Source organism: Falco peregrinus, chromosome 6, assembly GCF_023634155.1.
Source record: "Falco peregrinus isolate bFalPer1 chromosome 6, bFalPer1.pri, whole genome shotgun sequence".
NCBI lineage: Eukaryota > Metazoa > Chordata > Aves > Falconiformes > Falconidae > Falco > Falco peregrinus.
Window position 1 is genome coordinate 72,266,988 of NC_073726.1, and position 144,179 is coordinate 72,411,166.

Below are 144,179 nucleotides of genomic sequence, written 5' to 3' on the forward strand. Positions count from 1 at the left end.
TGCACTAAGCATTTTTTGTTACCCTCTCATCTTACTATATCACCGCAGTGCCCATGTAAAACAGATCCCTCAAACACTTGCTTAACTTTAAGCATTTAGACTCATGCTTTAAGTTAAGTGCATGTTTATGTCCCTTGATTACTTGCTCGTTTCTAATGTATCTAATGCAAATTTTAACAGTCCTTGTACAGCTGGTATTTTGCTAGTTATTCTGTAGACAGAATTTGAAGTTTTTTTTTTTTAAATTGGCTAAAATAGAGCACTATTTTAGTGTCAGCAGTTTATCGAATGTACGTTAAGCTCTACTGAGGTTTCAGGGATCAAAAAATCAAGCAAAGACAGAAAGAAGAGAAAAGTGAATCAGCTGGGTTATACTAGTAAATAATTTAGAGTGCTTAAAATAACAATGTTCACACATTTTTAATTTAAAGCCTGCTAAATCCTTTTAAAATTCATTTGTATTTGCAATTACTTAAACTGTGAGCTGTGCACTGGAGGGAGTGAGACTATAGATTTTAAGTACGTAGCTGGAGGTAATATATAAATTCAATTGATCAGTCTGGCAGAGAATTGATGCCACAATTTGTACCCGGTGGCACTTTCTCTTTCTTACCCGACTGGCTTAGAACATTATCAGAAAGTCAATATGATACGCCAATATAGTGATATACTTGCAGTCATAAGTCCCTTGTTTAGATTAAACCCTAGGTGCTCACAATGTGGATTGTAATGGACAGACAGCCTGACTCCATCCCACTATGATCTGTTCTGAAAGCACTCGACTCGACAACTCCAAGGTTTCATATGGTTATCAATGGCCCCAGCAGCCAGCCAAACCAGTAACAGAGGATGTCTGTCTCTGCAAGGCAATGCAGTGGGCAGGGAATAGTGCGTATGCAATGCTCCAGTCTGGCTGCAGTCCCTCTCTATCAGCTGCCTGTCTCTAACTGGCTTTGCACTCATCGTGATCAGGTTTCCTTTATAACTCTTCTTTAGTCTCATGTTTTGTTTCTCTCTCTTCCTTCTAATTTATTAATGATTTCAACTCCTCTGCATTATTCTCTGAAATCCTTCCATTCTATAAAAGGCATCTTTATGAAGCCTGATGGGGAATGACTCCCAGAGTCTGCCTTTTGAGAACGTGCCTTTCTGCATGTATAGTAAATAGAGGCTTGTATTTGTGGCTGCATTGAGAACTGTAGCAGGCCACTAGCTGCTAATTTCATACAAAACACTTATTTGAGTAAAAACCCATTATGTCTGGTGTGACATATAAAACTAGAAGGTCATCCACAAATCTGCCCTGCATATATTTACCTCCAAGGGACTTCAGTTGTGTATAGTATGTACAGTAACATCTGACACATCACCGCACATGTTAATTTTTCCTGCAGCAATGACCCTTACCTCTTCACCTACATAACATGTGATGCTTAGAATCAGAGAAATAGTGAGGAGAGCTGTTGGGTCAACAGTTGTTTAACCCTCTTTGTGATAATGCAGAATTATTCTAGCCAGTACAGCAGAAGTACTTTGTTTTGTGCAGCTTTAAGTGACACAGCTGATGAGCTCTTCCACCACTTTCCCCTCCTGAACTCTAACTAGACTTCATTGTTACGAATTGTTTCCTGGTCCTTGGCCTAAATTCTCCTGTCCTCTGATTTATAGCTGATATATTCCTGATCATTTGCTGTCTCCAAAACAGCTCCCACTTTTAGCTTTCTTTTTGAATTCTTCTCTGTAATCCCTATGTTTTTTATTGTAGAGTATCTTTAGGAATGGACTACTTTTAGAGGCATGGGGCTACTGTTTGTTCCCTTGATGCAGGGATGGTGACAAGGCTAGGAAATTTCTCTCACATTACAATTAATGTATAGGTGTGGAACATTTTATCCACTGTCTCCCCGATGAAAGGGAATTGTGTCTATTTTCTTAGATTAAGAGAGAGAATTCTGAAACTCCACAGTATGTAGTATTATATTGTCTATTTTCACTAATCTGATTCCATGTAAAATCTGGAAAATGAAAGTGTCATGGTTATTTGGTGACCTATTAAAGTCAATTGTAGGCAAGTCCACATGAATAAAGCTCCCCTGCAAACACTCGTACTTGCACTTCTGTTTATGTTCTTAAGTAGTTATGTTATTTTCATGCATAAAGGAAAGCTGACATGTAAATGTCAAAAGGGCAGGGTTTTAGACCACAGCTACAGGGCTAGGCAGTCAAATGTTTGTGGAGCACAGAAGATGCACATAAATTTTCCTGTGCCCTGCATATGTCCATGTCAATGACTTAAGTAGAGTGTGGGACCTCTAACCTTCAGGAACAAGGCAAGCTGTAGTTGTTCTGACGCTGTTTCATACTGATCTATTCAATCATCAGTGACAAAATCCTCTAACTGTAGATTTGATTCTACTCATGACAACAAACCCTTTTTGTTAGACTGAGATCAGGGTAGAATCAGTCTCTTAATCCATTTGGCTTTTCTATTTTTGTACATTGATTGCTTATCAGGAAATAAATAAATCTGAAGGTAAAGGACTTGTGCACATCAGGGCAAAAAGCAATAGCCATTAAGCATGTAACTTACAGTATATGCCCTTTTAGCAATAAGGACACTGCTTGAAATTGTCAGTGTGACAGATTTACTCTTAATAGCTTAAGCAAATTTCACAGTTTACCCAGGTCATTTTGAAGTAAGAAACATTAATGTGTTTGGAATAAAAATTAAAGATTATAAACTTCATGCACATCTGCAGAGAGTAGCCATATGTTTCATGTGTTTACTTAAAATATTAGGAGGTGCTTGTTGGGGTAAAATATGTTTCATCTGTGTGTATAATATAAATAACTTAAAGGCATTTAAATACATTTTGACATTTAAGCATATGTTTAAATCAATGTTAACGTATTGATTCGGTCCTGTTCTACCATGGCACACACAAGATTAGAGAGCGTAGATCTTTCCCTATATAACTGTTTGTAAAATGCACAGTGCTTTATGTAGGCTCTTACTGTATCAGGTTGTGGAGGAATACAAGGAAGAAAGAGGAGAGAAGGAAGAGAAAATAGGATGGAGGTGTGTGTACCTGCACAGTCATCTTCCCTCATGAAACTGGACTGCTCTTGAGTCTGCTGCTTTCATTTCCTCGTGAGATGGGAAGGACATCCACCATTTTGCAACAACGTGCTATTCTTCCAGCAGCAGCAGGCTCATAAGCACGTGTAATTTACCCAGAGCATACCCCTAGATTAAGCACAAGTTTTGCTTTGGACAAGAATTTTTTTTATTTCAAGTGGTTGTTGCAGTGGTCTTGGAGTTTTTCTCTAACTGGTTTGGCTCAAGGTGATTGCTCTTTAAGCAGTATAATAATGTTACGCAGACTTCTTTAGTGAAAATAAGCACCAGTTGTTGCTAAAAGCAGTGTGCCAATAGCTTAGTTTGCTACTGATGTCATCATGGCTGCTACAATAGCAGTGGGACATTTTAGATACAAAGGTGACATAAACACAGCTTTGGGTCTATTCTACTGGATGCTGAGCCTCTGAACCTAATCCTGGAAAATAATTCAGCAAGTGCCTAAACAGAGAGGATGGTTTGCCTACTCATAGATAACTTTTGAGGGATTGCTCAGGCATTTACAGTTAAGCACATACCTAATCGCTCTGCTGGACTGGGCCAGAACACTTAGCATTCTGTAGGATTGAGCCTTGAGTGTCTAATTACCATAAAAAATATACGGTGGGGAATGATTATGCACTGGTAGGGGGGATGGTAGAGTAACCCTAATAAATCTTTTTGATCTTTAATTTCTCTACTAAAGTATAAATCAGCTCTGTATTTTTCTAAAGCCTGGGTTGGTAACAGATATTAATGTAGCTGAGGTTAAAATTAAGATGGTGTGTCTGAATATTATTGGAAAGAATTGACTTTATCCCTGAGGGTGGGGTTTTGTGGGTAGATGAAGACGGTATGTTGAAGCAGCACAGCCTTTAGTGTGAAACATGATGCGTACCACAGCATGCGCTTCCAGTGAAGGGACACCTTCCTCTACCCTCCTTGTAAATCTATCCAAGAGAGTATGTTGAGGAAAACTAGAAGATACTTTTCGTGTGGAGGGGAATGAGTCTGAATGTTTACGTGCTAAAATACGGACTGACATTACTCTGGTTGCTCATCTCAACTTTATTATTAATAGTTCTTGATGGCTGTAGATCCAGAATTCCAGTTAGCACGAATCTGTCTAGCACTGTACTTACGTGGGTTAGACTTAAGAAATTAATGTAGGTGACCTTAATTCTCTCTTAACATTTTTGTGCGTATGGGAATTTATTTATACAGAAATATATTTATATGCACACGTACTCACAGACATACAAGTGAAATAGAGCAAAGATGCATTAATTTTACATTGATTCAAAATATTTACAGTTTCAGTTAAGATGATCATGCTAAAGTGACAGAAAATAGTAAGTATTAACACTGCAGTGTAAGTAATGACATGTGGTGTAGATCCTCACTGGAAAAAACACAATTGCCTGTGGCATCTACACAGTATTTAAATTGGTAATCTCAAAAGAGAAGATACTTAGATTTTCAAGCTTGTTTTCAGAAACTCTTATCTTAGCTGAGAGTTGTAAGTTTAGGGGGAGCTGATAATTTAGAGTCTGTTCTGTTTTTTCTTCTTGAGGGCTAAGAAACTGGTGTCAGAACTTCTTGGGTAGGAGCAGTTTTCACTATCTTTTTGATATATTACTATTTAACTACAAGGTTGAAATCTCAGAATAATCTCATGCCTGGTAGAGTCTCAAAAGGTGAAGATATATTTCACCTGCAAAGATACATTTTGTCATTATATATTCCTTTCATGGTCTTTGCTTTGCTATTTTTTTTAATTTTTTTATTTGCTTCTAAGTTTTTATATTACATGACTATTAAGCACCTCTTGCTACACACATGAAAGCTGCCCTTCAACAGATAGGTAAGATGATGTGTCAGTAATGCTTATTCTTTGCAAATTTAAAAGAGTGAAAGGAATTTCATGTGCCTTTGAGCCTTCCCTGGTTAAGTTCACATCAAGTTGGTTGCTACTATTCTGTTTGGCCCTTAGAGGAACAATTCAGCACACTGTACAATCAGAGGTTGATGGTCCTCACAGTCTCAAGAAAGGATGAAGAATGATGTCTCTCTCTCCAATCTGAGCACAGGATATGCAGAGAAAATAAATGAGTAAAATAATTGCAAATGTCTGGGAATATGTGAAGATGATTGTTAAATTTTGTATATGTGCATGACATTGTGTGTTTGGGGTTTTTTTGTTTGTTTGTTTTTTTTTTCTTTTACTGTTGGACCCTTCTCTGTTACAGTAGCATCAAGTCCTGAAATGCTTCAGTGCTGAGAGAGCAACTATAAACATCTCACAGCATTGTTGAACAATGTTATTTTGTTCAGAGACCTTTTAATATTTTCCCACTTAAGTAGTTGCTCAGTCAGGGAGTCTTATTGACTATTCACTTGGGTAACAACTGAAAGAGAACTGACTATCCTGTCCTGTGATGTACTGAGAAACTCCTCAAAGGAATTAAGTTGCTTAGGGTAGCTGAGATCACTCTGTGCCACATGGATTCAGTTCTTTAATTGCTGAAGTCACCCACCTAAAGAAGGTAACATATACAGAAGGCAGAGTTAGAGCTGATGGAAAAAAACACCAAGCCTACCATGCTTAGTGTTATTTACAAGCATGTTTGACATTTCTTAGTTTCTTAAATTATATTTAGTGTTAATAAGGATAAAAATCTCAGATATTTTTTTTTCTTTGCTTTAAGGATGCCAGAATAATTATTCAAAGGAACACATCAGGTCAAGTGTTAACAATATGTGCCTTAAAAAAAAAGAAAAAAAAGAGAGAGAGATTGGAGGGGAAAAAAGCACCATACACAACAACCAACCATCTGTTTCAAAAAGCTCTTACAGCAGCATCAGTCTTGGTAGGGATTTAAAAAATACGGTACAATTTCTGTGTTAAGATTTATTATCAGTATTAACAGATTCACCTCAATTAAATGATCCAGAGTAACTTCTGTAAAACATATATTTACAGTGTAATGATCATAGCCAGAAAGTGCAAAATGAACAGATCTCGTATGGCTGGTTTTGTGTGAAAATAATTAAGACAAACAGCAGTTTTCAAAAACAGTATCTTCAAAATGTGATGTAAAATGACTCGATTTCTTTAGTGTAGAGTCTATGAAATATTAAGAGAACTTGGATTTTCCTCCCATTTCTGAATGCCCAAGTAAAATGGGTGTTGGTATAAAATTAAAGGCCAAAACAGGTCAGAACTAATTTTTTGGTTGGAAAAATCCTCAGCAATTCTGTTGTCCATAGCTGGGGTTGTAAGGCTACAGCTAGTTGTTTTACTCAAGCCTTAACTTTTTTGGTGTGTTAACTGTAAGTAAAACAACTAGGCTCTTGGTGGCAAAGAACTTAAATTTCTTGGAGGAACTATAGTATTAGCTCATTGATTCAGGTCTTGAGGAAGAAAGTAAGCTAAGAACATTGCTTTTTCTGGTGACCCTGATGGTGTAAAGATGCTTTTAAGGAGGACGAGGTCAGGGGAAAAAAATAATAGAATACAGACCACTCTAAAGGAAACAATGGGTGAATAAAGTATGTATGACTTATCTTTTCAAAGTATATCCTGTGATAACAGTCATTGCGTTTCCAGTTGCTTCTTAAATATGAATTGGGTAACTATAGAACAAAGTCCTGGGAAACAACACATTAATTCATATAATCGGTGAGCTCCGAGAAGGACCACAGATTAAGAGGCCTGGAGAACATAAATCTGGTGCTGAACCAGCATGATCTGCTGTTACAGCCTATATTATAGAGTATTTCTTGGGCCTCGTACAGCATTTGGCTTGTAGATTTCTGCTGTATGCACTTCTACTAAATAGTCACACCATACCCATCCCTCAGCCTGCGTACTCTCTGGTCCTCTGTGAGGGTCTGTTGAACTCTCTTGTGCATTTAGTGTTCACTGGAGGTTTACGGGACTGGATAGTGATTAGTCCTCCCAGCATGAAGCCCCTCAGTATATTATTACAGCAATGAAAATACCACCACTTGCATAAATGTTTGATCTTAGTCATCATATCTGGTAGGTTTTGGTATGGGTTAATCCCGGAATGAAAATCTACAGATTTGAGAGAAATTCACATCAGCAATTGTATAGGTCATTCAGGTTTATTTGTTGTTAGAAGTATGATTAGGCTTGACTCTCCTTTCTGGATTGATCCTGAAACATGCTGATCTTTTGCTCTTTTAATGGAGCCAGAAAAAATTATCAGTGTGGATCTTTGTGAGAGGTACTGTGTTGCCTCTTTTATTCAGCACAATGCACTGAACATGTATGCAGTTCTCCATATTTAATGGCTCTTTTATCAAACAGAGTTGCTTTAAGCAAAGGAATAAAATGAACTGTGTGCAAGTTGTTTCCTTGGCTTCCAATATCCCCTCTCAATCCAAATATGCTGTTCCCCTATTGCCTGCAAATCAAACTGCATGTATAAAAAGGGAATGAAAAGGTTTATCTGCTTCCATTAGCAAATACTGTATCTAACAGAGATTCATGTAATGAATAAATAAACACATAGGAGGCACACAGATGTTTTGTCTAAGTATTTTTTTTTAATAATTCCTGAAAAACACAGTTGAATCTCCTTGATTGGCACAGGGACTCCAGCAGAGTGAGGAACATGACAATTAAGCAGTCAGTCCAGTGATCAGAGGTGCCATGGAATATCTACGCACCTTTTGTATTGGTAGGCAGCATGTGCCAAATCCACAGCTCATGTAAATTGGCATAAGTTTGTCAAACCCTGATGTTCTGGCCCTTGATTTGGGCATTTGTGTACTGGAAACACTTTAACTTCCTCTGCCAATGTCAAACCTTTGTAAGTAGAAGCAAAGAATAGCAGAAATGAACCAGGATTTGGATGCTAGGTCACTTATGCCTGCTTCAGTGCCTTTGCAGGCACTAAAGTATCTTTCTGGATACTGTCTAAAATCTGGGCATGGGAGGAAGATGATCTAGGTATGATACCTAGCTCTGACATTGACCTTGAAGAAGTAAGTTTATCTGTTGGTAGCAGGTACTACTACATTCCAACCTGTGAAAGTAGAATTATGATATCATAACATTGTGCTGAGGTTGTCCATGTCTATAAAAAAAGGGTCAGTGCCCTGAGACAGAACATGTTAGAGAAACTACGAAGTCTATAATTTTTTATTAGGAATTAGACTCTGTGTTTTATGGCTTTCAGATTCACTTATGTCTGTGGTCATAATCTTTCGTCTGGCTACTGTGACTCCTTTAAGAGGTTAGTTTTTAAGGGTTAATTTTGAGAAGTTGCTGTGAAAATGTGTCCTCAGGGAGGGACTGGCCAATTAGAACTTGGTCTTATGGTACAATATTTGCAAATTCATAACCTTTACTAAGCCTTTAATATGGCTGGAGGAAAAAAATGAGTGTGGTTGGTTCTCAGGGAAGATCCTAAGGTACATAAATATGAACTGAATTTTAAAACATTACTTGAACTTAGGTTCTCAAATCCATATTCAGGCACTTAAGGAAGTGGAAAGGTTTTCAGAAGTGTTAGGAATCGAAATCTGAATTTAGCCTGAGCTGGCGGGTAACTTGCAACTTCTGGAACACAGCTTACTTATCAGGTATCTAAATATGGATTTAAACTATAATTTTCAAGTATTTATCTTGACCTAACTTTTCAGACCATGGAAAATCATTATTTTAAAGACTTACTTTTCCTCCCATTTCTTAATAAGTGTTATTGCAACCAATGCTGTTAAATTCCCAACTACCTAAAGCTGCTATGTCTTAAGGTGCCAATGACTAAGTGGATTTGTCTGGACTACATACCAACTACATCTAAGGGTATTTGCAAAAAAAAAAAGATTTTTTTTTTCTCAGATAACAACTTCCCTTTAATATATGAAGCTGATGCTTTTGGTCCTTAGTACTGGGCAATCAGCATGAGAGAAGGATGCAAAGATGCATCCTAAACCTCACTGATGTTAATGTTAATGGAAAAGAGATGGCTATATCAGTTGCCAACATTTGAAGATGCTGCCTGGAATGATGTGTGACCTCTTGATGTTCTGGGAACATTATATCGTTGGATGGTGTTCTCGTCATGTAGAAATGCATCATCTTCTATGCAGTGCGGCTCTGTGTATGTTAAAGAAAATGTTAAACTACTTTGTGTCTTTATTTTTAATTCTTACTATTTTTTTGTTCCTTTTTAGTTTTCTTGGACTTATCCCATTGCTCTTCTCCCTCTGCCCCAAATGGCAGTGGCTTCTAATTTAAAGCTGACCTTTGCAGGTGTCTGTGGCTTTTAAAAGTGCTTTAGCCTTTGTTGAAGTGGTTTTAACTTTACTTTATATTTTAAAAAAAGATCAGTTGGGAGATTCTAATGCTCCCAATTCAGCTTTTTTACTAACAGTGCAAGTTAAAAGTCAGCATGGCTGAGAATAAGGGATAGAGAGGAAGAACATGAGCAAAGGAAAGTGCATATTGATGTATCAGAAGTTGTGCATAGGAGCCATTATCATGGAGGTTGTCTCATTGTTTCTGTTATGAGTGGAGTTCTCTAGGCAAGGCTTGAATATATTTACAGCTATATCATATCCAAATATCTCTTGAAAATGTTGTAAGAGAGCACTGAGTCCCCGTGACCTGTATTAAATTTAGAAACCCTTCTGTTTTCTGGAATTTTCATCTTCAGCTTTATATTGAAATGGCTATAATTTTTATTGAAAAAAATATTTAGCTATAAAGCTCTCTTGTGCCTCTGATAGTATGTATTGTTCTCTCATCCTTACCAATCAAATCCACAACCAGCCTGTAGATTTTTTTTTTCTTTAATGTAAATCAGTTTGTAAAAGTTGGGAGAGGTACATAGGAGCAGTAGTGGTGAGGAGGAGGAGAGGAGGCTGGGATCTTCTATTGGACTGACAATTTGATTTCTTAGTAAATTAGCACTTTATATAGTTCTTTAAAGCAGGTTTCTTAAATAAGTCTTATTCTGAAAGTTTAGTCTTGTCAAAACCCATGTCTCCCATTCCCTACATGTGTATTTGTTTTGAGTTTTGTTAGGACGTAGATGTGCATCTGGTGGCTTCATACATACAAACTATTTTCTTCAGATAAAAGTCTGCTGAAGGACACAAGACCTGTAAAACCTCATGGGGTCTCATACTGACTTGAATTTTATGACAACACCATGTTGGAATGTTCACAAAGGTTTTAATCCCACTACCTAACATCAAAAGGAGCCTGATTTATAAAACATTGCTTCTATCACTTTTTTCCTAGAATCTTGCTACAGATCTTTTGGAAATGGAGGTAGATATTGTGTGTTGAATTGATTCATAGCAAAAAAAAAAATAAATCCAGCCCTGAAGTGTTAGTCAGTATTGGCTTGAGGGAAGCATCTTGGCAATCGGACAAATTTAATTTTTCAAAAATCAAAAGAGAAAGGTAAAGAACAAAAAAGTACCTATAAAATACATGAAACAGATGAATTTCTGTAGCTGAAACAATAATATATCAACACTGTCAAAAAGTCATAATTGCCTCAGTGCTGTAACATTATTTATTTAATATTGAGAAGCTATTATTGCACTCTAGTTAAAAAAACCCCACACTCTTACCTTAAAAATGCATGAAAATAATATTAAAAATTAACACTAAAACTATACAATGTGGCAGTAGGAGGCTCAGCAAATTGATAATGGAATAAGAAGACTTTCAAACCAGGTCAGAAACTGCTAGATGATATCTTTTTGGTGACATATGAGAAATGAGACATTAAATATGCCTGTTCTCTAGGAAAAAATGAGCCTATTTGTAGAACTTTGACATCAAAAAAAGGCATAAAAAGGCATAAAATGCTGAAGGGTGCCTATGGTACTGAGACCAAGAATGAAGTAAGAGAGCAAGAGTTACAGAGTGAGCTTGTGTTTTTCTTCTGGAAGAAGCATTAACTAAAGTGTGCTGATGAAGCAGCCTATGAGCAGTCATGGCTCAAGTAAATGTGGTATGGATGGAAGTGTATAAATCCAAAACAGGCAACTTTCCACTGTTACTAACTGTTCAGTTAAGTTATGCTTTAACTGTTCACATTCACATTGCAGTAGGGTCTAAACGCAATCGGCAATTTGGCCTCATTGTGCTAGATGCTTTGTAATGTAAAGACCTGTCATAAAATCCATATGTCTGCTTCAGCTCTATATTGAAAGTTTAAATCAAGCTTTGTGTCAGCTTTATCCGTTGGTGAGTTTTCATCTGTGTCATTGTGTCACTGACCACAGTGGAAGTTAGTCAATGGATTGGGTTTCCTTCCACTACAAGGGTTCCAAATGCACTCTACTCAAATAAATGTGCATTTGGCTATTTTCTTCTCCTTTGCTCGAAGTAATACCATCATGAGGAAATGTTAATCGAATATTTTTATTTGCAAGACAGAAATGGTATCTCGCTAGGTCAACCAAAAGAATGATTCTGTCCTGCAAATTAGGACCGTGTTGTTGAGAACCTACAGAAGCAGGGAATTAAAAAGTGAAAATAATTGTTCATAGAAGTGAAGGAATCCTTAATATACATGGCATGTGAAGTTTGCAGAAGAGTTGGAATGAGGCTAATGGAATTTCTGGAAGAACAAGGTACCACTTTCATGATAGAATGATGACAAAGTTGTAGTGACAGTAAGAAAGTAAGACTACTACAAACCTATATGTGATACATCACTTTATTGCACATAAACAATACATTTAACATATAAGCCTTCCTGCTGTTCCTGCACCCACTGATCCATCTTTTATGGTGTACTGTTTTTTTCTTCAGGTAGCTTTTCAAACTAGTGTCCAGGAAATATCTTTAGTCAGTCACACCTTTCAAATCTCCTTGAAGAGCTTTCTTGGCCAGGCACCATCTCTTCTTGAGTACTTAAATTTGCATCTCTTTCATGTTTCTCCTCTGCTCTGGATCTCCCTGGGTTCAGTTTTGAAGGAAGATTTGTGTCCCAGAACTGAGATTTTCCTCTCACTTAATTTTGAACTTACTTTTACATTCCTGGTTTGAGAATTCACATGAAATGATTCTGACGTTTCATAGGACATAAAGATGCTCTAGCACTAATGTGATATCTCATTTTAGAAATATTTAAGTTTGGTTTTGGGGAAATGGTTCTTAATGTCATGAATAAACACAGCAAGGAACAGTATGGTTGTACTGGTACATGCAGAAGTAAAAAGATAACAACCCCTCCACCAAGGTTTTCTGTAAAATATCCTTAGAGACAAAAGAAAATGCAGTAGCAGGGGGAAGAATAAAAAATCTAGCAATTTCTTTTTCTTCCTTTTGTAGGGAGTGCTGCCCTGCCCTTAACACTCTGATCCTGGCTGCTTACAGCTAGAACTATCCACTAGGCTTTCCATTATGAATATGATTTCAGTGGTACACCCAGTTTTGGGGTTGAGGTCTCAAATGCATCTATTTTAGGGGAATTTGTAGAATGGAGTTTTGCTTCAGAATGTCTTTGTTTAAGTACCTTATGGTAGGTATTCTTCTTAAAACATGAATAATTATGGTTCAGAGAAAGTGCATTATTACTTTAAGTTACAACTGTAAGGAAAAATGACAGTGGTGCTTAAATGAAGCTTGACAGTCTGCATAGCAGGCACCAGCCATCTGTGCTATGGCAGCACTGTTTGTATTTTAATGTTTAAACATACAGCAAAGATAATTAAGAATAACTATAATTAAAAATGATTACAACAAATTACTTTTCCCTCAACAGTGATGTGTGCCTCTAACTTGTAAGTTACTTGATGAAGTAACCCTTTGGTAAGGCAGATAGGATAGCTTTGCAATTCTCACCCTGTTTCTGACAGTTCATAGATTTTTCAGGGACTTTTTTTTTTTTTTTCCCCAAATGTTGAAAGCATTTTATGTACTGGGCTTCATACACCTATTTGATGCACAGTAATTATCACTGAAATTTCATCCTTCATATCAGTACCTACAGTCTTTTTATTTTTTTTTTTCTTTTCCCTGAGACAAGATTAAAAGTAGCATATTTCTCAGGATATGGAAACAAAATGACAAGAACACAAACTCACACATTTATTTTCATTTTCAAAGAAAAATATTAATATTTTCTCTTGACAAAAGCAAAACAAAATTTTAAATTGACACCCCCCACCCACCCCCAACTTTTGGGATAAATTAATTCAATTGCTGTTGTAACTTTTTATATCTAAGAATAATAAGCCCATTTGATTTTGCACCTCCTTTTGTATAAAGTTCTAACTCTTCTATCTTACGTTGATTTCCATACAGATTCTGTCCTTTTGATGGGTCTTGGTGTCTGTCCTCATGGACATGAACATTTTTAAAGTGCATGAGATGGATTAAAGAAATTTTTCTCAACTGGTCATGACTAGAATTTTGGTTTCTGAATGCCTCCTTTTGAAGACATAAATGGGCTGAAAAAAGAAAAGTTTCTGCAGCTGGCTAGGGGAAGCCCTTACTACTGCTCTTCAATTCTGCCATGTTCTTAGCAGCAAGGGGAGAACCTGCATGGAGGTTGGATGTGGCCGGACCTTGAGTGCAGGCTCAGAAACTAGAAAGTTCTCTGAATTTCCTGTAGTATAGACATAATTTATACCTTCTGTTATGTTCCACTGTCATCTTTCCTAATCGTTAGCATGTCTTCGTGTTTTGGTCCCAAAGGCTCAATACAAAAAGTGTTAGCAACAGCTTCTGTGAGCCTCAGATGCATTTCTGAATTCAAATAGTTCTGGTTCAGCAGGTTTTGACTTTCTTAGAGAAAAATGAATTGTTGGTTGATTGATTATATATGAACCTATTTGCCTGTCTATCCATCACATATCAGTTTAGATGGAATATTTTTTAGCAATTCATTTAATACTTAAAGTTTTTAGCTGTGCTGCAAATTTGCAAATTTGCCTTAGTGTCACAACTACTATGAGGTGCCTTTCAATAATTTCAGAAAGACTTCAAAGTCATTTGACAGATAAGTAAACAAAGGCACATCATTTGCTTATGCCTACCTAACATTTTTGAGGCAAAATCAGATTGATAGGATATTTTTATTTCCTTAATTCACAGAAGAATAAAATAAAAGAGAAAACTATTGCTCATGTTTTTGTTTATTAAAGACATCTCCACATCATTGGAAGATCTCTTAAGAGAACTACTTGGGACTGCCACCTTCACTTGCTTTCAGAAAATTGGTATTTGCCTGAAGAAGGTCCCCTGTGGAGAGTCAGCGAAGTCATGACAATCACACCAATATGGCTACATGCCCTGCTCACTTTATTAAACAAACAGGTCATATTTATAACTTAAACCAACCACTCACACGACTTTACACACAAGTGATTGGATAAAAGTTTCTGGTCACGCAGGCATCCGTGTCGCTGATTGGTGAGCATGCTGCAGGCGCCTGATCAGAGTGTGCTGATCAGAGTGTGTTGATTTCGCGGTTCCCAGGACTTGCTCTGCACCTGGCTTCTTGTTTGCGCATAGCTTGTTTTCTTTCTCACCCTGCTTGTTCCAAGAACAATTTAAAGTTGCTCTGCAGCTTCATCTAACAGGCCTGGGTTGTCCAACCCAGACAATGGTAACATATGTCCTCGGTCCTTTAAAAATACCTCTACATTTGCCGTTTTGCAGAAACTATCTTTTGAAGGTGGCTTCAGAATTTACCAGTGTTTTACTTGATGTTAGTGATGTAGCCTGGTGAAGAGATTGATAGATGAATGAAAAGAAACATATTTATAAACCAAGACTGCCACAGTGGCATTCCTCTTGCCCTGAAGGTGATGGAGGTGCTGTGCAATCTCAAAGGAAGCAGAACTGTGTAGAACTCCATGGCTTGATCACATGCTGGTCACTTAGATTAACAGAATGAAGAGAATATATAAGCAGGATATGAATAAAACATTGCAATAATGTGAGGAAGAATCCAAATACTTTTCCAAACAAATGTTTTATTTATCACTCTAAGTAGTTTAGTGCTGTTCTGGTATGTAATATTTTATGGGTATTATGTTTTATAAAGTTTGCATTGATAAAATTATCTGTCTCATACAGGAGAACCACATGGTCATCTTGCTTGAGAATATTACTCCATAAGGCTGATTACAGCTATGTTTGACATTATTTTCATATTTAAATAGAGTGGGCCAAACTGAGCCCTGGCACAAATCTGTTTGTGCCAATGGAACTCCACCAGAGGAATGCTTGACCCTATGGGTTAATGTAATGAAAAGATAACAGCATACTGTATGATCACATAAATTAAAGATGGGAAATGCCAATTAGGTCAGCTAGTCCTTACCCAGGGGACCAATTTAGAGTGCTCCCTACACTCTACTCTTGAGTACTTTGCATTGTTTTAAGAAAGTCGTGCAATAAGACTTGTATCTTGAGAGACTGTGTTGTAGTTCATCAGATCTCACTACTAAAAAATGCTTTTTTTTTTTTTTTTTGTTCTCAAGACTTAAGTCTCAATATCCTTGTCATAAGCTTTTTGTTTCACTGTAAGCAATAATATTGTAATTTTTTTCTATTGGCTTTTCACAAGATATGCCACACATGTTTTCAATCAACACTTACCTTGGATTCACTCACAAATAGAACGTAGGTGATTATTGTTATTACCATTATTATATATTATTATCATTATAATTTTTGTTCTTATTATTATTAGAATTAAATTACCTAGGTCAAAAAGGAAGTAATCAACATACAGTTTTATCCTCATAGATGAAAAAGACATTGAAAAAAGATATTATTTCTCGGTTGATGTTGGGGTTTTTTTGAGGAAGATTGGAAATAGAAATACACAAGCAATTAGGTAAGGTTTTACTTTCATCCCGTATAAATCTAAGTAGTACTGAAGATTCCAGGCTTAGATGAGATAAAACCCAATTTCCAGATGTGTCTCCAATGTTGTACGCTTCTGGCTACAAAGCTAACACGGACGTTCAAGCTGTCATCTACAAGAGCGCTGTCAGCCAGTGACTCAGGCAACAAAATTTGGTGCATAAGCAGTGCCATTACAATGACGAATGCTTTCTTACAGTGTGACTGGGTCCTCACACAAATAAGTTTGTCCTGAATTTAACATTTTAGTCAAACAGGACTCTACATGCAGGTCAAGTCATCTCCATTGTCTAAACTGGAAAAGTCTTCTTGCTTTTAATATGAGGCTCTGGCTTTGATCCAGTGTGTGCCAGACAGATTCAGGAGTTGTTTAAAAACTGATTGGCTGAATTGTTTCTGATGATGCCAGTACTTTTTGTCTGAGACAGACTTATAAAATTTGCTTTGGACTACCTGGCTTTTCCCACAACATGCTATGTCACAACAAATAAATTAACTTCGGGGATTTTTTCAGATAATATCAGGTTAAATATTTCAACAGGTAGTACAGTGTTTATTAATGTCAATTACTAATAATTTGGAGGACATTCATACACTCTAAATTTGACAAGTAATTGTCAAATTATTTGTTTTAGATTAGGAGCCTAATTTCACAAAAATCTTCGTACAGGGAATGTAATGTCAAAGACAATTTCAGAAACTACTTTTAAACCAACCTAAGTCTTCTTTTGCTATGACTTGTCCCCAGAGGACTCCTGCTTTTACCAGAAACGTCTTAGGCCCTCTAAGACAGATGTCTGTAGATAGCATAAATAATTTCCTTGTTTACATGCTTTTTTGAAGCGATAGAAGAAGTTGGTGAGTTACATGTATTAAGTTCTTTAATAATAATGATAACAACAGCTGTATCAAAAGTGTCTTAAAAAATATACACATCTATCTGAAAATACAATTGATTGAAAAAACAGGGTCTTCTGTTGAAAAGTGAGGAAAATAAAAGGTAGGTCAAAAACCAGAACAGAACAGTATCTGAAAACAATCCAAGTGAAATCAATTACAGGAACTGGAAGAAATTATAAGCACTGGAATACTAAGGTTAACAATATTTTTTCCCCTCAAGGCCTACAAAACCAGAAATGAAAGCATATCAATATTACTAGTTACGTATTACTTAGAAAGCATGTGGTAAAAGTTTTCCTTGATTCATAAGCTTTTTCTAAAGGACTGTTTATAGCCAAAAGTTCCTCTTGCCTTAGCTACATTGTCGCTAAAAGTAATAGAGCCTTTTTTTTTTTTTTTTTTTTAATTGACAGAGGAGTTACAATTTTAGAACTACTATTAAGATGGCCGTTGAACAAAATAACAGGAAACCAGTCAGTTTATTGTCTGCACAGAGTTTTGCTCAGGTGTGAACATGCCATTACCTACATCTCCCCAGATCCCAGGTCTGGCATCAGGAATGACAACATAACGAGTGGCTGCCACAGCCTTCATGCCACAGCCCCCATAACCCCTCCTGCCCAAGGACTTACCACTGCGGCTCCTTCCTTTCCCAACAGCAGCAGGGAGGAATGGTCGGTGAGACACACAATCTCTTTTTGTAATCAGACAATTCCCTAACAGGTTTTACAGTTGCTTTATAGTCCATTTTTTTGACACCCGAGTGTCACAGAGGATGACGCTCAGCTTGTGATTCTGGCCAAGTTAATTTAATTTACGTAAGACGTATGTGTTGAGAAGAGAAGTGAGAACTCACAGTTTAAAAATGACTAGCATAGCTTCAGACAGAGTGCCAACATACTTAAATTACCTACATTTTAGATCTACGTTCATGAGAGACAGGAGAAAATCAGAGGATGGCACTTCACATGCTACTTCACACATTCTAATAATACACTATAGACTCTTAGATTTACACAAGGCATCTGCTGAGTTTCCATATAAAAAATTAATAAGGCGGCTAAAGTGTAATGAAACAAGGTAAAGAATAGAAATTCTGAAGATAAACATTTTTTGCAGTAGACCTCCTTGAATAACTATGTTGGGTTTTACTCAGGTCAATGGCCATGCCCAGATACACAATTAAAATTATTTTGGGTCAACCTTAAATTAAAAATGCATAATTTTCCTTTAATATTCTGAAAAGCTGAAAAAATTATTTCAGTTCAAATTGAAGGTGTCATTCAGATTGAAACAAAAGGTTTTGTTTAACTTCTTGGCTTTCATTGACTTTTGACAAAACGTAGAAATATTTAAAATACAAAAAGTAAAATTCTAAGAAAACCAATTCTAGCTGAAAATGGGAATGTTTCTTTAATTTACTAGCTATCAGAACAAAACACTTCCAACTTGTTTTTCATATTTATTTGACAAAATTTTGCCTGAAATTGTTACAGTCTTCTTGACTCAAATAAGCAACTTTTGCTTTTTTTTATTTACAAATAACTTTTTCAGCTGTGAAAATTAGAAAGAAAAATGGCCAGTAAAGGTCATGTATTGTATTCAGGCTACTGCCTGAATACAAAATGCATAGATAGCAAGTACAGATATCTATGTATAGGTATTAATTCTGTGATTGCAAGGGCTTGTGAAAGCTTGAAAACAAAAAATATTTTTTTAAAGAAAATCTGCCTAATATGCATGTAAAAAGTAAATTAACACATAGAAGCTTCATTATGATTCATATGGAATTTCACAAAGTAGTCATTAAAAAAAATATGGTTACTTCAGGATGCAGGACTTGTTTAAAGTTCAAAAGAATGGTTGTTTTACATCCATGACTTTGTAACATGTCTACACGCTTCACATTCTCTTACAAATTTTTTTAAAATTTTAGTAGTCTTGAAAAATGTTAGAAAGAATTTTCTTGTCTTCAGCCATAAACTATGCTATATGGAATGGTACCAAGTCCTTATAGCTCAACCAATTAGCAATTTTGTGGGGGACCATCGCTAAGGAAGACAAATTTACCAGACAGTTCCTAGTTACTGGATCTACAAAGGCAGTTGATAGATAATTGACTTTGAGCCAAATGTTCACAGAGAGGTACTTTTCTCATGTGCAATTCTCAAAAGTTTATAGTGCTTTTAACATGGGACACTTGAGGAGTTTTTATTGCAGGGAATTCCAAAAGTTGGTAACCCAAGGCTGATTGGTGCTAGACTCCTAGTGTGAAGGAAGCTGATTTCCTGAGCTGTAGAGTTTTCATTCTCATTTTGCCCTATTACTTTTTTTTTTGGCCTTTCTCTGTAAAACCCATTTCTTTGTGTTGGCATACTACAACTTCATGTATGAAATCTAAACGTTTATTTTGCACGTTTTCAGTAGGTTGTTGTAACTTTGTTTGGTCTTACCTTTGTCTTCATTTTTCATCTTTCACTGATGTATGGTGTGCTTTCTTTTTAGCCTATCTCTAATTTTAATAATATGTTAATACGTTTCATATTTCCTTAGGCTCTAACACTGCCGACTGTTGCATAAGAACCTATTACTGCACAAGTGAAAAAAATCTGTAAGCAATTTCAGAGCTGAGGAAAATGTTTTCTTGCTTTTCTTCAATTGCTACAAACCTTGGTTATTGACAAAAACTTCCTTGTATACAAAAGCACAAGGGGGCAGCATTACATTAAAATAAATTGTTGCACTGCGTGGGTGTGTGTGCGTGCGTGTGTGTCTGTGTGTGTGTACTGAAGAATAATCAGCTAGGTAATGCTAAAGTTGCAGAAAAAAATGTTATTTCAGTTTGTTTAGATCGCTGTATTTGTTTACTTGTAGTGATGGCATTGGTAGGTTAGAGGGAAAAAATTCTGAGGGAGTGGAGAGTTTTACTTTCTGTTGCATGACAGACCCTTCATACTTCTTCCTTTCCCTGCTTTTCCCTGCCAATAAGTATGTAATTTTTTTTAAGAACAAGCATAGTTTTTCAGAAGACTTTCTTTCATGACTAGTTGGTGTGAGAAACAACTCATTGCTCCCTCATCAATATAGTACAGTGAACGCATTGTAGAGGATTTCTGCCAAACTTTGAAACTTTCAAAGTTGATCATCAAGGACCCATTATGGAAAAGACCAGCTGAAATGACCTGTTCTTTTGTGGCAACACTTATGTCAATGCAGTGAACAGACAGACAGCTAGCTTAATGCAGAATTCTTAAAAACTCATTTTTTGATGGAAATACTTTGCTGTAGAAACCTGACTTCAAAGAACAGGAACATTTGTAACGACTTTGCAAAAATCTGGTCATGTCCAGAGCGTTCTATATTGTGTTCCTGTCATTTCTTACAAATTGTTATTCTCCCAGTTTTGAGTAATTAAAATCCCCAGTGTCTTTCTATATGGAATTAATCATCTGAGCCACTTTCTAAAACCTGAATTCTGCTACTGTAGATTTGTCGCTTTCAGTTTAAATTGACTGCAAGGTCTGACCTATCTTGGCTGGGTTGGGTCATTTTGATGCTATGCCCAAAGGATGTAATCTATTAGTTTCTTTCCAAGGAGTGTAGTGCCAAGAGTTGCTAACAGAAGGGGCTTTATAATGATTCACAGACTATGAAATATGAAAATGTATTGGTGGTCGTTTGTATATTTCAACTCTATCTAGCTTTAGAAAAGAGCAGTTACACATTAGTGACAAATCTTGATGCCACTTGAAAGAATAGTATCTGTGACTAGGGAAGGGAGTCAGTATTTGGTTGCAAAGGCCTAACTTCAGCCATTATTTTGGTTTCTTCCCTGGGGATGCAAATAATTTGCATGTTATTTGGCATCACCTTCTGGAAGTACTGCAGAGAGTATTGTGTGAATCCACTTGTGTGAATGACTGCTTCTGCCTCTGTTTATATATCCACACTTATTTCTCACAATCTTTCATATAATTTACTTCTGAAAAGAGGAGTTAAAAAGGCTTTCGAGAGCCTGGTTGTTGGGAGGCTGAGACCCCCTCAACAGAGTCAAAAAGGTTGATGGGATTCACTGCTTCCTGGGGCTGTCTCAGAAGAGAATTTAATGCACAGCATAGGTATTTGCACCTGTTTTAACTGATATTTTGCTCAGATGAAAAGTAAAAAAGTGGTCCCTGGCTGTTGGCCAAATAAGTAACCAGTAATGCTATTAATCTTGGACAGTTGTCAGTCCTCCATCTAAGAAATTGACTGCTGCTTCCTTTCTATGTCAGAAAGGCCTGAGCAGTTTATAAAATGTGGACTTTAGGACTGAACTACATAAAATTGAAAGGTTAGTAATAAAATTTTCAAAAAGTGATATTTTTTTTTCTCAGTACACTCAGAACCTAAGATGATGAAAGAGGACCTTGTTTTAAGAAAGAAAATTTATAATAGTAAATAAAAAATATATTTGAGATAATTATAGGATCTTTTGTTGCTGATTTTTTTTTAGTTCTTTCATTAAGTGAAAACTACACATTAGTTTTGAAGTAAAAATGAACAGGTCAGGTCACTCAGTTTGAATTCTGCCCCATGTTTCTATTAAAAGTAATCCAAAGATTAACTTTCAGCTAAGAATTGGGTCTAATACTGTAAAAATGTGTCTTTTCCTTCTGAAAAAATTGCATCTTTGTATTTCACTCTGTCAGCAGCGTTTTGGCCTGTTACTATGTTAAGTTTGGTCTTATTTATATGGAATCTTTTTTCTGCCATTTCTGTGCTTGGCACCTTTAAGAGTCTCAGCTCTTTTTTCTTTTTCTCCAAGCATACAAATGCCATCTTCCCACCATTTTGGGAATCTAGTTATATTATTGTGGCTGTCTGCTCATAAAAAATAAAAAAAAATGTAAGGAAAATGTTTTGAAGAATTTTTCTCTCCTTTTACAAACAAAGCATAACAATTGGAGGCATCTGTTCCTCATTTTTACATTGGTCTATAGGTGTTGGGGTTATTTAATTTTCCTAGTCATATCAGATCATCAAAGAGATACATATACAAATCATCTCCTTTGAGGAAAGAAGGTATCTTGCCAAGCATATCTGCTTCTGTAAGGCATGTTTTCTGTGTGTATACACACACACACACACACACACACACACGTGTATATATATATATATATATATATATATATAAAAGTTCTGGGATCTTCTATCTAGAGATTTGAAAAGGAGTTTTATTTCTGTCTGTCTTCTCCCCAGAAGGCTTATTCTAATTTAATGACATATTAGTCAGCATATAAGTAGACTCATCATTGATGGCATGCCCAGGACTCATCTCCTCTTTCAATAATAATTTCCTATCGAAATTCAGCTCTATTTACCTGTCCCAATAGCTTCCATTTCCCACAGACATCCCTTACTGTTTAGATATTTAGAGATCACTGTCCTGTAAACATAATCTTTCTGTCTATATAGCTCTCATTTGAATGGACAGCATTCGTTGCAGTCCAAAAATTACCTCTAGTGTCATTAAAATTTGGTGACTCCATATGTTGTTTGAAGCTATTTCCACAAAGTAGGAAGAACTGTTAAATAACAATTGTACAGAGAAGCATTTGTAGCAAAAGGATTCTGTTGGGGTCTGCAGTGGGTCTGCAGGCAAGTTAGTTGACTTCAAAGACAGTCGTGTACATTTAAGACAGCCACAAATTGTCAGGTATGTAAACAGGATGTGAAGAACCAGAACTTAGAACCGCAGCATACGGGCACTACAGCAACAGCAAATAGCAAGCAAGAGGAAGAACAAAAAACCTATCAGGGTCTGACACAAGTACTGTCTAAGATACATAAATAATTTGTATAAACAATAAAGGCCATTTTGTCCAAAACCAGCCATGCAGACATAGTGGTTTTTCAGTCCGCCTCGACCTGTGTCACCAAAGGATTCCCCTTGGTTTTTTAAGTGTCATTTGATTCTTAATGATTTTTTTTAATTAATGATTTTGTTTGTTTTTCCACAACATTGTCCTATGTTTGATCTGGGTAAAGTCATATTCCTTCTACACCAAAGTACTCTCTTTTCCATTCTGAGCTGTTAACTGAGGTCAGTAAGGAAGGTTAGAGAGTTAGCTTAAGGTTTAGGACACCATAGCTACAGAATAAGACTCATACCAATTATTGAAAGTCATTTGGCTATACATATGGAAAAAAAACCTAGACAACTGAATATAAGGAGGAGTTAATTTGTTTGATTTTGCCATCAAAAAGAATTTTGACTTTTTCACATTATTGGGAACCAGTTATCAACTTTTCTCTGGGACACTTTAACGTACTGTAAGTTTGGGATTTTCTGAAGGTCTGGGTTGGACTACATTACTTCTACCTCTAAAAATGAGCTCCACATCGAGGTTTACTTAATAATGACTTTTAAACTCTACAGTCAGTATCACTTGTCCCCTATTTATGATCAATTTGTATCTCATAGGCTGAAGGAATAGGGGATGGCACTTCCCACTGTCTAGACTCTGAAAATAATGCAATATTAAGGTGAAGACCTCATAAAGATCTTTAAAATGGGGTGGCTGAAGAGTTAAGAGAATCATGCAAACTGAAAAATGTGTCTTTCATCCTGTTCATCCAGAAGGTCCTTCAGCTTCAATGTAGTGCATCTTTTCTGCATCTGTCATTACAATATAAACCTTTCATGATAAGCATTCTCATAAATGTGAATAAACAAGAACAAAAACCAACCCTGTAGCCTGGTATACCATGTGCAGGGCTGGAACCAGAGGATTTATCAAGTCTGCTAGGAAAACACCACTCATAGTGTAGTATAATACATTTATTTCTTAATATTCATGTTATACATAAAACTAACATGTTATTGACAAATTAGAAAACATATTTTTTCCTTAATTTTCCTTTTGCAAGTGACATGACAGGATTCTGAAGTGAATGTCCAAAGACTACTTAATCCTTACATGTGATTTGCAGGCAGCTTTTTAATTGTATTGTATTTTTATGGAGAAACATTATCATAAATAGAACTGCACTCTAAGAAAAAAAAAAAAAAGAGAGAACTGTTTGGTGTTCAATAAGGTTGGTGATGTAAAGGAAGAATAAATAGTATTTCCCTAATGTCTATAACTGAGACAAGAGCTAAAGAAGTGATCTATTATTCAGAGGTGCTGCCCTTTGCAATTCCCATTGACTTTGGACTACACATCCAGGTACTTAAGTAAGATAAATTTTTAACATGCAAATCTAGAAGTGATTATTTATTATTTTTATTTGCACACAGGCTCCCATTTTTTTTTCACCTAGATTTCTCCCTTTTCAAATTTTTGCTTTCTTTTTTTAGTTGTTTGTTTTTATTGAACTTAGCCAGATCTTAAAATCTTAATGTAATATTTTGTTACACTTTTTTTCTTTTCAATTTAATGACTATGCTGGCTAGATAAGTTCCTCAGGTTCTTTCAGCTTCTGTAATGTAAGCACAAGTGTTAGGACAAAATGGATAATATCGCTCTACGTTATGTTCATTTTATTCAGTCTTCTAAGTAATGGAAAAAGGCTGATCTTCTGATTAATGGAGAAGAGAAAGGCAGATTTATATAAATTTACATGTTCCTTAGGTGTTTTAAGAGGAGCCAGTGGGTTACATCTGTCTTTAAATGTATAGGCATTTTTATCTTGTGTGTATTATTCAATTGTATGAAGCAAGTTTCTGATCTAGAATGTGATTTAGGTTCAAACATGTAGAAAAGATTTCCTTAATAATCTAGTAGAGACCTTCCTCGTCCTCAGCCACTTTTACTAGCAGTCCTCACTGCAACACAGGCGTGGGATATATTGGAATCTTCTTTTCTGACTCCAGGTCCAGAGCAGAGACATGTGTAAGGGCTTCTGAGTACAGAATTAAGACCCCTCTTCATTGGCACGTTTACAATGTAAGCTTGGGCAAGGCACTAAGCCTCTTTGTGCTTTGTTTCCTGAAATGTAAAAACGGATAACTCTTTCTTCAGAGGGTGATATCACACGCTTCATAAAGATGAGACAGTTCTGTAAAACATTCTGATACTACAGAAATGGATGTCATACAAGTAAATAAAAAAAGTTGTTTACCTGAACTGAAGAGGGAAGGAGATAAGGGAGCATGGGTAAGGAGGGCAGACATCCAATTTATCATAAGAACACAGAAAGCTCTTAATATATATGAAGGGAAGAACTAAGAGAAGGAAAGATATGTCTCTCCTTCCTTACCTGAAATCTGTATGGCCTATGCACAGTGTACTAGTTTCTTTCTCTTTCTCCTTCTCCTTTTCTAATTTTAAGAAGAAAACTGTACTTTCGTCAAAAGGAAATATCTCCAACTCTTCTACATTCCTCTCTCTTTGGCCACAGACGTTAGTGGCCTTATTCCATTATATAGAAAACATGTTTCAGGAAGTTGATGTTGCTCAAGTGTGTCAGTCCTCTGTGCTAGACCCTTAAAAGGAAGGAATTACCAGATTCAGACACACCTCTTAACCTCCTCTCGCACCCACACAGCATGTCTCTATTGACAGTGACAGATACTGCATCTTAATAGGGAACCTACTTCAGCCTCCAGCAGAGATGGAAGCACTCCACTCATTAATCTCCCTCATAGTATTGTATGAGCCCTTATTTACAGCCTCAGCAACATTAGCAAGCATTCGGTGTTGACATATGCACACAGGTTAGGCGTGTCAGACGGTATGAGCTTCTGGGGGAAGCTGATGTTTTAATGAAGGGTTTGCCTCCTCCCCATCAGAGGGAAGTACTGCCTGCTCTCCCGCTCACCATCTGTAAAGTAGCATCCCAATGGCATTCCTCATCAATCCAGACCCAGACCTCTGAAACAAAATACGAAGGTGTTTTGGTGAAAGGCTTCAGTCAGCTTGACCTCAATGTTTAAAGCCACATCTACTTGCAGAAATAGATTGTTTCTGCAGCGATGGGCAAGACATGAAAACCTGGAAAAAGAATAGATTTCTATCCAAAGGTTCCTGTATTTCTGTGGTGCTTATATATATGATCTGCATTTGGGCTTTTTCGTTCATCTTGGATAGGAAGTGTTGTTTCATACCACTCACCAAGAGCGAAAAAAATTATTAATTTAAAATAGTTTCAGAAACCTGTATAAATTAGTCTGTCATCTAATGAAAATCTGATCTGGGCAAAACCAGTGCCAAGTCTTGAATGCTCTGCATTTGAAAGGCTAATCTTTGAAACCATTATGTGGGAGATGTACTCAGAAAATTGGATAAACAGATAGCTTTGTTTCATTTCATCACTACATACATTTTGGAGTATGTAGTGCTAGGAAATGTCTAGGTGTTATTTACAAGTTTATAATATGCTAAAAATTTAATATTATCAATAGTACAAAAAGACCTGTTTGTTTTAAGCTAGTTATCTCTACTAAGGATTAGGAATTAGTTATTTTGGTAGGGCTTAAAAAAAAAAAAAAAGAGTGATGCTCTGGAAAAGAGAAGTAATGTTTAATTTAAAAACAAATTGTTATTACAGTATTAGAGGGGTACTGTGCACTTGAAGTATGATGCTGGCAGTTGAAATCAAAGAGGCAGTGTGGATGGTGCATGAGACTTGGTCTGAGATTAGTGAGAGATTTTGTTTCTGGCATTTACTGCCAGTAACTTCCTGCCTGTCTCTTAAGAATTTCTCTTCACTGTGTTCTTCCTCCTGCCTGATCTCCATGCTCCTAGGAAGAGACTGCTCGTACTTGCTTTTTGTTACAGAGTCACCACAAAAGAGCCTTGGCTTTGTTGAGGTCTTCTACTCACTACGATGCCTCTAGGAGCATGTCTGTGCAACTGTGCTGACTTGGGGTGGATTAGTACTTTCAGAGTATGTATCTAACATGGTTTTCCTGCTACAGCTTCCTAGAGCTCATCAAGACTGGTGAGTTTGGTGGTGAGGCAAAGACCTTTGGTCTGTCTGAATGCCTTTTGTAAAAGTACCTGGAGATATTCTGGCACCTGAAGAACTGAATGAAGTATACTTCAGAGAGTTGTACAGGTGAGCTATTGGCCAGACAGCAGTTTCCTGTCTCTGTTCTCACATTAACTACAGGAATTACAAAAGACATCTGAGTTGCTTGATTCCTCTATATAATGTTCTGTTTATTGCCAATAATACTGTAAGCGCTTCTAGGAATAAATAGTACTTGTTTCTTTTACAGGATGGGGACAGACCCATGTGAAATTCGGAAGTAACCTGTATGTCAGGTTTACATTTAGGGCTGTATATTCTGAATCCATGGCTCTTGGCCTTGCTATGTTTCATATTAACCCATTTAATTTAATCCAGACAGGTCTCTATCTCCTATGAAATTCACTTGACCCTTCTTTGCACACCTATATAAATTCCCATATAGATTTTTTGAGGGATATCATCTGAAATGTTTTATTCATGGTACAAAATCATACATTAGTATCACAGTGTCTGATCCTTTGAATAATGATTGCTTGAAAACATGCTTTTTATCAGATCAAATGCTTAGCAACTCCTTATTGGATATGGGTCATGGGCCATTAGCCACCAGATAAGGGACATCCCTTAAAACGTGGAAGGATAGTCACCCTAACTTGAAATTTATCTCAAATATTCTCTAATATTTCAGTAACTGCATTAGGGTTACCTGCTGTGCTTAACCGCTTTTATCTATATTGTTCTGATATCTTTCATGGAATAAACCCAAGATTTATCAATAGTCTTAATTAACAAGCAGTAACAAACCGACTCAGGGGCACACTAGTTTGCTACATTTGCTTGTACTTCCCTTTAATTTTTCTTTAAATGCTTACTATGGTGAGACACATGAAAGCAGATTTCAAATAGTGCCTAGCAAATGATCTGGAGGAGAAGCTGGATTTTCAGATGAGCCAAGCACTCCTTGTGTAATGGATATAAACCACCCACAAGGTCTTGCTGCCATGGCCCCTCTTGCAGATAGAGGCTGTTTGGAATTTGTATTTTTGCCTTCACCACAAGTGCAGATGGTAGTGTGTGGTATCAACCACTTTACTTTGCAGGGAAGGATTAATCAGATGCACAAGTCACGGAGATTAGTATCATTGGTATTTAACAATACTGGGTTTTTAAGGAGAAAAATAATGCACTTCTCTCATGGGTTGCTTTTTAGCTGTAAATTTCCAAGCATTTTTAAAACAAATTGGTAGTCATTATTAGCTTCCTTTTCAGAGTGCCAAAGTGAAATACTTCTATTCTGATAACATTATGAGTTGAAGATCCTGAAAAGAACAGAAATCCCCAAACAGACTGTGCCACAGTGCCAATACATCTTCCTTCCAAGGACCCTGTGGCAATGAGTAAGCTCTTGGGACACTGAGGAATAGGGGAGAGGAATGTAGTAGTAGAGACACAGTGCTGTGGAGTTTGGGCAGGATGACAGTCCTGGGGGCACCACAGGGAGGGATCTACAAAATGGGGCAAGTCTGCTTGGTGCTTTGAAGGCATTCAAGATGTTCAAGCTAGCTTCAAAGCCATGCCAACAGCCATGCACATAAACAGGTAAACTCTTTTACTCAGCTTCCTAGATGGATTTTGCAAACTGTGCTTGAGACCTTTACTGCCAGGGCCCCTTTGCCTTCAGTGCCAGACAGTACCTTACACTATGAAACTAGCTGGTAGCTCATTTGGCTGAACACATACTGCATTTGCAGTGTTGAGATATCCTTTCAGAGGCCTGTTGTGCAGTTTGAGCAATCCTGAAGGGGTACCTCCAACCCTGAGAGCAATCCTATCCTGTTCTTGGGGCAAACCACTGTATTCTCTGCTACCCTTACCCCACAGGTCTTGTAGTTTGTATCCAGGGGCCTGGAGGGTGGTTGAAAGGACTTATCTAAGGTGATGAAAACCCTTGCAGCAGAGATAGATGCAGATCCCAAGCCACTTGACATCTGAGGCTGTGCCTTTCTCAGAGCTGTCGCTGGAAAAGACAGCATGTTAAGTATGTTTGCCTAGTCAATCTCTTTTAAAAGTAGTACTGAAAGAAAGGTAAAAACAGTGATTATAGTGAAACAGTCAGGTTATGAAAAATATACTCTGAAAAATCGTATTCAACTGTTAAACTGCCCAGCCTTGATTAAACATGTTTTTCTTTGTCATGCTCCCCTCACACACCCAGTTTCCTGCAACTTCTGGCCCCTTACTTGTGTTTTTTGAGAAATCATATTATATTAGCTAGTACAATATTATGCTTTGTATAGCTAATATATATTATCTTAGCTAGTACAATATATCTATGAGATGTGAGCTTTTTTATTTGCTCCATAATAATTAATCCGTTACTGCATTTTCTCAGCACTTCCAGGAGTAGAATATTAGTCCTTCAACTGTTTTGGTTCTACAAATGCACATACAGATGCTCTTCCAGACACACACACACACACACACACACACACAAAAAGACATGCACTGGTTTGCTGGTTCACTCCAAAGGACAAAGTGATTGTGGGTTTTGGTTTCATAATTTTCATCTTCCAGGGTTGGTAGGAAATGTGAGGTGGAAGTAGTGTAGACATGAGCACAACATTTGGCATTGCCCCTAGCACCCCGCATGCGAGCTCCAAAATTGGCTTCTAAACACTGCAGAAATTGCAGAAGAGGTAATGTGCTCTGCCACCTCAGAACCAGTGCAGGATTTTTAAGACATGCCTTAGTATCTGTGGAAAAAAATACATAGCAGGAGTACTTGAATACTGACAGCTTGTTTCTAGTCAGCATCCCACAGCAAAGAATTATTGTGTCTTATGATTATTTTTTATTTACATACACATCAAACTGACAAAATGAGGTTTATGCTTTCTCCACTTTTTAGTCTCCAGCTGACTATCATTTTCTTTTAAGATTAAATAAGTAATTTATTGAACTGTAACATCAAGTATTTATTAGGAAATTGCTGGGTAATTTTAACTGTATCTTTTTTAAAAACATAAATCTGCATCCAAGGCCTCCAGTAACTTTGTGCGACTCTGCACCATTAATTTCTTCCAGAGTGACATTCTGATATGAGCTGAACAGATGGAATTGCAGGATTGTTCTAGCAAATTTATCATAAAAAATGCATCCGACACCTGTGTAATTTGCCTAATCATTTTCCTAATAAGCTCCCACCATTAATTATGCACGATTTCCACAATGCAATCAAGATAAAAGTAAATCTGATGACTTAATACCCTTCAAAATAATTGGTTCACCCAACACAAGGCCTCCTCTGCTTTCCATAGCCATTCCAGTTAATTAGAAAAAGGGTGCACCCTGTAGGAGTCAGCAGAATGGAGGCTAATCGCATGGTGGGAGGCAGGCCTGCTGGTTTTTTGGGCAGGAGTCAAGGATATTATCTCATGAAAGAGAGGAACGGGGGCCCCCCCACCTCTCATCGTTGCCTCTCTCTCCCCCTGCCCACCCCACCCAGCAGCAAACAGATGCGATTAGTGTTCTTCAGCCATCAGAAAACTGACTGCAGGACTCCGAGGGTCTAATGAGAATCAACTTTTCGGCGGCTGCTGTCTTGCGGTGCAGCCCACCTGTCACATCATTAGGTGCAGCATGTGCCTGGAATTCACTTTGCTAAATGAGATTTACAGGCCCCAGTGAAACCCATCCTGCAGCATTCCTGCTTCAATTAGCTAAAGATTAATTGTCTGAGAAAGGGAATGAAAGTTTTACTTCAACTGACCTGAAAAGGGGGGGTGGATGGGGGGGGAGGGGAGGGAGAGCTGGGGAGGGGGGCAGAAAGTATGGCTCAGGTATTCCACATAGGCCTCAGGCAGTGTGGAAAAACGTGATAATTTAAAGGTGCTGCAAATTTCCTACACCTCGTCTGGATGAGTGAAATTAACTAGCACTAAAAGCTGTCAAATTAAAGGTTGACTTCCAGATATTAGCACCTTAAATGTCACCGAATATTCTACGTCTCTCCCCTCCCCATCCTCCCTCCTTTCTCTCCCTCAGCCTCTCTCCTCTCCACCTCCCCCATCCTCCCCCCCCTCCCTTTTTTTTTTGGCAGACACGGGCCTCGGCACACCTGCACATGCACACAAACATTATCCTACTGCTGTTCCCGCTAACTGCTTGTGCGTGCTCAGGCCAGAGTCGCTCGGTATAAATCTCTGATGTAACCATGGCTACAGAACAACTGGCAATTACAAAATTTCCTCCATTTTTAATGTTACACTAATTATGTTTGAATGTGTTTTAATGGAGAAAGGAATTGAGATGAACCAGTGTTCTGCACGCGAAGAGCAGGGGCAGAGCCTGTATCTCCCATCTTTGACAGCTTGAAACCCAAGCCCAGGAAAGGCACAGAACATCTTGAAAGGAACGGGTGTGCCTGAGAGTACAGGATATACACACCAACATGTGAAATACAAGGATTAAAGTTTGGAATCTGGATGGTACGACCAAAGCAAGTCCGCACCTGATCATAAGTTGGAAAAACAAAAATTGCAGCTTAATATGAACTTCATTTCAAGATGAAACAATGGCTTCTTGTACTGCAGTGCCATTGCTTTTGATGTCCTGCTGTCCAAAGGTCAGGCTTCAAACCTGAAGCTGTTTTTGTGGCTTTTGTTCCACCTGTGATTTTGAGTTAGAAACCATTTTTCTTCTGTTCTACATAGTACAAATTATTGGGGTGGCGGTGTGGGTGTGGGTGAGTTCCAGACTTGTACAATGCATAAAATGGCATGCACTGTCTGTGGAAAGCTTTATGGCATCAGAAGAGCCAAACCACTTTGTTACCAGCTGTACTCTTAGGCCCTAGGTCTGACATGTCTACTTGTGTTTCATCGCCAGGCTCGGTGTCACCCAAATATGTATGTCATGTCAACACATTTTGAGTCAAGCCAGTAAGTCCTTGTGGGTGAGTGCCTCCTGCCCTGACTGAGGTGTGGGTGGCGCACTCCCCATGCCCCTTTTTATTTTAATGGCATGCTGGAGGGACATGTTGTGCCACCCACATTATTCTGGGGCTGGGCATCAGTCTCAGAGCTTTTCATCAGCAGTACCTAGTGGGTACCCTGCCAGGGTACGGTTAAAGCTGCATCTTGTGCTGGTATTTGGCAGTGTCTTCAAGCAGGGCAAGATGAGACAAATAGAAGTTAGTAAAAAAATGACATACTGCCTCTGGCATTTTGAGCTGGGGTCACAGACCTGTCATACAGCAAGTGTAAGTATTTGAAGGGTGCTTTTTTTTCTTTTATAAGACCCTGATTTGGTTAGATTTTACAGGGGAGGGAGGTGGGGGGAGCAAGAAAACCCAGGAAACAACATTTTGCATCATACTGCTCGTACTGCTCCATCTTCTTCCTTAACCTGATAATTTAACATGTGTGCACACCCACTGCTGAAGGTGGGGTGGGGGTACTGTTGCAAATTTCCTCGTAGCAGTGAGCTCTGGATCCCAGCTGTGTCTTCAGCGGCATGAGCCAGTTTGATTATGCTAAAGCACCCCTGGATCCCTTCCTCTTTTGTTTCGTTCCACCCAGGGTTTTAAAGCTTAAACATTTGACATGCTTGGGTAGTTTCTTCTCTAATTTTATCCCAGCTGACTGTGCAACGAGTTTAACTCAGAGCCCTTAGGTGCAAGCCACTTTCCACAATGTATATTAAACCTTATAAAACTAGCCAGTATGTCATTACCTGGAATATAATTACCTATATTGGAATTTGGCCAGGATACTGGGGCTAATATTGTTAGCCTTGCAAAAATTGGCGTGGGACTTTTTAATGACCACATGTGGTCAGTGCCATATGTTTCTAGCTCATCTAAAGGATGTTACCTCTTACACAGCCGTGCCCCCTTGAAATCACTTCAGGGTAGGGAAGCAAAAGCTCAGAGGCCAGACAGGACAGACAGTTGCTAGTTCAGAGATTGATGACATCTTTGATGGGGGGCAGGAGAGAGCTCTGTAACAAACCTCAGCACTGCATGGTCAAGAGCTGTCATTGACCCAAGCTTTGCACGTTTCTTCGCTTTCCTTTGCCAGCCCTCACGCCTTCACAACCTAGGCTGATAAGAAAGGTCTCTGCTCTTTCTGGAGATGATGTATTTCATGTGAAGCTAAATTTTTTTTCACTCATCATGCGAGTGATTTCATCCACTGAAGATATTGGTATATACAAGCTTGGCCTAAACCACAAATGCAATAAGAAATGTTCTGTAAAGCCCTTTATTTTTTCAAGTTCCATGTGTTGTGTGTCAGACAGTCATAACATGTTCTAACCAAGGATAACTATGCTTTAAAGTGATTAAGCTAACATTAATATTCACACTAAAAGGAAATCCCATTTAAATAGTTGGTGCAACGTTTCCATGTTTGCTCCATATGTCACTATGAGGTTTTCAGATAGAACCTTCCTCAGCGCAAACACGTGTGGTTTACCACTGCTTTGGTCAGTCTGATGAGACTAGTCTCCATCTCATTCTTCAAAATGTTAATAAAACCAGAAAAAAAGCATTGGGTTTTGAGCCTCTTTGGTATAATACCATTACAGGGTTCAAAATGAAACCTGCTTTACTGTTTGTTTTTCCTTCTTATCCTGACAAGAAAGAGTATTTGGTGTCCTTGTCCTTTCTCTATTTCTTCTTTGAGACTCTCCTGAGTCTCTTCTGAAAGAGACCAAGTCACCAGTTCTTTTGTGCTGCTTATATACCGGGGTTCTCTCCCTACTTTTTCCTACCCACTTTCCTTTGAACCACTGAACCATATTCTCTTTAAATTGTGCAATGAAACCCTCCATTTACTTTAGCCTGCAATAAAATAGATTTTCATTATAAAACATTTGATGGTACCGCAATACTTCTGGCCTATGTGGCTTGTTAAGGCGCTAGTGGTGGTAGAAAAGTGGTGACCTGCCACCTCTGTTTGAAACCTAATTCTCTCCTGATTGTCAAAAGTTGTGAAGAAGAAATCAAATCTATTATTGGACAAGGTTATCATTAAGGAGGTTAGAAGCCTTCATCTTTACAGCCTTCAACTTTACAACTCTCCTTTGCTTGAGAGATCATCGTTTGGCTTTAACGATCTGTCTTGCCACAGGTAGTGTTTAATCTTCCCTTTTTGATTAAACTAATAGAGATGGTTTTGCCCAGTCATCTCCAAGGCTCTGTTTGCTTCAGATGTCCTGGACTTTTGACTTTGCTACAGCTTTTATACCTGAATATAAAACAAGGCTGATATTTGTGACTTTGGTTGTTGATCTCTTCCTAATAATGACTAATGGTCAATTCATGTAATTGTGGCTCCATTTACACATAGTGAATATGTGGCAAATGAGCAGAAAGAAAGAAATAGATGTTATCAACAGTCATTACTGTCACAGGGGTTAAGAAGCTCATAATTTCAGCATCTGGTTAGACCAGCACTGTGTTTAGATAATTAGATGGTAGCTGTGACAAGGTAAGCCTTTTCCAAATATGCTTGTTGAGAAGGTACAAACTCCTCTTACTTCCTGATTGCAGCACAGAGACACATCAGCTAGAGGCACCCCACAGCTGGTGAGTATTTTGAAGCCAGGAGTAAGCTCACACTTAGGGCCTCATCACAGGTGGAGAAGCTGTAAACAAGTTCATCCCCCAGTGTCAGGAGTGTTGCTGGGTAGGGGTTGTGCTCTCAGAGGGTGCTTGGCTTGAGAATGCTGCAGGGCAGGAGGAGACTCTCTGACTCCTCTGTAGGTGGCTCAGCCAACACCAAAATGATTTGTCAGTAGCAACTTCATCCACTCTTACTGAGATCTCTGCTTCTCCAGAACTAGCCCACTTTGGAACTTACGCTTTATAACCTGCATCAGCTACCACTAAACTTCTGCATAAAATTTCAGAGATGGATACTAACGTTTAAAAATCTAAATGACCTAAACTCAATCTAATTTGAGGAGGGGGGCAGTTTTTAGGGTTATATCCTTATGATACTCCAAACAGGAGCCATTTCAGTCATTATGGCTGAGGAGGGCTCTGACAGAAGTAGATTTGTGCTGCAGACTCAAGAGCTTTGAAATTCATGCCTTTGAGAGGAACAGTAAAATGAAGGCAGCAAGGGGTAGGGTGCTAGAGAGATGGTGATTTACTGGAAAAATCTGGATCTTTTTGGGGAGAAAGGGCTGCCTGCATTCAATATAACTGGATGTATATCTAATTGATGGCAGAATGCCCAGTGCTTTTGGAAAACACTTATGGAACCATAGAAATAATTCATTGTATGATGGATCCCTAGAAAAGGACCTGACTGTGATCTGTGCCAGGACCACTCTCTAGCTTGGTTTCTCCCTGCATTTTATGTTGTGATGCATATTGCAGCCCTCCTAGAGCCAAGATCAATGGCTTAAAAGCCTGTTTTGTAGTTTTCCAGCTGAAGCTTGTAAAATTTATTCTTTGCTATTGTGTGACGTTGTTTTGGGGTGTTCTAGGTCTACTTACTAGGAGCTTATGCATACCCATATCTCCAGTACAATGAGGTTGCAGAGATGTACAGGACCTCTATGCCTTCAAAATATATTTTGAAGTTGGTGATTAACTGCATAATAAGTTGACTACTTCTACAGCAAGGTGGTGTGACAGACTGGAAAATCTATTAATTTGTTTTCCTATTTAAAAAAAAAAAAGTGCAGAACCATAAATAGGGAGGTGAGGCATAACTAGTTAGCACAGAAATGTATATTAAGCAGCACTTGATGGGAACGTTTTACAATTTGTTACTGAGAGCATCGCTGACCTGTGTAATTTTAAAGTGTGCAGTAAACCAAAGGCTTTCTAGATGGATCCAGAGATAGCAGCTCACAGGATGCTCTGCAGAACAGCTGGACAGTCACAAAGGTAACTGTAATTAATTCTAAAGATTGCTTTTCAGGTGTATTTTCTGGAGGTTTCAGAGATTTATTTCCACAAAGAGGATGTCTTGGTGTCTGAGGGAAGTGCTATTTTATCACAAATTTGAAAACACATTTTGGTTTGTTTAGTTTTTTGGGGGTTTGGTTTGTTTGTTGATTCCTTTCCCACCCCTGAATGATGGTAGGGTTTCTTAAGGAATTTCTGAGAGCTGCTGAGCAAATATTTAGCTTCAGTGGATGTTACTGGTATTGGTATTGTTGTCATGTAATCATCACCTTTTAAGTGCCCCTCTACTCTACCACTGACTGGTCTTCTAAGGGTTTTTTTTTTCCCAAACGTAGGTCCCTTCTAGATATCACATTAAATCTTACTAACTTCTAATGATGTTTAAGTGTCTTCTAAGAAAGAGGCAAGGGAGGCAGTTTCTTAAGAATCATGAAATGTTTGCTTTAAAAGACAACTTTCCCATGTATGTATGTAGTATGTATACAAGTAGTATGATGCCCCACCATTTTTTTGTTTGTTTGTTTCTCTGAATTAATTATGTAGTAATGCTGTGTTTATTACTACAGTGATTATTTGCCTTTCAGATAGTCAGGCTTGGAAAAGGCAATCTGAGGCCATTCCTCCCCCCCCCCCCCCCCCCCCCCAAGTTAAAAAGATCAGAGCTCCTGCTGACACACCCTCACTCTCAGATGCAATGAACAGTAGAAGAGTATTTTAGATTTTTTTTTAAAGCTCTCAGTATTTCTGCTGATACCTATGATACCTAAACAGGGATTGCTGACTTTTTGGTATTTCTGAAAATGTCTGTCTTGTCTTAGCATCCTCAGCAAATGGGAGCTCAGCTTTAGTGAAAATTTGGCTCCAGGTCTGTGTACTTATGGCAACTTCCTCTGCGAACAGTGAGCTCTGTTGTTAATTAATGCAAGCTGTGTTATCATTTCATCTACTGTTGTTCCTTCTGTTAGGCAAATTCTCTGTTTATTATAACTATCACAGTAATGTTTATAGGCCTTAGTCAAGAACTTGGGCCTCATGCTATACAGAAATAATAATTACTACTAGTTTCCTTTTTTAGCTTGCTTTCTGAAGGAAATACGGGTTGTGCTGTTATGCTGTTTGTCTGGCGGCCTGCTCCAAATAACATTGGAATCTTTTAATTAATTTCAACCAAAGTTTACTGTGGGAGTTCTACCAATTTTGTGGATACTGGCTACCAGCAAGAGGAGAAGGTGATGCAAATTAGGGTTCCTGCTGCAAGGAAGACTGTGCTGTGAGCTTGTGTTGTGGGTTTTTGATTTTTTTGGTTGTTTTTTGTGTTTTGTTTTTTTTTTTTTCCTGGGAGAAGGCATGTGCTGGCTGGCCAAGCAGCATAAATATAGCTCTTGTGCCGCCTCTTCCCTGTCCAGTAATTAGGAAATCCGGGAGGGAGGTGGCTGCGCTGTGTCCTCATTTTGAACAAGAATGCAAAAGTGGAGGGAGGTTGTAAGTAGCGTAGAGGAGGACTTGGATATATTGAGTGGGGATTTGGGAAACAGTCTTCATTAGCTCTGCTGCTCTCAGATTAACTAGATTTATTTTTTAGTGTACTTTGGAGTGCAGATATTCACTTGGATTTTAATGGAAGTCTTCCTAAGGAGAACTGAGAAAATCCATGGGAAATCCTAGATGTGATGATGATGATTTTCAGGACTAGGGATGGCAATATTATTTGCATATGATGTACAAGTACATCATTCAAATTTGTGGGAATTTTATGGTTCTCATCTATATTTCTCTGCGCTAGAGGTGTCTAAGAACCATCAGTGTCCATTTGCATTAGTTTTGGGGAGTTTTTTTGCATGTTTACATTGTCAGCTACCTATTTTTATTCTCAGTTTCATTTAATCATTTGTAAAGTCAGCCAAAATTTTGTCAAAGCTAGATAATTTTTCCAAATCTGTAATAAAAATCATGAGTGTCATATGTTTAACTAGGAGATTACCATAAATAAATGCATCCCAGAGAACATGTCATAATTTTTTCCCCCTTTCCTCTACCTTCAAGTCCCAGAAAAAAACATTTTGGGTATCACAGATGCTCTGTATTGACTGGGTAACGAGAGAATACAATCAAGGATTAAGATATCCTTCTCTGTTTTGGATATCATTAAGTTTTTTTCCTTATTATTTGTATTTTATTTTATTTAGCATTTTAATATTAAACTAGTGTCCTGGCCGGACTCCAGCTTCTGGAAAAATTCCAACTTAAGTAATTACATCCTATCTAATGAATTTCCCTATTCGGCATTAATTGGAAGAGCTATTCTTCGTTTCCTCTCCTAACCTGGTCTATAATTTTGCTGTGTGCTATAAGTTACTGTGATCAATCCTGGAAATAGATGCATTTTAATAGATAAATACATATGCACTGGGCAAGTTTAGGAAAAAAGCAACTAGAGAGATATGTCCCACTGTCATCTATGAAGCATCACCTGCGAAGCATGAACACTGCCCTCTTTAAAATTAAAATATTACCACTCAAGCATTAGTAATCACAATCTTCTCCAGTAGCTGGAAATGTTAAAAAAGAGGATATAAACTTTGATTTTACTTACAGATATTAGAAGGGTTCTTTTTAGCTGGAGTGGCAAAGATCCAGAGTTTAAGGTTCTGGATTTACTTCACATGTCACAGGCACCTTGTTCAGGTAAGGCCTGTACATTTGCAGCTGTCCATGGTTTTGTTTGTGTGGCTTTGGGGGGAAAGAGGATACCTTACACAAAATAAATCAAGTGAGAATTCTTTACTACCGTTTTTGCAAAATTAAATTAAATTTCTCTAATCTCAAGTGGTATTTACAATATAAATTATCTGTATATATTCAGCCTGTTAGCATCCAACATAATTAAAACCAGAAAACCTGTTTCTGTTATTGTTTACTATTTACACACCCTCATAAATTCTTGGGAGTTTTTGGCCATATTGGCTGCCTATTCTGAGTTTGCTTTCCTGGACTTACATGCTGAATTTAAATATGCAGCTTTAACTACTGAGAAAATTTTCTTCAAGTTTCCTTTGTTTTTCAAGGCATGCTGAGACCTACATATGAAGAAAAATTTGAAGAAAATTGTTTTAATAATGCTATGCACAATTAAAAGTGCAAGCTCTGGGAACACTTTCCTGATGTGTATGTATATATTTAGAGACGTAGAACATAAAGTATCATTTCTTTCAGCTTTCTCAATGTTAGCATTGCTGTGGGGCAGAAGGATGGTTTATGGCAACATAGCTAATTATTTTGTGTATCTACGTGTTAGGTTTCACAGACTTTTTGAAAACTCCCACGAGGTAATTAGATGATCATCTGATCTGCCTTGCATTTCACAAGCCATCAATCCTCACTTGACATTCTGTCATCACAGTTATGTCACTATGGGCTAGAGACCTTTACTACAAGTCCTGAAATAGAAGCTACATGTGATACGAGAATTGACTACAGTCCTACTGTCCTATACCTTATTGTTAGGTATGTGCACTTTATTTTAGAGCTGAATTGGTGTAACTTCATGTTTCAGCAATTGTGTCTTATTACACCAAGGTCTTGCTGCCTGTCAAGAACTTCTAGCACAAGGAATTTATTTCGTGATGCAAAATCTGGTTATTCCTTTTTTTACCCTCCATCCACACTGCGTCTGAGGTATGGTGAGCATGTGCTTCTTGTTAAAGAACTAGAAGATAGGGGTTAAAAAATTTCTGTGCATCATTCACTGAAATGAGAATTAATGATAGCTGACTGGCTACTAGCATGCTTCCCATGACTTTCCATGTAAATTAGCTGCTAAGAAAATCTAAATTAAAATTTTATTACATGCTAAAACAAGGAAAAAAAACCCATTGTTTTTTTTTGTTCAAAAAAATATTTTGAAAGTTGCTGCTGCGCCTTCAGTACAGGTTGTTACAAGGTACATAAAGCAGTCTTAAAATTTTAGTCAGTTAAACAATAAGTCTGGCCCTTAAACAACCTAATCATGGCTTGTTTTGCAGGCAATATGTACTCTGATGTACATGTTGGCTGGCTGTAGATCAAAACTGGAAGTTTTATTGATTGAAGTCTTCCTACAGTGGGGATTAAAAAGTATGTCATCTCACTATGTATTTGAAATATATAGATTCCTGTTATTTGCTGAAGTAAGGGAAAGTTGACAGCATCAAGTTGTTGGTGATGAAGACTGACATGACTAGATGTTCCTTTGAAGATTTCCCTCAGTGTCTTGGAGGAACAGTCCAGCCACAGTGGTAATAAAACTACATCTGGGCAGCCCCCTTCTCAGCCATCTGACTAGCATGGAGCTGGTTCTGCATCCCTGAGTAGGCTGGTTTGGGGGTTTCTTTTTGATTGAATTATTTGATGGTTTTGTTGGTGTTTTTTTGTGGTTTGTTCCCCCCCAACTACTGTTGTGGTTGTTGTTCATTGACAGATAAAATTGAGTGCAAATTTGTTTTCAGTTACCATCTTCACCTAAACCACTGCCATCATCAAGAAGACATTCAGAGACATGCTTAGCCCAGAGTACGGCCCTGTATCAGTGTGGCAGCAGCAGAACTGGGTGAAGCATTAGTATGTCCCATGTGAGAGTGCTTAGGTGACGTCATGTGGAGCAATTTTGCTTAATTTTTGGACCTTATTCAACAAGGACCAGCTCAGACCTAATTAACAAACAGCTACTTAGCAAAAGTAGCGCTTCATTTTTTCAAATATGTAATTAATTTTTAAATGAGTTGTTGGCAGTGCACAAGTGTTGGACAAATAATGTGTGCAAATAAATCACAGACAGTGATTTTGTGGTTAGTAGCATTCATTTCTCCTGAGAATAAACTTCACATATTCTAAGTAAGGTACATCCAAGCCCTGTTTCAGGGTTAACGGTTTATTAGGGGTTTCCATGAAATGGAGAGTGTAACCAGGGTATGTGGAGTTACAGCATCAAACGAGCAAGTGGGGCTGAGCACTAACCTACACAGGACAGAAACCACAGCACACAGAGACCACATGCTGGTCCCCCTCAGTCCCCTTGATTAATTGATGCAGCTGAAAATCTCGCATCAAACATAGCTGTTTATAAAGCTTTCGAAAGGCCGTCATTCCTACTTCTAGAGCTGAGTGGAAAATAACAATTCTGTTTCTGCGAGGAGTTACACTGCTGATATTTTTCCTTTAGGTTCAAACTGTACAAAACAAAATAACTGCTCTATGTTCAGTGTGGATGGGCTGGAGGCTGAGAGCTTGGGACCTTTGACTTTAGGAGTTAGCTAGGTTTCTGAGGAGTCAGAGAAGATTGCTGGCAGTGAACCAAGAAGTGTCTGGTTAGAAATCAACTGATTTCAAGATTTCAAAGCTTAATCCTGTAATCCTGACTGTTTTTTGGCAGAAGCTTTTTAAACCTGTCTTTGTTCCACAGGTATGTTTTGATGTCAACCGGTAAAACTTTTTTTAAAATTTGCTTATCTTTGTATTTAGGTTTATATCAGTACTGATATCATACTGAGTAGTTAGCATCAAAGCCTGACTACCAAACTCACATTAATGTCTTACTGGATTTTTGGATTTTTAAACTATTGGATTTTATGAACTATTAATTTTATCTGTCCCATTTCTTATTCATGATTCTCCTCATATGAAAAGTCATATATGTATCACAGCGTATTTTTTCTGCATTATCTATTTTTTCTCATTTATTGGAAAATTCAGCCACTAACAGTTGTAGCGTGCTGATATGTGCTTTATGGAAATAAACTACAAAGGCAGAATAGTGTTGTATTCGTGTTTTTGTCCTTTTGCTTAGGGATTAAAGTTCGAACCATAATGACATGCAGATTTGGGGAGACCACCTTCTCTGTCCACTTATAGACTGAACTCCAGGAAGAAGGACTTAGCACAGAAAAAGCACAGCCACACAGAAACAGTGTTAAATTCTCTCTGAACTCTAAATGCCCCACAGACAGAGATTATCTTGGGTTTTCCTGGTCCATTTTACACATGGTCCATAAGGGGGTGTGCTGGACGTCTAATAACAACCACGTGTAGGTTATAAAGAGTATTATAGATTATAGGCCATGGATTTACCTCCACAATGCATAATCATGGCATGCTTGTTACTAATCACCTTATTTCAGAAAAGTTAGCCTTATTCAGTCGAATGGGCTTTGGTCCCCTACAGAACTTGAATTAAAGACTCAGTAACACTGTATTGGTAAATTTCAAGTCTTAATTTAGCAGCAGTAACTATGCTGTTTTTCCCTGTACTGTATTCTGCTCAGTCAAGCACTATCCAAAAGAGTTAAACCAGAAGACAAATGTAGTGTAAACATTCATTCTGAGTTCTTATGATTAATGTGATTGATTTGTGAAAGGATGAAATTATATTGTAAAGTTAATCATTAGAGAAAAATAAATGCCTGAAGGTTCTAAGCTTAATATGTTGGGCTTTTCTTTTCACTGAGTCAATATAGATTGACAAGCCACATCTTCCATTCAAAGAAATGTTAAACATGTTTACAGATTTCATGAAAGACTCTAAAGAGACAACATCACTTTAATAACATTTTCTGTCAAAGGCTACAATAATAACCTGATTTCTTCTCTCAGTCATGCTGGAGTAACTGTCAGAAATGCTAGAGCACATTGGTTAAATAGAGTGGAATTTGGCCTAGCCATGAAGTAATGCTGCAAAAAGATATAATCGGGGTTTTCTTTTTGGCGGTTGTTGTTGTTGTTTTGAATCGTGCAGGTGGAGGCGACTCTGAGGTGAAGTAGACATGTTGTTCAGAGCTGCCAGTTCTCATCCCTTGCCCAGTAAGGCACTCTGACATGAACGAGTCACTACCTTGAGTGGAAACATCACAGTAAAAGATGTTAATGTTTTTGGCACAGCATCAAATTACAGCAAATGCCATTGTGCCTTTGTGGTTTTGATGAGTGTCCTTGTGACACAGTAGTGTTTCCCTTTGTGCTGACATGTGGAACGCTGTGGAAGTGCACATTGCCACTGTGAGCTGGGGGGATGGATCCTGCCCCACTTGCTTGATGTCTTGCGTTGTTCACTGTGTGCTTTGCACAGCTGCTGGTCTAGGTAACTTGTCTGATCCCTCATGTCCCTCCAACAATAGAAAGCTATGTGGCCTTTACCTAGTGTAGCTAAAATATTCCTTTGTGAGTTACCCTGTTCCTTTTGTAAGTATTCTGCCTTAAAAACCAACCAACCAAACAACAAAACAATTAAAATATTATATATTCAAGACCCTTATTTATAAATATGATGAAAGAATTGGAGTTACACGTTCAGGTTTTTAGAAGTCCAGATCTGTCATGGTTAATGTTTCATTTGCTGTCCTTGGGAGTAATCACTGGCTTGGGACCTTATGTATTGTTAACATATGTTAACAAGTTAAAGTTGCATGCTTGAGGCAACCTAGTAATCTGCTGATAGTCTGCAAGTTATTTAAGACTATATACGACTTTGAGGACATTCTTACCTCACTTTGACTTTGATGTGACTAAAGATTTGAAGCCTTCAGGAGTCATCATGGAATCATATTGTATTTGTCACATACGGGGTAGTAATAACATAAAATTTTTCTTAGCACTCTTGTGAGTTATGTTGTATTTCATGAGAAGCTGTGTATTATAAATTCTTTTCATGCAATTCTTCTGGATCACACAAGCTTCAACACATGTAATTCTAAGACTGTCACCATATTTTTTATTGAACTAATTCAGTATAGCCTGTAGTTTGAGTTCCAGTAAGCAGAATTTGAAGACTAGGAACTAGTTCCAGCTCTATCATTAACTTTCTATATGAACTTTACCTGTGCTTCTTCCATGTGGAATGATAAGTCAATGTTTAATTTCTACCTACAAGTATGATGTAAAGAGGAATTAATTATTTGGAATGTCCTTTGAGATTAATTAGTATTGAAAAATGCAAATTATTAATATTCAATTATTAAATCCTACAATTATTTCTAGTGATTATAATAGTATAAAGCAAAGAAATGGGAGAAAATGATTTAAAAATACATGGACAATTTTAATTTCCAATTTTTCTGATGTTATAGTACACCTGTGCTCATTTACATCATCTCAGGTCTTTTTTTTGGGGGTGTTATCTGTCTGGAGTAATGGGAAATTTTTTTGTTTGTTATGCTTCTTTTTATTGTATGTTGTAGAGAATGATAATTTTCTATATATGCATTGCTTGGGTATTGTTATCGCATGTGTAACCATTAGAAGAAAAAAGAAGGAAAAAAATGTCAATTAAAATATGTCTTTTGAGCTTTGAGTAATTAAATGAAGTCTGTAATACATTGGTACTAGGGATTATTGTTTGCTTGTGTGCTTCAGGGGCAAGTTTGAATATGGAGAAGAAACTTTATTGCGATAGACTCAATTTACTTAAAAGAAGGCACTATATCTGACAAGAAGCATTTCTTCAGGCACTCTGCATTTACTGCCAGGTAAATACAGCTGTCTAGAATGGCTCCATCTGGTGAGTCACAGCACACAGCAAACCCCACCTCTCTGCTTACTCTTGTTAGTTCTTTGACACTACTCTGGATCTGCAGAGAAGTCATCACCTCATACTTCTGTTACATGGAGATCTTATTGTAAAAATGTGTATTACTCCTGAAGACTGCACTGAACTGATGTAACTGTTTATGTTGCTTAACCTTGTTTTTCATTTATTCTTCTCCTTTCTCAATGTGGAAAAAAACAAAGCAAAACAGAGGTTTTCCTTATGGTATTCCCAGACCAGAACAAATCACAAATGTCAATATCTTGAAACGTATAATCTGATCTTCAAGACCCCAGAGCTTCTCTATAGGCAGCACTTCTAAGTGCTGATGCCACCCCAACCAATGAAGATGTTTATTGATTGAGATTTGTCAATGTTTAATTATGCACCATTACAGAAATATATGATGTCAATGAAAAAGAGGGATGTATGAATAAAAAATTCTTTGCAGCAGCAGAACTGCATGCAGAGCAAAGCTTTTAGCTCTGGCTTTTAAAGTTGAACAGGTTTTTTTTTCATGTAAACAATTTCACCCACAAGAAGGGTATAAATTTGTTTGGGAGGAAGAAATCACACATCTAGGAGCACAGCTTCCTGCTCTGTGTGTTCAGATGTCTGCTTGCATACAAAAGAAATACCTCTATGTCCGCTCTGTAAATACAATCTGTTCCATGTATAAGTATGATTAAAGATCTGAAATAGTTCTTAGACAAGGGAAAATGTATTCAGAAAAAACTGATGCTGCAGTGATATGGCTTGCATCAGGGCGACACCATAGTGGTGGCACAGGATTCTTCTGGACATGAATGAACCCTGAAAGTAGCCCAAAAAGTTGAGTTCTGCAGTACTGACATTATTAAGTGTTAAAAAATAAAACAACACAAAAAAATTAGAAAAGAGTCATAGTTTACTTGTGTTAGTTTTCTGGCATGAACAGAATTTCTAATGATTTCACATGGATAACTGTGTATTCACAGGCATTAAAAAGACAAAGCAGACAGAGGGGACTGCCAAAGGCCATTTACATTTGGTTCACTTTTTCTTGAACGTATGCAATATCACCTTTTCATTAAATTTCCTGGCTCTCCCCTCAGTTTTATAAACACTGTCTTTTGAAGAATTACATCAGCCTTTAAGATATATGCAACAGGTGCTAGAAGCTTTGAGAACTGCTTATAAAATGACGTTGCCAAGGCTTGCAAACAGGGTCTCGGGAGACCAGTGGAGGAGATGTCCTGGGCACTCGGTACTGGGGCAGCTGCAGAACTGGCTGCATGAGCCTGACCTGGCGGGTACATGGGTGCTGTGCAGGATTTACAAAAGGGCTGAAAACTTTCCACACTAAGGATGAGGGCTACAGACCTCCATTTCTCTGTGTCACTGATTGCTTTTTTTTTTTGTTTTTCAGTATGTAGGAGTTTCTTAATGTCAGAGAGAAGCCCAGACTGCAGATCTGGAGATGAATATCCTCAAGATATTAATGTATCATTTAGCTGTGGTTTTAATAATGGGGGGACAGGAAGAAGGATAACACTTTGAAAAGCCCTCTGAGATCTCCAGTCAGTCAGTTAATGCTGTTGACTTGCTTCTTCTAAGCCATTATGAATTCTGTGTGTGAAATCTTTGAAAATTATCTAATTGGAGAAGGTTGTCTTGCATTTGACCATTTTCTTTTTGCAAACCATTGATCCACTGATATATTACAGTCAACCAGCTCAATGCACCATTGAGATATTTTATTGTAATACATTAACAGAGCAATGGTCATTGATTGATAACAGGGAAGCAAAGGAAGATTTGTTCTGTATGTTTTGCTTAAAATAAAATATATAAAAAAAAGATATGCTGGGCAATATTCTTTTCTTGCTCCATTACAAATCCAATACCATTTCATTGACATCTGTGGGGTTTCTCCAGAGTTAAGGTGGTATGGCTGAGAACTAAATTTATCTTGCATGCACTAGCATCCAGTCAATATCCTCTTTACCAGGCACATATTCTAAACCCAGAATTCTTTGTTTTTATTTAAATGGAAATCAGACATACAGTTATAATTTGGGTCTAGAATGATCTTTGCTAGTTTTCAGTCAGTTTATATTTAAATGTGTGCACATATACAAACGTGTGTGTGTGTGTGTGTGTGTGTGTGTGTGTATTTCTTTGAATAATGAATGGGATTAATAAAGACAAACTTTACATCCTGGAAAAGAACCTGACTTTTTCTTATTCAAATTCATGTCTTAAGCTAGTGTTTGCTGCTTTCCTTTTTTAAGGCTATTTTTATAAGGAATTACTTTGTTTCACAAAGAGCTGTTGCCATGCTAATTGTATCTCAGCTCTAATCTAAAGGGAGTATTTTCACTGGAAAAAAAAGTGCATTGTTTAGTCTTTAGGTCAATTGAATCTTTGGCCTCTCTGCCAAGTCTGTCAGCACTGATGCCAGTTACTGAGCGTGGTGATTTTTATATCAACACTTGTCTTTTGGGGATTGGGCTGCGACCTTCATGATCATTTTATACAAACCACTGCAGGGTAGAGTCTTTCTAATCCGAACACACTGGGACTGTTTTGCCATTTAGATTAGGGAAAGTTCATGCTACTGCAATGCTGATGGTGTGCATCCTTGAGATGTGCAGTTCAGGTATTTCGCATGGAGATTAAATCTTTTGGCAAAAGACAAGTTCAAGAAGCAGTAAGTTAAAGCCCATGTAGTAAGGGCAGTAACACATGTTGCAGTGTGGAGGTTGGAGCATGAGTGGCGGATTTGCATTTTTCTGACCAATGTGTTTGGGACTGTGTGTTGGAATCTGACATTCTGTTGTACTGAATGCATTGGAAATCATGTTCAGCTTTTTATTTATTTATTTATTTATTTTATTAGTATGAAATCAAACAGTTTTTTTAGTGATTTAGGAATCTAAATTTAGAACGTAAACTGAATGTGATATTTAGTATCTTGTGACACTGAAATGCTAGGTTAGAATAGGTAAATTGTAAACTGTAGATGGGTTGCAAATTTTTTTAATTGATCCATTTAAAATAATGCTTTTGCTATAGTGCTTTGTTTAGTGTAATATCACAGAAATAATATACGTATCCATGTTAACTATCATTTCTTTTAAGATTTTCCAATTCTTTCATCTTCCTTTATAAACATATGGGTGGTTTCACATTTTCTTTTTGCACTTTGTTTTGTTTTGTTTCTTTGTTTGTTTTTTCTTTTAGAACTCATTATATATTAGAACCCCATGGCTGTGTTTGGGTTTGTGGGACTTAAGAAGAATGAACGGTATTAAAAATTCTTCACTGTAATTCAAAATAGGCTCAAAGGAAACATTTTTATGTACATTGCCATTCTAAATCCTTCTCTGAACAATTTGCAACCTGTATTTATATTCACAATTTTCCCCATACATTTTTAAAAACAAGAATGGCCTTTACTCACTACTCCTGCAAAAAGCCATCCTTCACTTTACTTCACAATCTGCATCAAATTTGTTAAAATGAACTGTAGTAGTAGTAGTGGAGCCATGATGCTGTCACCTCTGAGTTTTGCAATGATCTTGTATTTTAAAAAGTTAAATATAAAAATGTGATCTGAAAATACTTGAAAAATTTAGGTAGAATAAAAAATTCCCTATTTATTTGAGGGCAAAATTTGGGAAAGCAAAACATTTCAGCTGAAAAGGGTGTAATCTAATTCATTCCATATAGTGTCTAGAAGAATTGTAGTTCTGATTCATCATACTCCATTTTCTGTAATGTTCCTCTACCCATGTTCATGGGACTACATTTTACATTTTATGGAGTGTATGATGATGCCTTTTCTTTGAAAGAGGATCATCAATGCTAAAGACCTTGGAAGGTATATTTAGATACATAGAGAAGAGCAAGTTAGAAAGATGCTCAAGTGCTGTCCTGCGTATAATGAATAATGAGTAACATCATATTAAAATACAAAACTATCTATGTTCATGTGTGTATGTGCAGGGCTTTTATTTTCTAATTGAAAACCAATTATTTTTCCATAGAAAATAGCGGCTTTCTGCACAAAGAAAACTGCTTAGTTTAGAATCATATTTTGGCCTTGTCTATTCTTGAACTGCAGTTGAAATTTGTGTTTTCAGACCTTTACTTGTGACATTCTGTTTTATATTGCTTCAGTGTTTACAAAGAAGAGAAGGTTGTTGGCTTGTTGGTTTTTTTAAAAACAAACCATCACTTCCTAACTCACTAGTTCGTGCTAAATTGGTTTCCATTTTGGCATTATGGAGTTGTCTTAGTTCTTGGAAACATGCTTCACTGAATCATCGATCACTGTCTTCACTATGATGGTGGTTTTATTTATACAGCTGCATGAAATGTTCACTGTGAACTATTACACCATATTAAGGTGTTGTGGGTTTGTGCTTTGCTTTAGACTCTGCTTTAATTTGTTGAAAAGTTACCCTGTGGTTCCTTCATAAGCCTTTAAGTAAATGTGGTCTTATTTTTGAGCTAATTTTAACTGGTTTAGGGAAGGCAGAACTATTTGTGTTATTAATACATTAATTCAATTGATCTAACCCCTTTGTTCTGGCTTGCTTGTAAATGGCATAGATTTTGAGATTGTTTTTCCTACTCAAAATTACCCAGCAAATATTATCTATTGACAAATTCTTGCCTCTGGACTGCCATTACACACTTAAAGCATTATTTCCGAATTTATTTTTCAAGCTGATAGGGTCATTTTCTTTCCTTGTATTTAATCCTTGATGTGATGCAATTACTATTACAGAATAACTGAATGAAGAAAATACTGAGACTTTTTTTTAGAAAAAGGTAAGTAAGGCTCAGGTAATTTAATTAGGATGCATTAACCTTTTATTTTCCCTCAATTATCCAGCTGCTCTCATATTCTGGCAATGCTCACAAACACCAGATTTTTTAAAACTTATTTCCTTCCTTCTGACTGAGGGATCATGACCTAAATTGCTGCATGCTATTCTTTTTTGCTGTTTACAGCAAATGTTTACATTTAATTTTCTCTTGCTACATAGATACCACAGAATAATACATGCAATACTACTTCTGAAGAATTCAGTGAGATCCTTGTATAGTTACTGTTCTGTGCTGAATGTAACTATGGCTGCATTCAGCAGTCTAAAAGTGTATTGATGTAGTGCTACCCATTTGCCCATTTCAAATTATTAAATGCATGTTAGTGGCAGGCATCTGTCCTGAAACTTTAGGGTAGGGCTATTTTTATACATATACTGTTGCATAGGGGTTATTTACTGTAGTATATAGTTCAGATGTGAATATACGTTATTGTCCATCGGTTTAAGAAGTTCCCCAGATTTCTGCCATTGCTGTTCACAGGGAAATGAATAATGAAAAGAATAAGAACAGAATCCAACTTCAAAGTTGGTGTAATCCCTTGCTATTTGCACAGCTGCAATCATGAGACATTCATTTTTTTGTTGTGAATATTTGAATCTGAATATCAAAGTGAAACTTACAGAATGCTACCCTGTTGACCAACATAATAGAAAATATTAGTACAAATCTCTCAAAGCCTAATTCTTTGGCAGACATGAATAATGTCTTATTGCAAATAATACTTGTTCAAAGCAACAATGATTTCTGAAATGTATAGAGCAATCAAATCAAGGGAGTCAAGCCTGAATACACAGATAGAAATTTGACCCATAATGCAAAGAATTCTCTTATTAGTAATTTTCAAAATGGAAAGTGATTTCCAAGCATTTTCATCGTAGTAACATGCTCAGGTCCCAGCACTGGGTATATGTGGGTTTTTTGCTAATCAAACAAGGAAATGGCCAAGGTTTTATTGCCATCCACTGCAAAAACAATGGTGTTGAAATAGCTGTGCCATGATGTAAAATCCCGATGGAGAATAACTGCAATTTTGCAAAGCACAAGGGTTCCAACCAGCCTAATATACTTTACCTACAGCCTGCTTTCACTAGCTGCCTACAGTGTGGTTAAAGAAATAGTAATCAAAAAATCTCAGAAACATTTTATCCCCTGATTTATTTTTTTAGCAGAGGAAATTTTCCTGTTTGCTTGTATGACGAATTGGCACTGATTAAAGCGTGATTTTCTGTTTGAAAAATACAACCAGAAATACAGCAATTCCAGGAAAGTCATCTTTGACTCAAAATGTTGGATAAACCTAACATTTTATTCACCAAATATTTATGGCTGTAGTGCTTCAGTGTTTCAAGTAGAAATAAGATAGAAATAAGCTATTGTCTGAAGGAAATTGAGGATGACCTGCTTATATTTTAAAATTTTGAAAATAAAAATGGGAAAATAGAATAAAATCATAATTTTTAAACCCCTAAAAAATAAGATTGGTGCTAAAGTTTTTTTCTAATTCATTCACCACAATTTGTGTTACCAAAGGAAAAAAAATGCATCTTTGATATTTTGATATGAAAACCTCATAAACAAAGTGAAGATAAAAGAGGTTAAAATGTTAAAAGGAGACTACAGTATTTTCTAATGCCTGGCTAGATTCCAGATAGCGAGAACTGTTGGTCCCCTGCCCCAGTGACACCAGTCTTCATAGATCAGATCCTAAATTTAGAAGGATTGGAAGAATTTTCAGTATCTCAATATATTTTGCTAACAGTTAACAGTAGTCATCATGTCTTTTAAATGTTACTTCCTTAACTGGAAACCATAGCAATTTAGAAGATACCTGGAATAATTAGAGCAAATGATTCAAGAAACGAAATCTAAGGAGAATGGTATTGCCAAAGTGACTGTAAAATATATCTAAAATAAATTAAAACCTACAAATTAATCATTGTCTGTCTGTATACCACCCAATGCTAACAGAACCACAAACCCCATGTATTTAAACCTACATTTTATAAAAGCTCACTGGCAAAAATCAATAGAAAGCTTTAGTGGGCAGAATGTGTGTAATAGTAACAAGTAGAAAGGTTAGTGTAGAAGTTAATGGTTCTATCAAGAATAAAACAGAGCTAACGTCTAAAGGAAAGCTCTACCACAAGTGGTTCATTAACCTTTGAGAACTCCAGTGTATCTTCAAAGTAAAGATTACAACAAACCTGACTCAGTCACTAGTAGCACTTGTTAGCTCTTGGCTTCAGAAATCAACAGCTTTTTCATTTGCATTATGAAACTATCACAAAGCTTTCATTCCAATAAGGTGTTTGACCCTGTAAACTAACTAGATTAGTTAATCCAAGGTCACATAGAGCACCGGGAATGATGATGAATACCTTGCCTAAACCCAGCAGCGCACTCTCCCAAGTAGCTGTGAATTTAATACTAAAATGGTCAGTAGTGAACTACATTTATATTTGATCGGCATTACAATACCAGGGAACTAGCATTACACTGATGGGGCTGGAGATAATTTTAATTAATTCACCTATGTACCATTGCAGGCTTCCTAAAACAACCAAGTATCAGAGTTTTTCTACCTGCAGCCTCACTGCGAGGCGGATGCTGGACAAGAGGCCCACCATCAGCCTTTTCCTCAGCAGCAGTCACTGCTGATGGCAGTAGACCTTGGTCGTCTTCTTCCTACAAGCCATCCCATATCTTTTTCTAAACCTTCACTTTCCACTTAGTTTTCCTGGCACAAATATTTGTGATGCTTCACAGTTAACTGGATCACTGAAATGGTCTGGAATCAATAGAAAACTTGTACACGCAGTGTGGCTATTCAAACCTGTAAGTCAGGCCTCAGATCTTGCTATTGGTGTCACATGAAAATTAACAGGAAGGTAGGGATTCTGTAAGCCAGTAGTGTGTCCAAACTAACGAAAAATGGGAGCGGTTAGAAATAGGCTACCACATGTAGTAGCAGCTTCCAATTCAATTAAAAAAAAAAAAAAAAAGTGTTGCCATGTTGTACCTTAGATTTTAGAAAAGGCCAGCACAAACAATGCCTTTTGAAAATGCAACCAATAGATCCCTGTTTGAATAGCAAGTACAGAAAATTTCTTTCGGGATACATTGTTGTTTTAGTTATATATGTTTAGCAATATGCATACTTATTTATATATAATGTTTTCTGACTAATACTGATGACTTAATATCACTATATTATAGTAGTATGGTTGTATATTCTGCATAATTACATATATTCCAATATATCGTTCAATATGAGAATGCCATGTTGGTACCCCAAGGATTTCTAGTTACAGTGCCTCATATTCCATCTTCTTGCTACATTTCAGGCTCTGCATCTGGCATTCAATATGAAAGAAATGACAAAATGAAATAAATTAAAGAACATACTTTGGGGGAAAAAAGTTTCATGTAATTTAAAACATACTTTTGTGTGGGAAAATTCAGGTAGGAAATTTCAATGGAAAATGCCTGAAAAATCCTGAACCCCTTTGTATAGACTCTCTTGAAAATTGTGCTGATTATTTGGTCACATTTTTGCAACTCAGCCTAAGCTGCTGCTGCCATTTATCTGCATCAAGGAACCCTCCAAAGTCAGTGCACTTAGTTTCAAATCTCACATCAAGCTATAATGACAAAGGTATATGTAAAACAAAATTCACTTTTGTTATGGCAATCAAGAACCTTCCAACATGCAAAGTCAGTTTCATAACTGGACTTTGGATAGACCTTTTCCAGGTGAACTGTTTTCAGGATGAAGTTACAGGGAGTGCACCCTATCAACTACCTTTTTTCCACTTTCCAGTGAATTAGAATAACAATTCAGTTAAAATATGATCATATATGCAAAACTGTAATTCAATTTGCTCTGAAAGAACTACAGGGGAAGTTGGTAACCGTCAGATGTATTATGCTATAATGACCCAAAGATAAAAATGATGGCAGACAAAGGGACAGTTGGGACCAAGAAACATTAGCTACACATTGACAATTCAAATGCATTTTTATGATAGCCAGTTTATTTTGGTCTCCAGTCCTTCTACTATTTTTTTCCATTTTGCTCTTCCCATCTTCCCCCACCTACTGCTGTAACTTTTCTTCCAGCAAGTTTTAGGGTAGAAGTTTAAATGAGCATCTGCCACAGCACCAATGCCAATGCTAGCTGGCCATCAACCAGCGGGACTAGTCTTGCATGGGATGCCTGGCTCCCCTTCGGAGACTGTGCTTAACCTTTATGACATACTCAGATTCCACCAGCTTGGTGCCTCAAATCCCATGTTCCTGCTTCTCTCCAAATTTTCCAGTTAGTAATGTGTCCTGATGGGGAGACTCACACCCCTGCCCTTCATTTTCCTTTTTATCTCTTTGCAAGTCAAAACAAAGAATTTTAATTTTATTTCACATTGTTTTATTACAATTATTTTTGCATTAAAAATGTGAAAGGGGGGGAGGGGGCTGTTCAGTTCATAATTAGGGGAGGAGTCGTTTTTGGACTCAATCCCCAACATGAAATCTGTTATAAACGGATTCTGCCAAATTGCTGAACAGAGTGAAAATTTGTAATGTGCCAGTTTTTTAATAGGTTTAGTTCTTTGGGCTCTTTCTGCAAGTCCAACTCTCGTGTCATTTCACTGACACTTTGTCCTTGAAAATCTTGTTCTGCAACCTCTTTTTAAAACTACGTAATACACATGCTTAAGCCTTCCCAGCTGTGACAGCTCAAGACAAAAAAGTCAGCCTAGGTTTTGGCACACCTAGGGTCTTCTTAAAGTAATCTAATTTGTGCTTGTCCTAGAACTGTTCTTATTAGTCACTGTCCTTATCTCATATTCACAGCTGACGATGGCTTTGTGGTTTCCCAAAGCAATGTTACCACACTGGCTAAAGGGACATCCAGATCTTAGTTACAGCAGACACCATCTTTGGAATTGACTCTGATGAAAAAATTGCTGAAGCCCTTCATCTGTTTTATTTCCCTTGCTTGAATGATGGGTTAAACAGGCATACTTAAGAGTACAATAGCTCCAGCCATTTGAAATGCTAATTTTCATCTTGGCCACAATATGTTGAGCATATCAACCCCTTTTATACCTTATTGGTTGTAAAGATAATGAGATTCTTTTAAAAGAACAGCATAAAATCCATGATATTCAGTATTCAGTTTCTCCTCAAATCTTGCTTATGCAGGCAAGGACTGAGAGCAACTTCAGACATAAGAAAGCATTGTTTAGGTTTATAGTATATTTACAGTTAAAACATTAGCACCTCTGAGAAGCACTTCTTCACACTAGACAGAGGCAACTGGTAAACAATGAAATGTGTTCTGGTCTTAGAAGGCCTGCTGAACCTTCTAAAATGCTTTTCTTGGAACCACATCTAGTGATCGGCTATGTATACTCTTGCTATATTTTCAGCTTATTTGAATGAATGAAGATATCACACAAGCACCTTTGAAAAAGACAAGTCAAACAATAAAAACATGTTTTTCATCCAGATTGTCTGCTGTTGACCCAATCTGTGTTTTGTATTTTCCAGACTGTAGTGTAAATGTTTCCAGGGACAGATGTTGTGAGAGAGCTCTGAAAACATCTGATTCTACTTCCATTTTCAATGATACTTTTCAAAACAGAGATATATTGTACATATTTGTTTTATGTAAGTGTTTTGGTTCATATTATACTTACATAATATACTGACCAATACTTCAAAAATCTCTTTCTATACAAATAAACAATTATAATGCCAATACTAGAACCATGGTGAAGAGGCACATGGCAGAAAAAATAATCCTAGATTTCAGATATCTGTCTGACTTTGCAGAAATATTGCTGGCTTTTAAGATTATAAAAACATTTGCAACGGAATTTAGGGAGAAGGGGAAAAAACGGAATTTAGGGAGAAGGGGAAAAAAAACGTATTAGTGTAGAATACCAAATGCAAACTGTTAAGCTTTATTTCTGCATTTTTAGACTTTAACCAGATACAGTGCTTAATTGTGGGTAGAAGGGCAGGTTCTGATTTCAACTGGAATTTCATATCTCAAATTCAGCCCAGTTGGACAGATATTAACCATTCCAATGGATCATTTAGAGTTTTTGGATAGCAGGAAAACTTGCAAACTGCCCATGAGGATTTGGCTTTGATAAGAAATGGTATTAAAAATAAACAAAGATTTTCAAGTCTTCTTCATAATTAAAAAAAAAATGTTTCAGAATTCTTTATTTTGTCAAGAAGTCAATTTTTTCTAAAAAAAAATAGTGTTTGGAAAAAGATTTTTGTATTTGTAAAAATATTTTTTTAGATAAAATCTTTAAAGAGACATGTGGAAGAGATCTTTTGAATTTGCTGTCTATCATAATATTCTACTTATGTCAGATCTCCCAGAGAACTACAAATTTGGGACATAAATTGTTTAAGGAAAATCATGTCTGTATTGGAAATGAATTTGTTAATACAGGAGATATTTTCTGTAAGTTGTTCCTTACATATTCTCTGTCTGATTCCCTACAGTGCAATGCCCTGAAAATCTGCAAGTCTCTCCAGTTGATATTATCAGCTAATATTCCATTTGGAACCTATAGCATTCCAAACAAAATGGAGAAGAATTGGCAAATTCACAAAAGAAATTATAGTCAGGTCCCAGTATCAACATAGTTAAAGGTACAACTCAATAGCTGAAGTTTTAATTTTAACCTCTATAATCCTGAATGAAGAGGAATCAATGAATTTAGAAAAGCATTTTAGTAGTTCTCTTGGAAGCCTTCAGCTCACTGTACCTGTGAGCTCACCTGCCAGTGAAATGTTTAATGTCAGCGAGTTGAGTTAGTGATTACAATCGTTTTAGCAGGCAGCCTCTCTGCTGTTGATAACTCTGCTGTGGATGGAGAGCTGGAGATGGAGAGCTGCCACGGGAAAGATGTGGGGGTGGCTTTCTTTGAGGAAAGTTAATGGGCATCGTGCCTTGCTACCAGGCAGTGCTTGTTGCTGACTTCCATCCCTAAAGACAGGGATTAAGGTATCTTTCATTTGCAATCCACCCTTTTTTATAGACATGTATCCCCCCATCCCCCATGATTTTCCTGTTGTTTGTGTGAAGGACAAGATCTCTGGACTCGTAGAGTACTATCTCAGCAAAGGAGGGTAAGGCAAAACAACGTGGCAAATGCGTGCAGTTTAGCAAGGGCCCATTTGGGTTCACTGCAGTTCATTCTTAAAAGCTTTCGCATGTGACTTAGACTTGCATTTTTTGGCAGTGAGGCACTGCCGTAGCAAATGGTAGCAGTAAACAGATTTAAAATTGCATAGCTCTCCTTGGGAAAATTATTTTGGAAAGGTGTATTTGATACAACAGATCCAACTATTGCATTTAGCAAAGCTAGTTCTTTGAGTCTGGGTGATGAATAAGGCTGTGCTATTTCATTTTTCCTAGAACTGTAAAGGCGAGGAGGAAGAGCACTGGAGGAGGGTTTATGTAGTGCTTCCAGAATTATTAAATTGTCGTAGTGGATAAAAACTGTACCTCAGAGCAATTTTCGATGGGGAAATTATTATTTACGTTTCAGTGACGAAAGAGACTTTTTTCAACAGTATAGAAACTTTGAGAAGAGGTGCAGAATTTAGTAAGTACAATGCCTCTCAGATATCAGGAGTTTCCAGAGTTGGCAGCTGAAGAAAAAGGGATAAAAGTCAGATTTTTAATTATTTTTTTCTCTCCAGTGTTGTGTTCTAGGAAACCAGTAATCCTTCCCCTCACCTGCACTTCTGGGCTTCATAGAATATGTTTGTCATCACAATGCAAAGACTTTGTAAATTATTGGTTGTTCTCTATTTGTATCACTACAGGACAGAGTTCAGGGTTTTGTGGTCATTTTTAGTACTTTTATTTTCTATGGATGAAGTCTCTACAGGAAGCTGTAAGAAAATTTTGCCCTATGCTCTCTGACAGTGAGTTGAAAAAGAAACATAAAACTTAGGTTTTCTTTGTGTTAATCATTTGATTATTTATGGACATATTTGAACAGGTACCTTAGCAGCCTTATGTCAATCTGGAGCACTGTGAGGGAGCCAGAGTAAATTGGCCAGTTAAGCTGCATTTACAGATGCTTTGCATTGGCAGAGCAGTGCAAAGCAGCTGGGTAGTGTGCCTGAGTTTTCCCTCTACCTTCTGTCCTCCAGGTTCACATTGGAGCTTGGGCCTCTCTCCCATTTCCCTGTCTACATCTTGCACAATTTCCTGATGTTTCCTTGTACTTCTGTATTCATGCATTTGCCACAGGTGTTTGTTTGGTTTTTTTTTTTTTTTTTCATGTTCTTTCAATATTCCCCTTTTCCTGCTCACTAGTTATACTTCTAGAAGAGAAGTATTTTTTAAGAATGGTGATTTTAGCCATGAATTTTCAAGAGCCAAGAGAAACTCTCCCCTCCTCCAAGGCCATCTCACTCTTAGAAGGGTTGATTTCTTGCACAGTTATGAGCAGGATTAAATCTGCAACCTCTGTCTTTAAAATAATAATAAAAAAAAATCCTTGCATTAAGCCTTTCTGTGAGAGCAGAGGCAACAGTGAATGTTAGGCAGAAGACTTCTACAATCATAATTCAGTGAGAAACAGTAGAAGACTTTTCCCAAAATGGCCAGCCAAATATCAGTGAACCAGGAGCAAATACAATCATGAGTGGTAAGAAAATGGTCATTTGTAGCCGACCTTCACAATTATCATAAAATCTCTCTGATTCTACCACTGACTTTTCAAAATCAATAAAGTAGGTCACCTGAAAAAAGGAAGTTTTCTTTAAACCAAAATAAAAATAACTAATGTTTGGACCATCTATCTCCTGTTTTCTTCCGAAAGAGTAAGTCGCATTTTTAGCTCTCTTTTATCAAGCCACAAGGGTCCAAAATGCATTATTCACTAAATGAAAGATTATTTTCTTCTTAATTCAGTCATCTGATTGCTGGATTCTATGGGTTGTATAGAAGGAAATGCTTAAGCATATTTTTGAGGAGACATTCTTTGTTTTTCTGGCAACTGAGTTATGAAGTTGAGTCAAACTTGGTATAAACCCAGTTACAGATCTAATTAGATTTTTTTTTAGAGGATTGGAATGCCAGGACCTTAATGGCAGGTAGGGTTTTTCTTGTTTTGTTTTGGTGGATAAAACAGCATGTGTGTTTTTTGCTGGTATAATGAAATAAAATCTTAAAAGTAATAAAATTTTGTTTATATAGTTCTTTTCATGTGTCAATATGCACTGACATACTTCCCCTCCCCATAAGAAAATAGAATCTATTTGGCTACCAAAAGCAAAGGAGGAGAACTTGATGAGAGTAGTTTTGTTTTTCAGGTTTTTTCTCTCTGTAATAAATGTCCTCAAACAGCAGCCAGATGCCACTGCCTCTGACCTTGTAGAAGAGAGATGGAGTCCCTTCCCCTGTGCCGCACTACTCTGCTTCTATTACACCAAGAGTTCCCCTTTTCTGGAGTGGGTCAGGAGGCTTGAACCAGGGAAAGAAGTCATGTCTGTCCTGACAAGGAGAGGAAAGGTGCAGGTGTTAAGTTTCTAAGATAGAATGACTTTAAATTTAATTTTAACTTGTGCATTCCTTAGAAAATTAATCGCAAGTCCAAAGATTGGATCCGATTTTGACAGTCCCCTGTATTCTTAGGACATATAGTGTCCAAATAGCCATAGTGTGCAAACATATTCACTCATTAACTAGGGATCTGTAAGTGACAGTAATGTGATACGTATAATGTATGTAATGTAATGAAAATATCACTTAGTAATGTACACAGTGAATTGAAACTTTTTGGAAAAATATATTCAGGAAGCCTGGTGTTTGAAAACATGATCTATTTAACCAAGTGTCATTGACTAATAAGGCAAAGGGACAAATTTCAAGATCTACACTAACACAAAGTCAATAAATGCATGTGCAGTCCAAAGATGTGACAGACAGATATATTGTACAAAAAGGATTTCTCGGACAGATTCTGTCAATATAAATATATTCTGTCGGCATACATGTGCCTTGTCATGCTGCCTTGTCATAATTGTCGTCTCAAGAGCTTTAATTATCTCTTTAAACCATCGGTATTTACATTTGGTTTGTCTCATGGTCCTTCATTGCTAATGTGTCACAATCTTTTTTTTCCCATGTGGGGGTGACAACTGGTCACTCTTCATTAATAAAATGACAAGTCTCTTATCCATGTTGTACTCACAATAGACTTTAGAAAGTTAAACTTCAAGAGATTAAATTCCCTCTGTGGTTATCCTACAGAACACTCACTTCAACAGAAAATGCTTATACATCATTGTTTTTCTTCTGCCAAAGCTAAATTCTGTTTTCCAAGACTAAGTAAAGTTGAGATGAAAACATGGATATAACTCAGAATTCTGTGGTGAAACAGGGATATGTATAGTCAATCTTTATGAAATGTAATAAGGAAAAAGATACTCCTGTGAACACAATTAGTCTCTTCACTAACAGGATAAGTATATAAAGTCTCTTAACATTATATTTTAGAGACACCTCATGAAATCCAGTAAATTAAGTTTTCATTCTGAAATCCAACATTACCCCTAGACTTCACAGAATCACAGAATAGTGAAGGTTGGAAGGGACGCTGGTGGTCATTTTGTCCAAGCACCCTGCTCAAGCAGTCACCTACAGCAGGTTACCCAAGAGCATGTCCAGACAGCTTTTGAGTACTGCCAAGGATGGAGATTTAATTTGATCAGACTTTTGTGTTCATATATCAAGGTCAGTGTCTTGTTCTTTCCATTAAAAGTAGTCAGAGTGAAAGATAAGTAGCACTTAGAAATGAGGAACATTTACAACAGTATAACCGTGAACTACTGTTGCCAGTTTACCTTGAAATTGTGATTCTGGATATCTGCCTTAATATTTGATGAAAGTGACAACAATGGTGGTGCCTCTAAAGGAGTTTTCATCTGTCTAAAATTGTAAGCTGCCCTAAACAGTGGCTATAATCTTGCTGAACACAATGTCATCTGAAGCCTTTTTCCAATGGGTAGGAAGACTGTCACTGATCTGCAAGTCTCGATCTGTTAATCTAAACAAGAAAGGCAGAACTTGTAATTTCAGCATGTGGCATTTTCAAATGTGGAAATGCAGACCCTTGCTCCTGGGCGTTCCTGGAACATAAACTTAAACCTGAGTAGCTTTGTCAGACAAGAGACAAACCAGACAATCCACATGGGTGAGAGAAGGCAGTGTGTAAATGTGGCACATGCAGCCTTTCCCTTGGAAACCAAGTGGTGGCATATGCAGGTGGCAGTAGCTATGAACTTGGTACCAGCCCAGGTTATGCATTTATTCTCCAAAGTCATACTTTGGTACCCTTGGCATGCTTAGCTTCATTTCAGCAAACAGAATAATAGATACGGTAAAGATGCAACACTGCAGAGTCCAACCAGCCCTGCCAGGAGCCCTGAGCACCTAGATCACAGAGTTTTCTCTGAATATATGATAAAGGGACTAGAAAAAATACTAATCAAGAGGTTCAGAGTTCCTGCATTTTGATGAGATCATAAGGGGTATATATAGGCATATGGCTCTCAAGCTGCTACATTGCTCTTCTGATGTAAACCTTGGGATGCTACTGTCCTGGAGTAGGACTGGTTTCAGTCATGCCTCTGACTGCACACAGACACACGGGCTTAGGATGTGAGGTTTTGGAGAAGTTATATAGCTGCCTTTGTCCGGGGCTATCTTAGGAACCATCTGCAGCATCGCATGGTTTGACCACTGCATGGCAGCTTGGATGAGCAAGTAGGAGATGAAACCTGGCACCAAAGCCATGGCACTGCGGCTATGCAGTTACCAGGGCACAAGCTAGTTTTTTACAGGGCTAGTTTGGGTTTGCCTATAGTAGACTGCAGTGACTGCAAAGTAAGTATTGCCCAAGGCAATGAAGCACTTCTGCAATTTTTATTCTTCTTAAATGACTCTTATCAGAAAGGGGGTGTTTAGGCCTAAAAAGAGGATATGTATAGAAGAAAACCACCAACACTGTCCAATGGGACCACTTAGAATGAGGATTAGTCATAAAACTTAACAAATGCCGGAGACATTTACAACTCTTTACTAACATAATGGCACCTATACCAAATACTTACATTAAATTGCAAATTTTATGTTCCATAGTGCTATGCACAATAAATTAGCAAAGCCTATATCAATCTCAATGTGAATATGAAGACAAACCAGAAAAATCATGTTTATTGTTAAGGATAAATAAAGTAAAACACTTTATTGCTCAGTGACAAACGATTATAAAATACCTTACACAAATAGAGCACATGCTGTAGTCCATCAGAATGGAAGTATTGTCTGATTATGGGAAGGGTCTAAAATTCAGAAGGGAAGGAAAAGATTAGGTTTAATGGTATTATTTCGCATTAAATCTTAACTTATTCCAGTTAGAATGAAATAAAACACTTAAAGGAAATAGATTCCTAGATTTTTTTTAAAAAAGTTTCTTTTGAAGGTTAGTACTGTTATAGTGAAAATCAGTGATTTATTTTGTAGGAATATGTAGCGTTTAGTTTTTTGTATGCATTGAAGTTTATTTTCGCAAGTGGTGAGATAATAAATCCTACTTTCTGTTCTCAGCTTCAACCAAAGTCATGACTAGAAACCACTCTTTACTATTGGAAGAAATGAAATAAGAAACACTTTACAATTAGATAATTTTTTTCATCCTGATTGATCACAGGGGTGTTTACGAAATGTAGGAAAAAATAATTTAGATTTGGCTGTGCTCCCTTCAGGCAGTGTGGCAATATGAGAGCACACACAGAAGTTGGTTGTACAAAAGCATGATAGCTATACCTTGCTGGCACTTACCATATCTAACACTGATTTGGCCTTGGGCAAGCATTTTGTTGCTCAGGCTTTCAACTCTAAACTGAGATATCACACAGCCAAATATATGTGCGTAAGAAAGAACCTCAACAGAGAATACAGTAGCTCTCACTATGTTTTATGGTGCTTCTTCAGGAACAAGGAGGCACCAGTCTTATTTACAATGTCTAGGCATTGCTATAGCAAAGTAATGTGGTGTTTTCTTTTTGCAATTTGAAATTGATTACATCATTGTGGCCTGCAGATGTAGTTCAAAGATATCTGTATCTGCATCTGTCTGTATGTATTTTTTCAACTACAGGGGAAAAAAGAGATTTTAAATCCCTAAAACTGAATGTTAAGTTTCTACAACACAAATAGAAGACATCTGGACATCTTTTTTTTCCTTTTTTTCTTTTTTTTTTTTTTAGCAGTTTCTAATGCCATAGATATGAGTAAATATGGGTATAATTAATTTTCATAACCTTTTAAACATGTAGTAATTTTCTACTAAAAAAAGGAAACAGGGAAATTGTGCTTTAGAAACTTACATAATTCAATATTGTAAAGAGTAACCAACCCTGAAATAGTATAATAAATGGGACATGAGAGATGTTCAGGATACAAATGCATGACCTTTGGAAATAAATAAATAAACAATGTACGGGATTGTCATTTGTAGTTGACTGTAGTTAGATTTTCATTGGAGGTAGCAGAACATTGATTCAATAAAACATCATTCAGCAAACTGTCCTTTTTCAGCTAGGCACATAAATATTTGCCTAACTTGTTTAAATCCCACAGAGTTTAAAATTTTATGCTGGATCAGGTAATGGGGGAAATGATGCTTAAAAGCAAGGTGCGAATTTCAGCCTTCTGATCTTCTCATTATTTCCTTGTTTCCTTGCTCAACTTTTGTTACTCTCTTAAATCCCTCCCCAATTCCTGGCTTTTATCAGCTGAATACTACTTCTTTGTAATATAAAAAAAATATAAATTTCAATCCCCTGAAAAAACAGGTATAGAAGTATTTGGTGAGGTATCTATCTGCACACCTAGAATCCCTGCTAGGTTGGAACTCTTTATGCCTGCCAGAGCAGAGAAAAGGGAAAAGCCAACTCAAAAAAAAAAAGTCACGTTGCTTAATACTGATTACCCATAGTCGCTTCGTTCATATCTTTTTTGTTGCATTAACGGAGGGTCCTGGTTTCAGCTGGGATAGAATTAATTTTCTTCTAGTAGCTGGTGCAATGCTGTGTTTTGTATTCGGTGTGAGAACCATGTTGACAGCATGCAGATGGTTTTGGTTGTTGCTGGGTGAAGTCAAGGACTTTTCGGTTTCTTGGGCCCTGCGAGGGAGAGGGCTGGAGGGGCAGGGGACATTGAGAGGGGACAGAGCCAGGACAGGTGACCCAAACTAGCCAAACGGATATTCCATACCATATGACGTCATGCTGAGTATATAAGCTGAGGAAAGAAGAAGGAAAGGGGGGAAGTTCAGAGTGGTGACATTTGTCCTCTCAAGTAACTATTACTCATGATGGAGCCTTGCTTTCCTGGAGAAGACTGAACACCCACTTGCCAATGGAAAGTAGTGAATGGATTCCTTGGTTTGCTTTGCTTGCATGCATGGCTTTTGCTTTACTTATTAAGCTCTCTTTATCTCAACCCATGAGTTTTTCCATCCTGCTGTGGGGGGAGTGAGTGAACAGCTGCATTGTGCTTAGTTGCTGGCTGGGGTTAAACCACAACACTGAGTTTTGTTTCCTTTTTTTCACCATGTGAATGATAATTGTTATTTTTTTTGTACTCATGAAAGTGTACAGAAAAACAGGAGTGAAGACTTGCCTTTGTTCCCAAACAGCTGGTTTCACTATCTTACCAAAGCTAAAGGTTAGGAGAAGAGGATGACAGCTCCTTCTGGATGACTAGAAATTTTGCTATGAGAAGCATTAATTTGCTCTGGCTTCCCCTTTGGTAAGTCTTTGATCTATGGACATAGTGTCATGGGGACCGGAACTAAAGTCCTTGCTTCAGAGGAGGCTTCACAGCAAAACCTAGCTGTATTTGCTCCTTGAGAAGTAAAGCAAAGCGAAGAAAAGCAGGATTGACCTTAGCATCCAGCAGGCCAGCAAAAGCAGAGATAATATCCCAGATGTGGTCTGTTCAGCAGTAGTTCTGTCTCAGAGAAAGACATTTGGTTAGGTGAAAGCTAAATGGGTTTAGCACTAACTGGATTTATGAGTAAGACTATAACTAGGAGGAGGGCTGTAGCAGGTCTAAGACTTGCAGAGAGGATAGTCATCCTGTGGAACCACATATGTGACTCCTATCCTGGTGAACATCAGTATGAGAAAAAAACAATGACTACTTAAGCTTTATTTTTATTTCCAAGAAACTTAGTCTCAAACCACATTTTTACTTCTGCCTCTTACTTTGTATCACTTTCACTGTTACTTGGCAATTATATTAAAATATTTATAACCCTGGAAAAAAATATAACCTAAGCCATTTAGCTACCTTGCTAGGACAACCAGGATTGGTGAGTAGATTATATTAGAACTGGACTTTGTCCTCAGAGGTAGTTCACTCTTTGGTGATAGGCCATTTTCTGGAAACTGCATAGCTTGTATAAAGCACTTGAGAAACTTTCTAACAGCAGTCAAACTTTTCTGAAAAGGAAAAGCACTAGAAACTAATGGTTGTTTCACATTACAGATGAAGGACAAGATGGCAGAGAGAAGAAAGTGATGAAAATGTAAATTTAAAAGAGTTTTGTTAAGAAAATTAAGAGTTCTTGTTAAAATTGAAGTTTTTTCTTAGTGGAGGTAGTATATAAATAATGGTAATTACTGTATTTCAAAATAGTGATCAGAAAAGTACTACCACTTACCAAACAAAACAGTAGAAGCTGTTTTAATGTTTACAAAACCCTTCTTATGACAGTGCTCTTTATCACCAAACTACACAAACTTTCATGAGTAAGGAAGGAAATACTTCTTGTAGGTTAACAACTGACTAAAAGAAAAAAAGGAACACCCCCCCCCCCCAACAAAACTGATGATAAGTGAGTCATTCAGGTCCTACCATAACAAAAGTGAAGGAACAAAAAGATTTTGAAACTTGATCTTATGACATCCCAATAATAAGAGCTCATGAACTGGCAGCAACCGTTCTAACCAGATCAGTAATAAAGCTTCTGACATATTAATGAAATCTTTTGCAAGTCCTCTTTAAGTAAAAGCAAGATTGCCACAGCACAGGGGTTTATTGTAATGGAGTCTGAATAATGAGAAAACAGAGAATTGCCATCTGATCATGAAGAGCCCTCCCCTTTGAACATAAAATGCATAAAATATCTGAAATATGAATATAATTGTACAAGGTCCTGAAAATCACAATGAAAATATTTTATGAGTATCCTTAGTGTGCCTGTGACCTATAGAGATCATTAATTTGAAGCCTAATAACCTACCTGGTACCATACAACTTCCACAACCTGATTTGGCAGAATTGTACTGTATGTATAATATTGTTAATAATGTAAAACATAATAGAATGCCACATGGTATTATAAAAAACAGGAGAAGTTGATAATTATCAGTATTACAATATGCCAGTAGGACATCAAAGAATATAAATGTTATATGGAAAAATGAAAGTCTGATGATCTAGTAATTTCCTTTTCAAGGAAAGATTACACCACTGGAAAAAATGGACAAAATTCCTGTGGCTTTTGTCTTTAATAATAATAATTAAAAAAAATGTGTAGAAAATTAGAGACAGTGCAGTAGATTTTTCTCACTTAAAATATAATTTAAATGATTAGAAAGCACTGTAATTTTTTTCAGATCAAGGATACTTGATTGTCCTTATCATCTGCACTTTTTCTGCATCCCTGCCTGATATACCTCCTTATCACTTAACTAGCTAATCAATCACTGGATTTTCCCCTACATTTTAAGCACTGCAGAAGAGTTTCTTTCTAGAGTAAGAAAGGTGGCAATGTGTTGCCCTTACTCTGAATCACCTCTGTTCACCTTATCATCTATATCCCAAAGCTTAAAATAGAGTGATTATATATTAGAATTCAACAGAGCTTTTAAGAATTGCAAGAGTAATATTTATTAAATGTTCACTTTATTAGGATTAAGGTTGCCTGTAGTTGTAGAAATCTTCTGGAGAAAAAAGTAATTAAAAAGAATGAACTGAAAATGATATATTATAGTCGTCTGCACAGGCAAGGCATGCCTCTAGTGGATCAGGGCTTTGGTTACACTGCACGAAGTACAAGTGCGGAGAAGATCATGGAAATCCTTAACTGACTCCTGACAAACCAAGCATGCCCGGCTTAGCCTGCCAGTACGTTATTATACTGCTGAATGAGACAGAGTGCTGTGACATCAAGTATCTCAAAAGGTACAAATGACTCCTAGTTTTTCAACATCTTCCCCCACTTACCTTTCTTTTTTCTGCTTGGTGGATTAGAAGCACATTATTAGGCTCAATGGGCCAAATGGTGTGCTGCTCTCCCTCTTTCTGCTTCCCCCTCAAGTTGAGAAAGCCTGTGGCTTGCATGTCTTAAAGAGAAAAGATGATGGTATAGGAAGAACAAACAATATGATGAACACATCAAGACTTTTTGTTCTATCAGAAGATCCTGTTTTAAAATGGAATGGTGCATATGGTAGGATTTCATTGGGAAAAATGTTGCTGTTTAGATTTCTGTTGACATGGAGGGAAATTGGCAAGTCTGCTTTAGATTCAACAACAAAAAAAGAAAAGATGGAACTTTGCATTTTCAGAATGGGCTTTTATGACTATATGGATGTCTCAGTATTGCCACAGTGATATTTGAATATACAGGAGCTCTTTTGCTGATCCTGATGGGGCACTGCTGAAAATTTTTCATGAGCACACTGAGGGGTCCCAGTTATAGACTCAGGGTTGGCTAAAAGCTGAAAGTTGATCCAAGCATTTGATCTGAAAATCCACATCTTATTTCAGAAATGTACAAACTATAAAATATTTGGCATGTTTCTTAAGAACTTGCATGTCTTTCCTTTCTCACTAAATGTTTGTGATGATGAAAACCCTATTAGAAGAAAGTAAAAAATACCCCCTCTATTCCACTTCTACCCTCTGCTTCATAGACCTTAGACCCTGCTACTGAAGTTTGTGTGATTCTGACTTTTGTAGAATACTGTGTGAAATTACCTGAGTTTAACCTCTGTGAATGACTATGCACCCCTTAAGAAAACCTCTTCTTTTTTTGTGGCTACTGCTGCCTCAAACAAGGGTATCTGAAAGAACAGAAAATTTTGCATGACTTTGGGATAATAGAAAGAAACTGTATTATTGATATCGAATCACTAAACATGTTTGTGTTTACATTCACACACATTCTCTAAGAGAAAAGTATTTTATGTCATAGAAAAAACAATCCCCAAAATATATACTACGAAACTAATTTATTTGGTATCACAGTTTTTTGCAGAATAAAGTTAGACACAGGCTTTCTTTTTCTTGTGTGTAATCACAATACTTGGCATAGTAGACACCTCACTTCTCTTTCTATGAAAATAATACAAATACATAAATACTATTGGTATTACAGCAACATCCGTAAGCCCAAGTGAAAAGGATGAAGAATTTTGCCATGCATGATACAAATACATGGTGAGAGATAGTCCTGTATTGGAAGGGCTTAGAATTTAAACAGAGTAGACCAGGTGGTAAAGAGGAGATAGAAACAGAAGCAGAGAGATGTGGAGTGTCTTGCCTAAAGTCACAAACAAAATTACTGGCTGAAAATAGATCCGTATTCACTAAACTACATTGCCTCCCCCAGCTGGGCTTTTATAAAGGTACACTAATTCTTTTCCTGCAGTGCATGTGGATATTCAGAACTGAATCAAACAAAAATTAGTGGAGTCGTGTGCTTGGCCCTCTCTGTAAAAGGCTGAGCTGGCTTCAGGCTTCAAGGAACTGCAATGGTTATCAAAGCAAGCATCTCTTCAGCCATTAGTACCAGAAAGACCAACATGAGAATGGAAATAACAAGTGTGTTTCTCTTACACCCACTATTCTGGAAAATGATTTCTGCACCTGTTAATCTATGCTAGCTGCTAGGGAAAGTTATTTGTGGTTCCACTTGATTGGTATTTCATCAGACACATAATTTGATATGCTTTAGAGTCTGATTTGGTTTCCTTCTAGGTCTGTGCCCCAAGGCTGAGATGACTAGTTCACGTATCCATTTCTAGCTGATAGCCTGATTTTTAAAGCCAGAAATGGTGAAAGTATTTTCCCCTTTTCTCGTCATGGCTTCTTCATATTAGCTGAGTGATTGTCAAAATGAGGTTCCTTTTCTAGAGTCATTACCATTATTTCTAAATTGATCAGTCAAATATTTTTGCTATATATATCTATCTTGGAAAAGCACACCTTCTTGGGTGTGCTCTCCACTGTGAAGATACAGAGCTATGAAGTTTTTAGAGGACATATGAGAAAGGTTCTCTGTAGAAGATTTACCCCTTTAAAAAATAAAGCTCTATATGCAGTTTCAAAAGGATTAGTTCCCCACCATCAAAACAGAAGAGAGCGTCTTGGCTGCTCTTTGGTAAGTGCTAATTAAGAAAGGATTCTGCTCCCTCAGACAGATCAGTGCTGAGCTACTCCAATGACATTGATTGTGCATTTGTAATCAAGACTCAAAGGCTACCATAGGATTAGGTACAAAATCAAAAAGTGTTATTGAAAAAGAAAACCTGCTGAATCTAGCAACTATGAAGTACTCTAATCTACAACGTATAAATTTAACGAAGACTTAAATGACAACAGAGTAAGGCAGAAATCAGGGGAACTTTGGGAGCTCCAGAGAGGTGCATGTGTCCATATTTAGACCATATACGTTTTCATAAGCTCATATGCTGGATATGTAAGCCATTATGAGAAGTTATAGTTTTGGATTCTGTGGATTTAATGTACCAATAATCTACACATATGAATACCATTCTTAGTCATAACATTTTATCTAGAGAGATTAATATTAGGTCATAATTTGCTAACTGTTTTCCTTAATGCTATCAGCTGCTAAATAGAAAACACTGTATCTGATGGTCCGACTTTCTGTTTTCAATTCAGATTCAGCCTTTTGCTAATACTGATCCCTTTATAGGAAAATATGTGTGTACATTCATGCTATTTTGAAACTCTCCTAGTCTTCCTTTATGTCAAATTATATCATAGCGACCATTAAAATTACCTAATGTTGAGAGAGGATGCAAAATGCAGACAGATACACATTTCTCATTTCTTCAACACCTTGTCTTGGCAAACTGATTTTAAGATCTATCCAGCCAACAGCTTGTCTGGTCTATTATTTTTTTCTTTCTCAAATTGCTTAATATTTTATGTACAAATTCTGCAAATTAATATATTTATGATTAGGTTCAATCAATATTCCCTTCATTTTTAGCTATAAACACATATAAGGATTTCCTGGGAAAAGGCTTTTAGTTGTTGCCTTTTAATTGCATTTTCAAGAGCGTTAGGTCCTCCTTTATGCTTCTCATAAGGATTGCAAGGAATCATTATGTACTTCTTTCTCCATATTCTGAAATTTTCAGAATTTGTAGGATATAGTATAAAAAACATGTCCTACACTCCTTCCCCTAGCATTGACCTCTTATATACTCAGGTGCTGCTATTTCAATTTTATTCAAGAAAAAAAATAGTTAAACAAACCTTGTCATCCCAATACTTTAAATACACAAGCAAACATTTTCTATAATAACGCCTGTTTTTACAGCCTCAGACTGGAAGCTTAAATAATTATGAGTGCAAGATTCCATCAGTGATATTCATAGGAAGAATTTAGTTCATATATCCTTATTATTTGAATAAGTGTAGATCTACCTACCTGAATGATGTGATGCACATATAAAAGTTGTCAAAAATGCAGCACCATGCCCACATAAATGGGATCACTGGTTATGACTGAGTGGAAAATGCCCTTTATGGACTAATTTCTGTGCTCACGAATATTATCCATTGCATTTTGCATACGCTTGCATGATTTGATCCAAGAGTAGAATTTTCATCCAAATTTCCTTTCTTACAACACTTGAAGATATTTGTGCCCACAGCCACCTCACACCAGCTACAGAGTGGACCTCTTGACTTGTAGAAGTTAGAGATGGAAAAGATCTATTATGTCCTTTACTCCATTCCTCTGCTCATGTGAAATTGTTCTGTGCAATCTTTTTGAGAAGATACTGCAAAGTATAATCCTGCCTAGGCAGGGGGATGGACAGATGACCTAACAGGTCCTTCCCATCTAAAATATCTCTCTTGTTGTGACTAACTTCGCTGTCCTTGTTATCTCCCGCTTAAAAATTCAGGAACCAGACATCTTCATGGGAACTGCTCATGACATAGGCCCTTGCTGCTGCAGTTGTCACTCTTTCTTTCAAGCTTCCTCCCCACTGTAAGCTGTCATGTGTGAATTTCTCTTTTCCACAATATGTTGAAGCCTCTATCTGTTGGTGCATGGTGAAGTGTGACTTGTATTGCTGGGCTGATCTGTTTTGCTAGTTATAGCCTTTTCTATTTGGTAAAGACTTCCTTTTTGCTTCTGATATCACATACAGCAAGAGCTGTAGCAAAGCAATGCATAACTTTCATCCTGAAACATACAGATAACATCAATGAAAGGATGTTAAGTCATCTACATAATTAAATAGCAATTGGCCGTAGCCATTACTCATTATAGTGTAGCTTTTTGTCATTCTGTTTGATGCTAAAGGATGTTCAGCTGCTTGTAATTGATAGAGAGGTTTAGTCTGCAGTGGTTTCACTATAATGAGCCAAGCATGAAACTATTTTTTATTTTTAAAAGTCTAAAAGACACTTGTTTGAGTGTAGACATGAGGACAATACTTGGAGTTCCTCACATTCCCCAGGTATAGAAATAAGCTTTTCTTCTATATTAGTTGATTTTCCTAACGTGTTAGTTGAGGAAAGATTGCTTTTGCTTCAGATGTAAAAATGCAGACCTATTCACAACAATCGAATCACAACTGAATCATGCTGTCAGAACGATGTGTTTCTAATCTGGGGACTCCGAACAGTGGAAGGATAGAAAGAAGCACCTGGTATTTTACCAGAAATTAATCAGAAAAGAGTCCTCCTTACTTCTAATGATATTCCCAGTAAAACAAAATCGATGCATTTGAATAGCAATAAATGGATTATATCGTGTAGTTGGTGGTTTTTTTGGTTTTTTGTTTTTTGGGTTTTTTTTTGTGAAATTTCTAAGCAATATTTATAAATACCAGCTTTGAGGGGAAGTCAACACGAGACCTTTGATGATAGCTCTTTTTTAAATTATTATTTTATAATAGTATTTCTAACATACTAATGACCATGGCTAGAAATAGCCTTTTAATTAACATTACTTCAGCTAAGTCAGCAGCAGAAGAAATGCTCAGGTAAATGTACTGAAGGATTCTGATCCTTTGTCATTGAATAAATGTTTGTGGTGGTGTCATGTACTACCCACCTGTTTGTCACAGCTCTGTTACTGTAAGTTTTGCCTCCATCATAGAAGCAGCAGAAACAGGAGTTATTTACTTACAACTCAGATGTTCCACTTCACCATCCTGAGGGTAAGTGTGAATTCACCTTTATGTGTTATTTAATCTAATACTCTGAGTTGCTGTAGCTGAGGCATAGGCAAACGTTTTGTTCTGCCAGTTTCAGAACTGTGGCAGAGGAAGAGGTATGATAGCTAGGGTATAAATATAGCAGCAGAAGCTAGTCAATGAGCCCTAAACCAGGTGAAAGACGAACTTTTAGTCCAATGTTAATGGTCATTAGCTATCCAGCAGGTAGAATGTCAATAAAAAACTTAAGGCACTCCTTTTTCTCCTTTCCAAATTAACCCTGTACCAATGGTGAAGCAGTATGTCAAGACAGTGGGAGATCTAGAAATTATAAGAATACTAGAAGGAGAGCAAAAATTGAGAAAAAACCAAGCCAAACTACAAAACAAACCAAAGACACACACACACACACCTCAACACACACAAAAAAACCCTCAGGTTGCTTGCTCCTGGGCTATGAGGTTGATCAGGAAAACATCCTATAGAAACTGTCACAAAACATTTAGCCAAATTCATAAGCTATTTTCTTGGAAGAGATATCTCTGGAGCATATCTAGTCTAACCGCTCAAAGCAGGTGCTGCCAGATCAGGTTGCTGAGGGTCATATCTAGCTGAATCTTGAACACCTCCAAGAACAGAGGTGACAACCCCTGTGGCAACCTGCTCCAGTCTTTGCCTGCCCTCATTGCTGTGTAGTTCTGAATATAATGGGTAGGAGAAAAACAGTCAAGAAAATGAGACTAGAAATTCTATGTAAGACCCATGCTTTGCTGCTTATAAAGATATGACATGAGAGAAATCATATCTTTTGTGACTGAAAAAAACTTTGCGTCAGCAGAATTTAAGTGAAATATAGAGGATGCATTCTTGGGCATAGGAATTGTGTTTGATGGCTGAGAAGTGGCTGGAGTAGTGCAAAAAAACTAGGGAGAAATACACTTTTGTAATTAACATGGTTATTTTGTTTTCTGCATCAAATCAATATGAACCTGCCTTTCTTGTGTTGGTTAAGTTTTGAATTGCCAACCAAAAGATCATAACTGAGACTTTTTCATATTGAAGTGAATTTGCTATGGAAAGAGATTTTTTAAAGTTCTAGGACTGTGTAGACATTCACATGGCTGTAAAAGTAAGAAATGAATGTATAGGTCCAGGGAAAAAATACAGCATGATTTCCTATTTTTCAGTTTGTTTGGGTTTTTTTTATTTCTTAAAGAAAAGATCAAAACAACAATGCACTCATATTAAAAGGAAAATTACAACACTGCTTATTCATCAACACATCATTATTCATCAAAAGGGGAAAACATTATTGTTGTTTTATACATTACCTAAACACATGCTTTGATCTGATTTTCAGGTAGCATTTTGATTCTAAGATAATCCCAATCACAAAAAAGGAAATGCAATCATTGTCAAATAGATCTTTACTCTTTTTGATGTAACACTGTAATTAGAAATGACTGAATTTCCATTCCCTGAGAAAATTCCAATATGTCAGTTTGATTTGATTTCATATCAGGGTGTAATATTTACATTTTAATTTTTAGTCAAAAGAAATATTTCAACTTTCTCCAAAACCTAGTTCTTCACTTCTCTAATATGCTACCAAATGATAAAAGGATACATTTTTTTTCATAAAAAAAACCCAACCAAAATATTTCAGTAGTATCCTATATAAATTTTAAATTAAATTGATCCAGAGAAATATTTAGATATCATAAAATCATAATAAATAATTTACTCCAATGAGTTCTAATAATCAATTGAAATTTTGTTAATAATGAATGCAGTCCCTGATCCTCAAATTCATGCAAATCTCTGCTTCTAATCAGTAAGTGGTTTTAGCATGGGATTCCATTGAATCACTGGGAACTGTAGCCAGTTTCTAGAAACATTCCTGCATAGTCTCTTCTGCTTTCCAATTTTTAATATTCTTTTTCTTTTTAATAGGCATTTGGTTTTCTATGAATCAATAATATAAATAAATATAATGTGCTGGCACATAAATGAGTTATGTAGCTCAGTTTTAGCAACTAATATGGTATAGGTATTAGTTTTTACTTTGCCAACAATGATTCATCATTGGTACTCCACTTAGGGCTGTGTGGCCATACATCATGATTTTCCAATAGCTTCTAAATTTTGACTTAAAAAATCAACTTCTAATACTTCTCCAGTATTCCTTCAAAATTTCCATTAGCCGTTCTGTGATCATCTGAGAAAAAAACCAGTGGTGTCCTCTTTACCAGGTTGTTCTATTCTTCACAGTGTGAAAGCTTTAACTCCTGTTTAAGTCAAAATGAAAAAGAATTTTGGGATCATAATAGATAGACATGACATATTAGATGGCCAATCCATGCTCCTGCCAGTTCAAGATAGTCCTACTAATCAGGCATTAAACTGTTACTATATATGACCTTAGGAGATAACTTAGCCTGTAAAATTTCTTTTAGAAGGCCATAAAGAGCTTCTGGGGATTTAGTAAATCCAGGGACCTCACAAACTGCCTGCATTCTACTTAAGTAGAATTTTATGCCTCTTATAGATAGTCTTGCATAAAGCTCCGTCTGTTGAGTTGTACCTCCATGCAGCCATCCTGGCCAAGAGCAATGCTCACTCACCTTAGTCCTTAAAAGGTGCAGAACATGAACATGCATCCATGTGACTAAAACTTTACAACTAAGAAGAAAAGCCTGCCTGTTGCCCCTGAGAGTTGGAGGGAAGAGGGAAATAGTATAAGTAATGGAAATAAATAGACGTGCAGATTCATGCAGTGTATAAGGCAAGTTCTTGGAGGGTCACGTATCAGTTGTGCTTTGGAATACATATCTGAGTAATGTGGTAAGCATTGCAGTGGCATGGAGTTTCTCCAGCAAACTGCATTACTTCAGCCAGCAGGAGGAAAAATAAAGGTAGGCATTTTAATTAGTTTTGAAGATGTTCTTTGGATAAAGAGAAGCACACATCAAGGCTCTTTCTGCAGCTTTACTGCCTTTCATACAGATCTTCATACTATAAAGGGAAATAAGGCACAAGTTGGCAATTCTTAAAAATAACCAGTCTGAAAAAGAAATTGTGACTAAAGACCTAGAGACTGCAACTTGCCTGCAGTCTACAGGAGGGTCAACTCTCCAGGTTTTAAGCAAAAGAGAGATGTAGTTCATATTACAGTCCCAAAGTTATCTCCTTTCTTTTTTATTATTTCCTTGTAATTCCTTTTGCCAGAAAGTGATAATGTGATTGTTTCTTAAAATATTTTTACCTGTAATGCTCTGTTTTATTTTTTTTTAAAAATGCACTAAGGATGTAAAAGTGAGATGTAAGAGAAGTGTCAAAGAGAGATTGCTCTAATAAGACATTCATTGGTGATTTGATTTCCCCTGCTTTTGCAGTAAGTCAGTAGATAAAATCATATTTTAGAGTCTCCTAAAATTTTAGAACTATCCATGAGGAGTATTGATGATATTGCTACTGCAGTTAGGTATGTCCTTTAATTTTTCAGTGAAGAAAAACCGTTGCTACTGTTTCCACTAAAATACTAAAAAAGACATGTATGCTAATAGAAAGAACTGAATTTAAGTACCATCCCACAGACCACTAATGTTGTTAGTCAGGCAGTTACAATTGTAAATGAGTGGTGATTTTTCCAAACTGAAGTTCCAGTTCTTAATGCTTCTACGCTATTAGGTCTCTGCAGCTGGGATCTGCTTTTAGACCCAAATAATCTCAAAACACTTTCACTCTTTAAACTGACATACATGTCAGGTATGCAACAACCTAAGCCAAATACTATTTTTCACCTATACTCTGATAGTTGTTTCCATTTTTTTATCATATAATTTATGTGATGAGTAGTATTTTGTTGTATTTCACTAGCTTCTGCAGCTCTGTTTGATAAATTATTTAGCAAATAACAGAAACGTTCATCAAATAATGTAATCTGCAGTATTGGATTCTTCTGGTGTTTGACTGGCTTAGATAAAAACATATCAGCAAAATGGAAGCTATGAAAATGCAGTGATAAGACTATAGTAGCTGCCCCAGAAGATTTCACAAGCCAGGGTGGAAATAAAAAAAACACCCACTGCTCATTGCTCATGTTCTCTTCCTTCTTACTTTCTTATTTATTTTTGTACCATAAGCATTACTTAATTGTTAAATTGGAACAGTAAAGGAATTGAGTTGTTGGGCATGTGACACCAGTAATTCAGAAGGTGCACAGCTGGCTACCGAAAAGCAAAAAATCAAAAGACAAGAAAAAAATATTAATGAGGTATTTTTTAGCTGTTCAGTGAGTCAAACAGATGTGTTAACATATACTTTAAGATGTGTTTATGTACTTAGTGGAGGTAAAACTGTAGACTATATATTGCCATCATGTGCTATACGAAAAAAAGAAAAAAGATATCTAAAGTGCCTGTAACTTTATTGGGGTGGTCAAATCCCTGAATATACATAGATGTTGTTTCCTCACACATGGTGTAAGCTGTACCATGACCTTTGAAATAACACAAATGATTGCAGAGGAATTGCGCTGAGGATTCATGATAACAATTGTAGAGATATAATGAGTTTGGAAAGGCGCTCGGTAATGTGCAGAGAGCCATTGCAGGTGAATTTGACAGTGGGCAGCCTACCAGGATACCTTTTTCCATGAGTGTGATGTGGTCTGTCAGAATGCCTACATCAGACTGAAAAAGTTGTGCAGGTCCCTACCTGTTCAGAACAGGAGCTATGAACACAGCTGATGTGCAGCAGGGAACATTGCTCTTTTCCATGAAAAGGAGATGACAGAAAGAGCTCCAGAAATTTTTAGCTTTACAGTCTTGATCCAAACTCCATTTTAAGTCTTCCTGTTATTTGCAAGCTAGCTTTGGTCTGGTTACAGGGGAAAAAGAGATTGAATTATCAAAGCGGCTGGGGGTGATCTTGTTTAGAGTGTCTTTGTAAAAAGCTGGTGGCAGACAACAGCTGATGGCACAAAGATATATTTTATCAAATTATATGTCTACTTCTGGTATTAAAAACTAATGCATTTGTCACATGCAATTGGTCCTAAAGCAGGCAAAAGTACTTCACAGCATGTCCTCTGAGAGCTATCATAAATAGAAATCAGAAGAAATACCAAATCCTTTAAGTCTTGACAGCAAATGGTGTTTTAATTTAGTGGACACACAAAACTCTCTTTGACATCTAAATGCATGTGTGACATTAGAAATTGCTCCCCCTTCCCATAAATTTTGTGACAAAAGAAGACACATACACAAAACTAATTATTTTAATTTAAAAAGCCAAATTTGCATAGTACAGAAAAGTTTGCCTTCGGAAGGACTGAGCCCACATTTCAAAGATGGAGAAGTTAGGAAACTGAGAAATTTTTTATCTCAAAATGGCAATAGGAGTCTTTAAAACTAGATCCCTATTCTACGGTTACCTCAGCACAGGCTGGAGTACACTGGCATCCCATAACACAAAGAATAAATTTTGTGATACCAATCCTTTACCTCAGGATTAGCCTAGTGACTATAATTACAGTGAAGCAGAAGGTCAAACTCTTGGAAAGGGAATCTTACCGCTTTTGCAGCTGCTACCTGTGTCAAAACGTTTCTGTTAAATCCCCTAAAAACCTAACTACCAAGTTATTTGCACTTCTAAACCCAGAGCTATTAAAGAAGAGTGACAAGACAAAACTAAAATGATGTAAAGCATCCTTCAGATTTAGTAGCTGCATTTGGGATGATTTCGACCCTAAACCTAGGAAGTTACATTGGAATGAGCAGAGACAGTTTACTGTTGAAAGGTGCTGACCTTTCAGCAAGGTTGCTCATTCATTTATATGCCTCCTGAACTACTTATCACCTTCATTTATGATTAATAAACTGCAGTCATCCTGTTTGCACTGGATCATAGGTTCTTTGTTAACTTTGCTTTTTTCTGTCCTTCAGTATAAATGCAGAGTGCAAGGTTTGTGGGAATATCATGGACTTTGCTGTGAAAGATGTTGTAGCTACATATGCGAGACTTAATCAGGTAGGGCTTTACAAACATGCCCATAGCATCCCAAAATTTGTGATGAGTTCTGCATGCAGTGTCTGGATTATAGTAGTGCTGACTGAAGTTTTGGCGTTTTCATAGTTGGATATGCTTATTCTAATGTATGATTTTTTGTTTATTTTTTTTCATTTTATTTTTCTTATAGACTGCTCTGGTTTACTATCATTCAAACAAGCACAATTTCAGTAGAGGAGGGCAGGATTCAGGGAATAGTGCACACTTCTGCCCTTTCCTTAGGGGCTGGAACTGAATGCAAAAAAGTGTTTCTTCATAAACCTGTTGCTCAGGGCTCTAAGCATCTTTGGCAGATTCATGTGTGTCTAAGGAGGGGGAGGCACAGTTCCTATCTGTCATCTTTTCTCCTGAAGTCCCTGTACATTTTGGAAGAACAGGACACCTTAGCACAAAACACAGTGATGTTTTTCTTAATCTCTTGAGAAAATGTGACCTGACTTATGTCTGCAGCATGGACAGAGGACTCCGTGTCTTCCTGCATCCTATTTATCTTCCTACAAAGACATATTGTTAACCCTGTATGAATAATGTTTTGAAAAGCTACATAAAGGCTAAAGAAAAATTTGATTTTGTAGAAAAGGTAGACAGATCTGCCTTTTATATTAACTGTTTTAGAGATAGCTTTTAATTAATAGATAACAGAATTACAATCCAAAAAATCCTCCAGCAAATATAGTAACTTGCCATGTTCCTATGTATGTTATTTCTCTGGGACAAGGAAAGACCTTCAGAGCTCTTCAGGTTCAGTCCCCTTCCATGACACTTGCCAATTCATACATTTAATTTCATAAATGAATCTATCTTTAAGAAAAATGTTAGATTTTTTTTTTGCCCTGTTGCTTGTATTACGAGACCTCACTGGGTCCACAGCATTCTGGTCCTCCTGATTATGTCAAATGTACTTATTAACTCACCCCAATAATCTTTTTCTGGCAGTTATCTGCTAATGTTGTTATAGTTCATGGTTGTCTCAGTGTGATTTTAAATGAGATGCCTTTGCTTTTTTTAAGGCCCCTATGGTCACAGGTTTTTTCTTTTAACTGTATAAAGGAAATACTGAAGGTTATTTTGGTTTATGTTGTTTCTATTTCAGTCAAAAACACTTTAGTTAGCAATCTGCTTATTAGGGGGGAAGATGGATGGACTTGGGGATGCGCTTCTTGTCTTGAATCACAGACAGACAGTTAATTTTTGGGAGAGAGTTGTTCCACAGACACAAAGATATTGGAGGTAGAATTGAATTAGTTTAATTTTAGCTGGCTAAAATGTTGGTGCTTAATCTAAGGAAATGATCTGTATTTCTTGAGTCAGTGAACAGAGACAGGCTGTAGTAACCTCTGTTAGTGTGGGAAGAGTCATTCAGTGGCTGTTTCTCTCACTTTCTGTCTGTCTCTCTAATGACAGAAGCCTAGAGTAGCTGTACAGACTTTAAGACTTCAGATCTTAGGTGAAATAAGCCATAACCCCCTCTGGACTTGTTTCTGAAAAATGCCAAGCACTGCAGCCAATCTAGCAAATAATTTTAACTCATTTAGAGTTTTAATTTGTAACTACTCAACGGGAGTTTGGTATTTTATTCCTAAACACAAGCATAACAGCTTTCTGGATACAGCTACAGAATTTATCACTTTTGCAAGACTCGAGTCTCTCTCCATGCCCATTTCCCAAACTCTTCAATAGTTCCTTCTCCCTTTCATAGCTGAATCATGTAGGATTATGTATGCCTACTGTGTATTTGAATAGTAAAATACTTGCACAATGAAGCTTCCATTTCAGTGGCAGCCCTAAGATAACACTAAAATACAAATAATAGATAAGAACAAATCTGATAGAAATTCTTATCCTGCATCTAGGCACAGAAAAGAAATAAAAAAACCTGAGCAGCAAGCCTGAAGCCTGAGTTCTTTCAGGCTCAAATGAGACTCGCACTTCAAAGCTGAGAATAGTTGTCTCAGTCCAGAATCCAAATTTACAAGTGAAGTTTGACTATGTCAGAGCTAGTTCTCTTACCCTACATGTTGTAAATACCTTTGAACTCACTCCTATGAAACAGAAGTGTTTTCTGAAGAAAAAAGTTGAAAAGATAAGTGGCTTATGAGCTACTGTAATTAAAATCTGAAAGATGCTTTCCCAGCTGTTGCTTTTGAAGTTATGCTTAGTTGGTGGCTAGGTGCCAGCATTCAATTAGAAGTATGCATTTTTATTAACAGACTATCATGTGTTATATTATGTCAATAATTCCTTTTAAATTAATTCTTTTTATTTCTTGCAATAGTCACAGGTGTCCAGGTCATTAAATATTAAAATGGGCCCCACTGACAATTGTGCAACATCCTAAGTTTGTTTGGTGTTTTATTTGCACTTCATTTGAAGTTCAAAATTAAAATATCTCTGAACTTGTAGAAAGGAGGGTTTGGCCAAGATAAGCTAATGCCTGAGGGGAAAAAAAATCAAAAAGAGATCTGCACGTTCTATGTGCAACTTTTTGCCTGCATTTGAGTTTCTAATCATCATGATTTCATTTACTTACTCATGATACGCATGTTGCAAGTGGGGGCCTCATTATTTTGATTCACTTTCTCGGATCTCAAAGTCTCAAGCTGGAATTAGTATTGTGAGGTGGGTTTGATGTTTATAGGCTGTTGGAGGTACTCAGCTCCATGTCAGAACAGCACAGGAATCATCTTCCTGAAAACAGTCCCTTTCTTAGTCTCCCAGCTTTTTGTTGCAGGATTCATCTCACCCAACTTCAGATGGCTGCAGTGTGGATACCTTAATCTAAGACTGTTGGCTAAATTTTCTTGATCTGGCTAATTCAGACAGCTATTTTGAGTCAAGATGGATGGAGCCTGCAAGTGTGTTTTAGTCTTCCTCATTTGTTGACAGGAGCTTTAAACAGCAAAAAGTCAGAGAGAGCTTACCTACTCTGAAGATGCCTCAAGTTAGAAGAGGTCTTCCCACTCATATTGTCTTCATACCCAGTATGAGAAAGGATTGAGGCATTTTCATTTTTTTTCAGGGTGCCAGTGGAGGTTCAGGATACTATCCTGCTTTTAAACCATAATATATAATATTGAGTTTCCTTTTCCTTTATAGCTTAGTACCATGACAAATTCTGGACTGCGGGTCATATATACTGAATACTTGAAGCCTGTGAAGCAGCTGGGCTGGTGTCTCCCAGTACTTGTTGCTAACTAAGAAGGTGACTTCTGAGACTGAGGGACCCTTTACTCTCAATCAGTATTGGCTATTCCTTTAGAAATGCCACAGGGAGAAAATTAAATTGTATTGTTAAAAACAAAGTTAAAAGAACAGCTTAGCTGCTTCCTTTTTCTCAGTAACCACTCTCTGGAATTGAAGATCCTTTGAAATACTGTTAATTATTATGTATCAATAAAGATACAGTACATATTTTGTTGGTAAAATATGCACAGTTGGTAGTGTCCTTCATTCATGGCTTACAAAGGGTGTCAATGAGTTTTGACAATACAAATTAATTCTTTCTTGCATAATATTTTTGAGTAGGTGCCCTTTTCATTTTATACATGGAAAAAAGTGATTTGCCTACGGTTATGTTGGAAATGTGCTAAAAGCTAATTGGAAACCTAGAAATCCTCATTTCTATTCCTGCTTTGATGGCTCCTGTAGACATGGCTGCACAAATGCAGTTTCTTGAGATATTCTGGAGTTAAGAGCACTAGGAAAGCAAGTGTTATATGTGCTTATCTGCCACCCTATTCCAGCTTTTTTAACCTCAGATGAGAAGGGACAACCTCTTGTGATCTCAAAGGATGGAGGGAATGGTTAGAAATAACAAAAGGGAAGAGAGAACAATTACAATGACATAAGAGAATAAGACAAATAGCATTAAAACCCATTTCTTGTTAACAGCTTTTCCGAATGATTTAGCTAATTTAAAAATACAGATGTTAATTTGACCTATTAGTAATTTTTCATTGCACTTTTAATGTTTTGGATCACAATGCGTTTTTAACCATCTGCGAATAACTTCATAAAAACATATTTGCCAAAACATTCTTTCTGTAACTGAACAGCTTTTTCAGTAAAACCTGAATTTTCACATAGATATATGCAAGAGCTGATGTTTCTTCTGTCTCTGACCTATCCCTGACATCTCTAAGAGCTACCTTCAGGAAATATATCACTTCCTTCCATTTATAGCTCATCTTCCACTGAATAGTAATTGATTGCTGGCCTTTGCCAACAACAAATTATGACTTTAGCTGCATTGTCCAGCTGCACTGTAGGAAAGAAAGTAAATGTTTTGCCTACTTCTCACTTTTCCTTTATGCTGTACCTGTCTATTTATTCCGGTGAGGTCCAGTACCTTCAGTGCATGTCTGTTCAACAATCTAAGACTGTGAGTAGCCTGAGGAAGTTGGTTACTTGCCATCCAACCCAATATCCCACACATGAACACATGGGCCACTTGTCCATATATGTGTAGACTAAGTGATGGATTGCAGGATGTAGCAAAATCTGCCAGGGACTTGGAAGGATTTCAGTTTCTTTGGATAGTCTGTGACCTCTTTATGCATGCTGTATTGATAAATGAGGTGAAAAATCTTTTATACCTTTCAATGAAGGTGCTGTTTGGTCTGGCAACAGTGCTGACAATTTTAGTGATGTCCTATAGGAAACAGCTGGGATTATTAATTCATTTTTACACAGGTCACTAAGCATCCAGAAGTCAATATTTCTTTTAAATTGCTCTAAATCTGGACCAAATCCATTCCAAAGGTGAAAGGTTCCAGAAATATACTGTTACCAGCCATTTTTAGAGTCCTTTTTAAGTCTTTCCAATTGTTTTTCCTTCATTCAGCCTGAGAATGACTATATTAAGCAGAACAGAAAAACTGTATATGCTCTTTAACTTTTGTTTTCAAGTCATGGTGTCATTTCACTTTTTAGTTCTTGGAAATATAGTTTATTTTATTACAGATGACACCAATCAGGGTGAAAAAAAGATAAGACTTTAGATTCTGAGTCTGAAACAATTGCTCAGTGACTCAAGACTCAAATGTAATGAGGAAGGAAGAACTGTGAGAAAGGAAGATTTACACAGACACAGTTAAGGATAAAGCTGAGCAGAACTGTATGGTTTCAGTTCACAGGAATTTCTTCAAACCTGTAATTCGACTTTGACTTTGAGAGAAGACACACCTGCTGACTCTGACATTTGATGAAAGTCAGAGCAAAAGTACTAAACTTCAAGGTGCATGACGTCAGAACTACAGGTCTGAAACGTGACCTTAACATCCTCAGTCTTTGGAGGAGAAAGGTGGCAAAATGAAACTTTTCTGTTCATCTCACGAGTGATAACGTTATATACCTGGCTCTTCAGATGTTGTCATTTACACTGGTACCTGGCTGACTTAAGACATTACTAATTCTCTTTTATAATCCTTTTTCAGAGTTGTGAATGACTAAACAAGTCCCAGAGAATCAAGCTCTATATCTTACTTGGATATTAAACAGCTGGAAAGAGCATGGAAAAAAGCTACTGCAAATATGCAAGGGCTGTAAACAGTGCTTTGCAGCAAGATGTTAAAAATGTAGTACCAGCTCTTTAAAGGGAAGATCAAAGATGGTTTCATTACAGTGTGTAAACTTCTTGGAGAGACACCAGTGATACCTGAAATAAGAGAAGCAAGCAGCAGAAGACCAGTGGCAGGAAGATAAACCCACACATATTCATATTAAATATACACACAATCCTCTTGTCATGAAAATTAAGATAGCAAGGGAAAGAGTGGACCAAACCTGCGTGTCATTGTGCAATATAGCTTTCAGCCAAGCAGAAGAAATTAGTCACACTGTAAGTGTAGTGGGATGAATGAACATCAGTTATATTATGCAAGAGATCACACTAAGTGGTTCTGTGGTGTCTTTGGGTTTTGACATTTGTTGCTTGACAACCCCAACTCTGTCCTGCCTCCAGCATTGATGTGAGGTTTTGGGGGGGTTCCTTGTATTTGGAAATACTTGAAGTACTAGAGAGTCTATGGAAATACCCAGAACAAATTTCAACAATAAAAGACAACTTAAAAGATGACTTGAAAAGTTCTAAGGTTACATCCTTTTGGACGTTGATTCTATAATATTCATTCAGTTAAATTTGCATTTTTTATTACAGATGGATTGATCAAAAATGTGACAACTTTGTTGCTACTGGTTTTGGTTTTAGTAATTATGGGCTTTATGCTCCAGTTGTGACAAGTGGGCATGCAAGCCCTGGACTCCTGGAAACATTGCAAAAGACAAGAAAGCCAAATATTCAAGAATCTTCCTAGCAGTTCTCAGACCAAGGAGATTTGATGATGGCCAATGAGAAAACTGGCTGGGATCTTTATTTCATAAAACGATCTCACTTTAAATAAAAGTTTTCTGTAGAAAAAACCCAACCTTATTTTTGCAGATATTTTTTGAGTTTACATCAGGAGATCCTAGCCCAAATTATTTAATTTTGGGTTTATTGGGCCAGAATAAAATATCTCAATTTGTTCAACTGGCCAGAAACAGTGATGAGCCAGTTCAGTATTATTCTTTGTTTGGTGTGGTGGTATCCCGAGGGATTTGCTGTTCTCCTAGCTCATTCTCATTCTATCCTGTGGGGCAGATTGATTGTATATGATACAGCTAGATCTCTGGAAGCAAGAACTGTGGTGCAGTGTGGGAGTTCTGTGCTGTCTTATGGAAATGTCATCCCTGCAGAGAGCACAGGAAAAGGAGCAAATGTAGATATTCTTAGGTCAAGTGGAAAAAAGAATTAGCATGCCAAGGAATAATTTTTCAGGAGTATCTGCATTGTGGTCTTTATGATCAACTGAACTACTATTGAGAGAAAAAAAAAATACAAACAATTTTCCTTCTTTCCACTACTATCACCTTTTTTTATCTCCTGTAAGCTCTGTTTTTCTTTTTTATCAGTCATGTTGAACGCTGGTAAGATTCTTCTTCATCCAACCTCAGGCACTCATTTTCAGGAAATTAACTTGGCATCGTAACAGCTCTTAACATCTGTGACTCTTGACTTGGAGATAGTTGACTAAAGGGGCTAGGCAGAGTTTTAATTTATTGGCAAATAAATTACTGATTTTTTTCTTCTTCTTTTAAACTGGGACTTAACAGTTTAGGGTTTTTTCCCCCTCCATTATATTAGATTTATTTGAGTATGAGATAACACAAAGAATAGAATGCGTTCTGTACTACAACATATTTCAGAGAAGAGACCAAGATAAAATATCATGTTTCCAGAAAATTTTTTGTCTTTGCTGTTATAAAGATTTTCTTTTCCGACAGGTGCTGATTAACCCTTGCTTTGAAATTTGAAGTGGATGTAAGGTGTTAATAATATTTGCTGCAAAGTAGCTGTGCTCTGCTTTATTGTCCTAGGTCCAGTTCAGCATTAACTTCACCTGGTGTACCACAGTAAAACAAAAGACCCCAGAAAAATCTACCAACAAAACACATTTTTACAAAATACTGTTACCGTGATGAAATCACCTTTGTTGCCAAAGAAGATGTAAGACAGGCAATAAAGAGCGTAATGTAACCCTATGATCTACATGTGGAAGATGGTAGGCACACTGAATCACTGTATCCAGCTGGTTCTGCACCTAATTTTCCATTCCTAATGTAATATCATATTGATACTTAATTTACATTCCACATACTATTCCTGATCATGCTTTCTTCTTCATGGTCTTTCAGATTTTCCTTGATTTTTTTTCAGTTAATCATCACAGGCAACCATGTCAAAGCCTTACAATCTGGCACAACTCATCTGTTATTATAAGCTGCCTCTTTCCCTCCACCCTCCCCCACCCCCAGCCCACCACACCCCATTTTAATTTTATTTCCACTCTTTTCTATTCAGTCTTCCTATTATCAGAATCTTCTAACTTAACTAGAAAGGCAAATGCTGTAGTGACATTTAAAACAGTTGACAATTCTTTCCACTGATCTGGATCTGCTTTTGTCACATTCAGACAAAAACTGAATTTGGTTCTAGATTCTAAATCTCAGGTGTTCTCTTTCCTGCAGATGAACTGGAAAAAAACCCTATTTGATCTTGACAATTCTGAACTTTTATATCTGAATCAGCATGTTGAAGATGAAGTCCATTCTAGCTTTTCCATTCAAATTCCCACCACCTACCAAGTAGTACCACATTTTTTTCTTTTTCTTATATTTTTTAAAAATAGTGATATAAAAAAGTTAGTTACATTTCTACTTGAAATATGAATCTAGCATAACACAAAAAATGGATATTTGGGTGGGAAATGTGTATATGATTTTAAAAACATTTAAAAAATGCTGAAATTTTTAGCCAACTGTATTTTAAGAGTGACTGTTCAGAAAGTTCAGAACTGAATGTTTAGATTACAGCCTGATTTTTCAAAAGCAAAAGCATTGACAAGCCCCAGTGGAATTCTAGAAAAAGCAAATTTAAGTACATATCTCTAGATGTGTATATTCAAAATACTCAGTCCAAATCTGCAAACTATGAAAAGAAAGGTCCTATGCTATCGCTAATCCTTTAACAGTTTAGTGCCAAAGCAGTATTAAACTGGCATGCTTTGCTGTTCCTAAGACTTAGTAGATCAATATTAGGTATTGTATGTGTAAATCCTCTGCATGCATTTCTATAATCAGGTCAACAGTACCTCTTTTGAAAGTCTCCATTTATCAGGTAATAGAAATGGACAAATACCCAGAATTTAGAAAAATTCAAACGTAAGACTTCCTTCATTCTTTTTCCAAATAATTTACATATTATTTCTTCTGTACTACAGGTGGTTTTTTCTAAGTGTAAAACTTGTCTTTTTAACCAACTGACTTTAAAATGCTCACGCTTAAACCTCAGTATTTTTTTACGTCTAGTATGGATGATCAATAAGTTAAAAGTACTAAAAAAAAGTGTGGATGTTTTTTGGTTTTTTTTTTTACTATTTACCTTTTACTGATGGAACAAGTTTGTTCCATGATTCATATGTTTCAAATACTTGGAATCACAGATCCTTTTTAATTTAAAGACAGAGATATTGAAATTATTTCACTTGAAATTATCATACTCCTCCACCTCTCTCCCTGTTCTCTCTCCAGCTAAACATGGAAACTTTCAGAACCCACCCTCAGTTGATGACTGCCGGGAGAGATGTTCTGCAGTACAACCTACCTCCTCTTGGACCAGACTCCCAGATTCTGTTCACAGATACCACTTTGGACTTGCCATTTCTACTGGCTAGGAACATTAAAGGCCATGATCTAAACCCCACTGGGAGTTGTGGTAATCCTAATTTTACATTTCCTAATTTTTCATTAGGATTTATAATCATACTGTACCATTTGTGCAGCATATTGAGATGAATGAATCAAGTTCTTTTACTTCTTATTGTCTTTCCAAAACCAATCTGATTTTTAAAATATTCACTTAAATGGGTTATCCTTCATGTCTTTCCATTTTCTAAACAGGAAGACTTTTGTTTCTACTTGGAAATATGGTTGGGGGTGATGGTGGTGTTGGTTTGTTTGTGTTTTCATGTAGTTTTTGTTTTTTTTTCTAGTTGAACATTTGCTTGTGGAAAAATCAACACTGTATGGAGGAAAATTGTGATGCCAAAAAAACCAGAAAACATCCCTTGGTAAGAAGGAATATTTCATCCTGGGTCAGTTAAACCTATATAAACTATATCTGAAAGGGTTTATTTTGCTGTATTGTCTCCCAAAGATTTTAACTGTGTGATGTAACTGAAGTGTTTGCCTTGTAGTTGGGTTTAGTCACATAGTAGAAAGTTGCTATTCCTTCTGCCCACCTGATTGCTAACAGCAGTGCAGACACACTGGCACAGATACCCATCCCTGCAGGGTGGCAGTCCTCAGAGGCACCCGTCACACTCAGCATCATGCCTGTTCCGCTATCACATTCTCGGTTGCTTTGTGTGGCTCCAGTAGAGTATGGCTGAGGACATCATCCCTCCCCAGGGATGGTGAGTTGGACCTGCAGGGATTTGTGCAGTCATTGGTTTGCTCTGTTTTTCTTCCATGGGTTTTGATATGCATTGTCGTGTTCAGTAACCAGAAACAAGAGAAATTGGCATTTTGTCCCTTTTTTCCACTTTCTTTCCTGATAACTCTTGAAATGCATTTAATTCCTCACTTAAGAAAAAATCATCTCATCTTCTTCTTAACTGGTTAGCAGGTAATAGATGTTTATTCTTTGTGATAACTGGCAGTTCCTATTTTAATTAGCATAGTATAAGAGCCAAGATGGAAAAGAACACATGTTTGTAAGCTAGTAGACTAGGGATTTAGAATTTTCCCTTTTCAGCTTTATGAAAATCTTGTAACCTGTGTGGACCATCCTTTCAGGTCATGCAGACTTTCATGCAGACTATTTTCTCTTTTTCTACATCAATCCTAAATTAATACAGTAGGTGCTCTGCAGCCAGCATGGTTTTGCATTGATCTTGGCCAGCTTGTTTACAGTGTTTTGGCAAGTTGCTGATGTACTTCTCCCTGGGGATAGAGCAGGGGTTAATTGCTGTTAAACTCTCAGTGCCAAGTAATGGTTCAGACTCTGTGCTACATTAAAGATGACACTAATAAGGAAAGAGTGCACTGGATTGCTCTGTGTTGAAAATTGGACTTGTGGTGACAGAAACTTGGAGCAGAGCTGATGTAATAGGGAGGCCATAATGTAATTATAACTGCTGAACATGTGTCATACCAAGTTAAATGATACATTAATGAATCAAAACAGGTGATGGAGTGTTGCTCTTTCAGCAGATAGAGGTGTTTTCAAGGTCAGATTGTCATTAATTTAATAATCTGTAAACTGGATATTCTTCAAATTATAAGCAAAATCAACTTTAATGGTTTTTATAGTGTATTTCTTGTCTGGTACCAAAGCAGTGAAAACCATAAGATGTTATTCCTAGTATAATTTTGTTTATCCTTCTTTTATTATATCTCTATTATACCTAATACAATATATGTGTACCTAACATTTTTAAGCCAGGTGTGAGCTCTGTTTCCATGTGCTCCAAGCAGGCTGAACACAAGCCAAGAGGTGTGTAGACATATTAGTATAGCATTGAGCTGAGCTAATAAGCTTTGCTGAGAGACAGAACACATTACACCAAATAAAGTCAGTAAATGGCTTCAAGTCAGCTTGAAACATGGACGAAACAAGCTCACACCTGCTCAGAACAGAATGAAGTGTATAGTAATATTGTAAGTTATATTATGTGTAAATGCTCTTTGCCTATTATGATTCTGCAGCAAATGACAAAATGTCTCTTCCCTCAACTGATTTCTTTAGATTTTTAATTTGGGTAAAATCTCTATGTTCAGGAGTTAAATAAAGGCTTCTGTTCCAGATCAGCTGGCAGTCCAAGATCCTTGACTGCTTGAACATGACAGTATCTATCTCTCCAGCAAGTTCTGAGTATTTAAATAAACCCATCACCCATTTTTTTTAAAGGAAACCTACAGTATTTTTACAAGTCGCCCTGGCTGAGGAGTTAAAACAGGGCCCTACAGAACAAAGCATACAGCCATTTTTGAAGGAAAAAAAAAATAATCCTTCCTTGATTGTTAGTCCTCTGATTCCTGCCATGTCTAAAAAATTCTGTTTATATTACACTTGTCTTGCATTCCATAAGCTTCTCATGTATCCTCATGCTGTTAAAAAAAGAAGCAAAGATTTTTTACAAGGGTCTAGTTGAGTCCAGTGCTGAGTTTCTGTTAAAAAAATGGAATTTTAATGCCTAAATCAAATTGGGTCTTTTGAAAATGTCACAGTAAGATCACACTTTACTTTTTAGTTCTTAATCTTTTTTCCCCCTAATATGGCCAATAAATATTAAGAAAAGGGAATTTTGCAACAGATTCCTTGCTAAATGGTACCTCTGTATTGTTTTTATCTTTTCCTTTCTTTTTTGTAAAATTTTTTTGGATTGAACTCCTTGTGTTTGAGAAAATGTTAGATTTTACCTCATTTTCCCTCTGATGTTATACCATTTAAGCAAGACAGGTTTTTCCTGTTGGAAAAGTAAAATAAATTACAAGCCCTTATAGTTCTCAGGAGACCTGCTAGAAAGCAGGTCCATGCCAGCTCTGTTCATCAACATGTCCTGCCTCCCAGTGCTGATCTTTGGCAGAGTATCTCCTGGAGGTCAGGCACCTCCTAGGCATGAGTTTGCAAGGAACTTCCCGAGGTAGGAGGAACTATTCACATATTCTTTCTCAATCTTTCCTGATCCTCATCCTCTTGTCTGCTTCTCTTCCTTTCTGTATTTTGACAAAACATGATAAACTGTGCAGCTTGGTGACTTTCTTTTGTGGCCACCGTGCAAGGATGGGCGGAAGGGCAGTAGCCCTTGTCTTCAGCAGATTAATTCTGATTCGTTAAGCTGCTTCCAAGTACATTTCCAAGAGAAATTTTTGTTCTTTCCACAAACTTCAAATTTGGCCTAAAAGTCTTTTACATTTAGGGATTACTGAAATAAAAGACTTCCCTTTCAGAAAGTGGCAGTGAAGTCTGACTTTCCTGATGGGAAATGTCCCAGATACCACCACTGGGGAAAAGAACAGCCCTCTTGGTGTCATTTTAAGATCCTTGGCCCTTGGAATAGTGGTCATTCACTTCTGGTGGGGAGAGGTAACAGAAAATATTGCTTCCATGGTACATACTGTAAGTCATCTGCCTTCACAGTCAGGTCAGCATATTTTGTAGATGGAATACCTGAACTTCTCTTTTTCCCCCTGAAGACTTTATTTCAAGCCATGTCCATCTTAGTGAAAAGTGAACATTGCTTCTTGTGCTGGGAACAGGCATTAAAAAGCTGTGGGGTGTAGTCTCCCAGCACTACATCTACTCTAGTCATCCTTACTATAGAGGCTTGACACCCAGCACTTTCTTGTTTGGCTGGTCAGTTAACCAGATCTAAGAATCATGGATATTTATTATGGTTGCCAATCTTAGACTGAATTTCACCTTTGAGAGTCATAGGAAATTTCATTGCCCATTTTATTTATCGCAGTGTAATATTGGAAAAGAATGGCTAAGCACTATAATGCCCAAGATGACATTCTCAAGGAAAATTTGTTACCTTACAAGGGATAAATTATCTAGAACATTTCATTAAGAAGGCTTTTTGCAATACCCAGAAGTTGTATATGTTCAGGGGAACTCATTGTCTCTCCAAGGTGTAAACTGCCACTTTCTTAGTGGGGGGAAATAGAATAATCCTTTACCATGAAGCAGATCTGATCAAAAATGTTATGTTGTCAACATTGAAATGTTCTGTGGGAATATAGCAATTTTGTAGAGATATTGTGGGGAAAAAAGCATTTCAGTTTTGGAATGGACCATTGAAACTTTTGGATTTGAAGCAATGTTTTGTGTCAAGATGTATTAGATTTTGGATTGTTAACCATCATCTATGATTTAAAAAGTCAAGATTAGACTAAAGGATTTTAATTTTATAGAAGCAGAGCATAACCCTAACACAAAATTAATTTCCCTCATAAATTTTTACTTAAGTGGAATAAAATAAATGAGGAAATGCTTTTGTTCTGACTGTATAAGAGGCATAATATGAAGAGGAATGTGAACCAGAGTTGGAACACGTGGGATCCTATCCAGCAGATGCTGAAAGCTTACTTTCAGAAATCTTTCATTCTTGGTGCTTCCTGAGAGAAATACATTGATACCTTTGCTGAGCATCAGCAGTCGTTATGTGATTTGTCAGCCTCTGGCTCACCAGTATGTTGTTATTTATTCAGAAGGAAAAAAGATCCAAAATTTGTGATATACACTGCAAAGTAGAAATTCCAGGCTTTAAAGCAAACATTAAAGAACCTTCTGATTCTGCTTTTCTCCGAATCTCTCACTGTATTCAGCCACCCATCCAAGCCAATATCACACTCTTTGGTACATGTCAATGGTAAAATTTCTTTTTGAGTTTTTATAATCATGAAGAATTTCTAGTGCCTGTGGATGTGCTCCCATAACACCATTACTATGTAATGTGTATGACATCACAGAAATAAAAATTGTGTCTAAGAGTAAAATTACAGTGTCACCAAGTGCAGCAGGGCTTTTTTTCACTGACAGCAGTTGCAGGTTTTCTGTCCAGTACTTACATAATAGCAGGGTCATGTACATCATTATCCCCATATAGAGCTTATACTGGTTATTAAACATGGCTTCACATGTTACATGCCTGTCGTTCTATAAGTGTCCCTTATCTACACATGACCCTTGATCAATCCCTGCAAAATCTGTTTGGTTCTTGAAAATAAACAAAGCACCAGGGAAAATTTTGATGTCTTGGTATTATGACCCTACTACCTTTTTTAAACACATATGTACATGTTAAGTTATAGTCTTGATAGAAGGTTTCCTTTGAAATATATTGAACTGTGTAATGTAATTCACAAGAAATTGCAGCTGACACCACATATTACTGATGACAAAAAAAAAAAAAAAAAAAAAAAAAAGCTCAAATCAGCTATTTGAGGTTAATGTGCCTGAAATACTATTCAAATTTCTCTGGTTGGGCTGTAGAGTGAGAGTGGTTAAGTTCTCACGATTTGGTCAAATGGGTTTTTTAATTCCTCTCTCCAGCAATCTATTCACTATGGTCTGAATCCTGCACATTTTGCTCTGGGGCACTGAGAGAGAATAATATACATTAACATGTCTGAGTATAGATGGAATTAAGTCTATGGGGGCATGTGAAGGTGGACTTAAGTAATAAGTCCACTTGGCCCAGGATAATCCAATCCATGGAGGAGGAACTAACTAATTTCTTAATGTTGCACTTATAATTGCAATTATCCTTTCTACTAAGTGCCAGATCTTGAAGACACATATGCCTTTTCTAAGGAAAAAGTAAAGGTGCATTTCAGAGTCACTAACACGTTCCCAAAGTCAATGCTGTTTGTTCTTCCAGTTCCATTAATCTTTCCACTGGATGAACAAATTCCTTTATGGTACAGATGCTTGAGTTGTGTACATTATCAGCATTCTCCGGCATCATAGTCCTTGTATGATGTAGTCAAAATCTGGGATTTCACTTTGCTGGTCTCTGTACAAATAGAAAAATAGTTCCTGCTGTAGGGATTTTACAATATAAACATTAAAAAAACAAAAACAAAACAAAACAAAAAAACCCCACAATGGTTAAATTCAAGAACAGGAGACAGAGAAAGAAGGAGACACTAGCAGTCTCAGCACAGCTGGGACCTAGCATTTAGCAGGTTGTGTTGGCATCACATAAGTGAGTTTTAAGACTATGAAGATGAATAAGGAGGTAGTTTTACAGGTGATAATAAGGTACTCTTTTGAGGCCTTTCTTCATCCTTTCTTCATTTTGAAATGCACATCTTCCTCATTTCTTGTATACCATTTGTAGCCTGAGCATGGAAGGAAGAGAAAGAGGTGCACTTCAGGGTCCATAAGAAGATGGAGACTTGTTTCAGGTATTGATTAGAGGTCAGCATTACATTTCACTGAGCTTTTATTTACATATGAGGTTACCCAGAGATGAAAAGTAGGCAAAAGTGGACAGAGGACAGACTCCCTAGTAGGACACTGGAAGAGGGTAAGGAGGGTTTACCAAAGAGTACACTGTAGGAATGATTAGAAAAGTAGGAAGAGAAGTGCAAAAGAAGAGGGTCACTAAGCCTAAAAGAGAACAGTTTCAAGAAGAGTGTGATTCACTGCTTCAAAGGCAGGTAACAGGTCAGTGAGGATGAGAAAGCAGGCATTGTCCGAGTGATCCTGATGTAAGAGAGCAGTCATTTTAAACTGGGAAGAATAATTTCATTGCACTGGAAGGAATGCAATGGTTTTTTTTTTATAGGATTGTAGAAGGTATAATCAGCAAGTTCACAGACAGAAAGACTGCAGACAGCAACTGCAGCCAAAACATTGCCAGCTGTGTGATAGCAAGAGTATTAACAGCAAGTGCTTGTGTTGATTTATGAACTAAATGAAACTTTCCTTCTTCCACAAAGTTATATTTATTTCCTGTATTTGCCTGAATTTGCCATGGTTTTAAGCATCTTTTCTTTATATTTCTTGGTGTGAGCTTGGGTTTTTGTTTGGTTTCTTTACATTGCCAGTTTAGCAAATGCAAATAGACTACAAGCTGTAAGACACATTCTTACCTTAACCTTAATTTCATATTAAGATTTCTTCAGTTGTTTGAAGAACCAATACCAAAATTATTCTTGCAAATTACCTATTGAACTTCCACTCTGATGCAATCCCCTTCTAGTCTCTTTTATACTCTAATCCTCCTTTAAAAAAAGTCCTATCAGCCTTTCTCTAGATTTTCCTGAAAATACTTTTGTTAAGAGTATATTTATTCCTTTCCTTTTTCCCTTGTTTGTTTATTATCTTTCTGCTATTCTATTAGACATATACATTTCCCTGATAGGACATATACGTTGGAACATTTTACCTGGAATTTACTGTGATGTCTTGTGTTCCATGTCTTTGTAAAATGCATTTATTTTCAAATTTGCCTTTTTCATATGCTTTGAGTTGGGAATGCAGATCTAAATATCCTAAAATATTTCCATTACCACAAGTTTTGCCTCATACCCTGGGAAATGCACAACACAGAAAATAAACCCCTGTTTTTCTTTATGTATTTCAGTTTTTCTAGAGCATCCTCTTGGCTCAAGGTGTGATCATTAAGGGTGCCAGTTTCCCACAAATACAGTTAACTCTATACTCCTGATTAAAGAGGTAAGTAAACCAGCCTTCCATAACCTAAGTATTGCACGTGGCAAACACCCTCAATCCATTAACATTCCCCTCAGAATTCTCAGTCATAGCATCCTTAGTGTCTTCTAGGCTGCAGAATTGCACCTTAAAACATAGTATACCTATGATATTTACATCTTACATATTTTAAATTGGACAAGCATCTGATTCCTGGGAAAAAAACATGAAGAACCTTCTCCTTCCGAGTGACTATCATTTCATTGCAGCAGGGGCTCAGCTAATAAAGTTTTTTCATATTAAGGGAGTTATAATTTGCTAGCAGGATCTCGACAGTTGTCTTTAAAATAAGACAATATGCCTTTCTCCTCCCTACCGGGCCTAATTCCCCGGTAACCTTATTGAAAATGTGCATGGGCTACAAAACTAAAGATTAACTGTCCAGGGACCTGCTTCCTGGAGCTTATTTGAAGATTAAATCAAATGGCAGGCAATATATATTTGGTAATTCAGCTTTGTTTCAGACTTTTCCAATCTAGTGGCAAGTATAATAGAAGAATCTGACACTCAAAAGCACTAAATGGGTTTTTCTTTTTTTTTTCCCCCCTTACTTTTTTTTTTTTAATTTGAAAATGCCTGGCATTTCAGTCCATAGCAAAATTAGAATTGATGATTTATTTCCTCATGTCTGAAGATCCTTTTCTTTTATTTTTGAACATGAAGCAAAGTAATTTTAATTACAGATGATGTGAACAATTTTTCTTTTTTTGATGAGATATTATTCTTTCCTTTTATTTTGTGTAACAAATACCAGCAGAATAATTTAAAGAGAAGAAATATCTACTGTAGCGCTACAGCATTCATTTAAACAGAAAAGGAAAAACATATTGTTTTTTAATTCAGCCTTTAGACTATGTATTAGTTAAACAGATTTCTATTCAGCAAATTGGATTGAGATGGATGGAGATGTTATGCTGTTTTAAAAAACTGTATTTAGAAGGCACATTCAAAGACACTGAAGTGTGATTTGTCCTCGTAGCAGACATCTGAAGAACAAGTGACATTCTTACACAAAATCTATATTGGTGATGTATTTAATTACAGAGTTGATTGAAATTGACAGCTTCAGTGACCTATGAGTGCACTGTTACTGACTGATGGATGCTTCAAATCTGGTTACTTTTAAACCAATTCACATGCTGTTCAATAATACCCTGTCAAACTGCAAACTACATTTTTGCATGTATATGGACTAGGCAGAGAATATTTTAATTAAAATAAAGTAGAGATGAGTGATGTTTAAAAATTGATGTAATTCTTAAAAAAAAATCATCATTATGATTTGAAAAGTATACAAAGAAATCTCAGTATTATTCAAGGTGGCTGTATTACTTAAGAAACATATTTTACTTTCATACTTGTATCATCCCAAAACCTTTAAATGCAGATTAGGTCTCCAGCCTCTTCTGTACATACACAGGCAGTTCCTATTAACAGCTACACTGAGTCATTGAAAAAATGGTACCGGAGCTTTCTGAAAGCATGTGACATCTGCTAAGGGAGAGTCTGGAAGCTTTGCAGCCAACTTCAGTGCAGAGGCCAAGTCCCGCAGCACCGAAAGGTGACTCCAATGGCCACTTTGCTCAGCCTTTTTGGAACATTAATCATGGTCTCAACCACAACACGTTTCTCATTTCTTTGTAGCAGCACATGCAGTGTAGAGTGCAAATGTAAGCTTGGGATTAGCAGTGGGCAACTCTTCTTCTTTGCCCCTCTGTCTCCTGTGCTTCCACTTCTCTGTGGTTCTGGGGGGGTACATCATGCTTTTCTCATGCTGTTGAATAGACTTAAGACTCTGTGGACAGGTAGCTATTTCTTAGTAATATCTAGAAGCACAGCTTATCTTCTAGAAGAGTAACCCATAATGTATTAACTTTTGGCTGAAGAGCTCATATTCCAATCTGAAGCTAAGTAAATGACATAAAGGATGAACAGGTACCTGAGATGTTCAAACATCAAGTAGCCTCATAATCCCATTCAGTTAATTTGTATCTATATACTGGTAATAATAGTAGCAATAAAAAAAATAAGCAAGCTTTCTCTCTTCCCAGATTGGTCACAGTGATTAATATCTTCCTTACTGCCAAATTATATTGCTGTAACTAATTATGTACACGATTTAAAACAGAAGCAATGTTAAGGCTCAAGTATATGCCAAATATGTTGGCTCACCTATCGGTGAAATCACTTCTCCATTTTGCATATCGAGAACTACCTGAACAATCATATTTCTGTCAGTGGTATTTGTATTCTCTGAAAGAACAGCAAAGGTTACAAAGCCTGTGTGAAACAAATATGATCTGGCTACAAAGCATCAGGCTGAAAAAAGAATTTTCAGTGAAGACTAAGCTCCTTAAAATAAACTACAGGCTTTCTGCCTTTGAAGGTGCTTTCTCAGTGTAGGTAAAATTATTAACGTACATAAGTGATGGATAGAAAAATCATACTCTGTATAGTCAAAACCTACATTAAGAGGAAGAGTGAAATGCTTACAATTTATATAAAAAAAAGGATCAATCCAGGCTAATGAAATTTTGAAGAAAAATTACAGTAGCTTTTGCATAGAAATAATTAAAAATATTCCTTTTTAACTTTTGATTCTGTTTCCCTAACACAGTCTTGCATGCTATTTATTTAAGTAGAAGTAATAGATTTCACATTTCACCCTGGAAATCACCTTTACACTCTCTGAGATAGGGTAAGTAACAGAACGTAAAAATATTATAATTCTTGAAGTTATCCAGAATTTTACCAGTGGAAACAAAACTGCTCTGTCACCAACAGGGATTGTGAAAATATCCTTTGAGTGAAAAATGAGAGCAAATAAGAATATTTAGCATTAGAAGAAGTTCAGGGAGTGACAAATGATATTACAGTGCTTTCGCAGCTTGTATCAGAGTTAGAGTTAATAGTGTAATCATGGTAGCGTGGAGCTTGTTACAGACTAACCAAAAGACTTACCCAGTCTCTTTGTGGTCTGCACTGAGTTCTGAATTGTCACTGAGGATAATGTAAATTAGTAGTTAATCTCTACATCCTTTAGTTCATGGCTCATGTACACCTAAGCGAAAACGCTGCAATAAGTGCAGGCATAGCTTACAATGAATAAATCTAGTAACATGTTTTTAGCAGGGAGAAAAAGGTAGCTTTATCTACTAGGTATTCTTGTTTGGAAGTTCAGAATAAGTTATTCCTGACTAGAAAGCAATTTCTCTCCAGAAGCAATTGAAACTAAAGTAACCTGGTTACTCCGTGGTGCCCCAGCCCTTCTCTCCTTCCCAGGCGTAAGGATTCACAATCCTGTGGAACTAATCCGGGTTAAAAATAAGCTTTCCCCAAGTCTGGGGCGCTGCATGGATTTATTGACATGCACAAGGATGAGAGAGGAGATAAGTGTAAAGAGAGGACCACTGTGGATTACAGCAGATTATTATTGTGTAAATTAGGCAGATACTGGATCTTCCTTCTCCTTTCATATATGAATGAAGAACCAGTTAATGGGTGTTTTGAAATAATGGGCCCAGAGGACCTGCATTAATACCTTCTGAGATGGGTGGTATTGGTCTAATTTTAGGATTTCCTCTGCTAATCTGCACTTTTCTGGATTTACCTACACTGCATACCCTCACTCCACTGATCTGAGGGTGACGTAAGAGCTGTAATAGCTTTTTAAACATGGATAAAAATGAGGAGAGCCATAAAAATAATGTCATACTTGCTGAGACCTGTATCTAGGAAAAAAATCTTCCTTTCCATTGGGAAAAGAATGTATTGAAGACTGCCAATCCCACATTAAAGTTTTTAATTGTGGAAAAAAACCAACACCAAAACAACAACCTCCCCCCAAAACCCAACCAACTAAAACCACCAAAAAAAACCCCCAAACTCAAAGCAAATGAAACAAAAAAACCAAGACTTCTTTTCTCTACCAGGAATATCTGTCTGTATGACAAAGTCACCAAAATGTAGGTGTAGAAAAAGAACATTCTGCTAGGAACAGAAGACAAATTTTTGGGGTAGAATTATTCATTTATTTTTGGCTTGCTTTTGAGAGCAGTGCACCAGCAGGTTGCTAACCTTTTTTCTACCTGACCATGCCTTCTTCTCTGGACAGCCAGCCACACTTCCTGTGTGCTGCTTACAGGCACAGAGCACGTGGCTTGTGTACTCACACAGGTCAGATCTTTCTGATCTTTTACTTAAGATGTAGCTCTAAAATGGCTTGAGTCTAAGCATGTTTTCTCTGTTTCTTCATTGTGTTAAGTGCTTATCTCCAAGAGTAATTTTGGCTTGAACTTGTTGGGTTAGTTTTGTGCAACTTCTTTTGCAATAAAAGCTCCAAAATGTTTACATTTCTGTCTACATGTGAATTATTTGAGTGAAACTGCTTAGATGGAACAGTTACAGCTCTAATTGCTTAACATGTTTTCTAGTATAGGACCCCATTTTCAGCTGTCTGTAACATTTTCCGACTTCAGAAATGTTGGCTAAAATTTTCTGGGTTAAATGTCTGCCCCAGGCTGAATCAGCTAAAATAGTTAAACAGTTTCCAAGAACAAGATTAGGGAAAAAAGATTTTGTTTTTTCATGTTAAAAATCATTATTTGCAACAGGTTTAAGAGGAAACTTTGCTAATATTTCTGTTTTACTGATAGCAGGAGCTGGGCAGTCAGGTCTCTGCATCAACAAAAAAAGTTATAAATTCAAAGCACAGGTGTTGCTCTTTTCCCCTCCATGGCTTGCTTTGTTTGATACCAGTCAGAGTGTGTGTGTAGAGGCTACTGAAGGAGCGGCATACCTCTGGCAAATCCCAGTTTGGTTATTTGATTTGAGGACTGGTGTGATTTGATCACTAAGCCAGGAGAGGTTATGGTTTATACCAACGGTATCTGGCCCCTAGAGAGCAGACTGGCCACAAATTGGCATAACTGCTCCGATTTTCCATTTTTTATACAATATCCTCTGTAACCACGGTACCCACATGCTATCATGAGTATGGGCAGGACAGGCCTTCTTTTGTACCAGCCAACCTAAAAAACCCTTTTCTGATTTTATTCCCTTGATGGCCAGTTACAGACTGCCTGGGGCTTCTTGAGCAGGGTAAGTGAGCCAGCAGGTTAATTAGGAAGTTCCCTTCTGAACTTTGTTGGATTGTAAACTGAGATACGGTTGTTTGATTCACAGTGTTGGAAACAGTGGCTAGTTGTGGTGGATACAGAGCTGAACTTTACTAAATTTTTCAAGTATTCAGGCCTACTGTCCTTTTTCAATGATCTCTTGTTTAGATATTTGAAACTCCTAGGAAAACTTTTCCCTGAGTTAATTTTACATTTATCTTTTTCCATCTACTCCAACAAAGATGACTTAAGGCAATTCTAGCTGCAATAGTCAAATGTTAACCCAAGCCTCAATTTATTTCTCATCAGCTTATTCACTTGGCTGTAAGTGCAGTATAAGAATAATCTCTGCACATCAGGAAAAGAAATAAAATGATGTGAGTATTACACAAAATTTGAACTGAATAGCAGACTCAATGCAATTTTAGTAATTTTTTCTTTTAATTCTCAACTTTTCTATTTTCCTCTCTAGCATTTTTGGATAGACGTTCCAAGACCATCACTATGAATAGGATGTAACAACAGCCATCTGCAGGTCAGATAAGCCCATCCATCAGCATATCAGCAAGTGGACCTAAAATACTTACAGATTTTTTATTCATGAGAGAAAGAAACCGTTAATTGGTGATTAACATAAGAAGGTAATAATGAACTCAAATCTGTGTAGTACAGTTTTGTTATTACTCATTTCTGCAAGCAAGATAAGAAAACAAAATGAAGAAATTAGTTTTCATTTGCCAGAAGAGCTATTTTGTGTAGATTACTGATGAAATGCATTTTGAAATCTGATGCATCTGTACATATCTAGATTCATTTCTCTGATCTAGTGAAATATCACAGATACTTCCCAAAAAGGCAGCTTTATAACAAACAGTAAAATCTGTATCAATCACTGTGTATTCATAATAACTCATGGCCCTGATACTTAATTATGGCTAAATATATTTTCTGACTTGAAACATTTTCAGCACAGCGCTCAGTATATTCCTAACTTAAAATGCCTTTTTTTGTATTAAAATTTCAAATACTTTAATGGATTTGAGGCTGTCACGAAGATGTCTATATAGTCAGCAATTACTGAGTTTAAAAGTATGAAAATAAGTTTGATTTGTTTAAAACAGACAACTCAGTTTGAAAAAAGGTAATATTTCTTTAAGTGGTCTTCTTCAGGAAAAGAAAAAATGAAGTGCCATAACATATAATATCTATTGCTCGTTCTCTCCTAGTTTAATTTCATTTTAACTTTAAATAAACATTTCTTTACATTTAGCAACTGTGAAAAAGGGTGTTCTTACTCATTTTGTGTGATTAAAACTACATTAGCAATATAGAAGTATTAATTTACAGATACAGATACTAATTGCTTAAATATTGAGTTCAAAACTAGACACTAGTACTGGGAAGGGATAATTGGTTCTTGCCATAGAAAAAAACCGTAATAAAGAACTTGAAAGTGCTGTCACATTTCACATAACAAGCAAAACCTCAGAATATTTGAAAAATATTCAGAAAGAAAATGTCTTGGGGCTTTCTTAATGAGAATGAATGTGGTTTGAAAAGATCAAATAATATCCACATATGTCAAATACAGGTTCTAATAACAGTTAGAGATAATGAATAAAATTAAAGTAGGTCATTTTTAGTCATTTAGGATCCAATAGGAGGCATACCTCTTCATAACTGCTTGTTAAAATATAATTAGAAGCATTTGCTGTATTTACAAAAAATATCAATATCAAAGATTAAAAAAATTAAAATGAGATCTTTTACCATTCCTTAATTTTCTGGTTTTGTTTTATTAACATTTGAGTAGTAAATGGCATGTAAATATGTTAATATTGTAATAACTGACATAGCACACTCATAACCATAAGTAATATGGCAACTGTAAGTAATCTGATAGGAGAGGTGGGATTTTTCCTCTCCTGAATGTGATAGCTTTTAGCAGTCCACACTGGTCTGCATATATATGGAAGTGAATGTACAGAATTATGCAAAGAAAGAAAAGTCCAGATCACAGAATTCTTTGGATACTGAGCTAGCATGTCAATTTTAGATGATATCAAAGTTTTACTGAAAATGTACAGAAGTCTTAAGTGAGGAGGGAAAAAAAAAGGGGGGTGACAAGTCTGATACAGAAGTGGTTATAGGAGAGTTGTTTCAGTTGAGTTGCATTCAATGCAGATGCTCAGCACTTTTCAGCATTGGGCTATACTTACCAAGCACATGTTGGTCATTCATCCATAACATAGATGCTTAGAAATACAATGGCATGCCAGGATGTTTGTTTTAGAGATGGATTGGGCAGTCACCACAAGATCTTGGTTTACTACTGAGAAGTGATAGGTAGAGCTGGTTGGCATTTATGGCTGAACCATTTCCTGATTGAAAATGCTGATTTGTAAAATCAAATTATTGGCAATTCTGAAAAATCTCCACATTGATTATTTTAAGCATTGTCATTGTGTCATTTTGAAATTTTCAAGCGAGATTTTGCTTTGCACAACTTTCTGTAAATTTGAGGTTCACTTCGCAGAGCCATAGGACAAGGAAGATGTTAACCTAGACAACAGTAAAGGAATAGGTGAAAATACACCATGCTGAAAAATGATGAAAGAACTGCAAGAAAGCAGGATGAGATGACTCATGAGAACACAAATGGAATGAAAGGAGTCAAGAAATGAAAGCAATTCAGTTTGCACAGTAAGCCTTGGTAAATGTCCTGAGGCTTAGGGAAAACTGTAGGCCAGTGGACTCAAGGGATGCCTTGTGAACTGAACAAGACTAGTACCTATTTACCACAGGGCAGGAGGAGATCGTTAGCTACAGATGTATTTCCCTGACATCATCTTGGATCCAGTGTGACCTCAGGTCAGTTGTCCTGTTGACTGCTCATTTACTGCCCATTTACAGATGTCCCATATATTCCTTCAGCAGTGCCTTCTCAATCCCCAACACTGCACTGCTTCAGAGCACAAACCACACTGACATGGGTAGAAAAGGAGCCCTTGGATAACTCATGGGGAGATGCATAAAAAAGTAAGCAACATAGTAATACCCAATAAAATATATAAAAGTGTGTATTACTGTTACTTACTTTCATGATGACATCTCTAAGGTATGGCCTCGTATACTCAACAGCATAATTAACAACCTCTTTGACATTCTTGTCATCTTGAACTTCAGTCAATGGCTTTGAGAATGATGTTTTTAACTCAATTATATAACTTGAGAAGTTGTAGCAAGACTGTCCTCATAGCCCATGTCTTTGATAATGCCACCTCCCTTTGGATCTTCCACTCTTCCCCCCTTCCTTACTGCAACAAGTAAAAATTGTTTATCTCCCCTCTAAAAGCTCTTCATTACCTATTCATACCACTTCATCCATAGCCTTGTACAAAGGCTATTATTGAATGCACTGGGATTCTTTGCATGTTTGAGGAGCCTTAATATATGAACATTTTCAGGGTAGGACTCCATTGTTGAATTATTACTGCAGTTTCACTTTTTCTTTTCTGCTTTTTTACTTTTAGTTTTCCTTTGTCTAATAATTGTGAGTTTGTCTCTGTTGTGGATGTCTTTTCCTTGCCTTTTCTCCACCCTTCCTGCATTTCTTTTACTTATAACACTTTCTCCTGCTGCATTTCCTTGGCTTCTTTGCCAAATACATTTTTAAAGCTGCTATTTATTTGTTGTGGCTTGGCCAAATCCAGTCCTTTCAAAATCTCCCTGTTTTTATTTTTTTTAGAAAGCTATTGATTTTTAAACACCCCAAAGATCAAGTGTGGCTGCTACTTGCAATGTATTTCTCTTGCTGCAGCAGCTCCTCCTTTGAAATGGCTGACTGAGTGGGATATGGCTCAAGTCACGAACAGGAAGCAAGTGATTTCTTTCTGCTTGCTTCTTTGACTAAGTACTTGGCAAACATCAAGAGTTCCTGCCAAAGAGCCAACTCATCAGCTAGCTCCTGTTTTTCCTTTCTTTAGCTCTCTCCACCTGCTTCCCCCTCACAAGCATACATTGTGGGTGGTGGGATATTCTCAGCAGCATAACAGTGGTTCAGTAACCCTTCCTAAGAAGTTACCAGGTGGGATGTGTCAAAATCACCTTTCCCCTCTGCGCCCCACCCCCCTCTTACTGTTTGAAGTCTTCTCCGTACAATATTGCACTTTAGCAAATACTCATAGATGGCATAGGTGCACGAGGAAACCAAGGATCACTTCTGCTCCTGCTGAAGTCAGTGCTTCCTGTAAAGCAAAGATTCCTTTTTGAACACAGACAAAATCCTTGCAATCATCTGAAGCAACTTGTGATTATCTCCCATCATTGGCTTACATCTGCAATCCTAATTACTTCCAATTAAGGGTCAGAGCTAAGCCTTTAGAGCAAAGGAGAAAGGAAAGCCCCTCAGTGTAATTTCTGTAAAGTCTAAGTTAAAGTAAGGGTGTTTGACACATTGGTTACTGCTAGGACTTTCTGAGTTTTTTGAGCTACTTTTTAGTAGTCTATTTTTAAAGAGGAGCCTTGAGGTCTGATGAACCTCAAGGCATGCACTGGTTTAGTAGAATATTATAGTAGGGTAATGATTATATTCATATGTATCTTAAAACTTTTTGCGTTGACAATTGGTAAGGAAGATGAAGGTAGACATTGTATAATATTTGCCAGTTCTTCATGTAAGGATGGGTAAGCTTCTCATCTATCTATCTATCTATCTATCTATTTATTTATTTATTTATCCTGGTAAAAGTGTAGAGCACAATGGCATATGGCTAAATGGCAACATGTTCTTGAATGGGTTTTCTAGTGCACATCTACAGGAAGGCTGTTGTCAGTGACTGGAACAGTTGTTTTACACATGTGCACCTTTGCAAACTGTAGTTCATAATTTGATCCTGTATAATTACAATATAGATGTGACCTCATTTTTGTGTCAACAGCAACCTAGTCCAAAACATTCCCATAGTAGAAAAGGGGTTTCTTCTCTTGTTTGTTTTTGGTATTTTTTTATTTTAGGTTCATTTGGGGGGTGTGTGTTTTGTTTGCTTGCCTTCAATTCTAGGTAATCAAAAACTCTTGAAGAAATAGTCACCTATTTCCTGACAACCTAACCACAGACTGCTGATGCTCTATGATTCAAGATAATCCAGCTGTCACAAGAATAAACATTCTTTGCAGTTTAGACTTCTTCTGCAATGGACACTATGTAAGTAGCATTTTCCCATTTTACTGATCCTATGACTATATGAGGAGCAATACAAATGACAAATTTCCAATCAGGTCTTTTTACCAATGCACAAATGATTGCATTTTGCACAATGTCCCTCTGGTCTGTATAGTAGAACATTATTTTTATAATCAGCACTTTATTTACTCTTTCCCAAGCAGCCTAAACTGCTCTGAAAGGCAAGTCCTCTTAATGACACAGAACCTTTTACACCCTTCTTTTGCTAATATATTCTTCAAGGGAAGACTTGCATGTTTGAAGATTACTCTCAAGCATAATGAAGAAACGACAGAAAGCCTGTTGGCCTAGAAAAGCACCGTTCACATCCATTCATTTATGCATATCCCACTCACATGCTGGTAGTGTTTTGTGACATGTATTTCTATCGCCTTATCCTTGCAGTTATCAGGCACCATATGTAAGGCAGGCATTAAAGCAAGAACATCACCCGTGACACCTAGTTAGCTGGCGAGAGACAAAGTAATTTCTTCTTATCTCAGCAGGAAGCCCCACTACTCTGAGCCCAAAGCTTCTTGGTTCAATTTCTTGCAGGAATTGATTCCTTATAAATATGAATTACTCCTCATTTGATCTTTTCACACTTGTGGGCACGGCAGCAGTGCCCCACAGATCTGCATGTGGAGGGTCCACATAGATTTTCTATGTTTTCTCTGTAGAAAGCAAGAAATAAGGATTTGGTGCTTCTCTACATGAGGCTTTGGTGGGTGCATTTTATTTGATGTAGCCCCATTGGAATGGAGGCTTAAAAGCTTAGAGGAGCAAAAGGACAAATATGGCAGATATGCATTAACCCCCTTTTCTTCCCGTAGAAATTCATCACAGACCCCAGGGAAAATCTATCTTTAAATGGTGGATCTCTATGTCTTGGGCTGGGGCCCTGTTCTGTGAATCACTGTTGCTCTGTCATTCCCCAGGTATGCAGGATTAGAGAGGAGGTGAACAGAACTTTAAAACTGATGAGATTTGTGAAAGTGTAACATAGATCCTACCTTTTCAGGGAGAAATGAAACAATAATATGCCCATTTTTATGAGAGGAATCAAGCCACTGCATTCTCAGACACCTTCCATATGGTTAAGAATAACTGACCCAGCCCTCATCATCATTTTGTATTGTAGGAAGTTTATTTACACCTTTGGACTTTACTTTTATTCTGGATAGAGTGTATGTGTGGGCATGCATATTAGACCATTCTGTGTGTCCCAGTGATGTGTCACTGAAGTGTTTATATGCATCATCTTATAAACGTAATCCCTTTTAATTTTAAGGTATTGCAGTGTCAGAGAATGCCTGAGGTTGGAAGGCACTTCTGGAGACCTAGTCCAACCCCACTGCTCAAAGCACAATCAGCTGGAGTAGTTTGCTCTGGACTGTGTTCAGTTGAGTTTTTATGATCTCCAGAGATGGAGGGTCTCTAGCTTCTCTGGGCAATCTCTTTCAGTGTCAAATCACCCCCACATTTTTTTCTTATGTTTAAAAGAAATTTACTGTAGTTCAGTTTGTCCCCACTGACTTTTGGCCTGTGACTGGGTACTACAGAGAAAACTATGGTTTCATCTTCTTTGATCTCCCTGCCATGCTATGTATTTATATACATCTGCCCCTTTTCCTGTACACTAGGATGAACCTTTCTTGAACTTGCAGAAGGTGACCTTTCAAAATCAACCAGCTCTCCTGGTCTGTTTGCTCCATGACCATATCACAAAGGATTCTTCCAATCAGGTCCCTGAAAAGGACAAAGTTTGCGCCCTTGAAGTCCAGGCTTACAGTCCTCTGTTTTGCCTTTTCCTGCTTCTTTCATGATCCTGAGCTCCACCATTTCGTAGCCCCTGTAACCCAGGATGTCCTTGATCTTCACATTGCTGACCACTTAATTGTTGTTTATGAGTGCAGCAACACCTTTACTTGTTGGTTCCTCAATCACCTGTGTCTTGAAATTATTATCAATCCACTCCAAAAAATTCTCGAATTGCTTGTGTCCTGTCATGTTGCCCTTCCAGTGGATACTATGAAGGTTCACATTCTTCATGAAGGCCAGGGTCTGCAGACGAGAGGCTACTTCTATTTGTCTGAGAAAGGCCTCATTTGTTTTTTCTTGATCAAATGATCTATAGCAGATTTTCATGGCAGCGTTACCTGTGTTGGTGTGCCCTCTAATCCTGACCAGTAAACTCTCTGATGGTTTATCATCCCAGCATGTCTCTTTGCTCCCAATGGGATCACAGCCCCGAATCTGCATGCAGACCTCTAACCCCTCCTGTTTGTTCCCTGTGATTCATATGTTAGTGTACAGGCACCTTGGAGACAGCCACTCATGCTGATTCCTCAGAAAGTATTCCCATCGTGCTGTCCTATCAGCATTTCATTATGTACCTCTTTCAGCAGCATTTTGCTAATTGCAAAGTGTCCCATATCCATATCATCCTGCATCCTTTTTCATGAGGACGTACATCACTTCCTCATTTGATTACGAATTATCAAGTCCCCACCAATATAATTCCTAATGAAATGCACTTCTTAGCAGGTTGTCCAGTCTTTTGGCAAAGATGTTTTTCCCCGACTTGGTCAGAATTTAGTATTTATTTGTGGCAACACAAATATTTATCCTTATGATGGGGCAGTATTAATATGAATTATCCCATTGACTTAGTTGAGTCTGCCTGTGCAAATTCTTATCAGAGTGACTAGAATATTAGTCTAATTATTCTAGCATAATTAGTTTCCAAAGGTGAAATTGTACTTTACATGAAGTTTGAAAAACAGTTGCCTTATGACTTCAGTGTCATTTGCTAACCACTTGTGATAATGCAAACAGATTTGTGACTAAGACATGCAATATTTTTGAAAAAGAATTGTATATGGCATTGAACAGCACAGGAAGACTCCATTATACAAGCAATTATGATACTACTGTGAGCTATCTAATGATGCTGCATCTTGCCCTCTTTTAGGCAAAAGGTAGGTACCTTTTTTCCACTACTTTATGGCTTCTTTTTTTTTTTAAGGTGTATGCCCCCCCCCATTTTTTCAGTAACATTTCTACTTTTTCTCACAGTTCTGATATCTGGACTAGGGATGATCTATGGCTGACTGAATAATGAGAGTCAAGTTTGCTAACACAGTCACTCCATTATCTAAGCCATCGCTCCATAAAGTGCTTTGAGATACCTTGAATATGAAAGGCCATATATCTAAATAAATTCTGTTCTGTTCTGTATGGTGCCCAGGCTGTGCCGATACATATTCAGTGTTCTGTGTGATAGGAAGAAAATGGGAGGGGGAAGAGCACAAACCCCATTCTTAACTGTATTACACGAGGTTTTCTTTCTCCACTGCACAACTATTTTCTGATGTTTGACACTCACTCTTGAAGTTGTTTCAGTAGAGTTATAACTCTGTAACGAAACGCAGCAAGGAACTCCTTTTAAGTAACATGACTTAAAGGACTACTATCAAAACTGCAGTTCCTTTATTCTCAAGTTAAAACTAAAAGCCATATTTTAAATTCTGGTTTTGTTCATGATGTATTTATTGGACTACCAGAACTTTTCGAAGGTGGCACTGAGTAGTTCCAGAATACCTCTAAGGGCCCTTAGTGTCCCTGGTCAAAGGGCTGGTGCCTCATGAATAACTTCAGACTTCACACTGTTCTCTCAGTGGTTTGTTCTCTCCAATCACCTTTTTGTGGTATAGTAAAGTGGAATTGTGCTCATTTTCTATGAGTCTTAAGCCTTTTACAGGATCTTTAGTGGTGTTTTGTGGGTGCTGGATTGTAGACCTATGGGACAGGCATGTTGCAAACCTTTCTGATTAACAGCCCTTGGTTTCATACACAGACAAGAAGAATACAAGATCTCTCATACGCCATAAAAAAACGTATGACCATAAAAGAGAGAATATTTTTGCATGCAATTTTATTTCTTAGAAGCTTTTAAAATGTTTTGATAAATTCAAATTAGGAGTGGCTAAATTCTACTGTGAGGCTGCTTCAGTATATCAAAATATGGATGATTAAGTGAACTTCAGTAAATAACACGAGCCTCCTGAGGATGAAACTTGGCTGGAAAACTCAAGATCTGGCATAATATTTTGGCATTAATATTTCTGGCAAGGCTGGAATCAAGATATGCAGAATGCAGTGAGGTTCAAAAATAAGAAAAGTACATTTTCAAGTAATGACTTTGTGTGAAGTACAGTTCATTAAAGGTGGCATTAAGCTGCAAAGTCAGAACATGACCTGGTTCCAGTCACTTCATTGTCTGAATCACAATTTTTTGATTAATTCATTGTGAGGAGAAAAGCCATGTACATTATTTTGGATTTTGTGTTGTGTGCTACAACTGTATTTGAATCAAGAATTACACAATGATGTGGCTAAACATTTGGCTTCATGTAAAAATATTTAATACAGTCTTGATTTTTCTGTGGCAAGTTCATCCATCCCTACTTGAAAGCTATTTCTGTTATTTTTGTCTTACGACTGTTGCAAACTTTTACTACTTCTTATGGGTTACCTCCTGGATATTGCATCAGAAAAAAGCAGACATCTATCTTGAGTTGCATTAATTGTAAGCTGAATGGATGGCTGCACGCCTTCAGTATTCTGTTTTTAATGTTGTCATGGGTGTCATCTCTGTTTCCAGCTTTTTGGTTTTATTGCAGTTTTATTTTCTCTAATTTTCTTGAAATGCAGAACATAGAGTTATGCTGTGATGAATGAGTTGAGAAGCCTATAGCTCAGACGCTAGTTTGTTCAAAGATTGACCATTGAATGTAAAGTATGCAGGGCTAAGAACAGTTTTGATATGATCCATTGTTGAATGTGCAGTGATTCATTTCCCTTTTCTAAATATGCTGTCTCTGCTGTAGTTCTACCATTTGTCACATTTTTCCATTAATAAGTACCCAGAAGGACAAAAGCATGAGCAGTCTTTCCAAAGCTCAGTATAATATAAATTAAATTAGTATATAAGAAATATCTTCTTGACATAACAAAAACACACACCTGACAGCATACCACATAAATTAGCAGCTTCTAAGACAGTTTCTGCAAAATGATAGCACATGGAAACCTTTTCCAAAAGGTGATATTGAGAGCTGAATGGGAATTTCATGAGCATTTGGGAATATCTGGCTCTTATTTCAGGTTATTTTATTCATAGTTCTGTCTCTGATGAGGCATGTGCCTGTATTTATAGGGACATCATATTTAAAACTGTGTAGGTACTGTTGCAAGTCTCAGATCAACAAAGTAGGTAAACATTTACTTTATATTTCCCTTCTTCAGCAAAGTTATAAACATATGGTAAAAGTTAATCACATTTATATTCTTTACTGAATGGAGGGCATGGTAGTCTGGGCTATTAAATGGATGCATGGCCGTATTGTTATATGGCCATAGGCTGTGAGGTTCATGGCCAAGTTGCTCAAGGAATTCATGATCTTGAAATACTGCAACATACTGGTATCTACAGGATTTAAAATAAATTAAAGAAAGTGAAGAATTTGTGTGTTTTATCCTAACACAGCAAAGCCTCCTTACTGTTGATTCCACTGTGAAGATCAGGAGGGTATTGGTTATTCAGGCAATGATACCGCTGGATTAAAAACAAGCCAGGCTGGTAGAGATCCAGGGTAAGAGTGCTAGCTGAGAAAAAATGAAAAGGTAAGCACATATGGCTGAACAGCTGCTTTCAAATTTATAAAATATCTTCTTTAATCCCTGCAGCTTTCTTGGCTTTTTCCTCTTAATTCTGTTTCTTCACAGAAAGCACTGTGAAAATCATTCCATTTTTTTATTGTAATTTTCTCCAAATATTAAATCACTTCCATTTCAAGTTTATAGTTTTGGCTTTCACCAGAATACCCCAAATGCAGAAGTAAATACATCTAGAGGAGTTAAACAGTGTTTCAAATCATAACGTGGAGAGAGGGAAGGAGAAGAACAACTCTTCTATAGCAAGTCAGATTATTTATCCTTGCATGGTAGTGTGAATTTTTTTCTTACTTCTTTGCTGCAGCAAACTTCAAACTGAGTTTATATGCATGATTTTATACATAGTACAAATTGGGGATGTTTTCTTGCCTTAGTCTCAAGATAATAGTTTTTAACAACACTAGCTTTCTCTACTTTGCCTTGAAATTCTCAAAGCACATTTAAGACATTAATCTATTAAATTTAATAATACACCTAAAGGGAGAGAAAATATTCTAATTTTCAGCTGTGAAGTACAGAGATTGCTACAGTGCTGATACAATACAAGGAGTGTAGGACAGAACAGAGATTAAATCTAAAGGAGTGGCTCCTTTCCATCATTGTTTTAACCCACTGAAACATACTTTGCTGTATTTCAGTTTTCACAAGAAATGAAACAGTCTCTCATTGTACGGATTGGTCTGTAGGAACTGTCCACAAAGAAGTTTACACCTTCATTGCATATCTCTACAACAGAGCTTTATTTTTCCTCTAGTACACATTTTTTGTAGATTTTAGTGTTTTCATTTTTATTTTGATTTTTATTAGCTGAGGGAATAGTAAGCCAAATGAAAGATTTAATGTTTTTCTGAGAAAAAGGTCATGTTTCAGAAAGTGATCTTTTCATGGTTTTCAATATATAATTTTTTTTCAAGTAACATTTCAAAGAACAAGAAGTTCTTCTGGATTTTTTTCTTTAAATTGTTTTCTTCATTCCTTCAACCAAATTGATGACCTCAAAAAAAAATGCCAAACTTTTGCTTTTTTTTTCCAAATTAGAGTTGGGGATGTTCTTGGCTACTGAGTTGGTTTTTAAAATTCTTCTGGTTGACTGTCTTTTGAAAAGTAATTAAACGAAAAATGTTGCCCAAAACTCAACTTTTTGTGTCAAAAATGTTCTGTGTGTCCAGACACAGGTACTAGTTTGGGTATAGAGAGCAATAAAATTGCATCATGCTGACATTTCACTTGGTCTTCTATTGCTTAGGTTTATGGAATCATTCATTTGAGCTTAACACACGTCTTTTTCACTGTCCAGCACTATGCTGCTTGGATATCAATTGAAACTCCTGGATCCCATTTTTTAAAAAGTTGTTTAGGTGTTTGTGGCCAGATTTTTCCCCAAAGTACTTGGTAAAACAGATAGGAACCCACTGGTATTCCAACCAATTTCATTCATATTTAAAGAAATCAAAACATTTTAATTAATGTTAAAGATACAGAAAATCCAGGTAGGTGGATTTGTGCCCCTAAATACCTTTTATACCTTGGCTTTTGAACCTAGAACACCTAAAGCACTTCAGGATGAGAAGTCCTTTCAGTGTTTAAGTCCTGTCAATTAGTCCTGTCATTTGGACAATGCCCTTAGTAATGTGCTTTAGCTTTTGATCAGCCCTGCTGATCAGGGGTTGGACAAGATGGTCATTGTAGGTCCCTTCCAACTGAAAATACTCTATTCTCTTGTTGCTGTTGTTGTTGCTATTATTATTATTTTGTAAATACCATGATAACATAGTGTCAGAAATAGTTGGTAAAGTCATTCCTTAATAAACAAATAAGTACAAAAAACTTCCATGTTTGTTTCACTTTCTGTGATAGTCTTTAATGTGTGTTTTACTATAGTAAGACTCAACAATTTTAGTTTGACAGTAGAAGTATATTTTGCAGAGGAAGAAAATCTGCAGAGTTATGACCACGTCTGCATTTGGTGGCTCAGTAGATCTGTATTTTTCTCTTTTATTTCAGCACATACGAGTTTAGTAGCTTACCTGTAGAACAGGAAGTTTAGACTTGGTCTTTAAAGACCTATGTCCTATTCCAGAGGAGACCTCTATCATTATTCCAACTACACTGACAACAGAGAACGCACTGTCAAAGTCCTCTAGGTAATACCCTTATTACATATGTCATTAGAGGATGTTTGCCATATCTGCTTTAACACTGCAGACATTTTAAGTAGGTTATTCCATCACTTTGCCATTTTGATTATGACAACAAAATGACACCATATTGAAATGGATTTTGGAAAGAAAGGCTAACTGTCCAAAGAGGTCCATGCTCACTCTAATTAAAATTGGTTTAGGTGGCACAACCTTCATAATTCAGACTATGGCTATGAAGGATATGCATGTTGAAAGCGCTCTTTGCTCATTAGTGCTATTTCTGTCAGACACTGCTACCTGCTCTTTTCTTAATGAATGCTAAGCCATCTCTTTAGAAGATTGTGCTGCTTCCCTGAACTGAGGGAACTGTCTTATTTCCTCCCAAGTTCGTTGAGAGTAAAATCGGGGAGTCACCTCTTTGACATTTCCCAACCTCTGTACTTATTTATCTCTTTGAGACCCTGCGCTCCAGAGATATCACTGTCTTAATTAAGAAGAAGGATGTGACCATGGTAAATTGACTGATTCCATTGATTAAGGACTAGCTGTACAAGTAACATTGATTTTAACAGTGGGTCTACATAAATGTAATTGTTCGAACATGGGGCTGCATAATTATGGTGATGTACGAGAATAGTTGGTTTGTCCTTTTCAACCTTCACTAACATTCTTTTGCATGGTAATGTACCTCGTTCAATTAGCAGAAATCTTAAATGTTACAAAATGTCTTTTGTGAAGGCACACAGTAATCATTATAGTCTAATTTAATCTAACAGCATCAGACAGATACATCTCTTTCTTTTCCTTTCATTGTTTCTGATCTTTCTCCCCTAACCTGCTTTTTTACGTGCTTAGGAGCACTCATACACACATACAAATATAAATGAAAAGTGCAACTGGGGAAAAGAGCTTTCTTCACTCTGCTCAATTTGTAAAGTGTATGATTTTGAGCCAGAACCCACGGAGGTAATTCATGCTTATGGACAATTTGTTTTCTGCTTTCCCCACTTCATATGCTTTCAGGGCATACTGGACATATTCTGCATCTACTCAGCAACTTCCTCAGCCCTACCTCTGGTGGAAAATCTGCATTGTTCTGCAAATGTGGTAAAATCTCATGTATTTTTCAGAATTAACCATCCAGCTGTCTGTCTCTCATCTCCATGCTCCTCTAAAAACAGTGTATACTTGACTGCACATCTTTGGGATTCCTGTTTGAGAGGAATTCATAAGACTTTAGTACATGCATTGCTGTTTGTGGGAGTTAATAAGCAGAATCTACAGAGCCAGAAATTTAAGCAAGGAAGTGGTAGAAAGCAGCACAAGTGCTGAAGTTTTAATTGCTACAATAAATATGTGGGCCACTTTCACAATATAGAACTTGTGCAACCAGTCCATTATTAATTTTTATGGTATATTCTCCAGACAGAGCAGAATTCCATGGGGCATTAGATTGTTAAGTCTTTTGGGCAAGAACTGTCTCTTGGCACTGTGTTTATGTGGCTGGTGAGTAATTGTTGGTAAGAAGTAATAACTTAGTTTTGTGGGGTGGTTTATTAGCTCAAAAAATGTGATTTTGTGGAACCAAAAGTTACTTGGAAATCTGAGCCAAAGAGCTGAATCACTGGCTTCCCTTCTCTGATGTTTTAATATGTATTTTCAGTAAGCACAAAACCAGGCATTTTGGCATTCCCAAATCAGTCTGTTTAGCATTTTGATGCTGCTTATAACTGCAAGATACAGATATGTGTGTAACTTTGGTTCAATAAATAATGTAATCTGATACAGGAGATCCATGTAGATTGAGGAACTCATTCTTGCCAGTTTTGAATAAAGGCCTTGAACATTAACATCACAACCCTTGGATGAGTGCTTTATCTCTTGGGCAGGAAATTTCTCCAAGTAGTCTGGAGAAAGAGCGGCTTCATGGTGGTTAGGTCTGTCAAGCTAACTTGAATTAATACTTCAGCTTTTCATGCAGATTCCATGGGAAGTGTAGTGTATCCCAGAATACATGTTCAAGTTAGCATCATTGCTCCTACTCAAGCAGAGAGGGGAGTGGAGCCCTGGTACAGCTTTCTGACTGCTGAGATGTGGCAGACAGGTACTGCATTCTTCCTTTTGCCTTGCTGCACACACCGAATGCTGAAGCATTCCTCTCTTCATTAGCCTGTAGCCCAAGAAGTCAAGTGACCGTCCAAAGGATATAGACAGAAAGGGGGCCTCTGCCAAGTTAAAAATGTGCTCAGCCTGTCACGAAAATATTTTTGTCAAATTTTCAAGTTGATTACCACGTGAGTTGTCTCACACAGAGTCCTATACAGAAACCTGCTGTCATGCTGGACTCTTAAGATAATGTTTGTGGTCACTGTACAGCAGGTGCCCTTGAAAAGTTTCATTTACCTTTCTCGCCTTACCACAAATACATCAATATTTATTCCCTATAGCTGCAGTAGGAAACGCTTTGGATAATCAGTCTCCTCCATACTATTAAAAATAGGCAAAACCTGTCCTTACTGTACGTGTGCATGAGTACATGATATATCTAAATGAGAATGAAAGCCCTCCAGCAATCAAGTATGCACACAAGTTAAGAGAAGTGACACCGATACACACACTTCAGCACATATACATGCATACGCACAAAAAAATCATATCCTGGATTTAAAAGGCTTCAAGATTAAAGGCCCAAGGGGCTTAAAACTTAAAGAAATATTTCTTCCACCTCATTGCATATTCATGAGTGAGTATTTTGGCAAGCAGGCTGAGCAAAATAGCTTACAGAATTATGGAAGGAAGATTATTGTTGATTCCTGTGTGCCACAACAGTGCTTTCACAGAGAGAAAAGAAAATGTAAATAATCATCCGAATGACTGCATTGATACCAGGTAACTCTGAGGGCCCTATCCAGCCCAGATCTTGTTACAAATTTTTGATCCATGTAAGCTGCAAAACACGGAAGAAGGGTACTCTAGAGGCCAGCTCCTTCTGGAGACAGGTTAAAAGGTAAGAAAGAAAACTGGCCCATTGCAAAGGCAGCTTTCCCACAGCTTTTCTCTGCTGCTTTTTGCTTGGCCCAAGCCTAAAGCTCCCACCAGACGTCAGGCTTGTGTAAGGTTCTCATGTATTCCACCAAATTTACTTTCAATTACTGTACAAGAGAAAGAGTTGCCAGAGGCCAATTTTAATCTCCAGGGGGTTTGGGTTTTTATGACCAACCATCTCTGCCGTGCTGGTTACTCATCTGGATTTTTCTGTCTTCCAGTGGTGTTGTTTGTTCTCATCATCTATTTTGCCAAGGCTTTATCAAGTCTGCAAATCTTTCAGAGTAGAAAAATGTTTTTCCCTGTATCGCTTTGACAGGTGCCATTAATAGATGTGATACTAATGGTTTATATCCCCTGATTAACAAGAAGGTTCAAGAAATTTCAGTGACAAAACTCAGCGATATTAACGAGACAACAATAGATTCTAAAAATAATAGGTGAATAATATAATTAAAATAGAAACAAAGCAAGAAAGAAATTCATTGGAGAAGTACAAAAATAAGCATTTTACCACTTGTGTACCTTTACTCAAATCGACTTAATTTACATTAAACCTATGTGAGCATCTTTAAAAGAGCACAGTTTGCTTGCATCATCTGATAGCAGAGAGAGAACTCTGAGGATAAAAATACTGCTGTCTTTGTAAGCAGAAAGGGTGCTTAGTAGTGTGAAAAAGATAATGCAAAGAACAAAAGTATTTCTACATCCAGTATGTGAGACATATCAATATTCAATATCCACTCAGACAGCAAAGTGCCTTGATTTCTGACATAGAATCAGACTTTTTGCGGTAAAAAACTTTTTTTTTTTCCCTACAATCAAATGGCTTGCTTTCATGGAAGTTCAGTGACGTTCCAGAAGCTGCAGGGATGTTATATAGAAACATGCAGCTGTGAGAAATGTGTTATGAACTATATTCAAAGAGACTACTTCCAGGTTAAAATAACAGATTTCGCAAAATACATTCCTCCAATGCTTGCTTTTTTTCAGCAGGAGGTTTAAAAAGATGTATATTCTACATAAATATTTCCAGTTTGTACAGAGCTAGGGTTTCTTGACTTCTGTGATGCTGTTTCTCATACAATATTGTTACTCCAATGTAACAGGCTATATTTATTGTTTCATGCTTTCTTTTCTCTTGCTTTCTTACCTTCTACTTCCCTAGCCTCCTGCCTTTGCAGGTCATACCCCTTTCCTTTGGAAAAAGAGGGCTTGACACCATCTCTCCCTGGGTCAGTTGAGCCTGACCCTCTAGCTCCTCTCTGGGGAGAGGAATGAGCCGGTGGGGCTGTGTTCATGGTTCTTGGCTGTCATGAAAATCCAAGGCACAAATTCTGTTGGTTCCTGACCTTTGCAGAGACTTTGGACACTGTGGTGTGGCAGTGAACAGGGACACAAAGGCAGGCTCAGCAGTCTTCAATGTGTGTAACCTGGAAGTATAAGTTATGATGTAATTTTTCATATTCATTGTTAGACTCAAGACCTGCTTTCTTGCACTCTGTTATGATCACTGGAGCCAGAGGTACCTTAGGGAACCCTGAGGAGAAGAAGAAGAAGATGCACAGCCAGTGCACAGCCTTGCTCTAAAATGGTGCCTGGCCTGAGCAACCTTTGCCTTTGAAACAGCAGAGGTTCTCCCTCGCTCCAATTTATACAGCTGGTTAAAAACACAACAGTGATGTATTTCCCAGTGTGACCTCTGTATTTGAAGTATCAGCACAAATTGAATTTCTACTGACAACCTGCAATTACTTGAGCAGAAAGCAAAGCATAGCTCAAACCTTCAGGATAGCACTGTTAAAGGTATTCAGATCTTAGACAAGGCCATTTCCCACAGGCCACAGGATTAGTATGTGAACAAGTGGAAATGTGGCTGTGGGGTATTTGTGATGACGATTCATAGCACTTCCATCCCAGAGGGGATTTATGGATCTGCAGCATACATTCTTTAAAAAAAAAATATTTTAATGCCCTGTATTGAATTGAAACAGTACTGTAAATATAAAACTTATGCTATTGAAAATACTTCTAATAATATATTAGAGTCTAAAGACTGAATTTTTGTGGGATTTTTAATTGGATTTTTTGGAAAGATTATCCCACTGTCTTGCGCTCTTGCAAGGGTGACTGCAGTATGCAACAGAAAGGCTTCTCACCTATGTCTGACTGACACTGCACAGGGACTGTGATGAATTTGTATGAAACTGTAATACTGAGTCCATAATTAACATTTCTTACACTTACAATTAGAGGCTACAACTTGACCCGGCTGCCACTGATTTTATTAACAATCTTTTGTTTTGTCTTTCTGAAAATATTCCTGCTCATTCTTAAAGCCAGGAGTATTAGGGAATATAATAGAGAATATAATATGTGAGGACAGCTCATTGGTAGACAGGCTGCTGTTTGGATTACTGGGATTTTGAGAAACTGTTGCCATTTCTTGATAGCCTTCCCTTTTTTTCTTGTAGAAGCTCAATTCTGAAACACCTTTGCACAAAAACTTCAAGTACTGCTCAACTTTTCAATAAAAAATACTGCATAGAAAGACAACAAGGTTGGTTGTAAATTTTTGAATGTGTGAGATATTAATTTAATTTTGGGGAGCCAATTATAGGTCTGTGAACATTTAAAACTTTAGGAGAGGGCTAGTAGAAAACAACAGTAACATTGAGAAAATGTGCTGAGTTTCCAGAATGTGAGTGAAATAAGACGGAGTTCCTTTATGATCTACATTTCTTTTTATTTATATCTAGTTGCCTAATGCAAAATCTTGTCATTTGCAAGTTTGTAATATGTGCCCTGACAAAAGAAACTTATGAAGAAGTTTCATGTTAGTTTGATAAAGTACTTTGTATGAGGAGAGGAAGGTTTCCATTCTCTGGAAATGCTTCAACTACCTGTTTGCACTCCTCTAGCACTTTGAGAATTTCTTCCTCAAAATGCCTTTGTTAGCACTTTGGTTCTTGTGGATTGGTGTGGATTTTTGTTTTAATTCACAGCCACTAGGCTAGTATGTTCAAAGGCATGCAGACTGATTCCCACTGTATCACAAATGTGCCAGGTTTGAGAAACGATTGCCAGATGCAAAACAGAGTTCAAGGGAACTTTTTCTGTTCTTCTGTCTAATCCATGAAATTAGTTTTAGGTATGAGTGTCCAGGAAACATCTCCCAGGTATTGTGAAAGTTCTGCTTGCATTTCACTGAACTCATAGATACATAAATAAATATATATGATAAATTTCTGGTAACCAAACCTTGTGTTTCTCACATTTCAGAATTTCCTTTTACTCAAATGCCATAAACTTTTTGAAGGTGGTTAATTCCATGGTGCATGCTTGGCTCCAAATGAAATTCCATAATTTTCATTTTGGTTGGTTTTGTAAAAAGTCTAATTTGAGGAAATTAGCTAAACCAAGCTTGTCTTCACACAAAAGTTACACCAATTTAATTTGAATCACTTTATAAATCAATTTTGTTAAACCAATGTGAACACTTGTTTGGACACTCCTAAATTGATTTTGCCCTGGCTTATATTGATTTAGCCTAAGTCAGGAAGGAATTCACGTAAGATAAATTAGAGTAAGTCTGAAATAAAATGTAAAGCGCCCACATAGGGTTTGCATGGTCCTGCTAAATTGATTTTAAAATACACTTTTAATTAAACTGATGCAACTTTGTGTAGGCCAGGCTTATCACCACAGAGAGAAATCTTTGGCTTCCAGAAATGACAAGCTCTGCCATGTCCTACCTTAATTCTGGTAACTGGTTCAAGGTATTACAAGGTTTCTCCATTGATACTTGAAATAGCTTACAGTAATTTCGCAAACACGTAACTCCTCTCGTCATCCAAAATGAATTTATCACTTCTTACTCATGCAGTTTTCTTTTTTCTCCAGTCATAAGTATTGTTTCCTTTAAGATTAAAGACCAATGTGAAACAAAATCTGATTTTTGAATTTAAAGATTTTTTCAATATCTGAACAAAGATTTTAGCTTTACAGCTCTCCACTGACTTTAAGCAAACTCTTCTCCAGGCAACTTCCCTCACACTGCACAGGCATTGATTTTGGAACAGGCAAGTGCCACCTGCATATTGGGGACTAATTTCTAGTGGAGGCTTCTAATAGGACAAGTATGACAAAAAACAACAGGCAAGTAATAGGACACTTGCTGGCTTCATAATTAATGCTGTATTACTATTGTAAAGCAGTAAGTTTTCATTGTACTGCTAATTGTTGACTTTTCATGTGCACTTCAATACACAATTACCAATTTTTTCTCAAATCTATTTGTCCAGCAATGAGGGTCTAGACACTAATGCCCTTGCAGGGTAACTCTGAATAATGATTGGGAAACCAGATTGTAACCTTCATGATGCTGTCTGAAATTGGCAATCAAAATCAGAGATTATGCAGAACCTCTATCTCAAAATGTGCCTTGTTTTGCTGAACTTTTGTCAGATGCAAAGTACAGTTGGAGGGAATGTGCATTACAGATTGTCATGTAGAATTCACCCCCACACCCCACTTTCTGATCTCCTAGGGACAGAAAATAATAAAATGACAAGGCTATTCATGGGACAGTAATACTAGCCAGTGTTAGTTAGGGCACCCATGCTTGAGAGCTGCTTTACTTCACATACAGACGTTGCCCTTTGCACTTGGCTTGTTTCTGTGGTTCTCCCACTCCCTCTCTTTGATGGCTCTGCAAGGAATATGATGTCCTGGAGTCCTGTTGTTCAGATCACTTATAAACCATGAAATCTTTGTTAGTTGTAGATCTGGCAAGGTGACTTTTGCGTTGCTGAATCAACCAGCTGTATTTTCTGTGGAAGACTTGCCATCTATCTGCTATCACTTAAACATGAAATGGGTCAGTACCAATTTTTTCTGTGTCTTCCACCAGTAGAAAAATAAACAATGGATAACCTTCATCTGCATAGCCATTGTAGTGTCCTATCTTAATCTTTGCTTTTCTACATGCACACACAGAAAAAAGTATTTTCTTTAACTTGTCCACTTTTTGTGGTTCTTGTTATTCTGCTGGGTACTACCTCTAGCTAACCTACATCTTTGTTAAGGTATAGTAGCCAGCTGGCAACAATACCTTGAAGAGAGTGGTATATTGGCTTCCTGTCTCATATGTAAAGTGTTCTTGTTAACATCTTTTGGAATAAGATTTAACTTTCTGTTGCTGTTGCTGTAAGTAGTTGACAAGTTTTGTTTGTAATACACTTCTATATTGATGCTTTATGAGTCATTTCTCATTTTGTATGTTGTGTACTTGCTTTCTCTTTCCGAAGAAGAAATGTTTGTACTTATCCATATTTAATTTCATCTTGGTTTTGGGAATGTTAGAAATATTCATAGAAAGTCAAGATTGGATGGGCCATTGAGGTTAAACTGCTTTATTGTCAAATTTAGTTTGAGGCACATTTATGCAATAGAATAGAATATTTGCAAAATATTTAGCCATGCCACACCTATGTTTTTTCAAACATTGTATTTCTAGCACTGAAGTGTATTTCAACAGTAAAAAAACCTCTACTGAACTCTTAAAACTTGGTTTGATTACTGAATAAAAAGAAAAAAAGTGTAGTGTATGAAAAGTACCTAAGAAAGAAAGATACACTTACTGGAAGAGTCATGGGCTCAATTTCCACAGCCTGAAGGATGCCTACATGGCTCCCATGACCTCCTGAACTTCATTAGTTAACTGTACTGGAATTTTCCCCCTCTTGTTTATTTGTTTGTTTGTTTACAGGCATTTTTGCCTTTAGTGGCTACTATATTATGCTTAAGTAAGTCTCATGGTAAGTCCAAGGATTTTAATTTCCTTATTCTTGACTTCAGGGTCTTTTGGAATAGGTTCATCATTTCTTGAAATGCCATTTTTCCAAAGTTTATTTTTACGTATAAGGTTGTAATGTGATTCTTCCCTAACTGCGTTGCACTTTCTTATATTCTTGTTTCTAATACCTAGGGACTACAGAATTGATACTTATAGAATTACTGTGTCTGTCTTACATAGGGCTAAGTCAAGAATTGTGCTGCCTATTTTATACTACACAAGTAGTTTAGAAGTGATTTAAACCTACATGATTTAAATATATTTAAACCTAGTCCCAGGATTATATTTCATCTGGCTGTTGGAGTCATCTATTCATCTCCTGGTAAACTACATTAATCTCTTCCTGCATTTTGTGTTCAACATCTTTATTTCTAGTGAGCAGGCAGAAATACTCTGATACATATGAAACAGAAGAACTTTAGCTTTGCATTAGTCCAACATCATCTGAATCACTGAGAGCTACCATGGCTCAAAAGTATTTGTGTATCTCTGGTTTGTGTGCGTCCAGGTTCTCCTTGGTACACAAGCATAATTGAAATAATGCCTATTTTTTAGAGAAAACCATAGATTCCCCAGTTATACTTTTTCTTGTTATGATTATTAATAATTCTGAAATTCTGAGCAGTAGTGGCTACCAAAGGCAGAAGCTGAGACTGATGGTCTCTTGTCCACATCTTAAACATATACAAATTTAGCTGCCATTTAAAAAAAAAAAAAAAAAAAAAAAAGAAACCAAACAAAAAAACCCAACGCTAAAATAATCCCCATGGGTTGAGGTAATCAGCAACAAATAAAATTTTAAAAAGAAAGAAATCATAGATAGGCTTTCAATATAGCTTCAATGGCTACAATAGCATTAAGGTTTGGCTTAATGAGGGATGTGAGTTAGTTTATTCAGAGAACATGTCCTATACGCTGAGGCATGAAAGGCAGCGCAGAAACCAGTTTCATTACTAAAATGGAATCCTAGAGGCAGAGATATAGAGGGAATGTGTGTTATTAGGACTCAACCAAAATGCATGGGTGAGGAGGGAAGGACAGAATTTCAGGGAGGTGGTTACATGTGTGGTGCATGGCAAACAACTTCTCTCCATCCAGCTCTGTGCCCATAGCTGTGACTGCAGTAAACAAAATGCGGTGAGGATGAGGAGGAGAGGGAATACTTACTGATCACAGGGGTGGAGATGCAAAAGTGGTCATAATGAGTGTAAAATTACAGATAATGATGTAAACATAAATATATAACAGCAAAACGACCTTACAGAACACACAAATGTACCTGGTACCCACTGGTGGATCTCACCTTTCCTTGAATAATGCAGCACACTCTCTTGCAAGAAAACAATTGATCCTTTTTTAAGTTTTCATATAAGATGTTGTGGTTCAAGACTGTGAATCAGATTCTTACTATATTCAAACCACAATGAATTTGGAGAAACTGAGGTCAAATTTTACCTGAGTAGTAGAAAGGAGGACAAAAATGTGTGTTTTGTTGCAGACCTTCAGAGTCTGTAAATGTTAAATCTGAGCTGAACTATTATGACTTATTCTTTACTTATAGTTGTCTTTTGTCACCGCTTGCTCTGTCTGGAGAAGTGTAACAAAAAGGTGGGAATCAAGGTAAAATACATTATTATTTAAAACTTTTCTTATTGTGCTGTTAAAAAATAATTCTATGCAGAACAAGTTTAAGAGCAGCAGATACCTAAGAAGCTGTCAAATAGCATTGTTAACTATAATAATTTATCCTATAATTTAATGTAGACCTGACCCCTGTCATAAGTTAATACACCATGAAGAACAGTGTGCAAAAAACATGCTTATTAATGAATTGGAGATATAACATGACATTGTTTTTTGCCATTTCCCATGAAATATCTTAATATTGGAGTTAGCAGAGCCTAGACAATTTTTGCTATGTAATTATGTCTGTCTATATCTTACTAACTTGTGCTGTGATTAAAAGGTTTGTGATTTTAATTATACTATCTGAAGCCAGTCGTTTGATTCAAGATAAAAATAACAGTGTGTATGAACTCTACATCATACAATCTTTTATTTTGTCTATATTTGCCAATGTATTCTCTTAATTTTAATTTTTTTATATATAAATACTACCTGCAGATGTGTGTATATACTGCTAACTCTATGTAAAACACACAGTTCCTCAGAGACCACGTAGTGGTCCAATCATTCTCTTACTAATGATTGTCTCTTCTGGTTGCAGAGTGGCACAAGACTCCAAATACACTAGAGCTGTTCTGGAGCTTCTCTGCACAGGGGCAGGGTGTACGTAAGACTGAACACCCAGGTGGAATGGCTGGCTCTTACTGCGCTCCAGATGTTACCATGTCCTGTCTATGATCTTCCGTACTGTTTTTGTGGTTCATGTACTGTCATTACTGCTTTGTCCCAGAAGATGCACTAGGCTGTAGTCACTGTAAAAGTTGGCCTAAAGAGAACAATATTGTCTCAACATTGCCAACAGAGACCTGGAGATGGAATGTGGTCCTCATGGACATCAAGACACAAAGACCCTGGGAAAGAGTACTGCACGATACGAGGAGTACTATGCCGCTCCCTGCAGCCTGGGACTGAAAGGAACAACTACACCCTGGGAAGGAGAACTGCAAGGTACGAGGAGTACTGTGCTGTTCCCTGCCACCTGGGGTTGAATAAGGCCACATAACAACTGTCCAGAAGATGGATCACAACTGTGGTCATAACAACAAACCAGAAAACAATACAAGAACACGCCTCCTGGTCTGAAGCTACCCGCCTCTGGGGCAAGATAACCTGGCTCGAGAAGGTGGAGACTGGCGGAAGTCCATGAACCAGAGGAGGAGCAAGGTGTGTTGCTTGGCATAAAAAGATGCCTTCTTAGCAACTGAACTTTGGAGATTTTCTCCACCAAGGATCACGACAATCGGAAAGACCGAAGGGATGCTGCCTGGACCTGGGACCATAGGGACACCTTGGACCCATGGTGGTAGTTCCTTTTCTTTTTACTTTACCTTTTATTCACTTTCTGTCTTTCTACCTATCGCACACCACTTTACAGGCAAACAATAAAATTGTGCTGTTTGATTGAAGCATAACCCCTTGGCGTGGTTGCCCTGATTTTTGGGCTTCGAGATCATAGTTAACAAACCATCATGAGTCCACTGAGTGGACCGTGACAGTCACCAAGGAAAACTAGTTCCTACACACTAAAAAGCTTGTGTTTAAGGAACCTTCGGGTTTTTTTGTTTTGTTTTGTTTCAAAAACATGGCAGCAATTTCCATTACTTGCTAAGAGAAGAGTGTTCCTGCATCCCAGAGAAGCTTTCTGAAAATATCTGTGTTCTCTCTCACTGTGGAACTAATTCTGAAGACATCTGAAAGTCACAGATTAAGCTCTAGAATAGTAAATTATCTTCCTTCTAACATTTTCTGGCTGCATGTTGGCATTAGTAGTGTATAACTGCCTAAAATTTTCTGATGCAAAAGAACTGTATAAAAATTGAGCATAAGCTCCACTTGAATCTAGTCTGGAGCTGTATTCTTTGAGTTTTCCTTGACACTCTCAAATGGGTCTTAAGCTGAGAAGCTTCAGTCAAGAGGAACTTCTGTTAAGACTACTGACAGCTGTGGAAGTAGTGCAGCTTTAAGATAGTGTCTCCAGAAAAAGGAGACCCACCCAGGGGACAACCTGCATAGGGTTCCTACTGTTATAGCTACAATACTAAGAAAGTATTAGTTAGCTCCTCTGAAAAAAACCCTAAACCATATCAACTATTTCTAGACTGGGCTTCTAGCAACACTGTAGAGATGTTGCATTGTAAGATGGAGACAATTTTTATTACAGCTCCATTATGATTATTTTTTTTTAATTCAGACCTTAAATTTTGTCTTTTAAGTGTACAGTTTAAAAACTAGGCTTAAATTCAGCAAAATATTTCTGTATAATACATAGCTTCAGTTTTAATAAAATGTTTGGACTTTGAAATCAAGGTGATTCCAAGGCAAGCTCAATCATTATTTTTTTTTTCCCCCATAGAAATGGCCTGCCTTAAGCGTGGTTTTTTTTTTTCCAGATCAATGAAAACTAACAGGTTTTCACTGATATAGAACATCTGACCACTTGCTTAACAGTGGACTTGATGCACTAATCTCAGGCCAGTTTTAAAAGGCTTTCCTTTGTTTGCTTATATATTTCATAGGTTGATTTTTACTGTCACCTGTTTTCCTAGCAACTTTCCCGTAGAAATGCTGGGCCACTTTACACTCATTTGATTCCTCTGAGGTTTTCTAACTTGGCTTGTATACAATGCTCAATAGCAATGAAAGAGTTAACTGTCTTGTTGTTTTTAGGTTTGCACTGTATACAGGGACTTGACATTTTCACACTAATTAAACCAGACTGCCTTAGTCCCTATGTACATGTAACTCATATTTAATTCAATGGAAACGTTGAGTGTGCATTGATGGAATAGTTGGGTCCATACTTTTAGTATTGTGACAATCAGGAAATGCCTTATCCAGTGGTATATTTAATTTACTTTACCCACAGCCCAAATACTTAGATATTCAAGTCTTTGAAATATTTCATTTAAATGAAGTATCCATATAAATGAGGAGAATCTTAAAGAGTTTCCTTAAGCAAAACTTCCCAGAGGTTGGGACTCAAAACATGTATACAAGCACCATCTCCAGTACACTAATGTTATTGTAGAGGTTTTTGTTGCTGTCATGCCATATGAATCATGCTCATTTGGCCAAGGTTTAGGAATTTATGGTACATAATTTTTCATGTATTTCATTTCCTATTTAAGTGCATATTTACTGGAATCCCATGTGGAAGTGCAGCCTTTTCCTTTTAGTTACAGAAGATATGAAGATTTCTGGTGTCTCCTAGGTACTTTTTACTGGTTTGCAAAATGAAACCCAGATGCTCTGGCTATATCTAGACTTAAAGGTGGGTTTACAACATAGTAATCATAGCCTGAGGGTGTTGGTCTGTCATTAGTCCAAATCAAAGATTTTTTAGAGGTATGTTTTGTTGTTTCCAGGCCATGAAAATAGTTTTCCTTCCCTCAGAACCAAACCATAGGGAGAGGATTTGTATCCCCAAGTATCCTAATATGTTGCTGAGATGCAGTACTCCAGTGTCTGATAGCTGAGATATAGCCAATGTATAATGGAGTTGCATTTTTGTTCTCTGTGAAGCTGGACCATATCCAGGTACCTTCATTAGGTCCATAACCTTACCTCTGCAAATAGTCCATTCTCCTGAGAAGATGCATAATGCATATTGTGGGGGAGGAAGCAGGTTATCAGGTAACATTTGCCTGGTAGAATAATGCTTCAATTCAAGCTGATTTTCAAGGTCTATTAATGCCGGTTTTGCTGTGATCAATGGAAGAAAATAAAAACTAAAGAGGAACAAAAGAACCCTCCACTGATTTCCATTTAAATTTAGAAAGATTTAGTAGCTAAATAATCATAAGGTGTTACTTCTATTCTGTCTTGAGACTGCTGTGAGCACTCATAAGTGTACACAGTTTCTTCCTTAAAATCCATGGCAATGTTAAACTATGTGTCTTAATATAGTTTCTTATATATTAGTGAAAAGGCAGCTGTAGATGTCATCATGACTATGGACTTTTATAGTGCCGTAAAAATTCAGTGTCATCATAAATTCATGCTGCTGAAAATGTCGACATTTATGGCAACTTCTACAAGGACATATTTTAAAATGATATTAAAACTTTGTGCAGCAACTTTTATTTAGTTAAAAAAGTAAGATTATAAAGCAAAACATTTACTTTCATTTTAGAAAAGAGAGGTGTGACAGTTTATATAAAAGGGAAAAAATAAATAATTTTTGTAAAGCACATCAGTCAGACCCCCAAAACACAAGACACTTGAGTCCTGTTTATCTGACACCAGTAACTGAAGCAAATAATTAATATTCACATCTATTGTCTTTAACACAGATTGTTTATCATTTGGTCATATATCAGTGGCACAGATATATTACAACACTGCCTTGAGGGCTCAGCATCCCTTTACATGATTTACACTGAAAAATCCTCATTTCTACTGGGCTTTTAGGACATGTAAGTGAGCTTGATGAATACTGTTAAGATTAAGAAATAATGGAAATCTGAGCTTTAATGCTGCGGTCCTTTGAGAATCTCACTGAAAGGGACTGCATGGACCCAAAAATAGCATAACCCTGCACACTGAAACTTCCAGAATAGCAAGAGTTGTTTGTGAAGCACCCGATCCAAATCTCTTAAACTCAGTGAAACCATGGATTTCAGACCACTGTGCAGTAAGCATAGCATATATTTCACGGAAACTAGCCAAAAGGCAATGTGGCATAAGTGGGGGAAGGTAAAATGCTGCTTGTTTTTTCTCCTTGAAGATATTCAGGAAGAATCAACTAACTTCTCCTGAGTTTCCATCGACTTTCATTGAAGCAGCTTAGAGACTGATGTACCTCAGAGAACAAAATATATTGAGTATTCCCTCAAAACAGTGACATTTATGTTTCAGCAGAACTTTAGGGACTGGGTTTAGGGACTGAGCCCATTCCTGCCAAAGTCAGTGAGATGGCCCTATTAATTTCTTTGCAGCAATATCAGGCACTAACACTGAAAAGAGCTGAATCAAAGACTAACTTTTATATTAATGGATAGATATGGAATTAATTTTCTGACCTCTATGCTCAGATTTGCCTAGTTTTTATATATGAGTACAGCTTTCTCTAAATGTAATGGCAGTTTTACTTATGCATTTCTATAGTTTTCAGTACACAGTTCTCCAGCATGTGTGATTGTGTATTCAGATTAATGAAAAAACAAAGTTAGTCTCTTTGAAAAAAAAGCTATATAGTTGCAGTAAGTGAATGTAAAAGAGATGACACATATGGTGAATGGTCTTCTTTTTCACAGGGTTATCCACAAAGTTATGTTGCCAATCATTTCAAAGGCTGTTGGTATAGATAGATATTCATTATGCCCAGAAAAAATACTCAGTGCTTCAGCCCGTTTCACTTAGGGTACCAATGAACCTTCATAAAATAAATATAAATACTGACACACCTAGGCTGAATTTGAACCCAATGCCTCTGCACAAAACCAAACAAATATAAAATCACACAAACCAGTGTCCCATCGTCAGGGCTCCCTCTTCTGCTCTGCTTTTTTTTGTTTCTCATATTATTACTAGGCATTATCCTCTATAAACATCTCTGAGCCTACCCAAGGAAGGCAACCAATAACATCTTGTTGATTTGGTTTTTTTTTTTTAATTCCCAAATATATTTTGTTGAGTCTTGTCTGTTCAACTTCACTTCTACAAACCTATGGGGCTGATGTAAGAAGCCTCTTCAAGTCTTAATTTTCATATGCAGTGCTCTGAACTACTAATACTTTTGATGCGAAGACAGAACTGCAGATGCTTATGACCACTAAATATTGTCACTAGTCTGAGACCATTTTATTTCATACAGAGAATCTAAAAAAGACTGGGGATGTGGAACAATAGTTTGTTTAATACCTTCAGATATATTTTTTTTATGTGATATGGAGAAGTAAAATACAGTGGAGAGGGTTTCTTTTTTCCTTACAGTTGTCATAATTTAAGATATTTTTTAAGTAAAGGAACAAAAAGACATGCTTGATACAGAAGAAATGTCTGTTTGCACCTAATATATTATACAATAGTTCAAAGACAGTTTAACCTTGTAAAAATATTACCTCTGTACTGCATCCAAGATCAGTAGCTGTATGAACTATTACTTTGACTTGCACACATTACTTTTTTCAGTATTTATTTAACTTAGGCATTCATTAATTGGTGATTTTCATATGCTGGTGATTTCATAAATTCATGATTCATTTCCTCTTTCATTCAAACTCCCACCTTTTAAAAAAACTCATGCATCTTTCTGCCCTCAGACTCATAATATTCAGCTCAGGCATTATTTGGTGAATATTTCAGATTCAATACATTCCAAAACAGAATTTATTGGAAAACAATAGGGGTTTTTTATGTTCAATATCTAACACGAGGCATAGACTATAGTAATGGCCTTGTGTTATGGTTGTCTTCTCATTGTGTGAGGAGGAAAGTATTTGCAGAAACAGACCTGAGGTCCATGTAGATCTAAATTTCTTTTACAAGAGTGGACAATACGCTTTGATGTTAAATTTCTAGACTAGGTAATTATGATAAAAGCTATTCTTCTCATACCTAGTAGAAAGAGACTATTCAAACCATATATTTAAACTTCTACCTGGTATTCTTTTTGGTAGAATGATCTATTGATTCTGGATAACTTGGTTGCATTGTCCATTGATCCCCATGAATATTTGGCCTCATGTGACAGTGGCCTTTTAAAGAAATTTTTGCCATTCATTTAATATCCCACTTGTCTGGTTTTGAAAATCCATCTTTTCTGCATTTTGAAAGTGTATTTCAATTGGACAAATGTTCCACTCTTGCAGAAAGAGAAAAGCTTCTCAGCTGTATGGTCTGGCACATAAGGCATCATTCTTATCTTTTCGAAAGCTGCTCTCTTTATTAGTTATGTGAAATGCAAAGATATAGGAGCATGTAAACCAATAATAGTTATTCAGTCTAAACTCTAAGGATAACTTACTATGGGCACTGGAGGCTGAGATAGGATATTGTATTTGCATGCATACAGTATATGGAGAACTGTTCTGTTTTATGGAGCAGCAATCATATTTAGTTTAATGTCTTATAAGTCCCATAAAATGACATTAAGAAATTTTGCTATTTGGCTGGTGAACAATCTAAGCAGTGGTGTTAACTCATCATAACACCACTACTCTGAAAGCTCAAGCCTCATAAAATTTGGGATATAAATATGCCAGCTCAACTAAACGAGATCAGATATCTTGCATACATCCTTTCATAGGGTGGCATCCAAAAATCTAGTGTTCACCTAAATCTTTTAAGAATTTCTACCATTTGTAGGTTACCGGGGTGTCTTAATCTCAGAAAAATCACACTCTTGCCCTTTTATTTCCAAACGTATCTAGTCACCTGGAAACCTAGCAGACAACCTAGTGGATTTAGGACACCATCACAGTGCTAGTAGGTGAGACTTAACACCTCTGAGAGTTCTGCACTCTTACAAAATGGCAGATAGGTAACAGCGAGCATTCCTAGGTCATCTAAAATAACATTAGATGATTCTGGAGTGGAAGAGCTAAAACACAAGGCAACAATAAGAACATACTTGCAACAGCACATTAATCTTTTTTTCTTTTCTTTAACATGGATAATTAATCCATGGATATTTAACGTTTGAGATTCCTTTTAGTTTTTACTTGAAGATTTAAGGCTGGCCTGACATAAATCTGAATAGCATTTGATGATATTAATCCTGAGCTCTGCCAACACAGAATAACAGTAGCTTCTGTTTGGGATTCTTTTGTATACTCATTGTTCATCTCTGTTTTGATTTGTGTCCTTCTTTTGATGTATTAGGAACTTCCAGGTGGTAGCAGGTGGAGGTACAAATGTTAGATAGGAAGGACACAGATTTTGCTCCTGGCTAGACTGATAACCTATATATTTTGCAATGTGAAACAAGCTCGCTAAGCCTGAATGCACTGGCCTTTCATTTCTGTACCAAAACTCCATCTGGGCTGTACTTTCTAGTCAAACTCCTCCCATCCTTTTTATGGCGGATGTTAACTCCATATGGGTCTTCTCTACTTCTTCTGCAGTTCCACAGAAGATGCTATCCAAGAAATCATCCGCCCATGGTGACAATTTGCCAGAAGGTGATACTAACCTTCTGGCAAATCTGTGATTTGCTGCAAGTACAGCTTCTCACTCGGAGACACATACTTAGTTCACCCAAAATATCTTCTCTGTGTTTAATGGACAGTAAAGAAAAGAGATGCAGCAAAGTCAGCTGGGTGTGCTGTGCATCTCTTTGTGGTCTGTGGACTGAATTCCTTAATGACATATTCATTAAAAGTTCCTGCTGCCAAATAGTGTTTGCTTTTGCCTTTAGAACTCTCTGCATTAATAATGAGACACTCATCTTGAAAGTTGTTTACATAAAGTTTTATTCTCACGTCACTGCCACAGTCAGCAGCTCCGTGTTGGTTGTGGGCAGAGTGAATACCCTGTGAGTTCGCAGTGGCATGTTACCCTAGGGGGGACAGACCACTTTGCTGCTCGCTGCCCCTCCCAAACCCCAAAACTGTCCTTAGAAAGTAACAATATTACAGGTTTTTTTATTAAAGGAAATGCCTTCTTGTCTTTCTGACGTCTGGTTCTGAGGTGACTCACTCCACTCTGACCAGGTTATCTGTCTGGCTAATGGACATAGTCTGCTCATCCAGAGAGCAGATGAAAAGACCTTGTAAGGCATCTCATGTCAAGTGGGATTGTTGATCAGTTCCTGGCTCCACTAATCATAGGGGTGATGGTGCTGCATGATAGTAAAAGTTAAGATGTTTTCCAGTTAAGCACCACAGAGATATTTCATTAAAATACTCTTCTAATGGTCTACAATCTGCAACTCAGGAATGCCCTGGGCCGCAGATTTGCCTTTGTGTCTGATGGGCCTTGACGTTGCACATAGGATTTGTTCCCTTAAATTATTTTAAAGTATTTAAGATTACAATAATTATTTTGGACTGAAATTTTCAATCCATCAAAGGAAGTTTTCTTTTGGTGGTGATTAAAAAAAAAAGGCATCTGGTTTCTATAAGCTTAATTTATTTATCAACAAATCATATCACTTTTACTGTTAAAATTAGATATGTGCAGGCTAATTTAGATTAATTTTTTAAAATTAGCCAAAAATTCATGTTTTTTTCTCAAGTTTTTAAGAGGCTGAGTAACTATTTATGTGTCTTGTCTAGCCCTTTTTAGTAGAAGAAACAAGAGAGAAGTGGTGCTGTTTTTACAGTATTTCAAGTCCAAATGGAAGAATCAAAAGTCTTATTTCCAAAGCGTGGCATCTATGTCATCACTCTTTTTCATTCAGACACCTGCACTAATAAGTCCCAAATCTACAGTGTTTAGACATTCAGATAAAGTTTAAGTAAGCAGCTATGCTTCTGGTGATTATTCAAACAGTCTCTCAACCTTTTGTGGTTCACCCGTCACCAGTTAATATCACATTAAATATTGACAAATAATGTTGCATTTTATTGCGATTTGTACAAGCTAGGTAACTTGCCCATTAATTCTCTGCTGCTTCTCAACATCATTCTCTCCCTATAACAATAAAAGGACTAAAGATGGTACACAGCTAAAATTAGTTTTATATTAGTAGACAACTGAGTCCTTTCCATACTTTGTAATACTCAACCTGGAGAGAAAAAAAAAGCACTAAAAACATTTTGATTATGTGCTGTGAAAAATTTATTTAATTTATGAAAACAAAATACTTTTTCAAGGCAATAAATTCATCTAGAGTGAGTCAGTGTTATTTCCTAAAAAAATAACCTTTCCTACAACAAATACACTTTACAGGATTTTCTTTTTTACTTCATTAGAAATTACTGAATATGTTTGCAGAAGAAATGAAAGTGATTTTATTTTTTCTTCTCTTTTCCAAAAGCATAAAATTTTTTTAGCTTCCAACAGCCAGTAATATTGAATATGGTTTTCCACAGGAAAGAAAAAATATTTTCACCGAATCACCAAAAACATTTCCACTGCCAATCAGCTCTGGTGAGATTTTGGCTACAGTAATGGCACTGCACAAGGAAGATGGAATCCCAAGCTATACGCTGTGAAATGCTCCATCTTCAAAGTAAGTGGTTTTCATATAATTATCAAAGACAAAAGCACTTCAGATGAAAGATCCAATTCTCTGTTGCTCCGTAGAGTCACTGACACAAGCACAAAGCAGCTGTAACATGATTCTAAATGTGAGTTGTATCATTTACACTCATTTTGCATTTCTGATGAAGAACAATCTGAAGAAAATTAACCTAGTTTTTTTAAGGCACACGTGCAATTCTTATCTGTGTAGGTGGGAGATAATTGTATCTTATGGATAGTTTTATGCACACACACAGTCATGCAAGCAAATTGATGGTTTTTAAGATGCATTTATAAAAACTGAACAAAAGCCTTTAAACGGCTTTGATCCCTTATGTCCTCATTATGTCAATTTGAGGCTGATGTAACTGGAGGGGAGAGTTGATGACCATGAGGTTAAGGCTCAAGGGGCCAGTCTCTCCTCCGACAGAGCTCTTCACAGTGTAGAACCATAAGGTAAGGCAAAGGTAGCTTCTTATATCCCCTAAAATCCCTGTAGACCATAGGACTGCATCCCAGCTCCCTTAACATAGCCCCAGATGGCAGTGCTGATGGGGGTGCTGCACCTCTGTGGCCCATGAGGCACTGTGTGCCATCCAGGAGCTCCCTGCAGGGTTGATGCTAGCTCTGGATCTGGCCCAGAAAGCAGTGTGACCACCAGACCATCAGCCACAATGGAGCTGGGACTTCCAGGTTCACTTCCTCAGCCTCACAGCTCCAGTGGGCCTCAGTCTCCCTGTCTCAGAGTGTTAATCTTCCTCATCCTGGTGGTTGGAGTCTGAGTTCACTCCTGCCTGGAGATGGTCTGAGGGAAGACAGCCCCAAAGTCCCCACTTTGTTCCAAGAGATCAAGTTATAACATTTTCTCAACACGACCAAATATCCTAAGACTCTCTCTGGGAACAATTTCTTGTTTTTGTTGGCGTTTATTGCCTGATAGTTTCAGTCTTTTACCATCTTGCTGTTTACAAATGGATCAAAAGGCAGTGCAAATCATTAGAACTAGCAGTGCAAAGTTACTCTTTTTGGCAAAATCCCGCCTGCTGTCATTTTCTATAGTTAAGACTTTTGCCTGCAGCCTTGAATGTCTCACCCTGACACCAGCCTGCAGTAATTAATCATTAAACAGTGATTGAGGCAGTGGACCCCAGAAAATATCTTCATATTCTACCATATGCTGAAGCCAGCTGCAGCAAACACTCGGAGAGAAGCCGCACAGAGGAAAACACTTTGCCTGACAGTCCCCTGCTGTGAAGTCCAAGCACAGAAAGCCTCTAACGAAGGGCCATAGACAGACTGTTTGCTTGTATTGACCTTCATTACCTGAGATTGTTTAGAAGGCAAAATGTCAGTGTTAATGTGCTAGAATTTTAAACATTATTGGATTTTAATGACTATTTCCAGCCTCTCGCATACTCACAATGTGGAACAAAAATGTGGATTAGTGTAATGAAAGGTTATAACAACAATAACAACAACAATAATGAGGGATGGGCAGATGTGTTTTGCTTAATTTCAAACTCCCCTGGAGCATCTTGGGTTTGGAATTAAGAGCAGTTTCCACCCACCCGAGGTTCATGGTTTATTTGGGGCTGGCCCAGCGCCATGTCTGGGCAGTCACAGGCCACAGCAGTCATCCAAAGCTGGGCTGAGCCTGCCTCCAGCTCTGGTAAGCACAACCGAGTTGACAAATCCCCACAGAAATGCTGGAGTCGACTGCAGGGTAAGGGAAAGACAATAAGCATATTCTGGATTGCCAGAGCTGGGATGACTTGCAGGCTGCACACCAATATTATGGTTACAGAAGTCCCACTTAAACCCAGGTGACTTCATAAAACTCACAGGCACCCTGGTTTTGCCTCACATGCCTTCCCTATGTTGTCTCTGTTATATGGCCTTCCTTGCACATGTATACAAGTAAACAGCGAACTGTACAAGAGATGTGTTTTTAAGGGTTGTTCCCTTCGAAAAATGCAGGCTTTGATATTCCAGTCTTCATTAGTAGACACAGAATACTTGTCATTTGTGCTACTGGCATTTCTGCAGACATGCTAGCAATGGTTTGAAGGCTGAGAGAGTCACAGCTTTTCTTTGGCAAACATGCTTCCCACTCTGCATGATGGCGCCTTCTTTTGTCAGAGTGCTAGAAACTGTCTTTCTCTGTCATTCCCATAACTAACCTCTTTGAATGCCTCTGTTAGTTTATGCAAACATGAGTCTTCATCTGGAGCCTTCCTTAAAAAACAGGAAAAAAACTTTTGCATGAGTGTTTGTTTTCTGGGGAGCCCACACATCTCACATTTCCATTAGAAATCCAGCACACATTTTTGCTTTTGTTGCCCCTTCCCTCCTCCATTCTTGCTTTGAGAAAGAAGTTAATGGCTTAAAACATAATTGTTTCCAGTGGACCTTTATGCATAGATGTAACAAAGAGCTTTAACACCAGAGGAAGTAGGTTTTCATGCAGATCATAGCTATTCTGTGATTTTTCTCTTGCCCCATGATGTTGCATTCAAAAAGTGTAAATGGCTTCAAAATAAAGTCTGGGAAAACGATGAAAGACAAGTTCAACTGAAAATGTTACAGTCATGAGGAAACAGTCTCTGGCTTAGAACCATAGTTGCCCTGCAGTTTTTGTTAATCTGGGCAGAAAAGCATCATTCTGCACCTGCCCTGCTCCTGTACTCGATTTATAAACATTAACTACAGGCCCCTTTCTCATCTTTCCTCCATGTCATTCATACATGCTGTAATACAGGACAGATCAAGATCATATCTAAATACAGAGTACAGAAGCTGTATCAGAGGACTGGACAGTCATACATTCACCAGTCTTATTTGTGTGGGGTTACATCTCAGTCCCCCAATACCTACACTGAGGAAAATCCACTAGAGTATGTACATTTGGCATAACAAGTACGTTTTGCTGAAAGAGGTTAAATAGTTTTATTCTTAAATTGTTTAATAAATCTTTAAAAAGCATTTCTCTATGAATACTCAAGGGAGTAGGGGTTCAGCCTTCCACTTTTTTCCAAAGGCCAGGTTCCTTGGAGGATTTTCCATAATGCAATGTGAACTTCTCTGAGACCAACCTTTGCCCAGGGCATAAAGCAAGTCATGACTCTGGGGGAGTGTAAGAAATGTAGTTGCACCCAGGGTCTCACTGGAGACTTGAGTATGAGGACCCAGAAGTCTACTGCTTTTCTTTTTTTTTTTTTGAGGAAAAAAAAAAAAAAACTAATTAAAAAAAAAATAAAGAGAAAAGGGTTATTCATGGTGCTTTGAGAAGTCTCATTTGTCAAACCAGGAAAATTTTATAAATTTGTTCTTCTACCAGGTATGTTTCAATCAGAGGTTAATAGCAGCTTTATTGGGCAGATGCTTGTACTTTGGCCCACTTGTATATGTGTATGATCTCATATTACATAGAAAACATTTAACAGAAGATTCTTTGTCACTGAAATGACTTGCACCATCAGAAATGCTGCCTATCCATTTTTTCTATTATTTTCAAATTACTGACACTGAGTATGATTGATTCATCTTCTTTTATAGACTGAGAAAAAAATGTTTGTTCTAAGCTTGTTCAGCTAAGAACATTAAAAAAATTAAGTGAAAGGTTATATGCATACTTAAACACATAAGATTGTCCTCCTTGTCTTCAAGTGTTTCCCGAAAACAATCAGTGATATATGAACTCTATTTTTCAGTGGAATAAAATAAGGCAGAGGCTCATAGGTACACAAGATTGTAGTACAGTAGAAAAAGATTTATGGGGATGAAATTTCATTGTTTCATTTCCAGGATATGGCATGGTATTTGCATAGGTCTATTAATGGTGTGTCTTTGTTTTCAAGTTACATTTGAGATTGTTTATATGAACTGATGGCTTGGGCTTTTTTTGCATCATTTCATCATTTATTGTTATTGTATTTATTTTTATATAAATGTAAAATATATGTACATCTATATTTAAATATACACATATAAATATATGATATTTTATAAAAACATATTATTATATAGTTGGTTTTATATATAAATTTATTTCAAATAATTTGGGGAGGGACTTCATTCAATTACTATTATTGTTACTACTACTGTAACACTATGAACTGTATTCATAGACCAGGCCACTATCGTATGAAATACAAAAATTATCTTTGCCTCCAAGTAGTTACAGTGTGAAATATAACAGAAGTGAACTGGCTAATGGGAGAAAGCAAGAATACAGAAAGCATTTATATTTATATACAATAAATAGACAATCTACAATACTAGCCTGGGTGATGGCCTTAGTCCATCAGCAGTGTATTATGAAGTTTTTCATAGGGATTATGGCAATTCAGATTTTTGTGGAGAAATCTGAAAGAAGACTGAGGTAACTGTGGGTGCTTTCAGGTGACTTCTCCTGAGGACAAGGAGCAGCTTTGAGAGGAATGTCAGAGGTCCTTTTCTAAGACCTACTTGTTTGTTGAAAAGTGAATGCTCACAGACCTAAGGAGTTACTACTTGAGTATTGAGCAGAAGGCTGCAGGGAAGATAAGGTTAGCTATGAAACACCTGACAATGAAGATGAGTACCTCATGGACAGAACAGGAGATTGGCACAGTGCTCTTTGCAGCAGCACTCTGCGTGGATATGATCATGTTTGCTAAGGTAACAAAATGCAATAATCAAAACAAGGGATAATGAGTACTCGAGAAAGACATTAAACTGTCTGGTTGGAGAAGGCAGGTTGTAACTTAAAGATATAATAAGTATCCAGCTGAGTTAGATTTATCCTATACCTCAGCAGATTAGAATGAGACCAACCATACTGAAATAACTCTCCACTTATTATTTTTCTTTACTGTAGCAGAAGAAAACTAACTTTGGCCCAGGCCCCTTGTTCTAATGTATAAGAATTAATAGTCCTGAAAGTAGAGTTTAATATTAACACTAGATAGACTGAACACAGGAGGGAGAAAATAATATTGTCAACCACGTTTTTCAGGTAGAGTACAAAGGCAGAAAGACTTGTACGAGGAAGTATTTGGGAGGACAGGGCCTCTTTTCTCATTCTTACCCTAGTTTCCGTCACCTTTCTGCACACACAAGGCTGAAGAGCAGCACACTTTAAGCATGGGTTTAAATTTAGTATAAGTATGATGTGCTGGATCTCAATTGTATGCAATAAACGGAACCCTCAGACACCAGACAAAAGTGAATGATAGAGCTGATTAAAAATTTGTAGCCCACTCACTTTATTTTTTTTACATAGAAAATACCTAATTCAAAGTTTGTTGTGTTTGGTAATTAAATAGAGTAATGTTACCAAGGGGCTTGAGAACTACAATGAAGTTAGGTGGGGTAACGGTCACGAACATATTGAGGTAGGATGAGGCCACAGAATATGAAAAAAGTGCACTTGTGGGTTTAAGTGGCAGCTTCAACACAGTATGTGATAAGACAAATGAAGGAGACTACAATGGAAACACAATTATTGTTTTTCTAGATCTCTGAGGCAAAACCCTTTTCAACCGTACACAAGGGATAATTAATTTAGTGGTGTGCTTTGTACTACTAGAGGTCATCATGCACGTAAGGCCTGAGGTGAAGGGGCAGAACGAAGGTGTCAGGTTTTCTTCTTAGGCCCCCATTCGCTTCTTCTACTTCTGATCCTTTGCAGCTGAGTGGACAGCATACCTGGACAATGTTATTTTCTGCCATCAGCAAAGCAGAACAATGTGAGGAACATGTCTTAACAGTTCAATCCATGTTGAGGGGTCAGAGGAGTGAATTATTCTACCAGGTTCCCCCCTACAAAATAGTCCCACTACCAGCCAATGTAGCTGTTTCATTCAAATAATTACCCTATGGCTAGAAATACTGGATAATTTCATAACCAAAAAAACAATAACATAATTCTGGAGCATCACTGCTATAATACCCTGATGACCACCACTAAGCTGTTAAGTCTTCCCCAAATTAGACTCAGAGTCTGTGTCGATGTACCCATATGCTATACTGTACTTTGGAAAAGGTTAATGGTACACTCCTAAAAGATCATATGCAACACAATATGAGGCAGGATATAAATAACTTTGCCTGAAAGAAGAAGAAATATATTATTTTTACATCACTCCCGAAAATGGGCTTGATAGGGCTCATCAGGAAAGTAGCTCAATTTTTACTGGTACCTGGCTTGTGAGAGACACACTGATAAAAAGCTCTTTTTGAGGGGAGTCAAGTACAAGAAATGAGATGTAATCAACAAGCTATAGGCGTGTGAAAATACATTTGATTACGAAAGAGCCATATCAGCTAAATTCATTGAAACACCTAAAACGTGAGTAGGTCTTAGCAAAACATTTATGCAATTTGCATTTTTTAGTGTAGGACAAGGAGGTAGAAAGTATGAAGATATGAAGAAGATATGAAGGTGTCCCTGGAGTCCTATTTTATTGGATAGCACCTGCATCCCTTGAAAAAAAAGTAGACTGCTTCATATTCTTTTCCATTCTTTTTAACAAATCTAAACATAGACTTTATGCTTACCGGCACTAGAGACATTTTGGGGTGTATGCTGTATAGAAACTGCCTTGTGTGTGGGGTGGGGTATTTCACCCTTTGTGCTGGGAAGGTTATTGTTTTCTGGTAAGTTATCTGAATTCATTTTGCCTGATGTATGCTTTCCCAAAGTCCAAATTACAGCAGCCTTGTACTTTTTTCTTTAGGTCTTTTTTCACAGCTATATATGCAGACAATTTCTAATAAATTGATTTATACTTCTCTGTTTCATAACAGAATTACTTATTTTAAAAAGTACCTCTTGTCTCAAAAGCACCTGATTTTATAAACAATGAATTTATAAATTCATATAAACGTGAATATGTAACAAGAGAGACTCTGCACATCCAAACAGTAGTGCAGGTAAACACTCACTTAATGGAATCTTGTTTACAAACTTCTTTAATACAAAATATGGTGAGTTCCCTTGCCTGTTAATAACTATTTTACTGTTCCCTCATTCTTGCTTTCAGAAAAGTTTTGAGCTTCCCATGGGATATTTATGTGACTGCAGTTTACTGAACAAATAAGACTGAATGATCTAATAAAGCAAACAAACAAACCCAAACCCCCAAAACTTTCTCTCTTTTTGCCTGACAGTACATATTTTCTTTGAATAAACAATAGGGTGAAATCTAGTGCTTACATATTCCTTACATTTCTTCATTTTTAAACATAAATTTAGCTGCTCTCAGTGGACACTCATTTAATCAATGTTTTTTGTCATTTCAAAGTTACTCATACACCATATGGAAAGTCATAGAAAGAAATGCTTACCCAGATTTGATGAACCCCATATCACAGGGGCAGCCAACAGCCTTGACACTATGAAACCTGTGTGAGTCATGCTACTCATGTAAGTCTTTGAAGGACAAAAGCCTGTAATATCCACCTACCTACAATAAGGGGCTGTTGTTGTAATATTTACTTACTTAATTTACCCAATGAAGCGAGGCACCCAAACACATAAACTTTCCTATGGAAATCAACCGACTATTCATGAACATAAGTGCCTTACTAGATCAAGGTCTGGACTGGCACTGAAAATTTTTCCAGCTGCAGGAACCAGCTTTTTCCAGCTGTCTCTTGGGAGCTGTGTCCTCTGAGTGAATTCGAGAATTTACGCTTTAGCAACCCAGAAGAAATTGGTTTTTCAGAGGTTGGGGCCCGAGAAGGCAAATAATGTAGCAGCTTAAAAAAAGCAACACAAATTAAATGTTTGTGTTTAGAAAGGGGAGCAAGTGTGCAGATTTGTGTTCTGACCAGGCACTTCGGCTGCTTTTGGCCTTTGAGTTCAGAGTTACTCAGTTCTGTAGCCAAAGGTATACTTCAAAAATGTGTCCTACACACAGTTCCCAATTTTACCTTCCCTCCTCACTCATATAGGTCTATGAAGAAAAATGATGCAAAGCTTTCAACTTGGCATACTCTAGTAGCTCCTGGTGTACTCTCCAAAGAGGTGAGAGGCAACCTCTTCATGACAAACCTGAAAAGAAAAAAATGGCAAAAAGAAGACTTCAAAGTACCACGAGATTTTTACCGTGTGACGAATTAACACTGTCCTTTATTAATGAGCAGTTAGAGTGCAGTCCACCTGTCTTGCAGCTCAAATGGTGAAGGTCCTGAAACTTTCCTGAAGCAAGCCTAGGTCTGTGTCACAGCACTGCTGTGTCAGGAAGACGCTGTCTCCTTCCCGAGAAGACCTCTGGTCTCCTTATGGTGCAGAAGTTAGAGGCGCTCAAAGCATACTGTTCTCGCTAATGCTATTTTGCAGAGAGGAAAATTTAAAAATACATAGAATTATTCCAATTCACTTTTCAGTCATTTACACAGGCAGTGTGAGATTTTCAAGTGCAAGAGATGCACAAACCTTAACTCACTGCAATACTTTTGAAAATGTGTTTCATTATAAAGCTTAATCTGCAAGGTTACCTCCTTCTGCAGAAGTACTGGCCTAATGTTGTTAACATCTATACTGTTAAATGTCTTTATTTTGTGATGTCATAAGGAACAAGAATTTTTGTTCTATCAGAAACCGACAAGTTACTTTTTTCTGATTTGAGCCAAAAAAAAGAGTTGTAGTTAAAAATTTTGTACCAGAAGGGGAAAGGAAAGAAAAAGGATTTGAGATCTAGAAATAGTCTTTAAATTTATCATTCTAATTTGTTTAAAGTTCATTGTTGCATTTCATTAAATAATATTATATATATAATTATGATCTGGAGAAAAAAACCCTATATCCTTTGACAAGAACAGTTCAGCCAAAATATATGTTATTAATTCTATCATTTGGAATGACACTCCTTTGGCAACTTCAGATGGATAATTACTTTCCTATTTATTTAATAAAAAGTCTACATATTCAGTGAAGAAAAAAGCATGCATACTTAATACCCATTATAGAGTCAAATTCTAGACTAGTAAAAACACATTTGAGGCCTACTATATTCTGAGATGCCCTACAGAATTCTAGTTATATAGAGACAGGGACAGGAAAGAATAGGTGAATACAGGATAATTTTTATAATCGTATTTCTTCCTATTTAGAAGAACAAAGAAGAAAAATTTTCTCATACCAAGTGTTTGCATAGTACACGTGAGATGCTATGGTAAAACACTTTAAAGAGATGGAAGTTCACAGTTAGATTCTGTGACAATTATGCCCACTATGAGATGAGATAGAAAAAATAAATCCATCTAAAACCAGTTGAATCAATTCAGCTGTGCTGGATCTATCCCAGGTAGGAAGATATATTTATTTACGTTATTTATTTGTATGATTCCAGTCCACAAGGAAACCAGAGAAGTGCTTCAACTCTTCCTTGCAGTCTCAAGAGAAATGCTGAGGGGTAGCTCCCTCACTCTGTTGCATGAAGCATCCTGAGGTTGCCAAATTTATGCATGATAGTTTTGTGTCCAGTGGAAGCAAACAGATTTGAAGAAGCTGTATGCCATGCATTAGGCCTGTACAGGTGTCTTAAAAGTAAAGTTAACCAGAGAGAGCTAAATTTTTAACTTAGAATTAGTGTTTTAGCTAAAACAAAAACATTGCTGAAAAATATATTTTGTTTGCAAATTTTCTGTTATACTACAAATTTCTTCACATTTCCAGTGTCTTTTTTAAATGGACTTTTCTTGTTTTTTTTTTTTTTTGTTTTCCCCTTGTATTTTATATAGCAAAGACAAAAAGAAGAGAGAGAAAAGGCCATGAAGCCCTGAAAACATTTATTATTTTCCAAAACAAAACCTATTGGTTAAAGGGCAAAAGAAATCAGTTTCAAATGGCTGAAATATTTCATTTTTGTGTTCCTTCCAGCCTTTTCCTCAGCGAGTGCATCCATGATTTGCCCAGTCTTGCCAGAGAGTATGAAAGAATAGACATCTTGATGCTATGGCTGCAGCATTCAAGGCAACGTTGGTCAGCTCTTGAACATAGGCATCAGGCTTGAAAAGAAGGAAATTGTAGCAAATTTACTGAAAATGCAAATCACAGAAGATGGCAAAAATCTGTTTCCTTGACAACATGACTGCCCTGGAGGGTGCTGAAATTTATTTATTTTTTTTTATTTTATTTTGGTGAGAAGGGGCTGGGAGATGGAGGATTTTGACAAATAAGTCATGAAAAATAGCATGCTGAAATCCGTACAAATATATATTTTTGTACACGCTATCTTCTCTTTCTGGTGCCTGACACCGGAATCTGAAATGGAGCACTTCCAGCAGTTGAGTTTTATACATTTTAATCTGGTCATGGAAATATATTTTTATATGTGAGTTACATGTCTCCTTGCCAACAGAAGCCAGCTATTAAGCCAAGGCTGCCCGCTGTTAATTAAACTATGTTCCACTAAAAACCTGCAGCATAAATACATGGTATTACAACATGTTCTATGTGCTGTTCCTCCTCATGTGATAAGCAGTGCATTTCCTCAGTGGATGCACATTGCTTACATTTTTAGAGCTATTAAGCCAGGATAATTATGGAACAATCTAGGCAATGTTCAATAGCCTATGCAG